The 144,179-nt window shown below is 43.9% G+C and overlaps 1 protein-coding gene across 1 annotated transcript; it reads left to right on the forward strand.

Moving 5' to 3' along the window:
- Window positions 1–36,639: 36,639 nt before the first annotated feature.
- TGFA (transforming growth factor alpha) lies at window positions 36,640–96,685 on the forward strand. The gene is made up of 6 exons (XM_088470829.1): window positions 36,640–37,245; window positions 56,349–56,402; window positions 79,685–79,802; window positions 83,901–84,050; window positions 85,101–85,210; window positions 92,062–96,685. Exons 1-6 carry the CDS (start codon window positions 37,209–37,211, stop codon window positions 92,067–92,069), a joined length of 477 nt encoding a protein of 158 aa, XP_088326955.1. The 5' UTR covers window positions 36,640–37,208; the 3' UTR covers window positions 92,070–96,685.
- Window positions 96,686–144,179: the final 47,494 nt, after the last annotated feature.

The raw sequence follows: 144,179 nt of genomic DNA on the forward strand, positions 1-144,179 counted from the left end.
TCAGTATATTGACAGCAGGCATCCCGACTGCCGGGATTTCTAACCCATTCCCTCTACTCTACGCCCTTCCTGTAGAAACAGAAGCATATGCATAAAACACATTTTTGGTGACCTTTTTGAACTGTGTTCAAAAGCTGTCAGAGAGGAGTGTTGCCTTCAGAGCAATCTATACCGAACTGCTCATTTTGAGCTGCAACTGTGGGAATCAAAAGATAGAGGCTCCTGATGCTGCTGAATAAGAGATTATCCAAGGGGAGGCTGCTATTCTCTAATTTTCTTTTGCTAAACAGGAGCACGTGAGGCTGGTAATAAAACCTGGATATTCCTTTAATTCCACACCTTGTGTTAGGAATGCGTGACTGCGATCCATCGTAATCAGTGGTGGATATTTTTAATAGGCCATGGACATGAAATCAGACACTTATCTAAAGAAAGACTTGTGGGTTTGTGAAATGGGTATGGTTTGTGGGGACAAGAAAGGCACTTTGGGACAAGAATGCGACACTGGACACGATTATTTGTTTGGAGGCACAGTATCCCTTTCTAGCAGCTGAGAGGCCCACTTGAATGAGAAAGGACAAGCTATTGTCTTGATCAAAAGGGTTCTCAGGAGATTCAATTTCAAGGGGAAACATCGGCCTCGCCTTAATGTGACGGAAGGGACAATGACAAGTGATAACTTTGTTTAGCCGGCAAAGTAACTGGTACTAGTTCTCACAGTGAAAGGGTCAGAGGGCGACCTTGTGGCTTCTCACCTGTGTTCAGGTGCTAAAAGGATGTCTTTACTTACAGAAACATGATCAGCGGGAAACTTAATGTTACTAGTCTATAGCATTATCCTCTGTTATCAAAGCGTTAACACTAACTAGTGTGATTAATTCATATTATAATTTAATTCCCTATGCTGGTTATATGAGCATGTAATTACTTATTGCAATGGATAGTTCTAGGTTAGTCGTTTGACAGTGATAATGTAATGTAATAATACAGTAGAATACATTGATACATTGACATATTCAATATGTAATGTAACAGGTTCCAGGCAATAGTAGAACTACAGCAATTGCAGGGGGCTCAGTGGCTACAGGCCCAAAGGGAACCAGGCAATATTGAGTCACCAATTTTCTTGGAGTCAACACTTGTAGAAGGTTATGGCAGCTTCCACACTTAATTAATCCTGGTCCTAGGTCCCATAGGTGATGGTGATCTTTCTATTGAAAGCTTCCTATGCCCTCGGTTGACATCGTATATCATTGTTTGTTGAGTTGTTGGCTTTCTGAGATCAGCAAACAGATGACAATCAAATCACCTATTGGCCAACATAAGCTACTGATAGACATTCTGCCTCTGTAGATGGTAATGCAATGGAGACCACTGTTCTGCTGGATGAAGATGCGGGCTATCCCCAAGCTTAAACATGTAACTACTTATTGATTGCATCACCAGCTCCAACACTGACCAATGGCCTCTGGTATGTGGTGATGATATCTTCAGGTTCATGTCTTGAGTCAGTTTCAGATAATGTATGACATATATGACTGTATTCAAATTTTTTACTTCAAATCTCTTTGGCAAGGCCTACTCACATGTCTATGGGAATGTCCCATTGCCTCTAACTTCATGAAGTCTTATCCAACAGTTGTGATGCGCATTTGGTTTCTGTCATTTCAAACTGATTGAGAATTGCAGTGAATTCAGCATGTTTAGGCAATTCCGCTCTCTGACTCTGAATGTCCAGGTAGTATGTCACATCTCCAAAGTCGTTCAAAGGGCCTGATTCAGAGTTGTACACTAATTTACAGTAGCTGCATCTTTGTATGAACCTACTGTGCTATAAATTAATATGCTAATGCTGCAGGAGTCATCTTGTGCAAATTGACGCCTCCCGATGGCTTCTGTGGTCCTCTGCTGCACACCAGATCACTCTGTGTAGCCATCGGTCATCTAAGTAACCTTGAGTTTACTCAGGATGTCTGGTGTAGTCACACAGCTGAAGCCAGTGAAGCTGCATACAAGGACACAGCCACTGGCGTCAGCATGCCCAGGAAATGGTGACGAGACACCCCTGTTCAGCCCCCAAACGACCATGCGTCCAGGCACTGCAAAAGAGCTCACAGAAGGAGGTCTGCACATGTGCAGTACAGATCCTGTGCAGATCTTCAGACATCGGAGTTGTATGCAATCCATCAGGTTTGCAAACATCTCTGGATCAGGACCAAAGTTTCTTAAGTTATTATTATTACCAGTTATTTATATAGTGCACACATATTCCGCAGCACTACACAGAGAATATTTGGCCATTCACTTCAGTCCCTGCCCCAGTGGGAGCTTACAATCTATCGGCCTGAAAAAGAAGGGGGGTTTAACCACCTATTGTTCCTCAGCACACTGAATAGTACTTGCAACAATATATGAAAACTATATGGTCATAGAAAATCAGAGATATTAGTTGCAATACACATTAATTAGTCTTACACACCTATACTTTACACTGCACTTTTTTTCCATTTTTCGTGTGATGCCCTGGGGGGGTCCTGGGCTGGACGTTTTTCGGGGTGCACTGCGCCCCAGATGTGAACCCCTTAGTGTTAGGGACTGCTAGTGACAGAGAAGCCATGACGTGGCCTAGCAGCTATATATATTGTTGCAGGTACTATTCAGTGTGCTGAGGAACAATAGGTGGTTAAACCCCCCTCCTTTTTCCACTTAGTATGACCCCTCCCTTTCATGCACCTGATTAGTGCTGCTAGATTGATTGAGCAGCTGCCATTTTTTGTTAATCTATCGGCCTGAGTCAGACCTGCTCGCGAGCGCAGGAAATCCACTTGGGCTTGCAAGAGCTGAGACCCTACCACAGGGTCTCCATGCAGGCCCGATAATCGCGACCATCGATAGGCCGCTGGCTCTGAATCAAGCCCTATGTTCCCTACCACATACACACTAGAGTTAATTTTTTGTTGGGGGCCAATTAACCAGCCAGTATATTTTTGGAGTATGGGAGGAAACCGGAGTGAACCCACGCAAGCACAGGGAGAATATACAAACTCCACACAGGTAGAGCCTTGGTGAGACTTAAACCCACGACCTCAGTGTTGTGTGTCAGTAACGCTAACCATTACATCATCTGTGCTGTCACTAAACCTTATGCGTTCTTGTTCTTCCTTGAGAGCTACCATTAGATCATATACAGAGAAAAATGGGCAGATAATGTACATTATTTCTCTTTATATTTGGAGTCCAAGAATTATCAACTTGACTTTGCATGAATGCTTCCTCTAACCAAGCCTTGTTCATCTTAGCAGTCCATGCAATGACGGATAGCTAGAGATATATTTACTAAAGTGCAGATTTTTAGAAGTGGCAATGTTGTCCATAGCAACCAATAGGATTCTACTTATTTATCCAGCATGTTATATATATATATATATATATATTATATATATATATATATATATATATATATATATATATATAATACACAGTGGTCGAAGTGGGAATTTTGTAGTAGGGGTATAGAAAATCTAAGATAGCACGTATGCGTGCGCTGGAGGTGTGACCACTCAAAAGGGGGTGTGGCCTTAAGACACACCCCTTTTTCATCAGTGTAGTGTACCACACCGTCGTACCCCTTATACACATTATGCCACACAATAGTAGTGCCCCTTATAACACATTATGCCACACAGCAGTGCCCCTTATACACATTATGCTGCACACCACAGTAATGCCCTTTAAAAGTAAAGCCACACAGTATTGTCCTTTACAAAATTTGTAGTACAAATTATGCGACCCAGTAATAAATGCCCCTTACACATTATTCCACATAGTAATGCCCCTTATAATATTATGCACAACAGTAAAACCCCCCTGCAGCCTCTTACCTCCCCCTTGTGTCTCTTCAGCAGCCTCAATCTCATGATGAGAGATTACATGATGAAAGGAGATTCATCTCCATGTGTATTTAGTGCCCTACCTGGAAGACATCCATGCCGAGACAGCGGCACCACGCTGCCGTCATTTCAAGTCAGATGCTGTCTGCGAGCCAATCAGGAGCTGCGGCGGCTCCTGATTGGCTGCCAGTCTGCAAGTTCTATTTGGCTTGCAGACAGCGCCAGATTTGCAATGCCGATGGCGTGGTGCCGCTGTTTCTCCATCCATGGATGTCTGTCGGTGCGCCAGTAATCAGCTGGCAACCTGGCATCAGATCTTTCGCATGATGGACACACTCCAAACTGACAGCATCACTAACAACCTCTGCTGTTTCCACTACTCCCACCCTCTCTAAAAAATACCCCTACTCCCTGCATCACTAATACCCCCCCACTACTCCCTGCATCATAATAGCCTCCCACTACTCCCTGCATCACTAATACCCCCCACTACTCCCTGCATCACTAATACCCCCCACTACTCCCTGCATCACTAATAGCCTCCCACTACTCCCTGCATCACTAATAACCGGCCCTCTACTCCCTGCATCACTAATAGCCTCCCACTACTCCCTGCATCACTAATAACCGCCCCACTACTCCCTGCATCACTAATAACCCCCCACTACTCCCTGCATCACTAATAGCCTCCCACTACTCCCTGCATCACTAATAACCGGCCCTCTTCTCCCTGCATCACTAATAGCCTCCCACTACTCCCTGCATCACTAATAACCGCCCCACTACTCCCTGCATCACTAATAACCCCCCACTACTCCCTGCATCACTAGTAACCCCCCACTACTCCCTGCATCACTAACAACCCCCAACTACTCTCTGCATCACTAATAACCCCCACTACTCCCTGCATCACTAATAACCCCCGCTACTCCCTGCATCACTAATAACCCCCACTACTCTCTGCATCACTAATAACCCCCCCACTACTCTCTGCATCACTAATAACCCCCCACTACTCCCTGCATCACTAATAACCCTCCCACTACTCCCTGCATCACTAACAACACCCCCACCACTCCCAGCACCACTAACACATCCACTACTCCCAGCACCACTATCAACAACCCCACTACTCCCAGCACCACTAACACCCTCACTACTCCCTCCATCACTAACACCCCCACTACTCCCTGCATCACTAACACCCCTACTACTCCCAGAATCACTAACACTCCCACTACTCCCAGCACCACTAACACCCCCACTACTCCCAGAATCACTAACAACACCCCCACTACTCCCAGCACCACTAACATCCACACTACTCCCAGAAACACTAACAACACCCCTACTACTCATACTACTCCCAGACTCACTACACCCCCACTACTCCCAGCACCATTAACACCCCCACTACTCCCAGCACTATTAACACCCCCACTACTCCCAGCACTATTAACACCCCCACTACTCCCAGCACCACTAACACCCCCACTACTCCCTGCATCATTAATAACCCCCCGCTACTCCCTGCATCACTAATAACCCCCCACTACTCCCTGCATCACTAATAACCCCCCCACTACTCCCAGCACCACTAACAACACACCCACTACTCCCAGCACCACTAACAACAACCCCACTACTCCCAGCACCACTAACAACACCCCCACTACTCCCAGCACCACTAACAACACACCCACTACTCCCAGCACCACTAACAACAACCCCACTACTCCCAGCACCACTAACACCCCCACTACTCCCTGCATCACTAACACGCCCACTACTCCCTGCACCACTAACACCCCTACTACTCCCAGAATCACTAACAACACCCCCGCTACTTCCAGCACCACTAACACCCCCACTACTCCCAGAATCACTAACAACACCCTTACTACTCCCAGACTCACTAACACCCCCATTACTCCCAGAATCACTAACAACACCCCCGCTACTCCCAGCACCACTAACACCCCCACTACTCCCTACATCACTAACTCCCCCACTACTCCCTGCATCACAACCCCCCCACTACTCCAAGCATCACTAACAACAACCCCACTACTCCCAGCACCACTAACACCCCCACTACTCCCTGCATCTTTAACAACCCCGCACCCCACCGCCAGTACTCCCTGCTTCAGTAACAAACTCCCCACCTCTCTCCCTACATCATTAACCTGCCTCCGCCGCTGTTGCTCTGATTTTCATTAAGGAGGAAGCAGGAGCCGAGGAGGGCTGGCACCCGGCGGTGAATCAAGCCAGTGCTACTCCTTGAAGGGCATCTAGCTGCTGCCGACAGGTGAAGTGCGCCCAGACTCCAGGCTCCTTTGTGCCAGCCGTGGGAGCGTGGTGTGACGTCATCCTCACGCTCCTAGAAGACCAAAAAGGCTGACTTGTAAGATAATCAAATCTGACTGCTTAATGTGATATAATGTCAGGTGCTGCAGTCTAACAGATTATGGGAATGATTCAGAGCCGTTCGCTATTTGTGGTCGTTCGTTCAAAAATAAGGGGTGGCTATTCAAATGATCCGTTCGCAAATTGCAGTCTGTTCCCACCTCTAAGTCTGAACGAGCGAGCAAAACATACGCTCGTTTATTTGATAAAAACGCCCCCTGGCCGCACGCACCATACGTCATGTCCGCTATTTATTAGATTAATCGAGTACATCGTACAGCGTATGAACTGCTCGTTATTCTTGTGGTTGGTGTTTTCAACCGCTATTTTGCGAGCAGTTCTGAGTTAAAAAAAAACAAGTGACGTGGTCAATGACGCTGCTGTATTAATTATGCACTCCCTTAAAACGCCCGTTTTGACCTTTAAGCACGCCTGCGTTCGGATCTCCACTCCCCGTTTTCAAGCACCTTCCCCTGTTACCACCCACATACGCCTCATTCTGTCACTCAAAATAGCAGGCCCTCGCTATATTGCGTACCAACGATTTTCGGCCGCACTGACTGGTTCGCGCATGCGTACTAAAAACCGTACGCATGCGCAGATGTGCGAGCATCGCTCGGAACGAGCGTACTGCCGCTAGCGAGTGGCTCTGAATGAGGGCCTATGTCACAAAATGGGGAACACTGGAACAAGTCCTGAATAGTTTGCAGCGTCCCGCTTGACTGTGGGTGAGTGATGCTGTGAAAAGATGACTGGACGTTGGAGAATGTGTCCACTATATGATTAGTTTAAAAAGAGAGAAAAAAATCTTTTGGTTGGGGATTGATGGAATTAAGAATTAATGGAATCTGAATTAAGATGGATGTATGAACTCAAAACCTTCGCACCCATTGGTTTCAATTAATACAATGAAATAAAATCAATAATATGTAAATGAATTCTCCCACAGACAACATCAGTTTTTAGAACAACACAAGTTCTTATACAATCCTCCTACCATTGGAATATAGGCAACACATAAGAAACCCCAAACATTTAATTAATGATTGTGTTACAATTTACTAGATACCAGTCACCAGCAATTGTATCAGATACAAATAAACCAACAAGTAGATCAGGTACAGACAAACCAAGTACCCTCCCAGATACATGAACTTCATTCATAACTTTGCAATAGCACATTAATGTCTCAACCATTATGTTAATTACCATATTGGTAACTATGGACTGTCGTTATGCACCGAACAATTCCTAAGCTGTCCTTATACACCAAACAATTCATATATAAAGCCTCAATTACCTCATAACGTAGTTAAATCATTAGATGAACTAGAGATGTTCCATTGTTATTTACACAGTGACATAGAATTAGAATTATCAGTTAAACTCCAGTTACATTATGAACTAATACATATGCCGGGAGTTAGAATCATTTAATGAATATAAATTATAAATATAAATTTATGACGCATGTGCATTCTGAAGTATAGCCAATAACCATATTCCTTAATATGCATGCGTGTAGCATGACCCATTGTTATATTACCATTGTAAGGACGATATATTACACGCAAAAGAGAAGATCAATATAGACCACAGTGATTGACATGTTAGAGGACAAATAAACTCTGGAAAACCTAATAGCCAATCGAGCAAACCCACAGGATGAATTTACATTATTGGCTACCACCTGCTACTTCATATAGGGGTCTATTCACTAAGCAGTGTTAGGAGACAGAGTGAAAAGTGATAAGAAAGTGATAAGGTGCCAGCCAATCAGCTCCCAACTGTCATTTTTCAAACACAGCCTGTGAGATGACACTTGGGAGCTTATTGGCTGGCACCTTATCACTTTCTTATCACTTTTCACTCTGGCTCCTAACACTGCTTAGCAAATAGACCCCACAGAGTCTACAGACAAGGATACTCCACACTACCTCCAAGAAGAAGGCCACTATAGGCTGAAACACGTTGGAGCAATTACTACATACAAATCATAAACTACAAGGAACACTGGATGTTTACGTTCCACAACATAATCTACTCCGGATTACAGCCGCGATCATGTGACGCGAAGACTCAGCAACTCAGGAAGAAACATCAATGTAAGGCCCGGCACGAGAGAGGAGCAGACGTTTGATGCACAGCTAAGAGGTGAGTCTCCCTTAGAGGGGGTGCCCAGCTGCAGCTTCCATTGAGCCCCAGCCGGAACATTCCCTCTCCAGGCACTGACCAGCCCCCTCCGAGCACGGGTACCGGTGTGTGTCTGGGAGCAGACACTTAACTGAGTGCCCCGTCCGAAGGGCAGCAAGGTTAGCCAGGAGACCCTCATGACTGTCACAGTACCCCAGCTCAGGGGTGTATCTAGGGATCCAAGCGCCCCTGGCAATGTAATGGACTGGCGCCTCCCCTATGCAGTGCCCCCAGTAGTAACCCTCCAGTAGCAATCCCCCTATGCTGCATTGCCCCCATTAGTAGCCCCCCTATACAGTGCCTCCAGTAGAGTGTCCCCCCTATACAGTGCCAACCCCCTAAATTACCCCCAGTAGTGGCCACCCCTATACAGTGCCCCCAGTAGTGGCCACCCCTATACAGTGCCCCCAGTAGTGGCCACCCCTATACAGTGCCCCCAGTAGTGGCCACCCCCCTAAATTGTCCCCAGTAGTGGCCACCCATACACAGAGCCCCCAGTAGCAGGCACCCCCCCATAAAGTGCCCCCAGTAGCAGCCACCCCTTATTTCAGTGCCCCCAGTAGTGGCCACCCCTATAGAGTGCCCCCTGTAGTGGCCTCCCCTATAGAGTGCCCCCAGTAGTGGCCACCCCTATACAAAGCGGTCACCCCCTATTTCAGTGCCCCCCCCTACACACACACACACAAAGAGAGAAAAAAAAACTTACCTGATCCTCGCTCCTGACGCGACCGCCGCTGTCCGCATAGTCCCGCCCGCTCTTATCCTGCATGGGAGAGACAGTCTCTCCCATCACATGCTGCAGAGGGAGCCGGAACGACGGAGCTCATTAGTGAGCTCCAGCCGGCTCCCTCCGCGGACAACGCAGCAGCTAATGAGAGTCAGGCAGACTCTCATTAGCTGGCTGCTATTACAAACACGCAGCCGCCGCTGGCGGCTGCCTGTTTGTAAACTGTGTAGGGCAGACCGCTATCACTGTGGTCTGTCCTACACTTGTGGGGCCGAGGGACTTGTCCATCCCTTGGCTACTGGTGGCACTGCCGGGTGGCACCCCCCCTTTGGTCGGCGCCCCTGGCGAGTGCCATCCTGGCCAATGGGTAGATACGCCCCTGCCCCAGCTCTGTGAGACTACGGCACCTGACATTATATGACATCAAGCAGTCAGTTTCGATTATCTTACAAGTCAGAGTATACTACTCTTGGACTAATTCATGGTTATCGTACCAATCATCGGTACTACATCAATTTATTTATATTTGTGATTAAGACTCCACAACTGTCATATGTATTGCTTCATTTGTGTCATTTTTAACAAGTAAATGTATTGCTTTAATTTCCGTGTATATGACATCGTCATTGGATTAGATTTTGGATAATATATATAGGTATTTTCTGTCCCTGGTTTGATCAGAAGGATTACTTCCAGAAAGTTATATCATTAATCAAACAACACACCATCTACAAATAAGGCTGAGCGCTATACCTTATTGTTTATAATTCCTGTGTGTGTGTATGTATGCTTGTGTGTGTATGTAAGTATGCTTATGTGTGTGTCTGTGTGTATGCTGTGCGTGAGTATGCCTATAAGTTCTGTGTGTGTGTGTGTGTATGTATGCTATGTGTGTGTATGCTGTGTATTTACACATGCTTTTGTGTGCATGCTATGTGTGTGTATGTTTACTTTATTTACTGTATATATAGAAACCCCCCCCCCCCCCTTATAAATCCTGCTTTTGCCACTGTTTGGCACTCTTAAAACTACGTAACGTAACATGGGATGGAATACCATCCCCTGCCCAACCGTTATTATCACATTGCACCAGAACCCACATCCCAATTACTTAACAGCAATTACAACCTCAATTACAGACACAAGTGCAGGCAGCAATGGCTTCTAAGCGCATGTCTAATAAAAGGAATTATGACCGTACAGCACATGCTCTCCCTCAATTTGTTCCAGGACAAGCTGTTCGAACACAGGGCCTGATTCAGAGCCGCTCGTAAGCGGCCGCTCGTTCGCTCCAAGCGAAGTTTGCCCAACTGCGCATGCGTACGGATCGTTATACGCATGCGCGAACCAGTCAGTGCGGTCGAAATTCATGTGCTCGAAAAATAGCGAATGCCTGATAATTTGAGTGACAGAAAGAGGCGTATGTGGGTGGTAATGGGGGAAGGTGCTTGAAAACGGGGAGTGGAGATCCGAACGCAGGCGTGCTTAAAGGTCAAAACGGGCGTTTTAAGGGTGTGCATAATTAATACAGCAGCGTCATTGACCACGTCACTGGGTTATTTTATAGCCAGAACTGCTCGCAAAATTGTGGTAGCAAAAAACAACCACAAGAATAGCGAGTAGTTCATACCCTGGTTGATGTACTCGATTAATCTAATAAATAGCGGACATGACGTAGGATGCGAGCGGCCAGGGGGAGTATTTTTTAAAAAAACGACCGCAAGTTTGGTTCGCTCGTTCAGACCTAGAGGCGTGAACAGACCGCAAAGAGCGAACGGTTGATTTGAATAGTCACCCCTATTTCTGGACGAGCGAGCGCTAATTGCGTCCGGCTCTGAATCAGGCCCACAGACCACTCGAGGATAAGACAATCTTGCTACTGTACAGGAAGCCGACCGACCCAACAGCTATGTTGTTCAGGCAGATGGAACGGTGTATGAGCGTAATTATCGCCGCCTGTTGAGTCTGAGCCCAGTGTAACAGTGGACGGCACAGACCCTCCTCCCATCACACAAAGCTCCAGGTTGTCAGATCCTATGTCTTCCTCAGGTGATAGTTAATCAACATCTGACTCAATGGCACCTCCAGCTATCACTCGCAATGATCAGGTGCACATGCAACACCTGTATACCGCCAAGTTGGGATGTGTATGCAAGCCTAATACCCGACTTCAGGACTAAGGCCCTCATTCAGAGCCGCTCGCTAGCTGCCATACGCTCGTTCTGAGCAATGTTCGCACATCTGCGCATGTGTACGGTTTTTAGTACGCATGCGCGAACCAGTCAGTGCGGCCGAAAATCGTTTGTACGCTATATAGCGAGTGCCTGCTATTTTGAGTGACAGAATGAGGCGTATGTGGGTGGTAACAGGGGAAGGTGCTTGTAAACGGGGGAGTGGAATTCGAACGCAGGCGTGCTTAAAGGTCAAAACGGGCATTTTAAGGGAGTGCATAATTAATACAGCAGCGTCATTGACCACGTCACTTGGTTTTTTTTAACTCAGAACTGCTCGCAAAATAGCGGTTGAAAAAACCAACCACAAGAATAGCGAGCAGTTCATACGCTGTTCGATGTACTCGATTAATCTAATAAATAGCGGACATGACGTATGGTGCGAGCGGCCAGGGGGCGTTTTTAACAAATAAACGAGCGTATGTTTTGCACGCTCGTTCAGACTTAGAGGTGTGAACAGACTGCAATTTGCGAACGGATCATTTGAATAGCCACCCCTTGTTTTTGAACGAACGACCGCAAATAGCGAACGGCTCTGAATCAGGCCCTATGTCATATAACTCCCCTCACCCATCTTCTCTCTCTTTGTTATTCTCCTTTTATTGATTTACCATTTTTCACCATCTTTCTGAAAGGAAGGATGTAGATATGTATCCTGCTAGGACCCTGCAGGATGAGACTTTCTCTGGGGCTATGCATGCCAGGAGGGAGTTTCATGTTTGTTAGTTGAGTGCCTGATGCGAAACTAAGTAAAGGTGTTGTTCTGCACTCCAGAGTCCATGGGGCCCATTTATCAAAGTGTATTTGAGATATAATCCCCGAAAACACCCATTTTGTGGGGTTTACCTCAAATATTAAGTATCCCCAGAGTGTATTAAGAAGGCACCACAGTAGGTATCTCCGATATCTGCTGTGATCCCTCCGTTACCACTGGCTGCCACCTCCCCATAGGTTTCTATGGGGGATGCTATGCTGCCAAATTTACCAATATCCGCAATGCGATTCATTCCAGATATTGGCTCCCGCAGATAACGCCATCTTAAGGTGACGTTAGCCACTGTAGCCTATGGGCTACACCATGAATAATTAGCTGCATGTCCTCGATGATACATCTGGCCGATAGGATCACATTTTCCAATGCGATCATGGGCGTTACTGGCATGCCCTTATCGCATTGCAAATGCGATCATTGATAAATGGGCTCCCATGAGTCTTACCTGATTTGCAGCATATCTACGTTAATAAAGGACTTCCACATTCAGTATGCGAGTACTGTCATTATTTAAATGTTTTCTTTACAGGTGGACTACCGGTGCCAGCGGTCCCTTTATGTCCGGTCTTGCTGCACTTGTTCTAAAAGTGCCAACATGCCAGGGCAAGCTTTGTGGGATCTGTAGTCCCACTGTAAAGAACAATATTATTTTCTCATTTTGATACCATTAACCATGCACCCACCACCACAAGGGGAATATGTAATGGCAGGGGGACCCCATGCTGTGTATCTTCCTGCTATAATGTAAACTCCCGGCTGGTTCAACCTGCTGCTGGTTATTGGAAAATGGGGGGGGCGACTCCGGTCCCTCCCCCATTTTCCAGTACCAGAACAAGCTGAGAGGTCCGGGATTTGGTTATGGTTTTAGGTGGGACCCCACACATTTTTTTAAAACTTTTAACTATTTCTATCATTTTACTCCTAAGAAGCCTGCACAAATCATACTGACCTGCGCCGTTCTTCTCCCAAACTTGCCTGCCACAGGCAGGTCTATTGTTTGGACAGGTTTCCTGCCATTTTGCCGTCTGGTATTAATTGGTTTCAAAACCGACCATTAGTAAATCTCCCGTTTCTATAGTTGTCTAGGTAAATTATTGATTGTTGGTCCGATGCTCTAAAATGTACTAAAGTTGGGTTTTTGGTAGGTTTTCCGTCAGTTTTGCCTTTAGTAAATATGCGGTTTTGGTTGGTTTGCAAAATTGACCAAAAACACATTATTGTACCTTTAGTAAATGTACCCCTTTGTCTCTTCTCCAATAGCTTTAATCCACTTCTTGTGGATAGATCGACTTTGCATCTCTTTCCACATATCACACTCAGGGGCCTATTCATTAAACCTAAAAATTCTCTGGAGATAATTAGCTTTAGAACTCTCATGGAGTTCTAGCTAATTGTAGCTGGAATTCATAATTCCACCTCTCCATAAGTATCTATTCCGAAAAGCTGTCATTTTTGCGATGACAGCTTTTTGGGAAATAGATACTTCTCCCTGCCTACACTACCTTATCGCATCTGGAAACAGTGCTGCGCATGCGCTGTTACATCTGTAAAACCAGCGCATGCGCAGCACTGCCTACAGATGCGTTAAGTTTTTGTACCCCCCCCCGACAACAATCCACCTCCCCCCTCCGCTCACCCCCCCCCCCCCCCCGACTTACCTGTCCACGCAGCAGCCTCCGGCTCCGTCCTGCTGGTCTGTCATGTGGTTTAATATAAGTGAGACAGAGTGTGGGATGTACTAATCGTGTGGTGTACATCCCTCCAGTCACCGCACCGATACTAATCGCATATATACTAACATATGCAATTAGTATCGCAAAGGACAGCTCTTGCGATAAGAGCTGCCCTTTGCGAAGCTGCTGCCGCTGAGTGAGGGGGTCTCCGCGGGTCTCCTCCTTCTCATAGCCCTGGGAGCTTCCTGCTGGAGACCTCTGCAGGAAGTCCCGGGCTCATCCTCAACCTCCCTACACCCAGAAGAAGAAGAGGAGAAGGAGGGAAGGGGCCCAGGAGTAGTACCTAGGAGGCTGAGGTGAGGGGGGGCCGGCATGAGAAGTCCTGGGTGACTGTGGGGCGGCGGGGAGCGGGATATGGTAAGAAGCCCATAGGCATTATCCTCCGCTGTCGTTACCCTCCGCATGAAAAATCGGGCGGCCGGGGCTTAGTCCATATGAAAATTAGGTAAAATAAAAACCCCAAAAGCTGGCTTTTTACCGCATTTTTCCTTTAATATATCCCGGCCAGAGTCTTTGCCAGTTAGTGTACTTCTGATCATCGTTACCTGTCGGCATCCTTAATCCTTTTTTGGCTCCTGTTGTGGTCCACCAGAAATCCCTCCTTTGCATGAGCTTACCACCTAGTATTCCTTTCTTTTGGAATATATTCATAGAGACCGGCATAGAGTTTAATACAAGGTGGCCATAACTGCTCGTGCATTGTGTTCTCTAAACTAAATGTATATATTTGCCTATATGCAGACTAGGGGTGAGCGGGTACGGATTTCTGAAATCCGAACCCCCCCGAGCCCCCCCCGATCCGAGGCAGATCCGAGTCAGGCTCGACTTTTCCCGCCTGACGGATCTGAAATCGAGGCAAAACGTCATCATCCCGCCTTCCGAGTCTCGCGGGTTTTGGAACCTATATAAGGTACCCGCGTCGGCGCCATTTTCTCACTCGGCTGTGGACAGTGAAGAGGGAGGGTGGGAGTTAGGGCTGGCTGGGCTGTGTAGTGTAGTGTAGTGCAGAGTAGTGTTGTGCTGTGCTGTGCTGTGCTGCGCTGTGCTGCTGTTGTCCACTACTTCAAAGTCCATAGGGGCTGGCTGTGTTGTGCTGTGCTGCTGTTGTTAATAGGGGCTGTGTCCACTACTTCAAAGTCCATAGGGGCTGGCTGGACTGTGTTGTGCAGTCAGTTCTCCATAGGGGCTGTGTCCACTCCAAAGTCCTGTGCAGTGTCTCAGTCCTAAAGGGGTGCTGTAGTGTTGTCCAGTGGGTGCTCTGTCCATCAGGGGTGCTCCCCCCAAGTGCTAAAAAAATAATATTTTTTGTGTGTTTGTGAATTGTGTGCGCAGTAGCCGCACGTGCATCAACAAAGTAGTGCCAAGCGTGCGCCTGTGTCATAAGTAAAGGGCCGGCTGGCTTGACCGTTAAAGGGTGCTGTAACCCCCAAAGTACACTCCAGTCCAAACCAAAAAAAAAATAATTTTCTGTGTTTGTGAATTGTGTGCGCAGTAGCCGCACGTGCATCAACAAAGTAGTGCCAAGCGTGCGCCTGTGTCATAAGTAAAGGGCCGGCTGGCTTGACCGTTAAAGGGTGCTGTAACCCCCAAAGTACACTCCAGTCCAAACCAAAAAAAAAATTATTTTCTGTGTTTGTGAATTGTGTGCGCAGAAGCCGCACGTGCATCAACAAAGTAGTGCCAAGCGTGCGCCTGTGTCATAAGTAAAGGGCCGGCTGGCTTGACCATTAAAGGGTGCTGTAACCCCCAAAGTACACTCCAGTCCAAACCAAAAAAAAAATAATTTCCGGGTTTGTGAATTGTGTGCGCAGTAGCCGCACGTGCATCAACAAAGTAGTGCCAAGCGTGCGCCTTTGTCATAAGTAAAGGGCCGGCTGGCTTGACCGTTAAAGGGTGCTGTAACCCCCAAAGTACACTCCAGTCCAAACCAAAAAAATATATATTTTCTGTGTTTGTGAATTGTGTGCGCAGTAGCCGCATGTGCATCAACAAAGTAGTGCCAAGCGTGCGCCTGTGTCATAAGTAAAGGGCCGGCTGGCTTGACCGTTAAAGGGTGCTGTAACCCCCAAAGTACACGCCAGTTCAAACCAAAAAAATAATATTTTTTGTGTGTTTGTGAATTGTGTGCGCAGTAGCCGCACGTGCATCAAGAAAGTAGTGCCAAGCGTGCGCCTGTGTCATAAGTAAAGGGCCGGCTGGCTTGACCGTTAAAGGGTGCTGTAACCCCCAAAGTACACTCCAGTCCAAACCAAAAAAATATATATTTTCTGTGTTTGTGAATTGTGTGCGCAGTAGCCGCATGTGCATCAACAAAGTAGTGCCAAGCGTGCGCCTGTGTCATAAGTAAAGGGCCGGCTGGCTTGACCGTTAAAGGGTGCTGTAACCCCCAAAGTACACTCCAGTCCAAACCAAAAAAATATATATTTTCTGTGTTTGTGAATTGTGTGCGCAGTAGCCGCATGTGCATCAAGAAAGTAGTGCCAAGCGTGCGCCTGTGTCATAAGTAAAGGGCCGGCTGGCTTGACCGTTAAAGGGTGCTGTAACCCCCAAAGTACACTCCAGTTCAAGCCAAAAAAATAATATTTTTTGTGTGTTTGTGAATTGTGTGCGCAGTAGCCGCACGTGCATCAACAAAGTAGTGCCAAGCGTGCGCCTGTGTCATAAGTAAAGGGCCGGCTGGCTTGACCGTTAAAGGGTGCTGTAACCCCCAAAGTACACTCCAGTCCAAACCAAAAAAAAAATAATTTTCTGTGTTTGTGAATTGTGTGCGCAGTAGCCGCACGTGCATCAACAAAGGAGCAGCGCCAAGCGTGCACCTGTGTCCCATAAGTAAAGAGCCGGCTGGCTCATTTCTTAAAGGCTGGTGTAACCCACAAAGTGCACTACTCTCCAGCAAAAATAAAGAAATATTTTCTGTGTTTAGCCGCACGTATATATCAAATCGATATAACATAAATGGAGGACCAAACTTTCTCCGATAAAAATAAAATAGAGAAAGATCAAGAACCACTTCCTCCTAGTGCTGAAGCTGCTGCCACTAGTCATGACATAGACGATAACATGCCATTAACGTCGTCTGCCAAGGCCGATGCCCAATGTCATAATAGAGGGCACATACAATCCCAAATGACAAAGTTCAGGAAAATGACCTTGAAAAACAAAAAATCAGCTGAAGAGAAACGTAATCTTGCCAATATGCCATTTACGACAACGGCTAAGGTCGATCCCTAGTATGTTCATGACTAGTGGTTCAGCTTCACATGACGATGGAAGCCCTCCTCCCACTAAAAAAATCAAAAGAGTTAAGCTGGCAAAAGCACAGCGAAGAACTGTGCTTTCTAAGAAGATATCACAAATCCCCAAGGAGAGTCCAAGTGTGGTGGTGGTTGAGATGCCTGACCTTCCCAGCACTGGACGGGAAGAGGTGGCTCTTTCCACCATTTGCACGCCCACTGCAAATGCTGAAAGGAGCACCCACAGTCCACTTGCTGATATGCAAATTGAAGATGTCACTGTTGAAGTACAACAGGATGAGGATACTGGTGTAGCTGGCGCTGAGGAGGAAGTTGGCGAGGAGTATTCTGATGGTGATGTGGTTTGTTTAAATCAGGCTCCGGGGGAGACAGTTGTTGTCCGTGGGATGAAAAAGCCCATCACGGTCATGCCTGGGCAGAAGACCAAACATTCCACCTCTTTGGTCTGGCAATATTTCTATCCAAATCCGGACAACAACTGTCTTGCCATATGTACCTTATGTAAAGGTGAAATAAGTAGGGGTAGGGATGTTAACCACCTAGGAACATCCTTCCTTATACGGCACCTGCAGCGCGTTCATAATAAGTTACTGTCAAGTTCAGAAACTTTGGCTAAGACCGTAAGCAGTCCAGGGACACCTAAATCCCGTTGTCCTGTTGTATCCAAGCGCCTGCAAACCACACCGTCAACTCCCTCCTCGTCAATTTCCTCCTTAGTCAGGATCGGAAGTAGTCCTGCAGGCCATGTCACTGGCATGACTGACCCTCCTATCCCGGATTCCTCCGGAGGATCCTGCATTGCTACGCCTCCTGCTGCCGCTGCTGCTGTTGCTGTTGCTGGGAGTCGTTCATCATCCCAGAGAGGAAGTAGGAACACCACTACTTTTACTAAACAATTGACCCTCCAACAGTCCTTAGCGAGGAGGATGAGGTACGACAGCAGTCATCCTGAAGCAAAACGGATAACTGAGGCCTTGACTGCTATGTTGGTGTTAGACGTGCATCCGGTATCCGCCATTAGTGCAGTGGGATTTAGACAATTGCTGGAGGTAGTGTGTTCCCGGTTCCAAATCCCATCTAGATTCCACTTCACTAGGCAGGCGATACCGAGACTGTACAGAAACGTCAGAAAAAGTGTCCTCAGTGTCCTGAAAAATGCCGTTGTACCCAATGTCCACTTAACCACGGACATGTGGACAAGTGGAACAGGGCAGACTAAGGACTATATGACTGTGACAGCCCACTGGGTAGATGTATCACCTTACGCAGCAACAGCAGCAGCGTCACCAGTCGCAGCATCTCTGAAACGCCAGCTCGTTCCAAGGCAGGCTACGCTGTGTATCACCGGTTTCAGTAAGAGGCACACCGCCAACAACCTCTTAGAGAAACTGAGGGAAATCATCGCCCAGTGGCTTACCCCACTTAGACTCTCCTGGGGATTTGTGATATCTGACAACGCCACCAATATTGTGCGGGCATTACATCTGGGCAAATTCCAGCACGTCCCATGTTTTGCTCATACAATAAACTTGGTGGTGCAGAATTTTCTGAAAAGCGACAGGGGCGTGCAGGAGACACTTTGGGTGGCCCGAAAAATTTCAGGCCACTTTCGCCATTAAGCGACTGCGTGCCGAAGACTGGAGCGCCAGCAAACACTCTTGAACCTGCCCCACCATCACCTGAAGCAAGAGGTTGTGACGCGGTGGAACTCAACCCTCTATATGCTTCAGAGGATGGAGGAGCAGCAAAAGGCCATTCAAGCCTATACATCCACCTATGACATAGGCAAAGGAGGGGGTATGCACCTGACTCAAGCGCAGTGGAGAATGATTTCCATGTTGTGCAAGGTTCTCCAGCCCTTCGAACTTGCCACACGTGAAGTCAGTTCAGACACTGCCAGCTTGAGTCAGGTCATTCCCCTCATCAGGCTTTTGCAGAAGCAGCTGGAGAAAGTGAAGGAGGAGCTAAGACGGAGCGATTCCGCTCAGCATGTGGGACTTGTGGATGAAGCCCTTCATTCACTTTGCCAGGATTCCAGGGTGGTCAATCTGTTGAAATCAGACCACTACATTTTGGCCACCGTGCTCGATCCTAGGTTTAAAGCCTATGTGGTGTCTCTCTTTCCGGCCGACACAAGCCTGCAGAGGTGCAAAGACCTGCTGGTGAACACACTGTCAGCTGAAGCGGAACGTGACACGTCAACAGCTCCTTCTTCATTTTCTCCCGCAACTGGGGCTGCCAGGAAAAAACTTAGGTATCCTAAGCAACCCGCTGGCGGTGATGCAGGGCAGGCAGGACCAAGTTTGGACATCTGGTCCGGACTGAAGGACCTGGCAACAATTTCTGACATGTCTACTGTCACTGCATATGATACTGTCACCATTGACAGAATGGTGGAGGATTACATCGGTGACAGCATCCAAGTAGGCATGTCAGACAGTCCATACCTGTACTGGCAGGAAAAAGAGGCAATTTGGAGGCCCCTGTACAAACTGGCTCTATTTTACCTGAGTTGCCCCCCCTCCAGTGTGTACTCCGAAAGAGTGTTTAGTGCAGCCGGGAACCTTGTCAGCGAAAGGCGTAGGAGGTTGCTTCCACAGAATGTGGAGAAGATGATGTTCATCAAAATGAATTATCAGCTCTTCCAGGGAGACCAGCCTCCAGAACGTACAGAGGGACCTGTGGTGGTGGATTCAAGTGGGGATGAGTTAATACTTTGTGAGGATGAGGATGTACACACTGAAGAGGGTGAGGAATCGGTGGATGAGGAGGATGAGGATGACATCTTGCCTCCGTAGAGCCAGTTTGTGCAGGGACACATTAATTGCCAGCTTGTTTTGTGGGGGCCCAAACGAACCAATCATTTCAGCCACAGTTGTGTGGCAGACCCTGGCGCTGAAATGATTGGTTTGTTAAAGTGTGCATGTCCTGTTTATACAACATAAGGGTGGGTGGGAGGGCCCAAGGACAATTCCATCTTGCACCTCTTTTTTTTCTTTGCATTATGTACAGTTTGGGGCCTAGTTTTTCAAACTGCCATCCTGTCTGCCACTGCAGTATCACGCCTAGATGGGTCACGTGTTTGTGCCGCCCACTCGTGTCGCTTAGCATAGTCATCCAGCTACCTCGGTGCAACCTTTTGGACATAAAAACACTATTGTGAGGTGTGAGGTGTTCAGAATAGACTGGAAATGAGTGGAAATTAAGGTTATTGAGGTTAATAATAGCATAGGAGCAGAAAAACCTACAAATTCTGTGATTTTAGCTGCTTTTATGCTTTTTTTAAAAAAAAATACAGATCCAAAACACAAAACCCAGAACCCAAAACACGGAAGGGTGGTTTTGGCAAAACCAATCCAGATCCAAAACACGAAGAAAGATCCAGATCCAAAACCAAAACACAAAACACGAAAAGTGGCCGGTGCACACCCCTAATGCAGACTGATGTATGCATCTTCAGATGCAGCCACCCTTGTCTGTACGTTTGGTGTGATACCCGTCATCTTTATCCTCAGTGCATACTTTCACCAACCCTATGCTAGGTGCAAAAGATACATCTGAAAGTAGATTATTTACTCTTCTGTAAACAACTCTGTACAGCCAATTATTCTGCCAGCACACCCTCACTAGACATCGCCTGTTACAGCCCAGTTATACTCATTCAGTCAGAGAAGGTGCAACTGAAATGCGTACTACTGTAAATCACCCTTACTTGATTCTGGCGCATGAGTAGTGCAAAAGCACACAGGAAATGATCTACCATTAGTCCTTTATTCACTAATATTTTTAGTGCAGTGTAATGCCATATTTTTTGCCATATTAGTTCATACATACTAACAAAGGGACCTGGCATATGTCGTGGCAACTCGCTCCTCCCCCTACTACTTCCCAGCCCATCTCTCCCATCCCAGCCCCGCCCCCTCCCCGATCCTTTCCGCCGCATCCCCACTATATACTTACCCCGTTATTCCTAGCGCTGTGTGGTTCTCCTCCCTCACTGACTGCTCTGTCCTGTCACTGCAATGACAGCCATTGTGGGGAGGGGGATCAGCATCTGTGGCAGGTGCTCTGGCTCCCACTGCGCATATTGGAGACGGGATAAACCTTAGGCGATCATTATATCAATAACAGAGCTCTGGGCCTGATTCAGACCCGCTCGCGAGCACTGAGCGCTCGCAAGCGGGTCGATGGCAGCCCAGTGTGCATGCGCGAGACCCGGATAGCGACGGGCAAACCGTCGCTCCGGGTCTCGTACCAAAGGGGGCATGCTGTCGATGTTGAGTGACAGCACGCCCCCTTTGGTGGGCGTGCCAGGGGCGTGGCTGTCCAGACGGAACGTCTACCGTCTGGGGCAGGCCCCACAGATATCACTTGTGATGTCAGTGGGAGTGCCTTCGGCTCTGTTTGAGCCGAAAGCATTCCAGGGCTTGCGGCAACGAGACCCTACCGCAAGGGTCTCGTCGCAAGCCCGATGGTTGCGATGGTCTTGACCATCGCGTCCATCTTCCTGGCCGCTCGCTATAGCTGTGGGTGGTCACCCACAGCTATGCGAGCGGCCAGGACGGCCCTGATTCAGAGTGAGCGCTCTGTCAGAGCGTCCGGCTCTGAATCAGGCCCTCTGTGTAAAGCAGAAGCAGAGATGAGGAGAATTTTTAAGCAGGAAAGAGGGGACTGTGCAGCACAGAATGCCAAGATGAGTCATTGCCACGAGTGCACGCCCTTACTCCCAATTCTGCCTTTTACCCTTTCAACTTTAAACTGGCACAAGCAGAACTTTCTATAATATTTATTTTCTCATAACATTTTTGTCTATATATCCCTGTCTTTGTATGCTGAGGGATGAGCAATAAGCGTCCCCCAGCTTTTGTAGAACTACATATTCCAGCATGCCCTGCCATAGATTTGCTATTTGACCGTGCTAAAACTGTTGCAGGACTTGCTGGGATGTGTAGTTCAACAGCAGCTGGAGGGCTGCTTATTGCCCACCCTCCACTATATAGTGCTTTGGAGCACTATGGTTCCTTACTAATATACGATAATAAGAATAGATAAGTAATAAAGAGTAATGAAATACAGTCTACTACTCCATTATTAGATACCTTATAAAAACCTTTAAAATTAGAAATATGTCAGTGACCCACAATTTAGTGAAGTTGCCATAAGATAAGATGATAAGGGGTCACATACTTGTATTAGTAATTTCTACAGTGGAATATTGAATGAGAAATTGTTATTAATGTTTGCAGTCTTTAAGCAAATGTTGGGAAAGAAACCTACTGCCAGGTCATATGTAGGTCTGAGGCAGTGACTATGTGAGCTTGGAATGTGGGAACCATCAATGCAGTACAATTTTAATGTCATAATGAAAATTCGATATTTCCATTTGAGTCATTCTTGACCCACTGGGAAATGAGTTATCAGTATTGAAGTTGTATTTGGTCTAAAGTGCTTCTGATGCAAATAGAAAGTTAAAGTACTTTTCCAAAAATATTATTGTTTCTATATCACTTCTTATATTTGATAAGAAATTCTGTCAGGTTCTGGGAAATCAAGGCAAACTATGGAGGAATGGACAACTGATAAATAATTTGTGTTACGAATCAACAGAATAAAATCTAACAGAGATATGAAGTATAAGATGCAGATTTTATCAATACTTAAAGAGAATCCACTAAAATCCTCCGATCCTCTGGGAAACTCACAAAAGCCTTTCTAAGAGCCTTATTTATCAACAAGTTTTATCATATGCAACAAGTTTCAAAACTTTTTGCTTATGATATTGGTGATCCAGACAATCAGCTCCCAACTGTCATCTGTTTGAAAAATTACAGTTGGGAGCTGATTGGCTGGAGCACCATAATCATATGCAACGAGTTTTAAAACTCGTTGCGTATGATACATTTGTTATTACGCTTATGTTTTCATAGATCAATTCCAGCTTCGGACAACTTTAATCTAAAAGCAACTACATACCTTTCTTGACTTCCTGCAGTTTTTGCTTACCGTAATTAATAATTGTTTGGTGCCCAACATTCCAAACATAAAAACCTTCTTTATTAATAAGCAGTAAATAATAATATAACCACATATGTGCCTAGTCATGCTGCCTAAGCTGCCAGCTGCAGTTCCACTCTTCCAGTTCCTAACTTAAACTAATGTTAGAAAATATGCATATTTTTTTAAGTTAATTTCTAAAAGGGTGGATGAGCTGATACTAATTACCTGGGTACGCCCTAAACGTTATCCGCACAGGAACTAATAATACCCTCAATATATTCCCCTCTTATCTTCTTTTCAAAATATTGTTATATATTATAGTAAGGGGAGGTGCTCCAAAGAATAAATATTAATACATACAAACAAGAAAGAAAAAGTATTCATATACTGGGCACACTCAGATTATATAGTTATTAGAATTCCACATGGTCCACCTAATTTTGGCAATACATTCCTTTTAAAACTTCACTTTTATTCTCTTATTTAATATGAAGGCGAAACAAAAAATAAATTGTGATAACTATTGTCCAATTGGACACTGAATAATGTGATATAAAATTATGACTGTAGAATCTAGTGTTTGAAGTAATCACTAATTGACTTCTTGTATCATCCTCACCTCAGGATTTTATAAATATAAATAATTCAGATACTTATTGTATGATTTTATTCAACAAAGTACAAAAAGGTTTTGTCTTCATCATTGTCTCCGATATATTGATCCTTAATTTATGGTTAAGAATAAATTATATCCATGATAAATTATTGTGAGCCTGTCTCTTACTTACAGATAATGTTATACGCTTATGGATAATAATCAGTTAGTGTTTGTATATATACAAACCCAATGCACCTGGGTCACAAATACTGTATATATTACTCCTCTTTTCACATATAATTTAATCCCTCAATCATATTATATCCAAGAAACAGCCGCGATTGGGCATTATATGGGATTTGTTAAGGAGAGTGGACTAACCATGTCCCACCACTAATTCTAATACCCTTATTCGGACATCAGTCCCAATCGCTCTGGCTTATAGTTAAGTGAGATAAGGTATGGTTTATTTATATAACCTCCACCAATTAGCTCTAATAAGGAGGGTGTCAAATATGCTCTACTCTCCTGATGTTATATCCCTTTCAATTCATGAATGTATGATAGCACTGGTTAGATAATCCACACTATCTTAGTTCTTCATATCTGAGAGAGGATGGCCACCGTTGCAGAGTCTTTTTTTATCTCTTGTTTCTATCTTTATTCATATGCGGAAAAAAGGAGAAACTGCGCTCTAATATTAATGTAGGGATAAATATATATTTGTGTATACCACTTATCACTACATTAATATTAGAGCGCAGTTTGTCCTTTTTTCCGCATCAGCTGATCGGGTCGCAGAGAGGAGACCACCGATCTGCCGTGCGGTGCAGGTATGTTTTATTGGGATGTAATTACGAGACCGGCGGCCGCATGGCCGACCTTACAGAGTAATCCCAGCAAGGGACTTAACATAGGCGTCGAAATACCGACGCCTATGTTAATCCCGATGCCAGAATGCCGAGGACGCCGGACTGATTGTCCTCTCTGCCGGGTAAGTGTACACTTAGCCCGGGGATGGGGGGGGTTAGGTTTACGGACCCCCGGGGGGACCTTAGGTAAGGTTAGGGTTAGGCTAGGGGGATGGGGGGTTAGGGTTAGGCACTAGGGGGGAGGTTAGGGTTAGGTACCCCCCAGGAGGGTTAGGCACTAGGTGGAGGGTTAGGGTATGGCTGTGGGGGGAAGGGAGGGAAGGGAGGGAAGGAAGGAAGGAAGGAAGGAAGGAAGGAAGGAAGGAAGGAAGGAAGGAAGGAAGGAAGGAAGGAAGGAAGGAAGGAAGGAAGGAAGGAAGGAAGGAAGGAAGGAAGGAAGGAAGGAAGGAAGGATCGATCTAGTGTTAGATGTTTATAAACCCATGCATAGATGAGGGAAATAAAAATATTAATATCTGTGGGTTTACACTTTTTTAAATCCACCTTTAGTAAGCATGCAAACATGCAGTGACCAATTGTCCAAAATAAATTATTTACTTTGTACAAACAGAATGTTAAAAAAAAAAAACAATAGTGAAGTACTGCTAATAAATCTGGGTGAGTTTCCCAAATTTTGCCCTCACAAATGATTACAATTATTTGGTCATGTATTAATACTGAGTATGTTTTCACACTTTGAAAAATAAGTTTGAACTTTGAAATGGAGGAGGAGGAGGAAAACCTGTTCTATCAAACTGAATAACACCATCAACACGTGCAAAGGCATAAGGACTGTCACCAAGGGACTGTCACCCAGGGACTGCAGGAAAATACTTTGTGTGCACAGTATATTCCTCTCTCAGTGATTTTCTAGTTGGATTGTGTTTCTCCTGCATGTAACATGAGTTTTATTTTGTTTTTATTGTGATACAAATAAATTGTGATTTCTCTCATTTTTAGTTCTGGGAAACACCCCAAGGCATGCCTGAAGTTTTTGTGGGTACAAAATTGGGGAAATCACTTATACCCGGTTTTATTAGAGGTACTTCACTATTTCCTTTTATGCGGTCATCTGTGGTGCCAGGCTGTAAGTGACATCTAAAACACTGAATGAGTGACATAAAGTTTGTTATTCAGTATTCAGTCTTCAAAAATTGTTACCTCATCGCCCCCATTCTGTGCGCTGGCTAAGGATTTTCAGTAGCACATTGAAACTGGTTCCAAACTTTAACAGTGATTTCCACCTACAGATAACTTCCCAATTTTTAACTGTGATCTCCACCTAGGTAACTTTTGTTTAATGACTTGTGCATACGCAAGGTCGTAACTAGGCTGGTGCGTCATGTGCCATGGCACAGGGCATCGTAGGGCAGGGGGGGGCGCTGCTCAGGTCTGTCAATTCTCTGTTTATAAATATTCTCACTTGTAGCTTCTTTTTCTTTTGTCCCAGAATCTCCCGGCTGCCCCTATCTCCTCCCTTGCCCACTCCCCCTCCATCTGGCGCACACATTTCAAAATACTGTCATACTGTCACCTCTGACATCGCAGACAAACACCTTACACATGGAGCTATCTCCATTCTGATGGCAGCTGCTGATTACCAACCTACATGTTACCAGCACACCTTGAGTACCTTTGCCGGTGAGTTCAGCTGCTGGCGCCGGGCGCAGGTTCCATACACAGACTTCCCCGCCACTGATATATGCTGCATATACACTACAAGCAGCGCTTCTTTCTCCTATGGCTTTCTACCAGTGGGTGGGGTTATTTTATTTTTTTGCCCAGTGGTGTAACGTAAGCTGGTTGAGCAGTCACGTGCCCTGGGCGTCTGAGACCCACATACAGGTGTTTTTTTTTCTCTTTATTTTTTTTTAAATAATCCTATCTGTTCTAAAGAAGAATAGAAAGTTTTTCTCTGTGACTGTAAAGTAGTGAGAATGATGGCGAGGAGAGGCCAGTGTGAGGGAAGGAGCAGGGTGTCGGATTAGAGGATGGGGCTGGAGTGTGAGGGAAGGAGCAGGGTGTTGGAGGAGAGGAGGGGCCAGTGTGAGGGAAGGAGCAGGGTGTTGGAGGAGAGGATGGGGCTGGAGTGTGAGGGAAGGAGCAGGGTGTTGGAGGAGAGGATGGGGCTGGAGTGTGAGGGAAGGAGCAGGGTGTTGGAGGAGAGGATGGGGCTGGAGTGTGAGGGAAGGAGCAGGGTGTTGGAGGAGAGGATGGGGCTGGAGTGTGAGGGAAGGAGCAGGATGTTGGAGGAGAGGATGGGGCTGGAGTGTGAGGGAAGGAGCAGGGTGTTGGAGGAGAGGATGGTACTGGAGTGTGAGGGAAGGAGCAGGGTGTTGGAGGAGAGGATGGGGCTGGAGTGTGAGGGAAGGAGCAGGGTGTTGGAGGAGAGGATGGGGCTGGAGTGTGAGGGAAGGAGCAGGGTGTTGGAGGAGAGGATGGGGCTGGAGTGTGAGGGAAGGAGCAGGCTGTTGGAGGAGAGGATGGGGCTGGAGTGTGAGGGAAGGAGCAGGGTGTTGGAGGAGAGGATGGGGCTGGAGTGTGAGGGAAGGAGCAGGGTGTTGGAGGAGAGGATGGGGCTGGAATGTGAGGGAAGGAGAAGGGTGTTGAAGGAGAGGATGGGGCTGGAGTGTATATGGAATGGAAAGGAATGTTCCCAGAGTGACGAGAAACAGTTGTCGTGTCATGTTGAAACGCCCCCATTTTCCAGTGGCCACTCCCTTTGTGCCACGTGGCTACGGCCATTTTTTTGCACACGCGCTTTTGGCATGTGTACACAGTTGTGTTTGGGGGCACCATTCTTCATCTTGCCCTGGGATCCAAAGACCCTAGTTACGAAACTCTGTTTTTGCCCTTGCAGACGACTCAAATCTGCTCTCCAGTGCAATATCCAATGCAGAGAGCACAGCAGACCAGTGCTTTATCCTATTTTGTGACAGGAGTGTGAGTCCCAAAAGCATCATTGTTGGTCTAACATTGAAAGTACACACATTACACATTCACTTTCACATTCAATTAAATAGACAGTGCGCTTCTCTGTGATATGAATTTAATAACAATCAAAAACAGTATAATTCATTTATAAGGAGAGATGGATTCAGGGTCTCATTCAGACCCGCTCACGAGCGCAGGACGCTCACAAGCGGGTCGATGGTACCCAAATGCGCATGCGCACGACGGAGGTCGCTCCATTGTGCGCATGCGCGAGACCCGGCGAGCAACGGGGAAGCCGTCGCTCGGGTCTCGCACCAAAGGGGGCGTGCTGTCGATGTTGATTGACAGCACGCCCCCTTTGGTGGGCGTGCCGGCGCGAGGCTGCCCAGACGGAGGCGTTCCCATGGGAACGCCTACCGTCTGGGTCCGGCCCCACTGATCACTAGTGATGTCAGTGGGAGTGATTTTGGTTCTGATAGAGCCAAAATCACTCCAGGGCTTTTGGCAGCGAGACCCTACAGCAGGGTCTCGTCGCAAGCCCGATGGTCGCGATGGTCTTGATCATCGCGAGCATCATCATGGACGCTCGCATAAGCTGTGGGTGGTAACCCACAGCTATGCGAGCGTCCAGGAGGACGCACCCAAAAAAAAAATGCCCTGATTCAGAGCGGACGCTCGTTCAGAGCGTCTGGCTCTGAATCAGGCCCTAAGTGCTATTTCATTGAAAGTTCACCCAGACACGTACATTTAATTGTTTTCTGGGCGATATTTTATATATACCATAAAATTGTTCCACAATACAAATCTAAGCTCTGTACATTTAGGGGTCAATCCAATTACATGCAATGTACTAGTGCACAGGTTCTCAAACTCGGTCCTCAGGACCCCAAACAGTGCATGTTTTCCAGGTCTCCTCACAGAATCACAAGTGAAATAATTAGCTCCATCTGTGGATCTTTTAACGTGTCAGCCAGTAATGAATACACCTGTGCACCTACCAGGAGACCTGGAAAATGTGACCTGTGTTGGGTCCTGAGGACCAAGTTTGAGAACCACTGTACTAATGGATGCGACTCATCGCTGCAGTGGCCACACCTTACGGCAGCCCGAATTCGCATAAAAGTGCTCGCAGCTGCATAGGGCTCCCAGTACAATTATGTGAATTTGGGCTCGGAGCGGGCCGCGAGGAGTGCGAGATGCGGTGCCGTTGCCGTTGGATTGAGTCCTCTATTAAAGATTCAGGGTTTTTTTTTTCTTTAGTGCTCCTCTCTGTGGGTGTATTACCTGCAATAAACCACTAGGGGGAATCTTAGCTACAAAAATAAATCTTCCCCTACAGCCTAACCGTACTGCATAGTGGAAGCAGGTAATTTACAGTAATATAACTACAATATGATTGTTTGTCGAAAATGATTATAAATGCAATAAGTAGGAAGGCATATAATAAAGCAGACATATAAGAACTTGAGGGGGGGGGGTTGATATTTAGTTCCAGAATAAATTGTGTGTACTGTTTAGACTACATATAAGTAACCAAAACATTAAGGAAGGCATATGATGTATTGCTGAAAAAAAAAATACAGTACATATTTTTATTTGAGATACCTGAAAACTATGGAATGTAGGTTTGGCAACAAGTGACTCTTCAGCAGTTGTTGAATTACAACACCCATCATCTACTAAGCAATCATTTGTTTTGAGCTTATATTTGAGGTGAATTTATACAGTCAATTACTTTTCAGGAAAGTAACACAGGCATCTGTAATGTCATTTATACACTGTGTAGTGAGACTGCTTATTGCGGGAGGATTTCATCTTCCTTTCCCCCATTGATCCCTAATTCCATATGTCTGGTCACCCAATCAGTTTGTGCCAACAATTCCGACATCCAGGAGAGAACTAAGGGTCCCATTTAGCAACTCATCTAAACACCAGCAGCATATTTCGTTTAGTATTGCAGTGATACAGTCGAATATGCCACTGGTATTTTGCATTACTTACCTCACCGGCCAGGTCCAGCGACATCCTCCTTGTTGGCGAGGTCCTCCGCTCACCTACTGGCACCCTAACGCTGCCAGAAACGGGCTACTCTGTCATGCGTATGTATGACGGTCAGTCTGCCCATGTGCATGACTGATTATCCTGGGGGGAACGCGGCAGTGCTTTGAAGGCTTCGCTGAAGCCGGAAGGGCTGCTGCTGGGTCCCCATTGCCGGCAATGTAGTGTTAGATTACCACTGTTGGTTAAATACAGAAAGGATTACATAACCCCTTTAGTGAGTCTGTTATACAGTATGCCAGCTGAGCATAATTCTTACTTTGTCATGGGAATCTGTTGTATTTTGCCTGCATCCAGCTCTACTCAATACTGGTCTTGTAGATATTTTGCTATTTATTGTTCCTTTTTACACTTTTTCCTTGGGATGAAGAACATTGTATTACTTTGTCCTTATATTAATGTTGAGTGTACACTTTACCCAGTTTTATTTTGGTCTCAGTTTATCTATTTGTTAAGTCTTCCCCCAGATATATTTTATTGTAATCTGAAATAGCTATATTATAATGATAAATAGATTGATTGATATTTTCCAAAGGTCCTCTTGGAGATCCTGGAATGGATGGTCCTGGTGGGAGGCAAGGGGTGCTTGGTGCCGTAAATAGCGTTGCAGCCATACCCACCATTGTACAATGCAGCGTGGGGGGGGGGAAGCCACAGTGATGCAATTTCCCATCATCAAATCAGCAGACCACCCACTTTACTGTGGGAATGGATAATATGCAGGGAGAGTGGTTTACACTCCCCAAAATTCATGAGTCTATCGGACATTTAAAAAAAGTAGGCAAGTATGGAGTGATTTTATCCTGACATAGACCTCTCTTCCTATATAAATGTTGCTCATATAGTACATCATGTTTTAACACACTGTTTCTAGTATATCAATTAATTATATAAATCAAGTCTATGTATTTTATTGGGCTGATTTGCAGTTACAGGGCCAGCTCCAGGTGGGGCTGCGCTTGTGCCGTTAATGGTTGGCGCCCCTTTGCCGGTAATGGTTGACACCTGGTAACGGTTGGCGCCCCTTCCATAGACCATGCCCTTATATGATGTCATTTGGGGCGTGTACATATGCACGTTTGGCATGGATTTGTTCACATGAAAATATGCAAATGCCAGTTTAAGCATTCCCCTTTGTGCAGTAACGTGTGATGGACTGAGTAAGTGCCCGCTTTGCATATCTGAGCAATCCTCAAGTCCGCTGGTGGATCCGACCACTGCACCATCGATGCACTATCGGTCAGACCATCTTCTCCTCGGGCAACCCCTGGGCAGCACAAACTCTTCCTTTTAACTTTCTCAAAATATGACCGTGGCTGCGGTACTGCGAAAGAGACCGCAGCCGCATGCACCTACACGCCCAATACAGTCCTATAACAGGCCTCTGAAAATGCCTCTTTTTGCATCCACTTCAGGCCATCTCCCAGTCTCCATCCTGAAACGATCATGGGTCATAAGTGCCGTCTGTAATCTTAGCGATGTCATATGTGACTGCGTATGCCGTCACACGCCTAGGTTCATGCATGCGCAGTAAGGCTTTCCTAGACTTTTTTATTATTATTATTATTATTATTATTATTTTTAGTTATAGAAGCAAAAACACAGCAAACAAACCTGCAATACATAGACAAATAAAACACACATAATACAAAATATTATACATGGTTATAAACAACACAAGTAAATATGTCCCAGCACATGTCCGTGGACATCTTTTGCAAAGTATCGGCATTGGTTTCCTAGACTTTTTGTGGATGCACAATAGCAAACAGTCGCTCAACTGCGCTAACATCAGCACTGCATCCAACACCGAATTAGGCCCTAAATCAACCCTCCTCTTAGCGCTATATTTACTAAAGTGGGGGTTTTTAGAAGTGGAGATGTTGCCCATAGCAACCAATCAGATTCTAGTTATTATCTTCTAGAAAGTGATAGATAAATGTTAAGTAGAATCTGATTGGTTGCTATTGGCAACATCTCCACTTCTAAAAACCCGCACTATAGTAAGTATACCCCTTAATGTTTATTGTATGTATCAAAATATATTGTGAAATATGTGCTTTGTAATGCTGTCATCCTGGAATCCATTATAATATAATTGAAATTTACTTTCCATATTAACTATTATGTTCATCACTTGTGTATTTTGATAAAGCTCGTTATTTTAGCATAGAAGGAGAAGTGTCACTAGGCTCTAGATAAGGTGAATTGCATTGTGTATACCTGGGTTACAGTGTTCAGGTATTCTTGGTATTATCACACTGCGGACCTGATTGTGAGTCACGCGCAAAAGCAGCATGTAGTAGTGGCAGTCGCCCATCTGCGAGTTTATGCAAATGTCGCTGCAAACTCCTCCCCTTCTGTACATCCGTGCAGCCAAATGTGCAAGGACCGAGACGCCAACTTCTAGCGTCCATGCACGCTGTAATACCGATTGATGCATCCTTATACGCCGGCATCAGACGCACCATCGAAAAATTGCAATAGCCCTATGACAGGTGCAGTTTCCTGTGAACACCGCCACTTGCATTGACACGCCGCGACATTCCCATACCACGCCTACTGAATGGGCCACTACTAGCCACCACACAGGAATGCCCATCATTTTGTATGCACAAAGGACAGGTGCTGTTCTTTGTGCATACACTCTATGTAACAAGGTGCCGTAGGAGCTATCAGAACAGTTGCAAATAATCGCTACATTGGCATTGCGTTTGAATTGCAACTGACTCAGGGGCCTATTCATCATTATTAAAAAATCGATGGAGGTAATTAGGTTTAAAACTTGCATGGAGTTCTACCTAATTACCAGAGGAATTCATCATCCCTCCTCTCCATAAGTATCTATTCCGAAAAGCTGTCATATTTGCGATGACAGCTTTTCAGAAAATAGATACTTTTCCCTCTCTACACTAACATACCGCAGCTGTAATCTGTGCTGCGCATTAGCCGTTACATCCGTAAAACCAGCGCATGTTCAGCACTACCTACAGCTGCGGTAATTCTGTCCCCCACCTACCTGGCCGCCAGTCACAGGCTGCAGCCGCAGATCCCGACCTGGGCGGGCTGAATATATATTTTTTTTAAACTTTACTGTGTTCTGCCGGGAGAACACAGTCTGTGTCAGAGCAGCAGCCGGGACCAGGGAGTGACGGAGGGAGCCAGAGGAGGACCTGCTCACGCTGTAAGCAGGTAAGTATAACCCGCTATACGCCACCTGAGAGTGGCGTATAGTAACACCATCAAATTCCGAAAATAAATTTTTTTCAGAATTTGATAAATAGACTAATTTCTACATCCCCATACTAATGTACTAATGTATAGGGAGTGTGGAAATTAACGCAGATGGACTTAACCAGGAGATATCAGTGATATCTCCTGTGTTAAGTGTGTTAATGAATATTAAAAAAACGGTAATTAAGGAAAATGTCCTTAAAACCGTTATATTAGTGTTGATGAATAGGCCCCCAGTCACTAATGTTTTATCATTTTACAGACCTGCTTTAATAAAACCTTGTAATATTAAATTCCTGGCGCGTATTTTCTATCTGGGGGGATGTGCGCGCCTAAAGTTTTTTGCTAATTTGTGCTGATGTACTATGGCTCCCAGTCATGCCTAAAGCTTAGGGGAGAGTGGTGTAAGATGAGACAATTTTTACTTATGCTGTCCCCTAGGCAAGGAAAAATGAGACAGAAGTAAAACAAAATCCACCTTTATTTCAGGATGTCTCATGTCAATCGAAAATGATAAGAAAAATGATAAGAATGCATTATCATAGGGGCTGTGACTATGACTTCTCAAAAAAACATTGGTCTTGTAGCTTAATTTTCCCCAGATTATTATTGCGATAATTTGGCGATAAGAACCGAATAAAACTGAACCCGCACATCTCTACTTTAAACCTTATAAAACGAACCAAATAAAGTTTATAATTCAAACAGTGAAGCAATTTTCATACACCATCAGTTCGGCATTTCAACGACTATACAACATTCTACCCATGAAGGTTGCAGGGTAATAGGAAGTGTTGCTCCCTGCTTACCGTTTCCCCACCAGCCTTTTCAGGTTGAGGTAGCTCATATTTGCCTAATCTCCCTGAAATGCCATGAGGCTCCCGAAAATTGGGTGGTGCTCCCAGCCTCCATCCACCCAGCAGTAGGCAAGTCTCCTGAGCTGGGCGCCATCCACCCACAAGCCACCCACTTACCCAGCTAAGCTGAAACGTGCCATTCCCCCGCCTACCCGCCCTTCCCTGCTTCACAATGCCGGTAACCACGGCATTGTGGAGCAGGACCATGATGACACGATCACGTAATGAAGCCCATCGGCCCCTCCACTTTCCCTCGACACACATAAAGGATTAGCAGCATGGGACTCTCAGAGGAGCAGTTGGTGTGCTGACCCAGATGTTCACGAAACTCAGCAAACGTTTCTTCATTAATCAAGCCAGATCTGGTGATGGTACCAATTAATCCTGGAGGTGCTCATGTGATTAAGTGGTCTTTGTATCTAACCCTTGGAATTGGGAAGATAAACATGGAAGGGATTGCATTTTCACAAGTGCTTGATAGTGGGGTAAGCTAAAGCACTGGCTCAATTTACCCCACAGAATCCGGCTCACTTTGCCCAACAGTCACCATTTTGGAGAAAAAACGCCTAGCTTAGTAATTCAGGCTGATACTGTGGCCCAGTGTACATGATATCATGAAGTTGTGATGCAGCTGAGTAGAAGTTCTATTTAGTTAAGTCATTCACTTTGCAGATACGGTTTACCAGTGTATGCGGAGCTGGACGAGCCTCAAACCCTTTGTGTCTATCCAGTCCCTTCCGTCCCTCCAGCGCCCACACTTACTTACTTTATTCTATGTCTTCTGGCTGCTCCTGCCGCGGTTCCTCTAATTGGTCTTTCAGTGGTGCGGCATGCATGATGCCATGACATCACGTGCGCTGCAACAAAAGACTATTCCACCACCCACTGTCGATGCCAGGTGCAATATAGCGGCTCCCTGCCAGACACTCCCAAGTCTGTGCTGGGTGTCAACAGTGCCATTTACCCCGCCTGATGAGACCAACGTCTCCACCCGGTGGGGAGCGGTGTCCGTCAGACACGTGTAGCAACCAGAACTCCCGTTTCTCCTCTCCGTGCTGGTCGAGAGCGGGTGGGTGATGATAAGCTGAGCTCTGTATCCGCTTGTAATTGCCGCAATGTAGCGGAATGATGAAATAGCAATCACACTGCAAACTTCCAACCTGGATCTCTGTTATAGATGGCAATATGCAAAGTAGAGGATTTGAAAAGCAGTCTTCCTTCATCCAAACGCGTTCCTTTACGCCCTGGTAATTTCCACCCCACAAACCTAACCCTAATGCCGCTACACTGCCTACACCTAACACCCCCCCCTGCGCCTAACGCTAAGGGCGTCCTGGACTTTCCTTGTCGGGCTGCCGTCCTTCTGGATTCCGACATCGGGATTAAGATAGGCATCAGTATTTTGATGCCTATCTTAAGTCCCGTGTCGGATTCAGACGGGCGGCATGCCGTCCGCCGGTCTGATAACTACATCCCATACGCACACTCATACGAGGTCTGTCTAAAAAGTGTGCATCGAACAGCAATGGAGCAACGACACAACATTAAGTTCTGCTTCAAATTGGGTAAATCGGCAACAGAGACACAAAATGTTGGTGAAAGTGTACGGGCAGGATGCTGTTAGTGGAAAATGTGTGTACGATTTGTTTGCACGCTTTCGCAGTGGCAAGGAATCTGTGGAAGACGAGCTCCATTGCTGTTCAACGCACACTGCTCGGGACACTCTGTTGAAATGAACGCAATGGCAGTGCGTTGGCAGCCTCGGGCAAACCCCGACTGGGGGTAGGTCCAAACATGTCCATTCATGTCAGCGCGCATGAGCGACCTTGTTGCAAGCGTTGCATACAGATATATCAGTCCATTCACCAAAATTTTTAGACAGACCTCGTATATATGTGTGTGTGTGTGTGTGTGTGTTACAATAACGTTGAAACGTCGGTCAGCTACTGCCTCTGGCCCTGATTCAGAGCCGGACGCTCTGACAGAGCGCTCGCTCTGAATCAGGGCCGCCCCTCTTAATTTTTACAGTGGCCTCCTGGCCGCTCGTATAGCTGTGGGTGACCACCCACAGCTATAGCGAGCGGCCAGGAAGATGGTCGCGATGGTCAAGACCGTCGCGACCATCGGGCTTGCGACGAGACCCTTGTGGTAGGGTCTCGTTGCCGCAAGCCCTGGAGTGCTTTTGGCTCTATCACAGCCGAGAGTACTCCCACTGACATCACTTGTGATGTCAGTGGGGCCGGCCCTAGACGGTAGGCGTTCCCATGGGAACGCCTCCATCTGGGCAGCCACGCCCCCCGGCATGCGCACCAAAGAATGCGTGCTGTCACTCAACATTGACAGCACGCCCCCTTTGTAGCGAGACCCGGAGCGACGGCTTGCCCGTCGCTATCCGGGTCACGCGCATGTGCACGACGGAGCTGCTTCCGTCGTGCGCATGCACACTGGGCCAACATCGACCTGCTTGCGAGCGCTCAGCGCTCGCGAGCGGGTTTGAATCAGGCCCTCTGTTTCATCTTCTTGCCAGAAGTGCTGCGATCTTTGCGGATAATGTATTTCCTCACTAAAGTGTGAGTACTTTGGAGGGTACCGGACTGTCATTGTATTTTACTAATAAGACTCTGTGGCAGGTGGCTATAGTGGTGATTGTGGTACTTGGACGGGAGTACAGTATGTCTGTGGATTCCTGATAGGGTGGTGGAGGTGCAGTGAGTAATACTATAAATGAGTGACATGCAGATCAGGAGCCTGTAGCTGGAGAGTGGGAGGGACAGGCAGGGAACTCTGCCTAATCTCTCAGCCAGTCTCAGGATCCCTCACCTTAGTACACTTACAGCACAGTGCCTGAGCACTCAGCCCGACCACAGGACAGGCTGCTCCTCGAACACGTCTTATTACCAGGAACCAGGACAGAGACCAGGATCCCCAGGCTGTTCCCTTGAGAAGGATACATCCAACAGGGCTGTGTCACAGGCGGGGAGGATATATATAAATGAATATATAGTTATAGGCGTGACACCTGGATTCTGTGCACTATAGTATACTCAGTGCTGTGCTGACACTATAGTTCTCTATGTGGAGCTGCTCCTGGATATAAGACACCTGCCACATTACAGAATGGGAATCTCTCAGCGGGGAAATACACTGTAACAATCCTGCACGGGAAGTGAGATACTGTGTACTATGCGTTTGTTGTGTGTGTACCCTCACAACCCACATGCTTTGGACAGGTTGGCCCATGGGGGCAAAAGGAGCCAGTGACTGACTTGGCTGTCACTTTAACTCCGTGAGAAGAAGGTGTGACGGTGTGTCAGCCAGTCTCTGCCTGCGGAGTCACACCGAAAACTCTGCAAGGAGTCACCTCAATCAGGGACCTGCCTGCTGCCAGCCTCTGCCACCGGCTACCCAGGAGAATGTCACCTGCAGGGTACACTATGTTGCTCATATTAGGTATGTCAGGTCACATCTTATATATGGTATAGAAGATTGATGAAATGTTCTTATTAAGATCACTAAGCGGCAGCATCCCTTTTAATGGAGTTTGTCATATCCTCATAGTATAGAGATCATTGCTGCTGTCTGTAAATTTTGTCTGTAAAAAAAAAAAAATTGCATTAATCTTACAGGTGTAAGTAAACCAGAGAGATCAGAAAACGTTCACACCCTTCTGTAGATAGAATTTTGTAACTTTTTAAAATAAAATTTGATTATTATTATTTTTTTTTTTTTAACATTCCGGTACCATGTCATTAATTAGACAGTGTCCATTATGTGCCAGTTGTGGTGATTTTCCCTAGTTGTTTAATGACAGTAATTGATTTTGTTTACACTAGATACATTACGGGGGCGGACTCTGGTACAGGGGATTTGTGAATATTGAGCTGTATCCCAGTCATACTGGCCCATGTGCTGGTCAGAAGATGAGAAATATAGGACTCAGACAACTATTTGAGTTTATTGATGGATTAAACTACATGAGTAATGTTTATACTATGATAATACTCTGAACAATGTTATAATCACGAGCAGTGATGCAATCGGTTATATATATGGTCTCACCACTTTTGTACCAAATGCCCCTAATTTTATGTCACTTGTAGGCAATATTACTTCTCCAGCTGGTGTTAAACTACAAGTCCCAGCATGCCCTTCCAGCGTTTAGCTGCAATATTCATACCTCTGTTCTACACTAAGAAGTAACTTGTGAAATGCAGGAATTTTTACATGCATGTAAGCTGGCAGCACATTCTGGGACTTATAGTTCCTTCCGGATGGAGAGCAACATTACCTGTACTGTGTAGCAAGGAATGCATTATTAGATGCAAGCACTTTTTACAGGTTCAGCGTATTTGGGCACATGAAGAATAGATGGCACACCCTAGAAATCTGGTATTTACCACAATATTAGTCCTTAATGCTGGCACCTACTGTAAATGTTGTGGGCACTTTCTATTTTTGCTGGGAACCCCAACTGTGTCTCTAATTTGCACCTTGTGATAACCTCCGATAAGCGCATAGCCCTATTGTAAAGCACAACAGAATATGCTGACATGCTATAAGTAAATGTTAATAGTAATAATAATAATGCTAATAATAGGGCAGATGGTGGGTAAATCGTTACATAGAGCGTATACACTGTAGGCAGGACAGGAGAGTGTTAGATACACTTAGATAAGGGCAACTGGGTTCCACCTTTCCCCTACTTGCTGTAAAACCATTTGATCCTTGTCCCTTTTGTAATCAGGTCAGATCTATCTCTGCTGCAGCAATTCTAAATGCCTTCCAAAATCTGCCACTCACTAATCTGCCTGCTGTATCTAACACCCATTGCCTAAATGGCAATTCTTCATATGTAACCAATGCTAACCCCCTACCTGCATCACCTCCTTCTCTCTCTCTTCGGAAGTCTGCTGCCTTCATTTGCCAAGATGGGTCTCTCAGATGACTCAGTGTTGTCTTAGGCTGGGTGCACACCTATAAAATGGTCAGGCCGCTCTTTCTATTCCTGACCCGTTCATGCAATATCTTAAGAGTGTGTACTCACCTTCATGATTTCTCGGAAGAAAACTGGTCGCATCGAAAGATCAGGCTTTATGTGCAGTTTAATTTGAATCAGATTCGATGGCACATCAAACAAAAAGTGCAGTGTTTATGGGCTGCCCTCTGCTCCGTCCAATGCTTCTACCCAGATCATTTAGACGGATGAGTTTCCTGGATGGCGAGTTAGATTGTAAAGGTGTGCACGCATGAATCGCCGCTTTGATTGGGGCTTCCGAACATAAGTGTAATGAAATGTAAAACTGCATCAAAAGTATGATTGTACAAGTGTGTGCCTAGCCTTATCCCCTGGACTGGCATTTCTGTGACAACAGGGAACTGAACTGAATGTATATATTGGGGAAGATTCAATTAACTGCGAAAGCTGCCGGAACTTCAGATGGCAGATTATGCTTCATAGTCTGTGGCGGTGGGAGCAGAGTCTGCCTACTGTAATAGGGAGATAAATGTGCGGATAGTTCGCAGCTAATTGAACCCAGTACAATTTGTGCTGTTGTAGTAACTTCGGTTCCCAGTCATGCCAAGCAGTGATAGGCATGCTGAGCGTTATAGTCAAATAACCATCTAAGGGGCATATTTGCTAAAGTGAGGGCTTTTAGACGTGGAGTTGTTGTTCATAGAAACCAATCAGATTCTAGCTATTATCTTCTAGAAGGTGCTAGATAAATGATAAGTAGATTCTGATTGGTTGCTATGGTCAATACCTCCACTTCTGTAAACCTGCACTTTAGTAAATATACTCCCTATGGGTTTTCCTGCGACTTTGTCTCTAATGCTAATAACATACAATTTTCAAAGATAAAATACATTTTATGTGCTTAAAACTTTTTTTTACATTTACCTGATATCAAGACCAATATATATTTGTCATGATAATAGGAATGTGCAGAAAAAAGGTTGCTGCAAATATCACCTTGACTAATAGATAGATAGATAGATAGATAGATAGATAGATAGATAGATAGATATATGGGATGGGTACGGGATGCCGGTTCTCGGGATCCTAACGGTCAAAATCCCTACAGGGTTAGGATACTTGTCCATAGGTATCCCAACCCTCTCCCTACCCTAACCCTCTTTCCCCAGGCCTGAACCTAACCTCCCCCTAGTGCCTAACCCTTACCCACCCCCTAGTGCCTAACCCAACCACAACCCTGCTACTTACCACCGGGATACCCCCGTCGATATTCGAAGCACCAGCATCCCCTTTGTGTGGATACTGAACATGTCCCATATATAATATACATGGACATTTCATCATTGCATTTTAGAAGTACCAGGACTCTTCTTGAACAAGAGCAATGGAAATCCTGTTTTTAATTTAATGGCACTGGTAATATGATCTTAGTATTACAAATTAATAGTGGTACCTCGTGCACTGGGTGTATATCATTGTATTGTTAAGTATGTATGTAAGGCTATAAATAACAATTCCTGCCCCACTTCGGACTTAAAATAAACTCTTTTTACTCCTCCCAAACTAGTCCAAATAGCCCTCCCAATAACTCCACCCTACGCATGCTGTACAGATAATTCTGTCCTTAGTTCTCACCTACAGTAAATGCTTCTGAGCAGTTACCTGGTTTATGCCTCCACTAACTTCTAAGCTTGAATTGATAACAGCCAATGCCCTTTTTGAACAGAAATTGCTTTTGCACACAGGTATAATACTATGAGAGATGAGTTTAGCCAGTGCGCAGGAGATTGTCTCGCTTTAATAACAGATCCATATTACTTGTTAATAATTGCTAGTGTAATAGCTTGTAATCACAGCTTACTTCACTAGCTGTCCTGTCGTGCTCCTTCTTTAAATGGATAATGAAACTCCACCTGAAAATCCAACAATTTGTTTTTAAATGATTATAAAGTGAGTGATGTTTTTTTGTACTTCCCAGATGAGTAAAGATAACATATTGTCATGTGTATATTGTCACAGAACTGACTCCACACCCTACATCTATGTGGCCCAATAGTCCTACAACTCAGACTATTAGTACATTGTATGAAGTAGACCCCTTTTCCTGGGCTGTTAAAGGCTATATCAGCCCACTGTTTCTCTGTCCTGGGAAACATTACAATCATTATTCCTTGGTCCCTTCTACGTGTGACTCAGAGAAAGGATGACACAAGAGGTGTGGCAGGCTCTCTCTTGTTTGTTTTTTAATTTGGCGATATTAAAACCAGCAATCATTCAGGACTTAAGGACAGACAAAAATTAACCACTTACCTTTTGCTGCTTCCAGAGACACCAATGAACTTAGGGCCTGATTCAGCTTGGATCGCAGTTGCTAATACGTACGCAATCGGCCGATTGTTGTGTTGTGCGCATGCATCGCAGTGCGCGAACTAGCAGTTGCGATCGGGACTGCGATCACAGAGGCCACGCAGAGCGATTGACAGGAAGTGCCGTTTGTGGGAGATGACGGAGGTGGTCGGGTAAACGCAGGCGTGCCAGTGCGTTTCAATGCTGTTGCATGGGCGTGCATAAATTATCCACTGCGATACCCTACACAGCCTGAAGCCTCATAGCGTGCGCTGAAGTTAGCAATTCCTGAGTGAGGTCTGACCTGCCTTAACTGTGCGTATGGGTCCGATGGTACACAATTGTACCAATGTTTTCGCAGTCTTGCTAACCATTACGTATGTGCGTGTAGGAGAAGTGGGCGTTCTTATGGAGTGCTGCGGCAGCATGGCTTAGCACACTTTCGCAGTTGAACTGTGTGCGTACGCTATATTGCGATCCGTAGTGAATCAGGCCCTTAGTACAAAGAAATGGTATTAAACTATTTAAATGTACATAAAAGGCTCACCTCATTGTGTTTTGTCTAGCAGTTGTTCTGCGTTCTCATGATACGAACATCAAGGCTTACTGTCTCTGTGGAAGTATGTCTGCTGGTATTATATGTGCCACGTTTGTGTGTGAAACATTTGGTTACAGTGCTTGTGACATACCTGTTCACATGCAACCTGAAGATTGGTGATGTCAGAGATGGTGTGGGCCAGGGCCCGAATAAGGGTTCTGGCTGCCCTAAGTTAATACACTTGTAGCACCTACCCTAATATTTACGTTCGTATTCACAAACCTGTGAACTTCAGTAGCCCTTGTGAAATTTGATTGGAGCAATCAATGCAAATCAACACCTCAAACAAATACTAGGAGAGCTGGACTTCAATACATTACAGTGACCACCATTCAATACAAAGATCATTAGAGTGACCACCATACAATACAGAGATCATACCAGTGATCCTCATACAATACGGGGAACAGCTAATTGACTGCCAGACAGCATCACAGTGTCCACTATACAAAGCTTCCCAGTGACTGCCACACAATACAGAAAGTATTCTAGTGACTTCCACTCTATACAGAGAGCCTTCAGGTGACCATCATACAAAACAGAGAGCATCCCGGTGACTGCCATATAATAAACACAGCATCACCGTGACCACCATACTATACAGAGTGCTTTCCAGTGACCACCATACAATACAAAGAACATTTTAATGCCTGGAAAAACATTACATAGAGCATTCTAATAAAAATATAAAGAGCATCCTAGTCTGCCATTCAATACAGAGAGCAACCTAGTAACTGCCATCTACTACAGGGAGCGTTACAGTGACACAACCGTATAATACAGAGATCATCTGAGTAACTGGCATACAATACAGAGTGCCATCCACTGGCTGCTATACAATATAGTGAGTGTTTTAATGCCTGGAATACAATACAGAGAGAACACTGGTAACAATTCAGAGAGCATCCTAGTGACCTCTAAAACGATGCAATATCTATAACATGCAGTTTAAGCAAACATATTTAGCAATCAATAGTTATTACAAGTCCCTGATCACCTATATCAAAAGGGCATCTCATCCAAAACAGGTTTTGACACTTATGAAATGGAATGCCAGAAGCGGCTAGTGTGTGTCTGTGCCCGGCAGCAGTCACCAGCATAGCGCCTCTGCCACCCTGACTGTACTTAGTCACCCTCTGCCAGGGTGACTGCACACAATATGTCGGTCCCGTTGTTTTTCGTATCATTTAGAAATTGCAGTGTGTACAGACCTTGGCCCGATGTCTGCTAATTAATTAGCATTCCCCTGCGGAGACTAGATGATTTGGAATCGAAAGGATCGTTTGGAACTAGTTGAACATTGGGTAGTGTGTACGATGTATATTGGCTGTTTTTGGGATAGTGTTGCTCGGTCTGATTCGGTATAGTCATGAGCATCGTTGGGCAAAATCTTATATTGTGTACTCAACATAAGTTAGAAATCTGGAAGCTTATACAAGGATCACAAGCTTAACATTTCCCACCTGGGCTTGGTAAATCTGCAGTGGATGACTGTTTAAAGTTTATGGGAGATTCTTTTTTTTATTTTTTATGTTAAAAGTTTGCATAAAATATGTGACGTACACATGCAAAAGGCAGGGTTTTATGAGACAGGCCCAGTAAAATCTGAAAGAGCCTATACTATGTGTAGCACCAGATAATATGCAAGCACGGGACAACTACTGATAATGGCATGTATATTAAATTCAAGTGACTGAAAACTGTAAAAGAAGAACTACATTATAGAGATAACTAAATAGATTTTAAGACCTTGTACACATGGGCGTTGAATAACAACGCCTATTACTAACGAAGACAAATCTTCTTCCTTTCTCCTCGTTTCTAACCGTGCTCCATGCGTGTCCTCCAGCATGGTGTACTAAGTACTGCTCGCCATCGCTGAACACAACATTGGGATTGAGGCAATGCGCACGCTTAGAGTCTGTGTGTACAGCTTTATTCATTAACATTAATGGGGATTTTTTGACCATCAGCTGTTAAAGTGCATTTAACACGCTTTAAGAACATCTGTTTACAGCGTCTATGTATGCGAGGCCTTATACTATAATAAATCACAGCTTTTGTGGAATATTTGCAGTTTTCTGAGTCACCCAATGTAACATTTATGTAAGTCCCTTATAATGCATCAATTGCCTACATACGTAGCAGGAAGCCAGTTTATGAGATGAGCCAATCTTTATGACATTGTAGTCTAGGCGCTCAGATGTATCTCATTATGACAGCGAACATCCATTGCAAATATTGCAGGTCGTTATATCGTTTACAGCTCAAACTCTTTAAACATACATAATTTAGACTATTGAAGCATTCAGCTGGACATGGTAAGTGGTGATAATGTGGCAGCATGATTGCCGTAATGGTTACCACCTCATGGCCCTGAGGTTATGAGTTCAGCTCCTGACCAAGGCACTATCTGTGTGGAGTTTGTATGTTCACCCATGTTTGTGTGGGCTTCCTCTGGGGCCAATGGCTTCCTTCCACACTCCAAAAACATAATGGTAGGTCAACGGAGGCCGTCGCAGCCCCCTCCCGCAGCCCACAAACGGCAGCAGACTGTCAATCGCTGACAGTCTGCTGCCGCACTACATGTGTTCACGCAGTACCCGTAATGCGCATGTGCAGTACGGGTCAGACGCCTGCGCAGTTCCCAACCATCAGGAACATGCGTTCAGCAGTACACTAGCGTGAACTGGTGAATCAGGCCCATAGAACATATGTTATTAATTTTTGTACCTGCCCCATTGGGGGCTTACACTCTAAATTCCTCAACATACAAGCACTCACACGCACACTGCAGACACAGAAAAAGCATACAAACCCCACAGATATGCACCATGATGGGAATTGAACTCATGCTAACCATTGACCATGCATGCTGTACATGTGATAGGGAATATAGGCCCTGATTCAGACCCACTCGCGAGCGGCTGTCCGCTCGCAAGTGGGTCGATGTTCTGCACTGAGCATGCGCACGACGGAGGGAGCTCCGTCGTGCGCTTACGCCAGACGCGACGAGCGAAGGAAAGTCCTTCGCTCGTTGTGTCTGATCAAAGGGGGCGTGCTGTCGATGTTGATTGACAGCACGCCCCCTTTGGAGGGCGTGCCGGGGGCGTGCCTCGCCTCCCGTCAGAAGCCGGCCCACTGACATCACTAGTGATGTAAGTGGGAGTGATTTTGGCTCTGATAGAGCCAAAATCACTCCGGGGCTTGCGGTTGAAAACCTCAACCGCAGGCTCCGGCTCGCAGTTTCGATGGTCGCGATGGTCACGACCATCGCAGCCATCAAACTGCACGCTCGTATAGGCTGTGGGTGGTGACCCACAGCTATATGAGCGTCCAGGAGGACGCTCCATTTTTATGGAGGGCGGCCCTCACTCAGAGCGTGCGCTCTGCTCAGAGCGTACGGCTCTGAATGAGGGCCATAGATTGCAAGCTCCACTGGGGAAACGACTGGTGTGAATGAATGAAATATTCTCTGTAAAGCACTGCGTAATATATGTATGTGCTATATACATAACTGATTTTTATATATATATATATATATATATATATAATGTATGTATACACACACTCAGTCTTTAACGATTAGCTGTTGGCTCACTTTCTAACATGCTGTGCTGGATGAGAAGTCTCACACCTATCACTCCACATTCTTATGATACCAGCACAGTTTCTCCTTGCTGCACATGGCTGGGAGCTGGGAGTCGGTAGCGGAGACAATGATTAGTGACTACTCCCCTCTTTGGGAATGGGAGCAGGAGGCGGTGTATCTGGACTGAGTCACAGGTGGCCGTGGTCTGTCTGTTATTCCATATCCAGGCTCCACACCTTACAGCACAGAATAATTCATCATATGGAGGTGTCATCAGAGGTGCTAGACAAAGTAAGCTCTTTAGCAATGAGCGCAGCAGGTGACCAAAAGTCAGCCTGGCCAGTCATAGAAGTGGTCTAGTGTCAGATTAATGTCAGGACACTTGTGTTTACAGAGGAACCCTGGTTGAATTTGACCTTTATGCTGGTGTGTTTGCTAAGTGCCGTGCATCACTTTTCTTCCAGTCTGCGGCCTTTGGGCTTCTACCACAGACCGTGAACACAGCATGTGGCTGTACTAGAGGCGGCAGAAGATCTGACACCATGCACCATCCTCAGTGATTTACGTCAGGGAGCCTATCATAAATGAGTTACTGTTTAATCCGATAGAAAATAAAAAGCATAGCTGCCAGCATTTTTAAATAATTTCCAGGGAAACTTTGAGTTAATGCACCTAAGTGCGTCACTGATGCTGTCCTGGTGGACTTTGGAGCACTGCAGTGTTCATATTGTCTTGATTAGACTGGTTGGCACAGTGGTTAGCATTGCTGGGGCAATGTATTCACGTACAACCATGGCACTATCTATGTAGACTTATTACTATGTGTTTTCCTCAGTCCAAAAAAACAGATCGTTAATAGAATTGTGACAGAAATTGATTTTACATCCTAGTATATGAGTGTGGTAGGGAATATAGGGCCTGATTCAGAGCCGGACGCAATTAGCGCTTGCTCGTCCAGAAAATAGGGGTGGCTATTCAAATGAACCGTTCGCTCTTTGCGGTCTGTTCACGCCTCTAGGTCTGAACGAGCGAACAAAACTTGTGGTCGTTTTTTGGGAAACTACGCCCCCTGGCCGCTCGCATTCTACGTCATGTCCGCTATTTATTAGATTAATCGAGTACATCGGCCAGCGTATGACCTGCTCACTATTGTGGTTGGTTTTTGCTACCACAATTTTGCGAGCAGTTCTGGCTATAAAATAACCCAGTGACGTGGTCAATGACGCTGCTGTTTTAATTATGCACACCCATAAAACACCCGTTTTGACCTTTAAGCACGCCTGCATTCGGATCTCCACTCCCCGTTTTCAAGCACCTTCCCCTGTTACCACCCACATACGCCTCTTTCTGTCACTCAAATTATCAGGCATTCGCTATTTTGCGAGCACATGAATTTCGACCGCACTGACTGGTTCGCGCATGCGTATAACGATCCGTACGCATGCGCAGTTGGGCAAACATCGCTCGGAGCGAACGAGCGGCCGCTTACGAGCGGCTCTGAATCAGGCCCATAGACTGTAATTTGCAATATGGCAGGGATTAGGGGCGCTATACAAGCAAAACAAAAATAATAAAATGATATAACGTGTTTCTAATGCTCTTTCTTAACTTGAAGTACATTAACTTCTAAATTATGAAGCCTTGTAGAGTAAGAACAGACAAATGAGTATTGCACCTTACATGTTGGAAAAGGTGAAGTGTATTGTGCAATTGGTCAATACTGAAAAATGCTGACATGTCCAAGGACAGTTGTTAAAAAACCCCACAAACTATATGATATAGTATGATATATAGTATATATGATATCATTTAAAGCTACATTGCCATCTATTACTAACATGCCACTTTGCAGAGAATGCATCTTCTGATTGGTCCTTATTCTCACACCCCCTTCTGCAGTCATTTTAAAGTGGAAATTTGAAATTAACTTAAGTGTTCTGCCACTTTGATGGTAGTGCAGCTTTAATGGCTCACTAATTCCATGGAAATTGCAACTTTCGGCATACACAGTTCCCTTTTTCAGACAGGGTTCATAAAAAAACATTCCTGTTTACCCAAATCTGCTACAAAATAGATGTTTTTTTTATAAGGCTGGTTTTCAGGAGAGTCATCCAGGGTTCGCAATCCAGCAGCATGTTAGAAACATTTCTGGTAAAACGTTTACGCAGGTTTATAAACACCCAATTCTCATTAAGCTTTATATGTGTTTATTGGCATTTTATACTAGTACAGTCGTAATTACCTACTTTTTATTTGTTCCCCACGTGAGAGTTCCTGGAGGGGAGATGCAGGCGGCCTCTATGGGGATAGGATGAACTGCATCATTGTAAGTCCCAATGCCATGGAACGCAGAATCATGCAGAGGACAGGGTTATGCATATGAGATGAAGAAGTGGATTGGATGCAGGAGTCTCCTGGACATTCCCGGAGTGTAAGCACGTATGGTACAATGCATTTGAATTGGTTTAGCAATTGAACCCATTGCTTCTATTGCCAGCCTATTCGCACTTTTACATTGATTGCAGTTTTCCACACGTGTCTTCCTCCATTCAATGCATTGATCATAAGTTACAGTGGGGTCAGTGACATGATATCCAATGAGCTTGTTACCAGCCGGCTATTATTTGAGATCCGGTATCACCTAGCTTTGACCTTGTGTTTTTTACCAGCTTATATCATGCCATTAGGTACCTGCATAAAGGCATTGTGCTTGCTATGGGTCACAAATCTCTTTTGCATGACCCATACATGCACAAAGAGAACACAAGTCATCCTGAGCCATAAAACATATCAGTTTTCTACTAGGGATAGGTAAGTGACCAGCTGAACCAGTTGAATGGAAACCATTCCAAGTCAGTGTGATCTTGACCATTGGCATTCCTTCATGTGCTTCCAGCCTCTATCGTGACATCATCTAACTGGTTTTAAAAGAATACATTTGTTAGGTAAGTGTCTGATTTTTGCCTGTGTACATCTTAAGTTTTCTTTTAAACAGCGGTTCTGATGTCACAGATGGTTGTGTTCAGCTGCACGTGAGAATTGTCAAATAATTGCTACCTTTGATGGGATCTGAATTGAGTCTCTGGAATGTAATCTATCAGGCTGGTTAGCAAGACGTGATTTTATATATGCAAATTATAAGACAGTTTCGTTGTCACTCACCTACATGTCTGCTCTGGAATGCAATGGGAATATCTCCTTGCCTGGAAATAATATTAGGGAACCTTCCCAGTTACTGTGACAGGTGATAATGGCTGGGTAGTGTCTAGAGTAAAAAGTATGGGGGTAGAGGGTTGTAAGCTGTGTCCAGGTATCGGTATAAAATACCGACAGTCGGGATCCTGGCGTTCAGAATTTTGACACCGGGATCCCGACAGGGTTAACATACCAACACTTTTTGCTCTGCATGCTAACCCTCCCCCTCTCCCTACCCTGGTGCCTAACCCTAACCTCCCCCCTTGGTGCCTGAACCTAACCTCCCCCTCCCTAAACCTAACCCTCCCCCTAGTGCCTAAACCTAACCCTAACCCTCCCCCCAACCTCGTTACTTACCTTCGGCATCCCGGCGGCCGGGATTCTGACCGGCGTCGGTATTCTGGCGCCGGTATTCTAAGCGTCGGCATCCCGACCGCCGGGATGCCGAACGCATACCGTGTCGAAGGGCACATGTGCTGCCCTTCATAGATACTTACATCTAATACTAAGTAAAATGCCGTATTTGTTGTTTATAGTGGAATTCTCTCCCTCTAGCATCCTCTCCACCTCTCTACCAATCTTCAAACAGACTATCAAGACCCTTTTCTTTATCAAAGCTTTCCAGCTCTCCTCTAACCCACGCTCCATGCACCTTCCTCACTGTCTTTCCCCTCTGAGTCACCTGTGTGTCTGTCCCTTTGGAATGTATCTCTCACGAGCAGGGCCCTCTTTCCTCATGTGCTTCTCCTTCCCTTACTCATACTATAATTTATTCCTAACTCCCCACAACAGCACCTAACACTTGATTGCTGAAGCCCTCCTGCTTATTTAAGTGTGATCGCTAATGCAACGATATTTAGAAACCATGTCCTTGTCCTGCATTGTTTTGTACTGTTAATAACTGTTTTCTTGTGTGCTTATTTGTTCATGTACTTTGTAAGGCACTGCGGAACCCTTATGGTCCCATATATATAAAGGATACATATAAATAATAATAGTGTAGACTACAAGTTTTTTTCTTTATTTCAGAACATATTAGATGACAGCTTAGACAGGAGGATGCTTACGCTCACCTAATGGCACAGAACAGCTCGTTACCCAACAGTGGCTGCCATAAGAGGTTTCAACTTTGAAATAAGAATTAGGAAGGAAACCAGAGGTTGGAGTTTACAGGGCAGGAGGGAAAAAAAAGAAATGCATATAAAAAAGGGAGCAATGGAAAAAGAGGAGGACTAAAGGGTATTCTTTTTTTTGTCTTTAGGATTAACAGTTCTGCCATTTAAAATACCTGGTCCCATTAATTGGCGCTGCCATAAAAGGTCTTATTAGTAAAGAAATTTTGGCTTGGAAACTTATTGGGACTAGGAAAGATAGGTCGGCAGGGGTCTTACCTGTCATGTAATTCTGGCAAGCTGTCATTCAGTAGTGGACAAGTTAATGTTAAATTTGCATACATTAAACTAAGGGGAGAGATTTATAAGATCTTGGAGAAAGTTAAGGTGGAGAAGTTGCTCATAGCAACCAATCAGCTTCTAAGGGGACGATTCAATTGCTTTAGACGCTCATAGCTCCCGTCTAAAGTGACAAACTATTCAATTGTTAACGCTACCAGCCCTGCGCAGGTTGCAACGGACGTATTCTCGTGCCCAAATGCACGGGTTACTTCTGTGCTAAATGCCAGGTGCGCTGCAGTTAAGACACGCCCAGCAATCACGCCCAGCCCCAAAGCACTACTTTGTGCAAGCAGAAATCCACTCTCAGGAGGGTGCAAGCAGAAATCTGCGATAAGTGCAGCATCGGGGCTGGGCACCTAAAACAATTGAATAGCTCCTGGGCAGTTTAGACAGGAGCTACCAGCACCCAAAACAATTGAAATGCCCCCTGTCATTTTTCCAGCACAGCCTATAAAACGACAGTTAGAAGCTGATTGGTTGGTATCTCTATCCACTTTATCTCTCTCCAAGATTTGATAAATCTCCCCCCCGTGAGACCAATGACACATATGTATCATTAAAATTCCCCTGTGAATGGTACTCCATAAGAATAATTGGTAAATATTTCCACATTACAATATAACTAATACGCTCTTATATTGCAATGCTGTCAAGGACAGGGTTTTTTTCTTGCTTACCAAATCAATGTGATACCACCTCTCTGACAGCAAAAGTGTTAAACGTGACTTTACTTTTAATAGTCAACTAATGACTTATTGCTAGCCTATAAAGCTGCTCACTCAGCGGACTCTGAATTGAATAAGGTAGGTTGTTCCCTTCCAGGAAAATAGTTACATAATAAAACCTAAATAATATTAGCTGACACTTCTTCATACACTGAACGTTACATAGCTACTGCACAGAGCTTGCACTCTAAACACAACCGTCAGGAAGACACATTGCTTAGTAACTTGGCACAAGATAGACGCAAACCACTTCAAAGGCGGAGACAGAAGCCCCAAGTGACTTCTCCAGCAGTTACATGTAGCCCAAGCAAACGAGGACCTTTCTCCTCTGCTTGTTTGGCTTGGCTAATAGTGGCTGTATAATTAGCTGAAGGAGATGGTGGAAGAAAAATGATCACTGCATGGAGCTAGTTTTACCTGAATAAGAAAAAAAAAATGAACACATTAAGCTACATGTTCACTTTGAAGGAGACTATTAAACGGTTTACTAGACTAACTTTCCGTCTTCTGTGTATTTATATAGTCTGTGGAAGAAGAAGAAAAATAATTAAACATAGTAATTGCAGTTTTTTCAGTTACATTAGAACTGCAGTTTGTACAGTAAATGTCCCTCAGTGTGATCTCTGCCATTAGGTTACAGCGCCCGGATCTCTACTGGTTTTCCATTAGGTTTGTTTGGATTTAGAGCAATAGATGTACGATTGTAAGGGGTTTTCAAAGAGCCTCTTGGGTAAATTAACATCTGCCCATATAATCTGAAAATAAGAGAGAGCAGCGACAGATAACAGCAAATACAAAGTCGATATTTATCAATGACTGCTTTCATTCGAACCATCCAGTTCTTTATCAATATTAGTTTTATTCTTGTTATGACTGAGGTTATTATTTTAGATCCTACAATGTCACATATAGAAATGTTACTTTCCTTCTGTACTTGTGTAAACTAGGTTGCAGTCAACAGGGTTATAGGGTTAAATCAGGGTTAAAAATGGGATTAATTTGCTAGCTGGGAATTTTCCTCACCTTAAGGGGAAACATTCAAATATATTTCTTGGAGAGAGATCAAACTGCTGCCGTTTTAATGTCTGTGTGTCTCGGATCAGAACTTACATTTCTATTGTCCTTACCTGACTTCCCACCTAAGACAGCAGTACATATAATATTATAAGGGGACTTATAAACATTTACTTTCTCCTCGCTCTGTTTGATATGCGAGCATAAATGTTAATAGATCCTATTTTGTTTATATCTGTGGATACATTATATTTTAATGACATGATTATTTACGTAAATCTAAGCCAAAGATAAAATTAAAACTTAAATGGAAAACCTGATTGTTATACAGCACAGTATGTAACAATGATCAAACAAACTACAACTTTCAATTGTTCAGTCTATTGAAATGAATTGACCATTCATTGTACGGCATGTGTACTTGACCATGGGTTAGTTATTTACTTGTCAAATCCACAAGTAATACTGGAAATGTTTTTTCCTGAGGATGTTTGAAACTTGGGTCACAACACCCTTTAGTTTTTAGCCTTCATCTCTTCGTGTCTGCATGTGTCCAGTGTTGGTCTGGGTGGCGTTAGTACGAATTGTAGCCAATCGGATGATCGGAATGTTTGAAGCAATTCAAACTAAGAGGTGGATTTAATTCAGCGTGATGGACGTGACTTGTCATTCTGGAATGGCAAACTGCAGCCATCGGCATCGCAAGTGTTCTATCGCACCCCATTGAGGAGCACAGGAAAACCTTGTAACGTTGGCATTACTGTAACTGGCTGATATGTGCACAGTCAGGGTTATGGTCGGTGCCACATCACTAGCAGTTTTGAGTAATGTCAGTAGCAGTGCTCCTGTGAGCTCCAGCGGCCTGGCCATCAGTATGATTATGTAAAGATAGGGCCACATGTAACGGGGGAATTGTTATGATATGAGAACATACATGGTGAGAATCTGGAGTTGGATAGTGAAAGGAGCAAGGTCACCCAACAGTGCAGAGCAGTGATGTGACATTGCTTTCAAACTGGTGCCGGAAGTTTGCTGTGTCAAACAAACCTCTATATGAAACAAAATTCATACATCCAACTTCTTAATGTCAGACAGCTGTACGGTGTCTCTTCTCTTGAGGCCCCCATACATCAGCAAACGATTGTGGCAATTCTGCAATTTGCAATCGATTGTGTATAAAAATCTGCAATGTATGGGCTTCACAGATTGCAGATTGCAACCAAAAAGTGATTGGAATTGTTAAATCAGATTGTCCAATATGTTGGATTTCACAGAAGGATTGGGGCTGTAGATTGCTAGTGTATGAAGATGATCAGCAGATTTGCAGACCGTTACTAATAAAATGATGGGCCTTTCAAGATTAACAAATATGTGTTTGCTGAAAATGATCTTCAAATCACTGAAAAAGATCTGTAATGTATGGGTGCAGATTGCTAGATTGGAAAATCCTAAAATCTGGCAACAAATCTTCAAATTGTTAAATTGTGGTTTTCAGATTGTTGTTGTACGGGGGCCTTTACTTTTTAGAACAAATTACAGTGCAATTTTTTGTTTACACCAAAACCTATATTATACGAGAACAACATTGAAAAAAAATAATTTGCCACTTAAATATATATATATTGTGGAATGGATAGAACTATTGCAATGTGTAGTGGATGGTAGATGTAATATACAGTAACTTATATATTATGTTTACTGATACATTTTTAGCTAAAAGTTCTAGGTGACTTTTTAATTTTTTTCATAGCTTTTATTCTTTTCATTTTTTTTTTTGTAAGCAGTGGAACTGGAGGTTCAAACTGGATTTCCAGCGGTCCTGTGCGCATGCCACAGAACATGGACCTCCTGTGTAATAAGTAACACTTATCACTCCTTTATCTGGCATGGCAATATAATATTCATTAATAAATCACAATGAAAAGCAGTTTTACACTTATCACTGCAATAGGTGTTGTTTTAATAAATAGGCTCCTTCATCTTTTTAATAGCAAATTAAGGCTCCTATTTAACAATGAAGCATAAGCCCTTTAGCGCTAAGGGTAATGCCACCCTTTCTGGATTTAACAAACAGCGGTAATCTAAGATTACTGCTGTTTGTTAAGCATCACTCTCACTATCTTTTAGATGGCGAGAGCAAAGCGCTCCCCATTGCCGGCAATGGAGACCTGGCGGTGCCTTTCCCGCTTCAGCAAAGCCTTACAGGCACTGCTCTGGGTCCCCGTGTCATGCGCAGATGGACTGTCGCGAATGCGCATTACAACGAGCCCCGTTGCTGGCAGCAGAGGACCTCGCCGAGGAGGAAGACTTCGTCGGAGGGGTAAGTATTGGTAAATACCAGTACATTTTTCCTTAGTATCACAGTGATACTAAATGAAAAACTCCACCGGTATTTGCCTTCATTGTTAAATGGGGTCCTAAAATGGGAGACGCTGAGTGGAGATAAAGAGAAGCAATACTGTAATGGATCAGTCTAGTGGGATTAGCTACAAATCAGAATTGCACTCACTCTTTTGTCTGATGCTTAGGATGTGTTTGAACTGAGCAGACTATTGCCCATTCAGTCTAGTCTTTCCCTGCTGTGGTGGGGAGCAGTCATTATTGCTCATATGCTCACGATACATGGATCCAATGTACTGTACAGTGTATTACTTCTAACATCACTTGATCTATGTGGATATCTTCATTTTACTCATGAACAGGAATCCTTATAGCCTGAGTTCTGGAAACAATTGTCTGGCAGCACTGAAGGGAATCCCACTGAGAGAATCCCATTTATAATGCTTATGATTATTCTACAAAAGAGTGAGTGCGGCTTTAACTTAATCCCAGCATAACCAGTACTTTATCTATTTGGGATTGCCTCTCTCTATCCCATGCAGTCCCTCCCATTTTAAACTGATTTTTTAAATTATCTATCGCTAGTGTAACTGACAGCTGCCATCCAGATTCCAGAGACTGTACAGTAGTACAGTACTTTGAAGTGGATTACTAATTATCGCTCACAGCAACATTATACTATTCCATTATCTCTCTCTCTCTTTCTCTATCTCTTGCGCTAATGTTTCTGGCAGTTATGTGCCCTTTTATATCTAATATATAATAATCAAAATCAGTGGCGGAACTCCCGGAGACAATGGAGTCATTTGCCGCCGGGCGCCAGCCCTGAAGGGGGCACCTGGCTCCATTGTCCCCTGGCAGTTCCGGGCACTGCTGAGGAGCTGCATGGAGAAAGAGCGCCGAGGATCGGCGATCTACCTCCAGTGGCATAACTACGGGTGGTGCACCCTCCATTTGCCGGGCGCCCGCTGAGTGTGTTACCGGCGGGCGCCCGCTGCTTCTTCCCTCCCTCCCCCCGGTGCCAGCGGCAGCCGGAGCTCACTCCTGAGCTCCGGCTTCCGTGTCCCGCAATGCACTATGGGAGTAACGTCATGACGTCACTCCCATAGTTCCGAGGAGCGGGCGCTGGGGATGGACGGCAGCAGCACTGGAGCGAGGATTAAGGTAAGTATTTTTTTTGTGTGTGTGTGTGTGTGCGCACTACAGGGGGCTTACTAGAGGGGGCATTACTGGGGGCACTACAGGGGCTTACTACTGGGGGCCCTACAGGGGGCTTACTACTGGGGGCATTACAGGGGGCTTACTACTGAGGGTACTACAGGTGGCATTACTGGGGGCACTACAGGGGGCTTACTACTGGGGGCATTACAAGGGGCTTACTACTGGGGGCATTACAGGGGACATACTACTGGGGTCACTACAGGGGCTTACTACTGGGGTCACTACTGGGGCTTACTACTGGGGGCACTACAGGGGGCTTACTACTGGGGGCATTACAGGGGGCTTACTACTGGGGGCACTATTGGGAGCACTACAACTGGGGGGCACTACAGGGGCCCTTACTACTGGGAGCACTGCATAGGAGGAGACAACTATTGGAGGTACTGCATAGGGGGACCATTACTGGGGGGCACTACATAGGCGGGCACTGCATAGGGGGACCTCTACAGAGGGCACTGCACAGGGGAACCACTACTGGGGAAACTGCACAGGGGGACGTCGGCAGCTGGGGCTGGCATAGGTGCTGGGGGGGGTTAATTTTAATTTGGAGGGGAGAGCACCAACATTTATCTTGCCTCCGGGCACTTGGGATGAAGCTACGCCACTGATCAAAATGATTGGAGGTATAGTCATATATGTTGCAGACTTGGTACACATAGGACGTCAGAAATGATAATATCCTAGTGGGGCCATGGCCTTGAGAATTAGTGGCCCTGGTGGAGTACAGAACAGAACACACATGACAAGTATGAACATAAATTGCACCCAGCATACAGAACAATGGACAATGTTGCATGCATATTGAGCTTTAAATAAGATAGGTTGGCAATGAGAAAGGAACAGCAGTGCTTTCTGACCGTGGCACCAATGAAACTAATGTTTCCTTATGACTCATAGGAAATCTCTGTTTGTTTTATTAACAATTATGAATGTTTGGCGGCAGCAGTAGTATAGAGTCCACGTTATTTCTTTAACCCTGATAGATTGCATGCAGTAATTAATGTTTTTACAGTTCATTTCAAGAATTCTTGGCTGTGTATATATGGATTATATGTCTATGATAATTAATATATGGTTTTGTTTTATGTCTTAGGGTTATTTTGTGCTGCTTGCCATGCATTGGAAAACGCAACAACCGCTTTGAGTGGTAAGTAACTTTAGAAATATATCTATAGTCTTATTTCTGCATTCTAAGAATACATATTACAAAAGAAAGTCTAGTTTGCATTAGTCCAGTGGTTCCTAAACTGTGCGCTGTGGCACCCTGGGGTGCCTTGTGACACTTGCAAGGGTGCCTCAGTATGGTAGTCCAGCACTAAGTCATATTATTTATGGTCAATGTAATATAAATATGTGGATAAACAGAAGCTCAAACCTGTCTACCACAGAACTGAACATAAGGATGACAGGAAAGCACAATATACTTCACTACTTTACTTTTTTTTTCTGAATTTCTCAATAACAAACTTTTGGCTTAGGGGTGCAGTGAAAACAATGCTGATATTCTAGGGCGCCGTGACTGAAAAAAGTTTGGGAACCACTGCCCTAGTCTATTAGTGTGAACAGAGTGACCTTGAGCTAAGGGGAATTGTATATACTCGGGGGGGGGGGGGGGGGGAAACTATTGATTATTTCAATACAATCAGAGCATGAAACTTGTGTACACTACAGTCCTTTAGGCAAGAGGCTAGGGGCCTGAGGCTTTAGCCTGCAAGTTTGCGGCAAGTGACGATATTTCGTCGATATAGCCGCGAGATTTAAAGTGACCATTTTTTTCAAAGGCAGAACCAAAAATTGCTGCTTTAAATCTTGCATCTAAATCACTGAAATCTTGGCACTTGCCACAACTCGCCATTGCATTTACCCCTTGGTGTGCTTTCTAAAGTAAATTTAAATGTAAGAACGTTATGTGGTGTGTTATGATGTTTCAGTGAGTTATCTGTTGTCTATGTTAACACAGTGTTGCAGCAAGCAGCCTGTACTACTAGGCGATTCAAATTGCTGACTACTGACATTGTAGACGATCATTATGTGTGCATTAAGTGAAAATCAGTTCACTGATATAACAGACAGTCTATTAAATCTCAGTGGCGGGTTGTTTGATTTCCTTCTGCAAAAGGTGTTTTGTGCCCTGCAGAACACAGGCGGTCTTTGTGCATAGCGCTACCATCTTCAGGCTACCTGCGGATCTGCTGAACAGGAACCATCTCATCACTTACATTAACTAATGTCAAAACTCTGACAGTTCACTGCTCTTCTCACCCAGTAATCCGCATAACCTGCCAGTCTTGTGCTTACCTGGTGCCTGTTTTTTTAAACACACAGGGCCTCATAAAGAGTTGTACGTTAATGTACGTTAATGCCTCCACAGCTGCAATTTTCGCAGGTGAGGATTTGTGAAAATATGCCCATCGGAGCCATTGCAGCTGTGCCCAACTGCGTACACATAGGCAGCATCAGACACAGATCATGCAAACATCCACTTCCTGAGTGAGTCTAACCCTCGGGATTTTCACAGCCGGAATCCCGTACCCATCCCCTCTGAATCAGGCTCATAACACATAGTTACAAGGTTTGCAGGTATAATCATGCCATTCAGTTCCTCCCCCTTGTCACAGATGTAATGTACAGTGCCTCTTTAGGCTGTGGACCACGTGTGATGCCGGAGAAATATCCTTTTGTCCACTGCTACAGGTGCAGGACTCTGGACCCGATTCAGACCCGCTTGCTAGGCTGCGTTCGCACGCAGCCAGCCGATTGTTTGCAATCTGCGCATGCATAGGCATCGCAGTGCGCGAACTAGTCCGTGCATCGGGAAGCGTTCGCTCGCTGCGCATAGAAAGCTCGCTAGCGTGACAGGACAAGCCATTTGTGGGTGGTGACAGGGGATGGTCCATGAAAACAGGGGAGTGGTGGTGCGAACGCAGGCGTGCCTGGGCGTCCCAACGCCATTTCAGAGGCGTGTATAATTAAGACGCAGCGTCATAGTACACATCACATGGTTGTAAATCACACTGAATCACTCGCAGTGCTTGCGGTAGGGTATGGTCAGCCACAAGTGCTGTGATCGCTTCCGATGGTACTCGATGTTACCGATGGTTGCATGCACTTCCTGGACATGACATGGGAATGTGGGTGTCTTAAGACAGGCTGGTGTGCGTCTGCATACACAGAGCGATCGCACGCTAAGACATAGTGGACGTGGTATTGCCTTGCCGTGCGATCGCGGATTTGCATACTTTTGCTGCGTGCGAACACATCTAGCGAGCGGGTCTGAATCGAGTCCTCTGTCCCGAGTGCTGAGATAACACCTGTCTACTATTATGTCATCAAAGAAGAGTGTTGAATAGAGACTGTGGAATTGTATCACATGTAACTAGAACACTAGGAACTTTATGCTCTTATGCCAGAATGTATAGACTGCATACCTTACACAAATGTCATAAATTCGCCAATCAGCTCCCGACTTTCATTTTTTCAAACAGATGACAGATAGGAGCTGATTGGCTGGAGCACCATTATCATACGCAACAAATTTTAAAACTCGTTGTGTATGATAAAATTCATTGATGAATGGGCCCCTAAATGTGTTGCAGTAGAGGTCAGAATGGAATTACAGTATGGTGGTTATTCATGGGCCATCATGATGCTCGACCTTCATAGCAGGTTCAGAGGTAAATATTGGCCTATGTGGCCACATTTGAGTAGATCCAGCTATTCTATGCTCAGGCCAACTGACCTCATAACTTCCAGCTTCACAGCAGCCTCCTTAATATGTGCAGCCAATCAGCTTTTAGCTATCATTTATCTAGTGCCATCTGTGAAATGATTACTAGAAGCTGATAGGTTGTTACGGTTCTCCACCTGTCCTCTTTAAAGATTTGATACATCTTCTGCATAATAATCTGTTTTGCTCCCTTTCCCTAATAACTAAACAGCTTTAGTGCAGTGTTCATCCCTGAGAGGGTTAATGGTGGAGCTGCCACCTGCGAATTCACAGAGCAAATACTGGCAGCTCAGTTGAAAGGCACACTCTCATGTGAGTTCCTTCACGTGTGTTTAACTAGACAAGTCTCCAGCCCTTCCCCAGGCACAAGATTATCAGGTGTTTTCTTTCTGCTGCATTTTACGCTTCCCTACGCTGTAACCGTGCTGTTCCTTACGGTCAGAGCAGCTGATCCTGTCATCTACCTGGACAGCGTTTCTCCTTCTCTTGCACCTATTTTCAAGTACTCCAAATTTGACAGGACTACTTATTTTCACCCAAAAAAAACTGCTTTATGCTATTCTTCACCACTTGTACAAAGACGCTAATTATAAAAAATTGACACACCTTAAGTACCCCAAATAGCTTTATTAGGACTATTTGGGGTCATGTACATTGATCCCCAATGTTAGTGCATCTTTTAGGGGGTGTAAGACTGATCTCCCCAATTCTAACAGCACTTTTCGCCTGGTTTGCATTCACCGGGTTGCGCTTTCGTGTCTTTTAGAATCACAGGTACGCGCACGATAAGTTTCCGATGCTAAAATACGTGATGTAGGCAAAAAGTCCGGCATACAAAACTTTATCGCGTACGCGAAACTAATTGAATACGGGCCCATGTTTGAAAAATGACAGTTAGGAGCTGGTTGGCTGGTACTTTATCTCCATCCACTTTATCTCCATCCAAGGCTTAGTAAATAATCCCTTAATCTCTTTCCACTTTATCTCTCTCCAAGGTTTGATACATCTCTCCCTTATTTACATCTAATTCCACCTCATGTGGGCAAACCAAAGACAAACCATTGTGATTATGATCTGATCAGGAACGTTCAGGGGATGATCATGACTGGCCGAACATACATCTAACAATGACGGTCATCATGCCCGGTCTACAATCTAATTGTGCCAGATGATATTGCAAACAAAAAGCAACAGCTTCCCAAATTCCCCACATACATAGGTGGGCAAAGTGCACATGGATCCTGCCAGAAGGGCACTAGTTTGGGCTCCATTAAGAAACTTGAGACTTAAGAATAAATAAACAGAGCAACTAGGAGTTGTAGTGCAGGGTCACGTAGAGCCATAGGCTGCCTAACCCTATTACTGGGGAAGGCATTCTGAGTATTATTAGCACATTGGCTGTATACCAGACACTTATATCCTTAATTAATCAACTACATCAGTAGTTTTATTTTTGAAATTTCAATGTAAATCATTATGATAGGGTTTTTATGCTCATGTATCTAAAAGCAACTTATTGAAGAAATACATTTTATTCTGCCTTGAAAGAACAATAAAGTATGATTACAGTTTTCTACTCTCCCTCTTCTAGACGCAAAACCAGCTACCCCCTTTCCTTCTCAATTATACCTCTTTTGGTTCTTCTGATATATGGCTGTTGGCTCCTAAAGTATCCTTTTGGCTTCTATACTTATAAAAGCATCCATGTGTATTGTTATATATTTTAGTACTGTATAATATGAATTATTATTATTATTTCATTAAAAAAAAAATCCCATCCCAATACAGTGAGTAAGAACATTACATAACAAAGAGATACAAACAGGCAAAGTAGTGGACTTACAGAAAGCACAGAGCTGTGCATACAACATAATAGGCAGGGTGTACAACAGGTGTCAGAAAGAGCAGGCAGCACCAGTTAACATAGATGTGCTGTAGAAGTGGATGGGGTCAGAGTAGACAAGAGGAAGGAGGTAACAATCTGATAAATACCTGCTCTCAGCTACCAATACCTTTTTTCCCAGTCATCCGTCTTTTTGGCCCCAGTTGAAGATGCAAATTCATGAATGCTAAAGGCAAGAGCTGCTTTTTCCCTATTCTAGCTGCGTATATAAAGCAGTGCATCCAGATAACTTCTGAAAGTCTGCCAAAGTATATATGAACATGTCTATGAATGTTTTATTCATTATTTTATAAGGTGCATTTAATTCAGATCAAAGCACCTATTTGTTGCCAATCTTCATTTCCTGCACATCTCCAGCCTTAAAGTAGGAATAGAACATCCTCCAGCCAATCAGACCATTGGTATGCTCACAGCAGCAGAGCATATCAGCAGATGAGTGCAATGGTCTGTGCGAGGGCTAGGGCAGTGTCACAATGTGGGGAGGGGAATTTGAACAGGGTACCCCAAAAGCCCAGGGTAGTGAATTGAGGCTCCTATCCTACTAGGCTGGCAGATTGTGGTGTCTGAACATTGTGGTGGCCATTTTGTTTGCTGAGCCAATAGTACACAGTCTATCGATTCACAAGGAACTAGTGATTAAATTGAGGCATGAGGCACAAAATGTAGCTGCAAGGAAGTGTCTCTATTTTAAGCTTCAGAAATTTTTTCCCTTTTAATAATTTCCAAGTTAAGGAACTTCTACCTAATGGCATATGAACAGTTTCTTACTAATGAATCAGCTTTTATTTCGTCTAATTATAGTTTCCTCTGTAATATGAATGTGCCTGTCTCTTTTCTCCCTCTTATATAGTCTTTCTTATCCCTGGTAATCCTCTGGCTAAACTGATTGGGAGGTGGAAGTGCAGTTAGTACTTTCAGGGAAAATGATGTCTGAGGATTTAAGAGACACAGGAGTGGGTAGTGGGTTTATAGATGACGGGGATTTCCAATGTTCTGTATAAGACTGTTGGTGTAAAGTATGTGGGGGATTTATATATATATATATTCTATCAAGCTACAGTATCTGGAAGCAGAAATGCTCATACTCTGTCTTCAACCTGTGACCTGAACTACACTCTTAATAGTATTTCAGTTACTCTATATGGCATTATACAGTGGTCATCCTGCATCCTGTATTCACAAACCACGGTGTAGTAATTATGAGTTCATCTTCTGGTGACGGCAGCCCTGGAAAATGGCATACATGCAAATATTGTGTCACCCAGTCTGGTACTTTTTGTACATATTGGCTTTGATGTTGCTCCATATCTATGAATACAATAAAATAAAATCAGATCTTTTGGGGTAGAAAGGAAAATATGGTTGGCTTGCTGATGATCCTACTAGGCTCATGTCCCACCTCCTGCAATCCTGTAAACATGGCCATGCTGGTCACAGATCATTTTGTGTGCTCAACAGGCAGCAATTCTAATGAGTGGTTAGCCTAGCTACATCATTTTCTTTTCTTTTTTTTTTTTTTTTTACTGAACCCTAATAATTTTTTTACATATATATATAGTTCTGCAAGTTTTCATTGTATAAAGTAGTTGCAGGTTTGCCAACATTAATACAATTTGCAGAGAAACTGGGCTGGTACATTATGTACACAACACACTGTATAGAAATAGGGAATCATGCCCGCAACACATCCCATGAATACAATTGCATTGTATTGTGTTTAAATACTTCACTTCAATTATGTAAATGTATATAGAGCATAGGGGGTGAGATCTGCCTTCTGGATACTGGACAATTGAATTGTTACTATGTATTTAATCAATCTCATTGTGAATGAGTAATCTTTGGACTGTCCCTGGAAGTAAGGGGCAGGTGGTAAATATGTAACTTATATTTAAAGTGTAATGGTCTTTTAATGATTGGTCAGGAGATATTTGCAGGTTTGGTTTGCAAAGCAGTTATCTAGTCTTGTCTTTTAGTATATTAGAAGCTATTTCATCATTATATATGATGACTTTATTTGGCATAGTTATGGTATACTGTGCATGGGAAATGTATCAGTTACTGAGGGGGAGATGTATCAAGCCGTGGAGAGAGATAAAATAGTGAAGTCGCCCATAGCAACCAAATCGTTTCTAACTGTCATTTCTTAGACAGTGAGAGAGATAAAGTGGAGAAAGATAAGTATCAACCAATTAGCTCCTGCCATATCACAGGCTGTGTTTGAAAAATGACAGTTAGGAGCTGGTTGGTTGGTACTTTATCTCTCTACAAGGCTTAGTAAATAGACCCCATCAACCTTATAATTTTAAACTGAAAGCTCAATCTGAAGATTTCTAGGCTCCATTTATGTAAAGGCATATCTCCTAATTGTAGATGCACAGTAGGGGATGTAACTGTACAGTGAAAGAAAGGTGAAGGTCTAGAACCCCACAACATATGGGATGTAGTCAGCATCTCGACAGTCAGGATGCCAATGGTGACAATACCGACACCGGCATCCTGAAAGTCAGAATTCCCGATAGATTGCGGAGGTAAGTATTAGGGTTAGGGGGTGGATTATGGTTAGGGTAAGGGTGATCATACTTGCAGAAATCTGACGGGATTCTACCATTGGCATCCTTACTGCTGGGATCCCGTACCCAACCCCAAAATACTGGTTTGAGGCCCCCTTCCCTCCTTTGTTTGTCAAATAAAGAGCACATAATAAATAGAGTATTGCAGGCCCTACAGTGTCTACAGGGCACTAGGCAGTAGCCAGCACTGGATAATCCAGCCCTCTGGAGGTCTGTAATGTTCCTGCCCTGGAAAAGGAGGGTTTGTGCTTTACCGCTGCCTACATCTCTACAGCTCTGATTGCGCAGCAGTGCTAATCGTCCAATCAGTTTGTATGCCATGAATGCAGTATACACTATTAGTGAATTATAGGGTCTATTCATTATCCTTACCTTCTACAGAATTAGGTGAAAATTAAAATTAAGTATCAGGGACATTCATTATAAATGTAACACAGGAGATAACACGGATATCTCCTAAGGAATCGGTATGAAATACCGACTGAGGAGATGCCGGCTGTCAGTACAGTGATAGCAGCATCCTGATGGTTGTAATCCCGACAGTGTAATGGTGAGTACTGTTCCCCTGTCCTATTTACCCCCTAACTCCCCTTTTTTGTACCCTAATGCTAACCCTCCCTACCCCGCACCCTAACCCTCCCGGCAAGTACCTATGCCTAACCCTCCCCCTTAGTGCCTAACCCTAACCGTCCCTCTAGTGGTATCTGTACCTAACCCCCCCTGACTGGAGAATAGCCCTAACCTCCCCCCTCCCGCAGCTTAACCCTAAGTCCCCCTGACTGGAGCCTAACCCTAAGTCCCCCTGACTGGAGCCTAACCCTAAGTCCCCCTGGGGTGCCTAAGCCCTCCCCCCCCTCACAGCTAATACTTACCTTGCCCCGGTCTCCTTACGATCAGAATGCCAGCTGCCGGGATTCCGACGTCGACATCCCCAGTCATGTTGGGATTCCGTAGCGGGTGTTCTGCCATTGATCGGGATTCCAGCGACGGGATTTCAGCAGTCGGCATCCCGATCGCAGGGATATTAACCGCATCCCATCTCCTAATTACCTTTCAGTCCCGATCTGGGCAACTAAATTCATCAAGCTCTAGTAATGCTAAATTTTCTGAGATTCACAGCGGAAACCTTCATCATTTTCAGATGTCGCTGATTCCCAGACCCCACTCCTTCCCTATGAGACAGAGTCCGTGTTGCGAAGAGGTATCAATTTGCATCCCTCCATCCCTGTTCGGCTGCTTCCGCCGGACACCGGGTTCTTTGTGTCCATTTCTGAACCCAAGTTCACACATGCGCACTAGCACTGCTGAGTCAGACTGTCGGTGCTCAGTTTTACCTCTACTAATCTAGCGGTAATAAGGATCGCAGGGACAGCTGAGAGTTGGATACTTTATTATCGATGGCCTGGTTAATAAGCCCCTGTGCCATATTCGGTAGATTCGCTTTTGTAAATATACTAGAGATAGGTCCATAATTTCCAGGGACAGTCCGAGCTTTTATAAAAAAAATTGTACTCGAAAATGTCCATATTTTCAGTATTGACAAATAATTATAGGACCTGTAGTGCTGGAAGGTGATGTGCTTAGATGCAACAACACAACAGTACTGTGTGTGTCCCTGTAAATGATTTGAAAACGTTGTCCATGATGCCAATCTTGCATTACATTTATACTTACAAAAAGCAGTTAAAAATGTTATGCCTCAGTGCTCTACCCGATATATGACTCATCGATGGTCCCATGGAAATACAATCAGGCTGAAGACGGAATGGCTTTGTGCTTGGTCCCAATCGCTTTATACACTCTCACTTCCTGGTTCAATTTGCTGAAATAGAAATGGTTCTACGGAAAGAGAAGAGTGAGAAGTGGGATTTGTACTTGTGATGGATTTAATAAAGAGGCACATTGTCATAGGCAAATGTATTCCCAGAGAATATGTTCTCACTCTGCAGCATCTAGAACAGGGGTCTTCAAACTTGGCCCTCCAGATGCTGTGGAACTACACATCCCAGCATGCACTGCACATAGTTTTAGCATGCTGTTATATCAAAAAGGTGGCAGTGCATGCTGGGATGTGTAGTTCCACAGCAGCTGGAGGGCCAAGTTTGAAGACCCCTGATCTAGAAGGTAACAGTGGATATTTTACTGCAGTCACCTTCTGTGAACATGAGTTCACTCAACTATTGCTCTCCATTGAAAATAGCTGGCAGCTCCGAGGTGCTGTGTGCTGTTCATACAACCTGAGAGGTGATTTATGACCCTGGTCCTATTTGATGTAGCCGCAAGCAGAAAATCATGATGTAATTGTCTTACATCAAAGTAAAGAAGTCTGTCTTAAGTAGGAACAAAGTGTACAAACGGTGCATGTATTGTAAATATTGCACCAGGGTGTAGAATAACAAGCCATACAAACATGAGCTCATTTAAATATTGCTATACAAATTTAGGCAAAATCCGAATATATTACTATAAAATGTAATAAACAATAAATCTATTGTAGGCACGCATTTAATCGTTTTTAGAGTTTATATGTACTTCTGACCCATTTTGTGGTGTGAATCTGATCTGCCTATTTCTAGGTAATATTATTGAATTGATAGTCTGCAATCTCTTGAATATTTGGCCTACAAAATGGCTGGTCCAACTATTTGCAGTTCATTGTACACTTTGAAGCAGGCTTGCCGACAATCTGGCTGTCTCTTCTGGGAGGAGGCAGCCAGCTCGGCACAGCGGGGGACGTGACACGATTTTGATGGTGGGACCGGAGGCGGGGCCACACGATCAATGCCCCGCCCCCAATACACAATACCGAGATTACCAGCATTGTGTAGCTGGGGACGGGGCCACGATGACACGATTCAGTGTGAATCGCGTCATCAACTCCCCCCGGACCGGCCAGAAGCCGGCGGGGAGTGCGGGCGGGTGGCGATGGCCGGGAGACTTGCCCACTCTTCCGGGGGTTGGGAGCGACACCCGATTTTCGGAAGGCTCCCGGCAATTTTGGAAAAGTAGGCAAGTATGCTTTGAAGTCTCACTTTAACTAAAGCTATTTCTTACAAAGAAGCTGGTGCAGTTTAAGAGAGGAGGGAACCTGTGTGCAGACTCCGTACAGGCCCCCTCCTCTGCGGCGCAGGAGACTCTGGCATTGTGCCAGAGTCTGTTGCGCATGCGCTGGTCTCCGGTAACATGGAGCCCGAACCAGGATCCCAGAGACTTCTCTACTGCGCATGCGCAAATCTCCATTTTCCTGGTGGTTTGGCTGCTGCTGCAGCACCGATGCGGGACTGAGTGGTAAGTATTAAACATAGGTGCAGGGTGTGCGGCGTGGGCTCCCCTAAACCCAGGGCCCCGTGTGCACCCATTATAGGTATGCCAATGCAAAGAAGGCACAAGAAAAAGGAATTGAGACATCCCTGCGTTCGTACTTACTACCAAAAGAATATAAATATAAATGTTGCTGTAGCCGTGCTAAAATACTAAACAAATTTATTTTTATTTAATTTTTTTTATTTCTTAACAAATAGTAATAAATACAGTGAAATGCAACAAGAAAAAAATTGGTACAGCTTGTACCAGACAATGGGGCCTATTCATCAACACTAAAATAAAGTTTTTAAGGACATTTTCCTTAAATAACGTTATTTTGGTATTCATGAACATACTTAACACAGGAGATATCACAGATATCTCCTTGCTAAGTCCCCCTGCGTTCATTTCCACACTCCCCATACATTAATATGGGGATGTGGAAATTATGGTATTCATCAAATTCCGAAAATTATCAATTTTCGGAATTTGATGCAGTTACTATTCGCCACTGTGAGGTGGCGAATAGCAGAATCCACTTACCTGTATCAGCGTGTGCAGGTCCCCCGACGAGTCCCTCCGGCGCTCTGCTCTGTCCTCAGGCTCCGGAGGCTGGTCTGTCATGTGTGCTCCCCAGCAGAGCACAAGAAAGTTTAGAAAAAGAAAAAAAAAATTATTTTTTTTATAATCTGTCATGTGGTCTGCAGGGAAACCACATGACAGACCAGCAGGACAGAGCCGGAGGCTGCTGCGCGGACAGGTAAGTCGGGGGGGGGGGGAGGTGAGCGGGGAGGGGGGGGGGGGGGGAGGGGGGGTACGAAACTTACCGCATCTGTAGGCAGTGCTGCGCATGCGCTGGTTTTACAGATGTAACAGCGCATGCGCAGCACTGTTTCCAGATGCGATAAGGTAGTGTAGGCAGGGAAAAGTATCTATTTCCCGAAAAGCTGTCATCGCAAAAATGACAGCTTTTCGGAATAGATACTTATGGAGAGGTGGAATGATGAATTCCACCTATAATTAGCTAGAACTCCATGAGAGTTCTAAAGCTAATTATCTCCATTGAATTTTTACGTTTAATGAATAGGCCCCAATATTGTAACATGTCTAATTATTGTTGAATAGTTGCACCTAAAGTCTTAATAAGACCATTACACAATCAGTAGTAACAGTATACATATAAATACATAAATAAAAATAAATACAAATTAAAAAAAATAAAAGGAAAAAAAAAACAATCGGATCAAACATGAATCCACTGTTATTAAAATAGCTGAGTCATTTGGGATAGTGTATATGTGCTCCAATAGTTCTGCACTTTTACAATCCAAATGATAAACATGGTTCCAAAAAATACAGCTGAATTAATTTAAATAGTTTGTATGTTGTAATAGTTCAACATATATCCATTCTGTAAAGATAAACTTGCAGAGTCATAAGTAAAGCCTTTGAACCATCTGTTGAATATCACCTGTGGCACGCATAATCTTTATGCTGGGTACACACTGACAGAATTATCACCCCTTGTTTCACTGAACAGGCGATATATATCTGTAGTGCCCGATGGGTGTGTACAGATGATGTCTCTAAACGATGTTGTTCACAGACATATCACATCTGCCCTGCAACACAACCAACACTGATTTATCTTGCAGATATATCGGCACGTCTGGCTGTGTGTGCGGGCGACGCGCTTACCGCCATAGAGTTGCTGCAGGGACCCGCCGGTGACTGACATCTCAAGTGGGCGGGCAAATTTAAATGTCCGGCCAGTTGTGATGTCAGAGAAGACTCATCGGCCGAACAACTGGTAAGTATGTATGCACTTACCAATCATTACATAGATCGGCCATGTGGATAAAAAGCTTTCGAAAATTGTTAAAGACAGCTGCCCATAATTGTACTTTGATTATGTCACTTCTAAAAAGAGTTGCAACAAAGTATCGGCACTTAGGGGGAGATTTATCAAAGCTTGTAGAGAGATAAAATGTGACTTTCATTTCTCTCACTGTCCGAGTCTTCAGCGCTAAGGGTAATTCTTCCAGACGTTATCCAGCACTCAGGCGAATTGTTGTCTCAGGATAACAATAAAGGGAATGAGCCGCACAGCTTTGAAGCCCGGGGAGGATGTCTTGTACAGTGTCAACAGAAGGTGCTCATTGAGCTTTGGCACCGTTCTGTATATGCTCTTTCCTGATTCATTAGCATTGTCTCAAAGTTGCTGTCACCAGGACATATTGTGGCCTTTCCAGAGTATCTTTCCATCCTTGCTGCTATTCCTGACCAATTGGTAATGTAAGTGTATGTTGTCAATGGCAGAAAGGACCTATTGAGCTTTTCAGGTCTATCTGTCTGTACATATACACTATTATTATTATTATTATTATTATTATTATTATCATCCTTTATATGGCACCACAACGGTTCCGCAGCGCCTAACAAGTACAAAAACAAAGTACAGAAACAGTACATAAAAGAAGTTGAACAGAACAAGAAAACACTGACATACAGTATAAGACATTGCAGGACAAGTACATGGTATATAAACATTGCTGCAACAGTAGCAGGATGGCAAAAGTCAAGGGTTAGGTGCTGTTATAAGGAGTATAGAGTAGATAACAATATACAGTGCCTTGCAAAAGTATTCACCCCCTTGGCTTTTTCCCTTTTTTGTTACATTACAACCTGTGTTTTATATATATATATATATATATATATATATATATATAAATTTTATGAGATGGATCTGCACAAAATAGTCTAATTTGGTGAAATGAAATGAGAAGAATATATATAAAAAAGAATCTTTATAAATACAATTCGGAAAATTGGCATGTGCATATGTAATCATCCCCTTTGCTATAAAGCCCCTCGAAAGTTCTGGTGCAATCAATTACCTTCAGAAGTCACATAATTTGTGAAATGAAGTCCGCCTGTGTGAAATCTAAGTGTCACATAATCTGTCAGTATAAATATAAACACACCTTTTCTGAAAGGCCCCAGAGGCTGCAACACCACTAAGCAAGAGGCATCACACCATGAAGACCAAGGAGCTCTCCAAACAAGTCAGGGACAAAGTTGTTTACATGTACAATTCTGGGTTGGGTTATAAAAAAAATATCCAAATCTTTGATGATCCCCCAGAGCACCATTATATCCATCATCATCAAATGGAAAGAACAACAACAACAAACCTGCCAAGAAAGGGCCACCCACCAAAACTCACAGACCGGGCAAGGAGGGCATTAATCAGAGAGGCAGCGCAGAGACCAAAGGTATCCCTGAAGGAGCTGCAGAGTTCCACAGCAGAGACTGGTGTATCTGTGCATGTGACCACAATAAGCCGTACACTCCATAGAGCTGGGCTTTATGGAAAAGTGGCCAGAAAAAGCCATTACTTAGTGATAAAAATAAGAAGACACAATTTGAGTTTGCCAAAAGGCATGAGGGTGACTCCGCAATTGTATGGAGGAAGTTGCTCTGGTCAGATGAGACTAAAATTGAACTTTTCGGCCACCACTGGTGCAAACCCAACACATCCCATCACCCCAAGAACACCATCCCCACAGTGAAACATGGTGGTGGCAGCATCATGCTGTGGGGATGTTTTTCAGCAGCAGGGACTGGGAAACTGTTTTGAGTCAAGGGAAAGATGGATGGTACTAAATATAGGGATATTCTTGAGCAAAACCTGTTTCAGTCTGCCTGTGATTTGAGACTGGGACGGAGGTTCACCTTCCAGCAGGACAATGACCCGAAGCATACTGCTAAAGCAACACTCGAGTGGTTTAAGGGGAAACATTTAAATGTGTTGGAATGGCCTAGCCAAAGCCCAGATATCAATTCAATTGAGAATCTGTGGTCAGACTTGAAGATTGCTGTTCACAAGCAGAAACCTTCCAACATGAAGGAGCTGGAGCAGTTTTGCCTTGAGGAATGGGCAAAAATCCCAGGGGCAAGATGTGGCAAGCTCATAGAGAATTATCCGAAGCAACTTGCAGCTGTAATTGCCGCAAAAGGTGGCTCGACAAAGTACTGACTTTAAGAGGGTGAATAGTTGTGCACACTGAAGTTTTCTGTTATGTTCTCCTAAATGTTGTTGGATTCACAATATAAAAAAAAAAACACAACTTCAAAGTTGTAGACATGTTCTGTGAATGAAATGATGCACACCTTCAATCAATCCATTTTAATTCCAGGTTGTGAGGCAACAAAACATGAAAAATGCAAAGAGGGGTGAATATTTTTGCAAGGTACTGTAAGTAAAGGAAGGAGAAGCACATGAGGGAAGAGGTCCCTGCTCGTGAGAGCTTACATTCTAAAGGGGGAGGGCACACAGACAGGGGTGACACAGATGGGGTAGACAATGAGCATGGGACAGAGGGTTAGGATGACAGATGGGTGGATTCCTGTTTTACATTATGTGAGCAAGTAAGATGGAGTAAGATTTACACCTCTGACATTCTACTTTACGTGACAGTTTTTGTAGGTGTCTGTGGAAAGCCATGGTTGTTACTGTATGGTTAAGGTCTGAACCAGCAGTCTCAGGTAAATGTAGAAATTGGTGAAAGTAGTTGTTGTAAAGAGATGTTCAGATGTAAAATAATGGTAAGTTGTGATAGAGTGTGGATTCCATAAGGCACATTTATTGATTTGGAGGGTGATGGGGGACACGTGGGCTTTGCAGGATATTTATTCCACAGTAAAACCGCTGTGTGTGTGGGGCCTGGATTTGGTGCTATGTCACCAGATAATAAGAGCAGAAGGATAGAGAAGTAGATATAGTTGTAGGAGGTGTGTAAAAGTTTTTTATAGTGACACAATGAGGGTGTAATAGTCAATGTATGATGAAAAGAAAGCACATGACTTTTAAGAGGAGGGGAGTGAATCAATACGGCTGCAATGAGCACAGAGAGGTGAGATAGAGGGCAAGTTAAGGATGTTATATCCTTAGAGAAAATATAAAGAATAGTTTTGATGAAAAGAAATGTGTAGTACATGGTGAGTATTAGGTTTGTTACTATTAGACAAATTTTAAGGAAATCCGTTTTTTAATCTGAAATACCTTAGATGTTTGTCAAAGTTTGTTCAACTGTTTGAGTAACTGTTACTTTGTGCCTTTAACACATGGGGCTCTATTTATTAACATTATTTTGACTAAAATAAAGTGAAAAAGGGTGAAAAAGGGATTAGCACCGGGGGTAGCAGCAGCGACCGGTCGGCGCATGCATGGGCACTTAATCACGGTATTTTGTGCGAAAATACCGTGATAAGGCTCCGAAGTGGATTCACAGGGACAGAGCTTTATCGCAAGCTCTGTCCCTGCAAGGGGTTTGTAGTAAATCCCTTTGATATTGCCTGAATTCGCAATGCGAACTCAGTCATTAATATCACACTACAATCTGCATTCAATATGCGGATTGTAATAAATAGAGCCCTTGGTGCTTTTAAACCCAGCTGCCCCTATACTGAATATAAAGGAGTGGTATCCTTGATTAAGACAGGCTACATCTGACTCAATTAGTCTGCTGATCAAAGGAGATAACTTGCTCTGAGTTGGAGCAAAAATCAGGCCAGATATATACCATAAACTATGCTTCACTGAACAATACATGTAAAAACAAATCTATGCAAGAGATTAAATATCACATACATTTAAAACTGCACATGACTGCATGAAGGTCTATGCAGAGTATATATGCAGTAGGCAGGATGAAAGATGAAATATCACATACCTGAGGGATGAAATGAAATAAACAGATGATTAGTCCATATTCATGCAGGGTAACTGTTATGTTATCACACTTTGTGCCTTTAACACTTGTGGGTCTATTTACTAAGCAGTATTAGGAGACAGAGTGTAAAGTGATAAGTCTGTGATAAGGTGCCAGCCAATCAGCTCCCAACTGTCATTTTTCAAACACAGCCTGTGAGATGGCAGTTGGGAGCTGATTGGCTGGCACTTATCACAGACTTATCACTTTTCACTCTGTCTCATAACACTGCTTAGTAAATAGACCCCTTAGTGCTTTTAAACCCTACTACCAAACAGCCCCAGCTGCCCCACTACATAAATAGGCTGTGCTGGATGACTGCAGGGAAAATTCTTCCCATAATGTAAATACCTGCCCCAATTCAACTAAAACACCCAGATGTCTGGCATATGTGCCTACTGACTCTACTTTCTAGGGACAATCCCCTAAAGATTAGACGCATTTCCCACCATCTATTATTCTCTGGGAAGTAAGAGACGATTGTTGTTGAACCTGCATATAAAACAGAAAAATTTAGCATATTATAAAATTCAATAAAATGTGACATAATGGAGAGTGTAGCCCTCCAGGGTCCGTCAATACATAACCTAAACTAAATTACTCACAACGAGTCTGAGAGCACTGGCTCAGCAGCAAAATGTTTCAAGACCATTTATAAAAATTGCAATATAAATGAAGGTGGGCCATTATACCTAGAATAGAACATAATAACAGCAACATATATCCATTCACAATGTTAACCAAATGCCACCAATGCTGAATAATGCACTAGGGTGGCAATTCAGACCAATGCAAACCGTGATTGCCTGTATGACATAATCTTCAAGTCTTTTTAGTTGTTTTACTATCGCTGCAAATATGATGCTACCATTATTTTCATGTGCCCATAAATGTCATCATTAGTATCATCACTTGTGCCAGCCCCATGCTGGATGCAAGAGATAAGTCAGAAACATGCTTCCCTTCTCCATACACACAGATTCACACAGGGCTTTACATACAATCCCAGCTCACACTCTGAAATGCCCACTTTCACAAAAAGAGAGTTCCAGCCAAGTTCCGTCCGACTCGCATTGGTGCCACAGAGATCCGTCATCAGGCCCTCGGTGTGCGTATGATAGTAGGTGAGCAGCCATGTAACAAGAATAAGGGGTCTATGTACTAAGAATTGGAGACAGAGAAAGTGGACAGAGATAAAGTACCAACCAATCAGCTCCTGTCATTTTTCAAACACAGCCGGTAAAGTAACAGGAGCTGATTGGTTGGTACTTTATCTCCACCCACTTTAGCTCTTTCCAATTCTTAGTACATAGACCCCTAAAAGTGTAAAGATAAAAATATCCATTCTGGAACAGTGATAACTAGATTCTGTTTAGAGGATATATGTGTTATTTTCTTTTATTGTGTGTGTGTGTGTGTATGACCCCAATTAATTAGTAGAAACTGACACATAGGGAGTAAATTTACTAAAGTGAGAGTTTCTAGAAGTGGAGATGTTGCCCATAGCAACCAATCAGATTCTAGCTATTATCTTCTATAAGGTGCTAGTTATATGTTAAGTAGAATCTGATTGGTTGCTATGGGCAACATATAACCCATAACCAGGAAATCACAAAATGTGCTATTTGTCTTTGACAAAGCACACCTGACACATGTACAGAAGCACACAGCAAACGAGGCCCACCCCTGCATGACCCCATATGACCTGTTCTCAACTTCAAAACTTATTATTTATTTAATATATATCCTGTACTAATGAGGTTTACAGCATTAATGTCAATTTATTCATATTGAAATAAAACATTGACTCCTCGGCCGTTATGTATCTAATCCCAAACTAGCAGCACCCTCCCCGTGTCATTAGCAGTTTAAAAGGACACAATGGTAAATAAAAACAGTTTATTTTAAGTTGCTTATTTCTTCCAGCATGTCTGACCTCTGTGAGACCACAGGTTGCCCCGGCTTCTGTTGGTGTTTCTCTCATCCAAACCAGTCTGACCCCTCAGCTTCTGTTCCTACCTTTTATGTGTATGTTATTTGACATACAATATGCCGAGATATTGCTGCCAAGGCTCTGGCAGGGAAAACATAACGCTAGTATAATTATCTAGGTCTGCAGCCACGGGCAGTAGGAATCTAGTGGAATAAATAATGTATTCTATCATTTTTCACTGTGCCGTATAATCACAGGTGACATGCCCTCACACATACATACTACTATCACAGACTTCATTCATAAACTTCAATTCACAAGTCAGTAGCTGTAACCTGAAACTCCCAACCGTCCTATGTTTCCGATTTCATGGCGCCTGCTTAAAAAGAAGTTTTTTTTCCTTTCTTACATACTACCTCCTCTTTAATAAATATGCAACTACCAAAAAAAAATTGAAATAAAAAGTGCATAAACCTCTTTATTCGTGCCGTGGCTTCCCTAGAGAGGGTGGGGGTGCTATAAATGTGAAATTTCCTGCCTTTTCTCAGTCCCTGCATTAAGGTGAAACAAGGGAGGCGTGTATTCTTGTTTGTAGCTGAATTCTTTTCCAAAGGGTTCAAAGAGCGTTTCATTAACAGTGCCGCTTGTTTGCTCAGCGTGATGTTGTAAATTAGGTTGTGTCTTTTGGAAGATTCCTTTGCAAATATGTCTGCTGGCAGGGCAATAAATAGGTCTTTTTAAGGTTTGGGGGCATCCAGTGCCGCAGAGTAACCTCTGAAAGGGCAGTCCTGGAACTTAAAGGTTTTATTGATAAACAAGCAGCCCTTTTTTCTAGCCTTTGATTTCTGATTCTCTAATATTTTTACGGGATAGATATGATAAAACCGTTACAGGTTATCATCTCCCATTCCCCCCAGGCTCCATACGGAACATTTTGTCTTGGAAATTAAGACGGTAAAAAAAAAATTCCAGTGTTGCAAAAATCAGGACTGTACTGTAAGAACCAGGACGTGTCTGAACTGTATGGATATCACCGTGGCGGTGCAGAGGTTAAGTCCATTCTTGTATATTGATAAGTGCGGTTACTGAGTAAAGAGGGAGGACTTCAAAGAGACAGACATCTGTGATAAAGTTCAAAGCAGGTGTAAACAGGTGGTTACAGAAAGTTCAGGGATGGCTCATTGTTGGAATGAAGGTGAGGAGAGAAGAGGCAGGGAGACAATGCACCTAGTAGGTGGCCTAGTCAGCAGGCCAGGACCTTGTTCCAACACACTGCAAAGAGGATGAGATAAAAGTGCAATCGCTTGGCTAAAAGGAACAATACATCTAAACATGTCATATTTATTTATTTCATCCCAAAATAGGCACCCATCTTCATGTAAAAATTAATTGACATTATTTAATCCTCCTGAATATCTAGACTCAAACACAGGTGTAGAGCAAGTTCTGGTCAGTTTAGAGAAGGAAGAAATCACCCCAGTTTGCCCTATATTGTTTTGATTACACCTTTAAAGCATTCCTGCGTATGCTCCCGGAAAAGTGGGCAAGCCTCCCAGCCGGCCACCTCCCGCTCACATTCCCTCGGACCCCCCCGCACCCACACACACCCCCGCAGCCGGAGGGGGAGAGGGCTGATGAAGCGATTTGTGCTGAACTGCATCATCATGGCCCTGCCCCCTGCTTCACAATGCCGGTAATCTTGACATGGTGCCACGTCACAACCTCCCGCTGTGCCACCCAGACTAACCCCTCGCGAAGGGGGCAGCTAGAATGTTGGCAAGTATGCTTTAAAGCAGTGGTTGACAACCTTAATTGGGGTGTGAGCTACTTGAGAAAAATGAAACCTGAAGAGCTACTAAAGTGATAGAAATAAAATCTGGCTAATAACCAAACAATTCGAGGTCATTTCATTAAAATGTTTAATAGAAAACAACAATGCATTTCATTAAAACAGTGATATTGTTGCAATGTGTAAATAAAATGTAAGATAGGCAGGAGTCACTTGCTGTGTTCGTCACATATTGTGCCGCTCTGCCGTGACGTAGACGCCATTGGAGGAACCACGGGGAAGCTCCTCAGGCGATTGCTGTAGCCACTAAGGCAATCACTTGACACGTTCCCCGTGGCTCCAGCTATGGCGTTGATGCCACAGGGAAGCGTGCATCAGAGGTCACTTCCACTTCCACGTTGACTCCTAGCTGACTCTGCAGTACTGCAGCTAGGCAAACTACCAAAATTATGACTGCGAGCTACCAGTTGCTCACGAGCTATGGGTTGGAGACCACTGCTCTGAGAACCTTTTCTGAAACAGTTTTAAATAATAAATTGTGCTACATGTACAACTAAAAGGACTGGTGGGGAGATGTATCAAACCTTGGAGAAAGATAAAATATCAACCAATCAGCTTCTAACTGTCATTTTTCAAACACAGCCTGTAAAGTGACAGTTAGAAGCTGACTGGTACTTTATCTCTCTCCAAAGTTTAATACATCTTCCCCTGGGGGTGACTATAATGTGTCTTATGCTGGGTACACACCACTATGTGTGTACGCAGTGACGATGCAATGTAACAATAAGTAAGGCTCATTTTTGACAGTAAAATCTACATCCCTGCAGCTTTATGTAACATCACGCACCAACTTACGCAGAAGTGTGCCCAATTTTGCAGAAATTTGCATGGATACATGGGCGCCTACAGGACTGCAAGCATTTGCACTGTGGGTGCCGATTGAGGCCTGCCTTGCCAAGTGGGAGTCAGGCTCACAACACACCTACTTTTGTTCTACAGGACAAGATTTTTTAAATGAGCTGGCAGGGGTGAAAAAATTGCATAGTCAAACGATTCTTAATGTTGGCAAGATTTGTGGCCGGCAGTTCAGCTTACTGCTTTCTATCTGATCCTGAGATACCCATTCCTGTTAGTATCGCTGAGTCTGTTAGTGCCTTCTCCGTATTCTATGAGAAGCTGGGAATGTTATTTTGAGAAAACAACACAGGTCTTTGTATAATTTCCCAGCTGCTCCCTGAGCATATAAAACGATTACTTATCAGCTCCCTTTAGCCCAGGGATTTTTTAAGCTGTTTAGCAAATTCCAATATAACCACACAGTCATGGCCATGATCACCGCAGGCAGGGCAAGTTAACCCGTCAAATTACGGATATTGTTGCGAGCATCATTGTTGGAGAAATCCCCCCCAGTCTTGTTCTAATGAGACATTACAATGACATGCAGATACTGATGCCTAGAGCAGACAATGATATTTAATGATGGCAATTGATAACAAATTAACCACTATGTTACTGGCTCATTAGAATACATGAGAATCACTGTATGTGACAGGCTGCTGCATGTAAATACTGCCATATCATACGTCTGTCATATACAGGGAGGGGAAATTGTCATCGGCCTAGTGCTTATTGCTGTGTAAAATTAAATGTAATCTAATATTACAACTTTTCCAGTAAAAATAAAACCTGTTTAATAGTTTTCATTACTGTGCACCTTCAGATAACTTACATCAATTGACATTTTCTTAGGCAAATTTTACTAAATACAATGTACGTCATTTCTGTGCTTTACAGTCATGTCTTTATATAACCAGGAGGGGCTGATTATTTCCCTTGTTCTTGAGAAAGAAATCACAGAACTCTGCACTGGTTGGTGCAGAAGGCACAGCAGTTCTGTGCTGTAACCGACGGCCAGAGAAATTTACAACTGTCTAATGTTAGTGCTAAAAAGCATAGAAAAGATTGTGTATATAGAAAAGATTAATATTTAGTTGCTGAAATTAGGTGAACTTTATTGAAAATACATTTATATACCAGTCCAAGATTTAGTAAATGAGCAGGTCCCCTGATGTGTGTAACGGTCCCGGCGGGAAATTTTGTTCAGGGTTGTCAAAGTCCCTCCTCTGTCAACCTCACATAGGCGTCTGATCTACGGAGGTCCTTACATTTGGTCACTGATTTCGCCTTGGATGGATCTAAACTTTTAAATCTTTTGTAAGGTGAAAAATCCCTTTGATTCTTGCTTTAATGTTCCTCTCAAAATGATTCTTTTTGTATAGAGAATTGTGTTAAGATGCATTAATATGTTAATATAGGACAATATATTTAATTGCATGCAATGAAATCACTCTTTGTGACCTGTGGGTGTTTGCATACAGCGCACATACGAATTTAGACACTTTTGTGTATGTTCGTCCTGTTCTGAGTGTTATGGAATTTGTCTGGATCGTGCCATGAAATTGGCCGTTTCGGGCGGCCACTATGTGAGCACAGGAAGCCTGTTAGTATGGAGCTAGTGCAAGTGCTGATACTAATGCAGCAGCCGTCATAAAATGAATGGGCGACACAGGTTTCCACTTACAGGCGCACAAATCCCCCACCTTAGCCCTATGGATTCTCTCATTACCATGAGGTAATAAATATGGCTCCTGTGGTTGTCAGTAACTACAGCCACTTTGCGTCCGATTCAGATTCAGCCCAAGAGACTGCAAAGAAGCCTGTGTGTTCATTCCTCACTAAAGACTGTAGTGATGTGCTGGTCTCTTCTACATGCTTGTACTCTTCAATGGTCAGTGGCACTGATAAATATATGGAGAGCAGCCCAGTTTGTGTTTAGCCTGCTTGTCACAATGATTTATAGTGTACATTCTAACACCCTGCACCTATCACAACCCATGCAGTTCCTCTTTGCAGTGTCGCTCTCTGCTCTGGGATGTCTCTCTCTGCTCTGGTACTTCTAGCACACTCTGCTATTGCAACAAACTGCCAAGGTACAGACGTGAGTATGCTAGCAGCACCAGAGCAGAGAGCGACACCCCAGGCAGGAAAGAGGAACTATATATGGGGTGTGAGAGGTGCAGGGTGCTAGAATGAACACTAGATTATCACACTACTGTGTCTATTTATGAAGCGGCGATTAAGCCTAAACTCAGGCGACTGTGTACACCGAAAAAAGGGCCTGTGTCACTGTTTCACAGGATTGAGTCAATTGATCATGTGCAGAAAAGCTTAGATTTTGCTGCTTACGGTACAAATAACAACGCTATCTCAGGATGCAATTAGTTCTAACCATCAAAGCAGTCCAGCAAAGTCAGAAGGATCTATCATCCTTCTATAAGACAATAAGGAGTGCATTATCTTATATATTGTGTATCTAATGCACCATAGTCAATGGATCGTTTTCTAAGTGCAATCTTTCTATTTGCAGATCCTCCAGTAGCAGCAGCAGTAAGATCTCACTTTCTAGACTGCCCAGATGCTCACAGTGATTACTGCTTCCACGGAACGTGCAGGTTTCTAGTGCAGGAGGCAGAACCAGCCTGTGTGTAAGTCACCAACGGTTTCTCATTCTGTTACTAACATTCTTGTAGTTACTGTTTGTGAATGAACATGAGGCTGATTTTGAATTTTGAGCATAGCAAAAAAAGCAAGTAACTTTGCACCTTTGTAGCCAGTGTAACAGAGGATTTAGGTGTGAGAGGGGTGTGTCCAGAGACTCCTAACCATACTTACCGACTTTTATTATCTGCTCCCCAGGAGAAGCCCGGAGAGCAGACACCACTGGCCACTTTAGGGGTTCCTATGTCATTAGGCCCCACTAACGTTACATCAAACTGGCGCAAATCGCGGTAGCGCAAGGAGGAGGCGGGGCGAAATTATGACATTTTGCATCATTTAGCCCCGCCCCTTCCATACGGAGCCGCGATTCCCGGCAATTATCTCCCCATCCTGCCCACTTCACTAGGAAGTAGGCAGTATGCAGGAGATCCGGATACTCTTCTGGGGGTGCGGGGGGGCTCCCAGAAAATTCTGCATGGAATAAAAAATAAATGGATTTGCACCAACGTTCGGTTTTTTTTACCGAATCTTATTGGCTATCCAAAACTCGTGACAGCTGAAACCCAATAAGATTCGGGAAAAAAAAACGAACGGAACCGAGTAGAACCGAGCCTGCACATCCTTTACAACATGTTTTTTTTTCCAGATACAAAGTCACTTGCAACCAACTCAGAATCAGTCCCTATATGTGTAACTGTTGTTTTCATTCATAGAGGGCAATTCAGACCAGCTCACTAGGGGACATTCTTTACTGTACGACAATACAGCACCTTATTCTCCCCTAAAGATCCGCTTATTTTGCCTAAAGTAATGAATGAATTGGCTGCATGTTTGACAAGCAGAAAGTTGGATGTGAAGCTGAAATGTGAGCAGCTCCAATTCCTGAGCTGTTTTTACTTAAACTATTATTATCGTTTATTTTGTGTCACCAATAATTGTCAGATTCCAGTTAACCTACCAGTATGTTTTTGGATGTTTTTTACATTAAAACTCCACGTGGATGGGCCACGAATGGTAATAGAACTCACGACCTCAGTGCTGTGAAGCAACAATTCTAACCACTATGCCACCAAGCTGCACAATCATTGACAAATTACTCCCAGCAGTTGTTAAACAACATATCCCAGTAGGCACTGGCAAGAAATATCTCCTGCATATCCTTCCAGTCAGCGGCTGACTGTGTATGCTGGGACATGTAGTTCCACAACAGCAGAAAAAAAAAATGAGATAAAGTTGAATTGAATAGAACACTGCCCAAACCCACATTATTATAAAGCAAAATATATTTTTTTTTCTTCACCATAATATAATGACTTCGATAGTGTGAAAAAGGAAGCATAGGATAATGTGAAGCTAAAAATCAGCACGCATTAGCCTCCACAGTCCGCTTAAGCAAGGTTCTTGTTTATCTGATGGCAAATTGGACTAAATTCAGGCAGCACTAATACCATACTTACCTACTCTCCCAAAGATTGCTGGAGCCTCACAATTTTTCAGGTAGTCCCCCACACCACCGGGAGAGTGGATGGATCTCCCACATCCCACCCACTTCCTAGACAAGTGGGCAGGATGGAGAGGTAATACCGGGAATCATGGCTCCATATGGAGGGAGTGGGGCTAAAATGACAGGAATTGCATAATTTTAACCCCACCCCTTACTCACGAATTTCCGATTTGCAGCATTTTGCAGCAACAGGGATGGGGCTTAGTGTGAGCGCCTGGCCTGGCCCCACCCTCCGAAGTGGCCAGCTGCATCTCCTCTTCGGCCTTCTCTGGGAGAGTAGAAACAAAATGTAGGCAAGTATGACTAATACAGGATAAGGAGTGCTAGGCCCATTTTGGTCATCACCATTGGCGGGATGTACTAAAGGGGAAAATGCGGTAAAACCCCATATGTACAAAGCATCATCCCGGTGGCATACCCAATAGAAGCCTATGGGCTTTTTATCGGGACGCTCCTCCTTGGGAGGGATCCGATCAGATCCCTTGCATCACTTCTCGCTGCCCGTGCCCTTCTGCACATGCGCAGAAGGACGCCAGAGGGACTTCTGGGTGATAAACCGGAAGTCCCTCTTTCCGGAGCCATCACAAAGGACCTCTCTTATTGGGAGAGCTGTGCTTTGTGATATTCTAGGTACATACCGCTGTAATCAACCGCGGTATGTACCCAAAAACAGGGGGGATGTACTGCATCGCCTTTGCGATGCTTAGTACATCCCGCCCCATGTCTCTATTTTATGTATCAGCATCAGTGAATTGGGATCAGTTTTCCATGTTTTATTATACTATAAAAACATACTGGGAGGATGCCCAAATCTTTAACAGGATTAAAATTAAATTTTTATGGTAACTCAAATTGATACTTTTCGCTATTTCAGCAGGACGCATTTAATTGGTGGTTTGGTTTGGTTTGTTTTATTTTAAAGTTCCAACTATGCATTATACAGTACATTGATATGATGTTATATAAAAATCCACTGCACAGTCCTTCTTACTTTATTTTGAGTTACTGACAAAAATCTGTGATGGAATTGTTGAAAGATAGGAAAAAGCTGCCAGGCCGACCGGTGGTGCACATATGTCTCAAGCTTCAGGTCTCAGTAAGAAAAATGATTCTGTAATATCAATATTACACATTTCCCTTTAATTCTACACTTAACTGAACTTACTCAACATTATGACATTTCTGTTGACCGTTAAATATGAATTTAGTATTTCAGCCTAGAGAAGGAGTCACAAATGCCACAGGAGGGCTTCAGGGTGTTGATATTATGTCAAGTCCATAAGTAAATACAGGGGTAATCCCAGGATCTGTGATTGCAGATGTGTCCTCATACACCTAGCCTCAATACTCTAATGCACAAGACGCCTGACGCAAGTGATGCGTCTCTGTTGAAATTGGACGAGACAAACCGCTTCATGTGACTGCACTGATTAATTTGATATGCAACACTTATATATCTGTGTGTGTCTGACTTCATACGAAGCACAACGGAACTTGGCGTGAAAAAATGCTGCTGCACCGTAGCACTTCGTATACAGATTCAGACTCATTCGCACACAGATATACAAGTATTGCATATCATATTAATAAGTGCAGGTTCGTGAAGCAGTTTGTCACATCCAATTTCAACTAAGACGCATTTTTAGGCAAAAAAAGGAAAGGACATGGCAATAGTGTATGAGGACACATCTGTATTATTGCCTAACTAGAGGAAAGACTGTGGGCCTGATTCAGACCTGGTCACAAGCGCTGAGCGCTGGCAACCGGGTCGATGGTGGCCCAGAGCGCATGCGCATGACGGAGACGGCTCCGTTGTGCGCATGCGCGAGACCTGGATAGCGACGGGCACTCCGACGCTTTGGGTTTTGCACCAAAGGGGGTGAGCTGTCGATGTTGAGTGACAGCTCGCCCCCTTTGGTGGGCGGGCCGGGGGGTGGCCGGCCAAACGGAGGCATTCCCAACGGAACGCTTGCTGTTTGGGGGCGGCCCCACTGACATCACCAGTGATGTCAGTGTGAGAGCTTCCGGCTCTGTTAGAGCCGAAAGCTCTCTGGGGCTTGCGGCCACAAGATCCTACCACAAGGGTCTCGTCGCAAGCCCGATGGCCGTGGTGGTCTTGACCACCGCGAGCATCAACATGGCCGCTCGCTGTAGCTGTGGGTGGTCACCCACAGCTATGCGAGCGGCCAGGAGGCCGTTCAAAAAAAAAAAAACCCGGCCCTGATTCAGAGCGAGCTGAATCAGGCCCAGTGATCTTTAGTGGAGTACAGAAGCTTTTTTATATTTAATGCAATTTAATTTTTTTATGTTTTAGAAAGGATGCTACAGCATGGAAAGCAAACTTACACCTTAACATCTGCATGCACTGCCCCCGGACAAAGGTGTATGATATCACAGAGTAGTACAGGTTTATAAGTGCTGTTTCCCACAGGGAAGAATTATAGAGCATCATAAAATCACTGAGGCATGAGTGCAACACTGCTGGTCTTCTCAGTGGCGATAGCTTCATAAAGCACACTCATTCCTAATCCTTGCTGTCTGCACTGCTGGTAATCGCATGCATTTTATTCTGTCTCCGCAGATGCCTGCAAGGCTACGTTGGTACACGCTGTGAGCATGCCGACCTCCTAGCTGTTGTTGCCGCAAATCAGAAGAAGCAAACCATCACCACACTGGTGGCGGTGTCAGTGGCGGCCACAGCTCTGCTCATTGTGGTCTGCATATTAATGCAGTAAGTAAGAATGTTACCTCAACGTCAGCATTAGGCCTCCTGAACGTGTGGCAAAGCTGCGTTACTGTACTTGCTGCAGGAAAACTCCCTTTTATCCTATAACTCAGTGAGACAGCACATGTGAACATGCTAACCTTATACTACAGACAGAGAGGCAGATGTACTAAGCCCTGGAGAGTAATAAAGTGGAGAAAGATAAAGTACCAAACAATCAGCTCCTAACTGTCATGTTACATGTTGTGTTTGAAAAATGACTGTTAGGAGCTGATTGGTTGTTACTTTATCTCTCTCCAAGGCTGAGTAGAAAGTCTAATGGCAATATGCAGTCATTCACATCTCTGCTATAACATATATTTATACCTGCCCAGAAGTTGGCTAGATTCATGTGAAAAGGTGAATTTAGAAGGAAATATGTAACATACAGTGAATGTAACATGTTTATATGTTGTCCAGATATCTGTCTGTATACCTGAAAGGTTCATTTAATGATGATATTGTAGACATAGGGGATAATATACTACCATGGATTAAAACAGATGCACGCGTGAGGAATAACATTTACTGGGGTTGATTTGTACAAGTTGTCCATGTGCAAATATACGTCTGCATATCTTTCATTTCCATATATTTTGTATTACACACATTTAATACATAGATGCGTCTGGAGCAAATATGTCTCAGTCATCATCAGCAAACTGAACAAACGCCATCTATGTTTGGTAACAAGGAATGTATGTTACAGATACGTGTAACCCAAAATCAGAAGCATCTTAAAGGGGAGTGCATAACTTCTGCCTGCACGCTCTACTATACTACCATCGCCATGTACTCCCTTCATCTGGCGCCCTGACGCAAGTGATAGACACATACAGCTCAGCACCCACGTGGACACATTTTTATGCAGCAGAAAAGCACTTGCACCCATCCCTAAATCCCCACTTATGTGTAGAATCTATACCAGCCAGTGCTAGCTCTGCATTCATTAATCTGGCTGTAGCTGTGGGTTTCGCAGTTGCCCTGTGTCCATAAGTATCTCTTGTTTTTTTGCAGCTGTTGCAGATGGAGAAAACAGTGCGAGTGGTGTCGGGGTGCTCTATGCTGGCATGAGAAACCGGGCGGCCTCTTCAAAGGGGGAGCTTCCTGCTGCAAAACAGAGACAGGTAACTAGGGGGACATGGAGCCATACTGCACGGTCACACATATCTTATATTCCCATTACATTTTCAAGTGTTGTAAATATTTGACATAGGCAGTAAATGAAAGATGTGAGGTAATCAGATATTAGCTACTCAGCCTGTCGGTTATCACCGATTATTTTGGATATCCGGTATAGGCAGTGGTCCTCAGTTATTATACTTTGCAGAAATATCCTGTAGCATCGTAAAGAAACTCAACATACTTTTTAGTTTCATGGAGTTCTCAACTATCTGCCACTGTTTGCGGAGCTGGTTTTCCGCCTATGCTCATTTTATAGACAACCAGCAGGACATCCGTCCCAGGTTATAAAGTGGAAACAGCATGTTCTATAGCATGAAGCTTGGAAACCAGGGAGGTTCAGGGTTTCGGGGGGTGAAAAGGGCAAACCAAGGCCATAAATCCATGGCCGCCTGCCAGATATAGTTTAAAATCAGTGAACAGCAGCACTGAAAGGTTCCAGTATCCATTGGAGGAACGTTTAACTGCCGGCATGAGAATAACGCAGCCATTGTGAGGCCGGGATGTGCACAGAGTCACTTTGTGTTTTGTGGAAAGACGTGGAAGGAGACCTCTCCAGCCTGAGGTTCTGTTGTATGCTCAAATCAGAGGTCGAATATTTTTCTCTGCTCAGCCAAGTCACACCTGCTGTTTTCCAATGTTAACTGTATGCATGAATGAAAGAATTCAACATTAGCTCCTAATTCACAGATCGGCCACCATAAATGGTGGCTGGACCAAAAGAAATAAAACATTTTTTAAAAGTATCACTCAGAAAAGTTATACAAGACATTTGTATGTAAGAGCATTTCTGAAAATATAGGAAACGGGTGAAATATCAAATTCCAACCAATCAGATGTTTGTTTTCCTCATCCAAATTGTTATTGGAAATTGACAGAATCTTATTGGTTGTTATGGGTTTTGCCACCTCCTTTCCCTTTCTTGTGATCCTTTCCCTAATACAGATGGCTGTTTAAGTAATTGAGAGGCAGCAGACACTATAATAGTATACTATAATATATACCAGTCTATGGACCGGTGATTAATATTCTGCATGAGCTCGGACTGTTACATTTGGCTGTGTGGAAGTGGTATTCTACTCTATAGGTTTCCCCAAGGCAATGGCTCTGTAGAGATTAATTACTTGAGCCTCAATCTGGACAGCACTAGCTCTGTACCCCATTACCCAGGGCACTCAGAAGAACAATGCATAACCAAGCTGTCTTGCTGCCTTATGTATTAGGTGTTCCCCATGCCTCGTAAACTGGGTACACATTAGACGATGTGCAATTGATGCGAAGGTCATCCCGATTTCCCTTGAACTCCAGAACAAGCGATATAGGGCCTGATTCAGTACGGATCGCAGCTGCGTTTGCTATAGCGATTATGCACACAGTCTCACTGGAGAGATATACTAATCCACTGCGATCGCTATGCCATCGCAGCACAATATAAGGATGCCCACATTACCTTACACAAATCTTTAATGTTTAGCAAGACTGCAAAACCATCGGTAACATCGAGTACCATCGGAGCCTCACGCACACTTGCACAAGGTCTGACCTAACTCAGAAATTGCTAACCGAATTGCACACAGTGAAAGCCCAAGCTGCGTATGGGGCATAGCAGTGCCTAATTTATGCACGCCCCTGCAACGGCGTTCAAACGCACTGGCACGCCTGCGTTTCGCCAACCACCCACCCCGTAACCTCCCACAAACGGTACTTCCTGTCAATCACTCTACGATGGATCTGCGTAGTCACTGCGATCGCAGACCCGATTGCAGTTACTGGTTCGCGCACTGCGATGCATACACATGCGCAGAACGCAACAACCGGCCGATTGCGTGCATAATCGCATTTGGGATTCTTGCTGAATCAGGCCCATAGTGCATACACACTATGCAATCTTTCAAGCAACACCGAACGATATGTGTAACGTCGTTCGGACATTAACTATATAACGTTAACATATCACCTGGCCTTCCTGTGGTGAGTACACACTGGGCCTGATTCAGAGCTGAACACTCTGACCAGAGCGCTCGCTCTGAATCAGGGCCCTCCTACCTGTTTTAGGAGCGTCCTCATGGACGCTCGCATAGCTGTGGGTTACCACCCACAGCTTATGCGAGCGTCCATGATGATGGTCGCGATGGTCAAGACCATCGCGACCATCGGGCTTGCGACGGAGACCCTGCGGTAGGGTCTCGCTGCCGCAAGCCCTGGAGTGATTTTGGCTCTATCAGAGCCAAAATCACTCCCACTGACATCACTAGTGATGTCAGTGGGGCTGGCTTCAGACGGTAGGCGTTCCCATGGGAATGCCTCCGTCTGGCAGCCACGCCGCCGGCACGCCCACCAAAGGGGGCGTGCTGTCAATCAACATCGACTGAATCGCACGCTCACGGGAGCGCGTGATAGTGCGTACATACTGGACGATGTGGACGATTTGTTGTTACGACTCGTCTAAAATCGTCTAAAATTTATAGACTAGTGTGTACCCAGCTTTAGGTTGTAAGCTCATTTGTACAGAACCATCTTTACATTCTATTTCAAGTTATTGTATGTTTTTTATTTGTATCACAAACCCTCAATGTACAGCGTTATGTAGTATGTCAATGCTTTGTAAATGAAGAAAATATAAACGTTTTGTAAATTAAGGCAATAATAATACAATGCGATAGGGTCTTTGCCGATCGTGCTACAAACGTGCACGCGAATCGCACCATTCGACTACCCGCAGCAGCATACGGTACACTATGGCGCGCACTGCGATTGCACCATGCAATCTTATGGAGGCGCGAGTGCAAATGCATTGTGCATATCCACTCGCGGGCACACCCAAGTGGACAAGGCGAGCAAATTTATGGCATTCATGGCTTGAGTCGACTTTGCCTCCTCCACTGTGCACAGATTGCTGGATGAAAGTGGTGCTACTCATACCTCTACCCTGTCTATTGCTGCAGTGTTTTGTGACTATTTTTGGAAGACGTATACATCTCAGGCTATTTATTCTTTACTAGATCTAGGCCGCTACTTGGATCAGATTGTCCCCCACATATTGACTGATGATAGTAAGGTTAGGATAAGGCTTCGGGTGTTGATGGGCTCCCTTTTGAGCTTTATAGAACTCACCTGGGCTTTTGTGTCCCTAAACTGTAGGACGCCTTTGCTGCACTATTAGAGGTTGGCCCCTGTCTATGGCGGAGGCTCTCATTGTGATAATCCTGAAACCCAGTAAGGATCCATCTTACCCGGACTCCTATAATCCGATATATTTCTATTGTCCACTGATATTAAAATCTTGACTAAGATTCTTGCTTTGTGTTTTAACAAAACTTTTTGGGAAATTACCCACCCAGATCAAACTAGTTTTATGCCAGGTACATTGACTACAATTAACTTAAGGCATTTGTTTTCCTATTTGAAGCTTGCCCATGATGGTGTGGAGGATGCTTTGATGCAGCTTGAGTGGCCATATTTGTGGGCTGTTACCGCTTTGGGGTTGGTGACGGGTTTATGGGCTGGATCCGCTTGTTGTACTCCTATCCAGTGGCCAGAGCTTGTGTCAATGGCTTTGTAACAGACTCCTTTTCTTTGGGAAGGGGCACTAGGCAGGGTTGTCCGTTCTCTCTCTCTTTATTTGCCATTGAGCCATTAGCGTGGACCATCGACGTCTCCTGCTATCTGTAAACTTATTGTCTCAGGTTGAGAGGAAATACCTGTGCAGTATGTAGATTATATGTTTTTATTTGATGTTACACTTTGGGGAAGATGGGTTACAGTCTCTCAGATTGCATTGGGTGACCTAGAACCCTTGACGGATGATGGTTGACGGTTAGTACTTGGTTTTCAGCAGATACAACTTTATATTTTGCATAGGGTCTATTGGACTCTGGGGCATCTGGCTAAGCTGATGCGGTTGGCCTCTACCTCCAGTCCTAATTTTATATTTTCTGACGCTGATTTCTAGCATCTGCTCTGGTCTTGTCCACACATGTCAGAGTTTTGGTCTGCAGTGGAACGCTGTGCTTGTGAGACTGGGATTCCCCTCTTGGGCCACCAGTATTTGTATTTTTTGCCTAGGCCTATCTGATTCTCCTAATGTTAGTTAAGGTGCATATTGCTAGGAGTTGGATGGCTCCACAGGCCCTTTCTCTTGCTGTCTGGATTGGTTTGGAAAGCTCTACTATTTCTCATTAATGCTTTATGTACACCAAGCAAAAAGTTTGATTAAGTTGGTCTCTTTGGCAAATCTGCTATGCCCTAGACCTGGAGACTTCTGCTCTCTAGTGTTCTCTGGGTGTCCCGTAGCTGTCCCTGCCATCCTATTTGGAGTTCTGTATGATATTTGTGTCTATTATTATATTTGGATGTGATAAACCACCTATTTTATTATGTTTAAGTCTTGTCTTGGTTGCTTACATTTTGTTTTGTTCTGTTTGCATGTTTTATTCCCATTCCATTTCAAGTTGAACTCTCTATCCCTCCACCCCCCTCTCTCTCTCTCCCCCCCCTCTCTCTCTCCACCCCCCTCTCTCTCTCTCCCCCCCTCTTTCTCTCCTTCCCCCCCCTCTCTCTCTCTCTCTCCTCCCCCCTCTGTCTCTCTCTCTCCTCAGGGTCTCGTCGCAAGCCCGATGGTCGCGATGGTCTTGACCATCGCGACCATCATCATGGACGCTCGCTATAGCTGTGGGTGGTCACCCACAGCTATGCGAGCGCCCATGAGGCCGCTCCAAAATGAGGTAGGAGGGCCCTGATTCAGAGCGAGCACTCTGGTCAGAGCGTCCGGCTCTGAATCAGGCCCTGTGTTCATAATGACATTACAGTGCAAAGGTACGAGATACTTGGGATATGTAGAAGATTGGACACAGAGACAACTCTTCCCATGCCTTAGCAGCCAGAGACAGGCTAATAATCAGGCCATTTTTGAACATCAGAGAAAAAGTGTGTGTAAATATTTGCAGTTCTGTCTCTCCCTCTCTCCAAACATACATTTATGTACACGTGTATATCTTTCTATCTAGCATTATGATACAACTGTGTGTATGAGCAGCAAGCAGAAACAGTAAGCAGTATGGAAGCCCCCATACTGGTTGAGACCCTCCTTCCATGACCACTACTGACTGTTCTGTACTATGGGCCTGATTCTCTACGGATCGCTATTGCAATCGCAGCTGCGATTCCGCACACAGTTCTGCAGCAAAAATATGCTAATGTCTGCAGCTGGTCAGCCGGCATAGAGACGCCCACTACCACTTTCACACATCCGTAAGACCTCGCAGTCCTGCGTATACATCGGTAACATGGAACCCTCATGCAGAATTGCAGCAGGTCTGACCTTACTCAGAAATTGCAACTGTCGTCACACGCAGTGAATACTGAAGCTGCGTGTGCCGTCGCAGTCGCTAATTTATGCATGCCCAGGAAACAGTGTTCAAACGGACAGGAACGCCTGTGTTTTTCCAACCACTCTCCCATCACCACCCCTAAACACTGACGTCCTGTCCCTCGATCTGCAATGGCTTTGTATCTGCGTAAGTGATAGCAGTGCGATCGCAATGCTAACTCACGCACGCGCACTTGCGGTGCGTACACATGCGCAGTATGCACCATCTTGCCGATCTGCGTGCGCTGTTGCAATTGTGATCCGTAATGAATCAGGCCCTATATACATTATATCTGTATCAAGCCTATAAGCACACTTATCACATAATGCACCCTCTTCCTATAATGGACAGCGCTATAAATATATACATAGTGGACCTACTTTAGGTGACTTGGTTACATGGAGTCAAGCAATATTCCTTACTTCGGTCCCATGGTGCAAGTGAATGAGTGAGACCCAGCTATATCGGGGGCACCTTAATGAGAAGAAGCACTTCTATATAAAGTAGATAAGTTGCTGCTGCCTACACAAAGTAGTTATCAGTTTATCTAATATTACTGAATATTTGCACTTTATAGACTTCCACTAATGTACTATCTGTACTTCAACAGGGGAAACAGTTTACTTTCTAGATATATTGTGGCACTATTGCTATCAATGTGTATAATCAGTATGCTGTAAAGCCCCATTAACATACATTATTCCAAGTATTTTCTCTGTCATTGTTACTGTTTATTTATATAATGAGACCAGTTAATATCAAACCCATGACCCCAGCGATGTGAGGCAGCAGTACTAACCACTGTGCCATTGTGTTACCCACTATAATGCTCGTTTCCCTGAGCACTGACTTTATTCAAGTTCTTTTTAAATTACAAATGACAAGTTATCCAAAGATTCTCATTTATACAGGGAGCTACCATAGTGTTTGTCCCAACAGAGGTAAACAGGAAGGGTTTCAGCCATGTTATTTAAATACTGAGGGGGGAATGAATTAGTTGTTGTGCATTACTCCATTCAGATGACTGTAATTGGGAAAAATAGAACAATAGGTGGGAGCCGGCCATTGTTATTTAAATATTAAGTGGTGAAATTCATTAGCCGCAGGATTGCGCTGCGGGGAAAAGCTATTCAATTACATAGCATTTTCCCCGAGCGGTAAACCAGGGATTAACTCACGCTAAGCCATTGATTCCACGTGCGTTAGAGCCCAGAGGGTGTCTTTGATCATGGACTTTTCCTGCAAGGAAAAGTGCACCCCTGTGGTCTCACGTGCGGTGTAAGCCCCGCTAATTGAATTGGCCGACCCATGTAATTGTATTCCTCCTACTCTAGGGGGATGACAAAACAGGTAAACAAATATATGCTGCTTAATTGTCTGTAACTTCCTATGCATTTATTTTTCTATTTCTGTTTTTGGCTTTCTAGTGGTCTGAGGAAGCTGCAGTCAATAAGGACATTTTCCCAGCTACAGAGCAACTTTTCCAACCCATCCTGCTCATCTCCTATAGCTGGGAAGGACATTCTTAACAGGACACACTCTGGGGTCCATAATCCATCCTCGAGACATGGGAACCCTACACAGCTTGTCCTGCACAATGTGAAGCAGTGAAGTAATGAGAAGGGCAATGACTTCACACTGGAACTTCAGATACATTTGGATTCTGAGCACTCGGCACGGATCACTAAGGGCGTCCAGTTTAGAAAGAACTGACCCTACAAGGGCTGAATTTTTTTTACTGGAGCATCTACTTTGGTTCAGATTGATTGAGTGTTATTTTAACACTGCTGTCAGATGGGTCTTCAACAAGTAAGTCAATGCATTGCAGGCCCATCTGCCGGTAAGATGGTTAATATATACTTTTATATTATTTGAGACACTCAGAAGTGTTGCGCTTGCAAAGGACCATTCTATTATATACTATGCTGCTGGCATTTCAGAAAATATACATAGATTTATATCTAGGGACTGATGATACCCGCAGGAGTAGGAGTTGATTTTTTGGCACGTTCGACCTTGAAGAAGAGAAAGCTATTTTTTATGTTTAAAGTGCAAATTACCTATACAGTGCATTAGTATTAATCTCTTGTAGTCGATTTGTCTTTGTTCTGAAGTTCTAGCTAAACCCGTTGGAAGGCTTTCCATAAATACCCAAACTTTGCGGTTTTTCATTTAGCTTATTTTCAGCCTAGTTCAAGCTGCGGGATGTGTCCCTCCATATTTCATCAAAAACATCCCTGGAAACCTGTATGCATTGACCAGTTGGAAACCTTCTTTCAACATATCTACTCACGAGTCGCCAGTGGTACAGGCCACTCCTCATCTAGGATTGGTACACACACACACTATGGACGCGCCTTCAATGGACACGTCCCATTTCATGTTTTTGTGGTGGTTTATCACTTCTTCTTTGCATTCAGAATCTCAGTAGAATAGCAGGAAGGGATCACTTTGTGTCTCCGTTACTGGGCTCCAGTGTACATAGATGATAACTTTGGTCATGAGGTGACACTCCATCGTCTGCAAATGTGTAACAACAGCTGTGCACAGTCTACATTCCTTGGTCCAGTTCTTACCTGAGGTTGTCTTCCCCTCCATTCCAGAGAGATGATACTGTATGTTGCTGAAGTCACACTCATTGCAGTAAAGCAGGTTTAAGCATGCTCTGTAATACCAGTGCTTGTTAGACAAAAGGTGAGCGTAAACCTCTTGCGGCTGAACTTATTCAGGTACTAGATGGGACGGAGAGCTCACAGATATAAAACATGTGGCTCCAGGAGTCATAGGAATGTTGTTTACAGCAGTTTCTCAGTGTTACGTCATGTATCCCTAATGTGTCATATTTTGTGGATTTCCTTCATTAAGGTAAACCTCTAATTTAATTTGGTCCTAAAGATCACACACTGACGGTTATTAATGAATATTCCTCAAAGCTAAAAATCTGCACCTACATTGCTGCAACGTCATCACTTAAACATTTTATTTTATTGTCTGAACTGCACTAGACAGATAATAACATAGTGCTGTTTGGTTGCTATTGTTTAGGGCCTGATTCAGAGCTGCTGTAGCAAACAGACGCAGCGGCTATGCTACAATGTACAAAAGCCGCAGGAGGCGTCTCAAGTCAGTAAGACACCCACTGCCGGCCTCTCGTGTCCGATGCTGTGTCCGGAAACACAGCCACCGGATCAACTACTTAAACATCAGTCATCTGAGTAACCCCAGTGTTTTCACGCTTCTGGGGACCAGTGAAGCTGCGTCGGAAGAAGCCGACCCTGACGTACGCCCCCATTTTGTAGAACGATTGCCGCCGCCACCACCTCCTCACCCAAAGTTGGCTGCAGACTGTCACTCGTTTATCGTCTACAGCCGTACTGGGTCCGATGATGCAGGACCCGATCTGCCCCGGCGCAGTTACAAAAACATAGGAGACCATCGGGTTGACGTACATCTCCGAATCAGGTCCTAGTGCAGATTTGCACCTTTGTGGGAAAAATGGGTTATTTCTAATTCTACTGAAGCTGAAATCCTCTGAATATAACTCACTAGAGATACTTCTGGGGAGAGTTGGGCAAGAGATTTCTGTGTATAGTACAGTAAATATGACGGCCCCAGTCATGTGCTTTATTGTGTGAAGGCTGCAGTGTAGCATGAAGGTGTAAAAGCCTCTGTATAATATAGCAAAGGAAATAGTGATAGAACTGACCATAACATAGAACATCTCCACACATAACTGAAAAGCAATACAATAGGATCCAGTGTATGACAGCTCTACGTGAGATCATCCCCGACTGATCATCCCTCAGTGCTTCTGGCGCAGATCTCCTCACTTTCTTGTGCTCAGAGCACTGAGAGGACAGAATATCTCCCAAATAGGCAAGTGTCAATCTCCAAACCACCACGGTTCTGTTTTATGGGAGGTAGGCAGTGTCCTTGTAATTTTTGGACCTGAGTGGAAAGACTGTTTAAAAATCATCCCTCGTTTGAAAAAAAGAGATAATTGTGCTTGAGGGTAAATATTTTTATTTACTGCAGCAGATAATAGTACAATTCTATTTTAAACATCATACATTCCCCAGCTTAGCTTTGTGTCTCTGTAAGTTTAAAGAAAAAAAATTAACATTGGGTTCTTCAGTGCTTATGAATATATTTGATTTATTTGAATATATTTGATTTAAAAAAAAAAAATCAATCGTCGGTGCAACGCCGTCCAATATCACCCAATAAACAGTTTTCCCGCTAATGTCCCAGTTCCGTTAATTTTTTTCAAATAAATGAAGTAGAACTATGTTCTGCATTACTCCATTCAGTGGACCCATCATTTACGCACAGTGAAAAGAGCCAGTTTGTCCCAACCTATACTCAGCCTAGTTCCTAGAGAATGAGTTGCCTTAGGCCACAACACCCATCCTTCATTGGATGTAGGTGATGAGATGCGATGATCCGCTCAGTGATATATAACTGGTAAAATTGATTAACTATAACGAGGATGAGGAAAAATGCAATGTTTTCGTTTCTTATGATTGAAACATTGAGGCCATAAATAATATAATGAGTAATTACAATGAAAACTCACAAAAGGAGGTTCTGTATTCGGGTGGGAAAAATTATATTCTCATGACTGTGTTTTATTGATCTCTAGCGTATTTAGCAAGTCAGTGGGGAATTTGGAACATTAAATGGTGAACCTGAAAACCATTTATCTGTGCCCCAGACACTTCCCAGCTCCACCTTCAAGTCATTAGCACTTTGCACTGGTCTATTCCAGGGGTGAAGATAGCAGGATAAAATATATGGAATGTTCAACTGTGTAGGTTCTACCCTAATATACCTTACAACATGGCCAATTTCACTTGGTACACAATGGCAGGCTACAATCCTTCCTGCTTGTTGAAGAAAGAAAAAGAAGCCATTTTGTACCCACTGTAATAGGCCATGTTGGAAGGTATTCTCGCCTGTAGTTACTAAATAAACATCTAGAGGGATTATTTAAACTTATTTACATCTCTTATTTGTCAGCAAGTTTATTGGGTTGTTAAGACACACAAAAAATTAGACACACATGTTGCCTGGTTCACATCCATGATCATACAATATGGGTCAGATATCTGAAGGTAGTCCAAAGCCATTGTAAGCTATTTCATGATGCCACCCAATTAAATGAGATCCTCAATACCTCCACTTGTTCTCTTTTCGAAGGTTTGATACACCTCCCCCATAACATAGAGAGCACTGACTGATAAATACTCTCGATGGGATGTAGCGGCTGCTGGTCTCAATCCCGATAAGTTTGCCCTGAGATGAGCGCACTGAATAATCAGTGTTATGGATACATGAGAGCCGCCTATTACTAGAGAGCAATGAATATCAGCCACCTGCAAACCGCAGCAGGATAATTAGCTATTAGGCCTTGTCTGGAGGAGGGAGGTAAGCATTTCATGAAGCATAGGAGTCACTGTCATCAGACCCTTGCTGTTCTTATATTAAGAGGGAGGGGGCCCAATAGCAAAAATTGTATGTGGGTGGACATTTCCTTTAAAAACCTGTCTAAAAATCTCTTGTGTTTACTTGTGTACTATTATATTTCTTCATCGAGAATGTAGCAACTGCAGCATTATAACAGTTTCCCATCTGAATTGCAGTGCAGTGTAAATCATTTACTGACTATTTTGCTATTGCTACAGGTTGTTTTTTTGTGGTGTGAAACAACAATGGTCAAGTTGCATAATGTACACAAAGAAGCCAAGCAGTGGAAGCAGCCTTGCTCAGCTTTGTGTTTCTTTTTTATTTAAAGTCAGTCAGTCAATGTGGTGAGGGCGGCCATTTTGCCAAGTGTTCAGCCTCTCCATCCTTTGGGGACTAGTAACATGACTGTGGCATGCTCAGTGGTGCCACTAGCTCCTAGGAATTTGTAGGCTTTCATGAATACAATCACTGCTTTTAATGTGTGTAATAGGTCTGGCTGAAGACTCAACGATTTTTCAAAATTTTCAAATGTAAAATAAATTGGCTGTATATATATAAATATATATATATATATATATATATATATATATATATATATATAAACAGCAGATGCAGCGGCACTCGAACAGATAAAGGCTTTACAGTAGGTAAGTGATACTTACCTGCTGTAAAGCCTTTATCTGTTTGAGTGCCACTGCATCTGCTGTTTACATTTTGGGGCTTCGGACTGGGGCGCCTTACAGAAGGCAACCACGAATATACTATATATAACGAGTGTGCCGCCCATCAAGACTGTGTGTATATATATATATAATCACCATAGGTCCGGCTCTCCCTGGTGTTAGATGGCTTGGCCCGGTGCCCGCGAGAAATGGATAAGTACTGAGCATGAAGTCGCGGCACTCAGGGTACTTGAAAAAAAGTTTAATATGACATCTCAATAATGCACTATTGAGATGTCATATTAAACTTTTTTTCAAGTACCCTGAGTGCCGCGACTTCATGCCCAGTATATATATATATATATATATATATATATATATATATATTGTATATGTGTATGTATATATGTGTGTGTATATATATATATATATATATATGTGTTAGATACATTTCCATTAATGGCGCACATTGCAATCACATGTTTTCAATTACCATATTTTGAAAAACAGTCATCAAATTATTAAATTGTTAGAATATACAAACTTCAAGTCACCCAGTTCGGATTATAACTTTCCACCACTTCTGGCCATATTATCAATGGATCCAGACATCTTTGACCTTATTCAATCCAATGACTCCCATGCACCTATTGATTTTCCTAAAATTGTATTGATATATATACGTATGTTAGAACCAGATTGTTTTTTTCTGCAAGAACTAATACAATGGCATTTAAAATCCTGTGACGAGCCATAATTCTGGTTAAATAAAGTACTACTAATTTTTATTTATTTATTTACCTATAACCCACAATCTCCGTTTTACAAATGCTTCTGTCCCCATTAATACCAACAAAATAAATGTTTTCAAATCTGTTTTGTATCTTAAACCAACTGGTCACTTTGTGGAAATTGTAACTGTAATGTATATCTTGCACTGAAAGAAAAAGGTAATATTTAAAATTTAATTTATTTGTATTCTAAATTAATTGCAGTTTTGTGTCAATGTGATTGGCTGAATATTAGTTATTTAAAAAACCCTTGGATATTAAACATAATTTTTTTTTACTCATCTGTGATTGACTTTTCTCTCTCTGAGTTATTTATAGTTAGTCTAATATTTTGTACATTTGGTACCCCTCGTGTGTAATAAGCAACATAGCACAGGACTATCGCTTTTGACATCTGTTACCTAAATATATATCTTAAAATATTTTTATTGATGCTTATTACAGCAATTTCCAATAGTAGCATCACAGACACGACACAGAATACAGTATATACCCCATTCTTGCGTTTCATCTATTAGCAGAGAGAGCGCTTCCAATGCTGATGCAGTCCTTAGAAGCCAGCTCTGCATTACAGATATTGGCCACCGCAGCAAACGCCATCTGAAGATGGAATTAGCCACTGTAGCCTATGGGCTACACCGCACATAATTAGCCGGCGGAGGGATCAACCGGAACCCTTCCCGGCTATGGCGGCTGTGCATGTGCAGCACTCCCTGCACTAGCTGGCATCTCTCCGGAGACATTGCAGTGGCGAGCTCCTTTCAGAGCCCGTATCCATGCATGTCCCGGATGATACATCCGGCCATTATGATCGCATTTTGCAATGCGATCATAGGCGCTACTGACATGCCCTGATCACATTGCCAAAACGATCATTCATAAATGGGCCCCATGGCAATTTGTTACCTGCAACATCCAACCTCAATCCCCTGCAGCTGCTAAATTCTTCCCCCCCTTCTCTCCCTCACACTTTTGTCCCTGTCTAGTACGCACTCATCCTCACCGCTTACCCTGTCTACTGTTACTTGCTCAATGTATGCTTTTCCTCCTGCACCCTGGCCATGACCCCTTAGCTACACACTGTTCTATCAGAACTATTACTATACCTTTCAGTTTGAATCATTTAGTCACCATCTCAAGTTTAGCATATCTAACTGTATTATTACTAGAAATGAGCTCCGAACATTGGGGATCCTAGTCCACCCGAACGCTGTTCGGGTGTTCCCCGCCTGACTCAGATCCCCGTTCGAGGCCGAGCTGCAGCCTCCTGATGTCGGATTCTCGTGAGAGAATCCGACGTCAGGGCTCCTCTAGTGGCTCCTCTAGTGTTGGGCAGAACGCTGTGATAACGGTCTGCCCTACACAGATCAAACACACAGCCGCCAGCGGTAGCTGTGTGTTTGTAATAGCAGCCAATGAGAGTCACACAGACTCTCATTGGCTGCTGCACGGAGGGAGCCGGTTGGAGCTCACTCATGAGCTCCGTCTTCCGGCTCCCTCCTCGTCGCGTGACAGCAGAGCGGACGGCGGCGGGAGCGGGGATTCAGGTAAGCTTTCTTTTTTTTTTATGCGTGTGTGTAAGGGGGCAATCAATGGGGGTATACTACTACTGGGGGCCTGCTAGTGGGGGGCATATTACTACTGGGGGCCTGCTAAGTGGGGGCACTACTACTGTGGGGCATGCTACTGGGGGCATGCTAATGGGGGGCATACTACTGGGGGCACTGCATAGGGGGAACTACTACTATGGGGACTGCATAGGGGGCACCACTACTGGGGCCATTGTGTAAGGGACACCACTGCTGGGGGCATTGTATAAGTGGCATTACTACTGTGGGCTTTGTGTATAAGGGTCACTACTGTGGGCATTGTGTAAAAGGGTCACTACTGTGGGCATTGTGTAAAAGGGGCACTACTGTCTGTCGTAACATAAATAAGAGACACTACTTTATGGTGTAATGTGAATCAGGGCCTATGTGCAGTGTAATGTGAATAAGATTGTGCACTGTGACTCCTTGGGCCGTAGCCCACTATGTAACAAGTACTGAGATTCTGCTGGCCGTACCCCACTGGGTGGGTGCACTACTTTTCATTTCTGCCACTGCTGTGTGGCAATGTTTCACAGATGTGCTTTATACTGTGGTGTCTGTGTCGTTGTGCCACTGCTTTGTCGCTTAGTAACCAGTCAGCTCACTGCAACCTTTGGCCAATAATGTTGAAAACAATATTATAAGCTGTGGGGTAGTCTAAATTGACTATAAATGACTGGAAATTAATGTTATTGAGGTTAATGATACTCTGAGAAGAAAAAAAGGACCATTTTATGTGATTTTAGCTTTTTTTGTCAATTTTTGTAATAAAAATCCAAATCCAAAGCCAGTCACCGCAGTTTGGCAAATCCAAATCCAAAGCCGGACGACAAATTAGAACCAAATCCAAATCCGGCAAAAATGGTCTGGTGCACATCCCTAATTATTAGTACTGCAGTTCATTATTATAAAACCCACCTAATTTACCCCATTATATCAGCCAGTGTGTTTATTTCTCCTGTTATGATTACCAAATTATATTTATGGCAATATTATATCCACTTCAATGGTATTTATCTACAACCTACATTGTATTTGTTCATCCAATCAGTCACTTTATTTCAGTTTATGACACTTAATCCAGATTATGAAACTCACGGTTAGATCAAGACACCACAGGTGAGTGCTTGTGTCAGACGTGTCTTATTGCTATTATTTAGGAGGCTGGCAAGCTTTACCCCAGAGGTTCCCAAACGTGATCCTCAAGGCTCCCCGACAGTTCAGGTTTTAGAGATATCCATGGTTGAGCACAGGTGGTTGAATCAAATTTACTGAGGTATTGATTAAGTCACCTGTGCTCAACCATCGATATATCTAAAACCTGATTCCCGACGGTAAGTATTAGGGTTAGGGGGAGGATTAGGGGCTAGGGTTAGACACTAGGGGGAGGGTTAGGCTACAGGAAAAGTGGGTTAGGGTCAGGGGGAGGGTTACGCAATTTCCCTTTGGGCGTCGGGATTATGAATGTTGAGATGCTGCTGTCGGTATTCTAACCGCTGGCATCCCGACCGCTGTGATCCCATACCCAACCCTAAGTAAGTAGAGTATTACATTAATAAACTAGTTGCCTGTATCACATCCACCTTACCTGTCTGCCTGCGTCACATTCACCACCTGTCTGCCTGTGTCACATCCACCTTGCCTGTCTGCCTGTATCACAATCACATCCACCTTACCTGTCTGCCTGCGTCACATCCACCTTACCTGTCTGCCTGTATCACTTCCACCTTACCTGTCTGCCTGTATCACATCCACCTAATCCACCTTACCTGTCTGCCTGCATCACATCCACCTAATCCACCTTACCTGTCTGCCTGCATCACATCCACCACCTGTCTGCCTGTGTCACATCCACCACCTGTCTGCCTGTGTCACATCCACCACCTGTCTGCCTGCATTACATCCACCTTGTCTGCCTGCGTCACATCCACCTTACCTGTCTGCCTGTGTCACATCCACCTTGTCTACCTGCATCACATCCACCTTTTCTGCCTGTGTCACATCCATCTTACCTGTCTGCCTGCATCACATCTACCTTACCTGTCTGCCTGAATGTGTCCCATCCACCTTACCTGTCTGCCTGTATCACATCCACCTTGTCTGTCTGCCTGTGTCACATCCACCTTACCTGTCTGCCTGACTGTGCCTCATCCACCTTACCTGTCTGCCTGACTGTGTCTCATCCACCTTACCTGTCTGCCTGACTGTGTCTCATCCACCTTACCTGTCTGCCTGCGTCACATCCACCTTACCTGTCTGCCTGCGTCACATCCACCTTACCTGTCTGCCTGTGTCACATCTACCTTACCTGTCTGCCTGTGTCACATCTACCTTACCTGTCTGCCTGTATCACATCCACCTTACCTGTCTGCCTGTATCACATCCACCTTACCTGTCTGCCTGACTGTGTCTCATCCACCTTACCTGTCTGCCTGCGTCACATCCACCTTACCTGTCTGCCTGCGTTACATCCACCTTACCTGTCTGCCCGCGTCACATCCACCTTACCTGTCTGCCCGCGTCACATCCACCTTACCTGTCTGCCTGAGTCACATCCACCTTACCTGTCTGCCTGTATTACATCCACCTTACCTGTCTGCCTGTGTCACATCCACCTTACCTGTCTGCCTGTGTCACATCCACCTTACCTGTCTGCCTGTGTCACATCCACCTTACCTGTCTGTGTCACATCCACCTTACCTGTCTGCCTGTGTCACATCCACCTTACCTGTCTGAGTCACATCCACCTTACCTGTCTGCCTGTATCACATCCACCTTACCTGTCTGCTTGTGTCACATCCACCTTACCTGTCTGTCTGTGTCACATCCACCTTACCTGTCTGCCTGTATCACATCCACCTTACCTGTCTGCCTGTATCACATCCACCACCTGTCTGCCTGTATCATATCCACCTTACCTGTCTGCCTGTGTCACATCCACCTTACCTGTCTGTCTGAGTCACATCCACCTTACTTGTCTGCCTGTATCACATCCACCTTACCTGTCTGCCTGTGTCACATCCACCTTACCTGTCTGCCTGTATCACATCCACCTTACCTGTCTGCCTGTATCACATCCACCACCTGTCTGCCTGTATCACATCCACCTTACCTGTCTGCCTGCGTCACATCCACCTCTCAATTTGATGTAACCATCTGGACTCAAGTCTGGATATCCTTAAAACTGGAAACCTTGGCATTAACTTATTCATACACAATATAATGTAACAAAGCATTTTATACATAGGAAAGACTAATTTCTTAGCACTGTTATTAATAAATGCTACAGTCACATTTTCAGTATTTATCGCATTGTAAATCTAATGAGAATCTTATTTTCTGCAGTAGTTCAAGTGGCCCAAATGCAAATTACAAATAAATAATCAAAATAGAGAGTTGCAATTTGATATTATACAGGCGAAACACAAGTGAATGAAGTACTATAAGTTAAAGACAATGGCATCACTACGGGGGTGTGGGCCGCACCGGGTGACCCCATCCGAGGGGGTGACAAGAAAATTGCAGAGCTGCTCTGCTATTTTGGTGTCACCCCCTCTGACGGTGTCACCGAATAGCGCAGGTGATGGATAATGCGCATGCGTACGTCATTCACACTGTGCTGAGGGAGGCTGGGGGCTTCCCAGCAGCTCCCAGAGTGCTGGGCAAGCCCTCATAGTGACGAGGATGGGGGAGTGACACAACACCGAAACTATCGCTACAGCCACCTGCTGCCGGCCTCCTCCCTTTGTACGTGATGTCATGATGTTGCGCATAGGGGGAGGAGCCACGTCAGCACCCGGATGCCCAGCAATGGTGCACAGAGAGTCTTCAAGACATTCAGGGCAGCAAACAAGGTGGCCCTGCTGCATTGATTTTGGTGGGGCGGCACCAGTCGCCCATAGCTAGTTATGGTCCTGGCGTGACACACGGTCACCCCCCAAAAAATGAAGCACACCAGGGGTCCAGTGAGTTCTAGCTATTACATTCTAGAAGGTGCTAGTTAAATGTTAAGTAGAATCTCATTGGTTGCTATGGGCAACATCTCCACTCTAAAAACTCTCACTTTAGTAAATATACCCCTTACTTGCCAGAACCATATTTTACAAAGTCTCTTCTTTATTACAGTTAGTAATTTATAGATAATTACTTCATTCACCCTTAGAACAATACTAATCTTAAATTTGCCTTTCAAAGTTACAAACATCTGCAACTCCCCTCCTGCAAATAATTACTGCTATAGTTATTACCCTTTTGGTGGCTATACAAATTATTACCCTATTATGGTGCCTAGTATTCAAAAAAGCAGAGTACCAGTCTATTGAATAGTTTTCAAAGCAGAACCCTATTCTTGTGAGCAGTATAAAAAATATCTATTTTGGCCACCAAAACACAAAGTGCAGCCTTATGCTAGTAACAGGAACAAGAATATCCTCATTTTGGGGACCAATAAAAAGCAAAGCCTCCTGCTGATGATGACCAGTATGCACGGCCAGGGCCGTAGCTAGGGTAGTGCGGCCGGTGCCATCACACAGGGCACCACTGGTCAGGGGGCGCTGTTTGGGCCTGTCAAATTTCTGTTTATTATCATTCTTGCTTGTAGCTTCCTCTTATATCATCCCCAGCATCTCCTGGTCTCCCCTATCTCTTCCCTGGCCTTCCCCATGAAGCCATGGCCCTTTTTTGGGTGCATTATGTCTCTTTGAAAAATGAGAGGGGCGCCAATGCTCTTTCTGGCACAGGGCACCAAAAAGTCTAGTTACTTCTCTGCGCACGGCAGAGCCCCATTTTGATGACTACTATATAAAATTGAGACCATTTCTGGAGCCCAGTGAACATAGCAGAGTCCATTCTGTTGAGTTGGTTTAGAAAGCAGAACACATTTTGGTGACTAGTGTACAATACAGGACCATTTAGGAATACATTCAAACTTCCATGCGGCGCAAAGCATTGGCCACTTCTACTTTATCTATGGTATTTTATATAAACCAGACTTCTGCATAAATGGTATAAAATACGTGAAAATCAAACACAAACATGAGATAATTGAATGTGATATTGCATCTTACTTGAAAATCCTTTTATTTCAATTAGCTCTAAAACCATGTTAAGCATTCACGTCAGATGGGGAGATGGGATCACCACCAATAGAGGTTTCATGAGGCTAAGTCACACATACCTCGAGAAGGGTTGGTTTAGCCACAGTGAACGGTTAGAGCAATATCTGTCCCACTCCTGGACTGAGAAAAACATCTGTTCAGGGGAGGTTTTCCTTTGTGACTTATATCTATGAATTAAGTATGAAATTTGCATTCACATGATCGACAAGTGAATCAGTAGTTAATGTATGTTTCCTACATATTAGCTGAGTGAGAAAATATGCTGTACAGCAAGTGGGTGCAAGTTCTAATATAGGATTTTTCAGTGATATCAACTATTTATAACAGCCCCTGGCTCACATTTTCTAACACCTAATGGAAATTTCTGGGTAAATAGTTCATGTATCATCTGTCAGTCTTATTATAAGACTACATACCTTCAAGCATTAATGGAGCATTATGTTGGGATACATTTCAAACACACCCACAGACCTGAGGATTGATAGGTAGGGGATTCTGGTGTAATGGCCTCAGTCTATCTTTTCCCCAATCCCATCTCCTTGTTCCCATCCTTTGAAGTACTTGCTCTCAGACTCTGCCATGCACTTACTTGTTGTGTTGTTACTATCTTCAAAGGTTAATATATACCTACCGGGATGCAGTCAGGAAGCCGACGGTCGAAATGCCGAGCGCTGGCTTCTCGACTGTCTAATCCCGCAGAGGTCTAATGACGCCTGTCATTTTACCTACGCCGGGAGCCTGACGCCCGGCATACCGATCGAGGTAAGCCAGGCACCGGGCGCGGACAGCCGCGGGGGGGGGGGGGGGGGGTTAGGCTAGGGACTCCTTTACTACTACTTAGCTTTAGGGTGTGTGGAAGGGTGAAGGGGGGGTTAGGTTTAGGTACTTGGTGGGGTTAGGGTTAGGCACCCCTAAGGGAGGGTTAGGGGGGTTAGATTGATAAATAGTTTAAATACTTATCTGTCGGGATCTTCAATGCCGGACTTCCAGCGTCTGCGGTATTCCATACCGATCCCTACATACCTACATCAATGGCTATGAACCAACATTTTAAATCCTGAGAAATGACAAATTTCATATCCATATAACCATGTATTTTCCATTCCTGGACCTATTTTCTGCAATTGCTTCCAAACTCCTCTCTTTAGCTCTCTCCTTGGGGGGGAGTTTTATCAAAGCTTGGAGATAGATAAAGTGGACATTGGCTTCTGATATCCATCCCTACCCCTCTAATCTCCACCATGGGTTACACCTTTATAAAACTATTGGGACTGCTCACATTTCATCAACCATTTGACTCAAAATGTTATGCACAGATAGGACAGTGGGTAACTTGATCCTATTCCCTCCACCTCAATTAATTTATTCACCAATAACCTTCACCTCAGTTCATTTCACTATCGACATTTCTCCCAGCACCTCACTTCAATTTCTTCCTTCACGTTACTCCTCCTCTTCTGCTGAAGTAGATGGAATCCTGGGGGCTTCTGACTGTGAGTGGTCAAGGGAAGGAGCAAACACACAATGATTTAATGGCAGTCACCAGCAATAATGAACCACTCGTGATTGGATGATTACGACTCACTTCTGACATATTAGAGAAGTTATTTAAGTTTAATTGCAAATTAATAATGACTGCATATTTTGCAAGCAAAATAAATGGTTATATAAGAGTGCATGTGATGGGATATAAACGTGGCGCACATATGCTACTGCTGCCAACCCACACATCTGGAGATAGTTGCAACTTTGCATATGCTGCAACACATTTTATACCTGCTTTTCCACCATGCTCGTTTTCCTGTGTATCAGACTACAAATGTCTCCCTTTTACATGTTTATAGACATGTAAGCAAGGCATGGTCTGACAAGCAATTATGCTTTGTAAATAAGTGTTACTATCTTTAAAAAGTCAATGCTCTTACTGGGCAGTGTCTAATGCATAACATACATTAGAATGTTCACACAAACAGCGGGAACTATTGATTTATCAATGCTGATATGCCACCGGATTGCATAATGCTCTATGATGGGAACTTTTGTAAGAGTTTCATCAGCTATAGGAAATGCCTTAGTGGCAATATAAACAATGCCAGCAGCATGGAGCTCTGTGCACTGTCTAGACAGGATCAATAGATTTCCTCCAGAGTTGGTAGCAGTCAATACATATTAATTAAACATAAATAATTGCAATTGACATTACATCTGCTGAACAGAGCTCACATACAGTAGGTACGACGATGTATGATAACTTTGTGCCAAATCATGCTGTCACCTTCCTATAGTAACCAGATTATGTCACAGGATGGGGTTTTATGGACCTGCTGTGCAACATGTTACATCAGCTTCCTCATTATATGCCTCAATGCCCAGAAATTCTGAGAATCATTTCTTATGTGAAAATTAAGAAACTGAATCCTTTAATGTCCTGTGCAATTCTGTGACATGTCCAATATTACACACATTGGTAGGCTGTGGTCAGAAGCTTCTCAGGACACAAGAATGAGGAAGTTACCGTTATAGTCTTGGTAGGACCACTTATACAGTAGGTCTAGAAAATCACCCTAACTACAGCTGGATAAACTGGACCCTAGCCTTTCTGGCGCCTCATTGGGGTGGCTTGTTTTCAAAGCACAGCTCCATTTAATGGTAACTATACAAACCTGAGACAACTCTGTTGCCTTGTGGACAAAGTGGTTACTCTTGTGTATTCTGGTGGCAACTAAACAATATGGAGCCCATTATGATGGCTAGTGTAGAAGACAAAACCTGATCAATTGTAACAAATATGTAAAATATGTCTGGTGAATAATGTATAGCAGGCATCTGATCTTTTCATGCAAAAAAAAACATTTATAATAAACATGTCCTGCCTCTTTTGCAAGTGTGCCCATCTGGAAGCATCTCGTCCTAGGCATGCCAAGCAGACACTAGTTGCAGGGATAATCTGCTAATACCTGAAGGCACAGCTAGTGGTTCTTTTCTGACTTTTACGGGTATATTTACTAAAGTGCAGGTTTTTAGAAGTGCCAATAGCAACCAATCAGATTCTAGCTATTATCTTCTAGAAGGTGCTAGATAAATAAGTAGAATCTGATTGGTTGCTATGGGCAACATCTTCACTTTCAAAAGTAAATATACCCCTTATTCTCAGTACTGAAAAGGGGAGAGGAGAAGAAAAGAAAGGAGAGGAGAGGGTAGGAGAGAGGCACCAGGTAGGGGAATGTAAGAGGCATTGCAATTGCTGCTTTAAAAGAACAAAAAGAAAAACCAGGCAGACTTAGGCCCGTATTCAGTTTGAAGCAAAAATCCGTTTTCGCATTTTTTTTTTGAAAACTTTTCGCCGATGACGTAATTTTCGCCTGTTTTGATGTGACCCCGTATTCAATTTGAAAGACTCAATGCAATGTAATAGTTTCGCCTATGAATAGCAGGCGGAAAAAAGTGCAGAATTGGGGTTTTGGGGTGCAACGTTGCGGGAACCCCCGTGCAGCCTTAAGACAGTCCCCCAAAGGTAAACTGTGTGAAAAAAATTTAAAAGACACTTAAGGACACCCCAAAAAATCACTGTGAATTTGGGGACAAAAAAAAAATTGGGGGGGGACAAAGATAAAAACTAGCGAACATGACTCTGGGGGGGTCCCCAAGTATGTCCCAGGTGTTTTTTTCATTGCAGGTGCTTGCGGCAGGTGGATTTTTCACGATTTTTTCAACTTAACTTTAGCAACTTTAAAATATGCTGACCCCCATTTTCAAGTACCCCTAATTTGCTGGGATAAGTTATTTTCTGCAAAAAAAACCACCAGAATACTATTCTTCACCACTTATACAAAAACGCTATTTAGCAGCTATTGAGCCCATTTAAAAACACCAAATACCTTCAGCAAGCCAAATTGGGGGGTAGCATAGGGAACCCCCATGTCAGAGCATCTTTTGTGGGGTGTCAGGCTGATTTCTCCAAATCTGACAGTACTTTCCGCTTGTTTAAGTTTCGCCGGGTGCTGTTTTTCGCGTCCTTTGAAATTGAAAATGGCAAAAAGCGGGCACCCACGCGGAAAGTGTTTTCTCTAAAAACACGCGATGTAGACGGAAAGTCCGGTAGGCGAAAAGTCCGGGAATATTCGCCTCAAATTGAATACGGGCCTTAATGGGATCTTGCCGCAGAAGAGTGTTCTTAACATTTTCATTTGCATTGCACCACACTTATCACGACAGTAGCTCCAGATTGTAAGTTGATAGGTCTAAGTACCTGAGGTTACTCTGTCACCCTATTGCAGGGCTTCATATTCATATACACTAACAGATTGATCTGAGATCTGAGTTTAATCTACTGATTTCCTTCCTGTTGTGTAATACTTCAGGTAATGGAAGTGTATACCATCTGCGCCCCTAGTAACCCTCCCCTCTGAATCATCATTTCTCAGTGAGGCAGGTATGAGAACTTCGATGGCTAAACATTAGTAAATGTTAGTGAGCTACCAATCATTATCTATTTGGCAAACACATTATGTAACTGGGCCCAGCCTCAGAAAGGAATGCAGGACAGAGAGTTCTGTGTATTAAGGTTATATACAGGTAAGAGCAGTAATTATAGCAATGAGGGGGCTGCCAGACACAGTGAAATAAAGTCAGGCAAACATCAGACATTAGAAAGACATAAAAACCCAGAAAGTTCTGAGGAATGTGTTATATTGGCCATTGTTTCTCACTACTCATGAGCATGTAACGTAGGACAGGTGAGAGGGCAGTCAGGGATGGACAAGAACTGACACACACAGTTTGGGCATCCCATTGAATAATATAACGCTATGTAAAAAGCCTGTGTATACAGGTGCGATGTTTGTGTCTCTGATGGCTGCTGCATGTGATGGGGAATGTAAAGGACGACAGCTCATTCCGTGCACTGGAGCTCCGGGGTCTGTCCCCCTTCTTGGAGACCCCAATCAGACATTAGCACTGGAAAAACCTTTATTTGCTTCCTCTTTGCAGACTCAGTAAGGCTCATCCCCAAATGCAGAAAAATGGCGAGGCCAGCATCGGTTTATCGCCCCACGTTATGCAGCCTTACAGACCATTTTCTCTGCATTTTAAATGACCAGTTGTAATATGTAGCGAGAAAATGACAAAACTTTGCCATGGCATTACCCAAGACCTTTCCACCATACCACTCTATTTCCAATGCTGCCCGTATACATGCACCGACATTGTCTCTATTTTATCCTCCTAGTATTCAGCAGGGCAACAGGTATCATACTGGTATACTTAACCTCACTACAAAATTGGATATGGTGCACATGGTTCAGCTTCACGGGAAGAGCATGGGGAAGTGGGACATACAGTGCAATCAGGACATGCATCATGTAGAACAGTCCCCAAAACAAAAATCAGGACTGTCCCAGCAGAATCAGACCATTAGCAGACTGTGCGGTTCTCCTCTACAATTCTTGCTGCTTTGCTTACCTGCTGCTGCTGGTGTCTCAGTATAATATTCTGGCCAAATTGTCGTATTTTGCAGCCCAGATTAGAAAAGGTATAGATACTAGATTATTTATCTATTAACAGTTTCTTATATAGCGCAGCATATTTCGTTGCGCTTTACAATTGGAAACATTTATAGAACAAAACAGGGTAATAACAGACAGACATAGAGGTAAGAGGGCCCTGCTCGCAAGCTTACAATCTATAGGATACTTTTCGTCTCCTGGAAATCCAAGCTATAGGTGAACACTCCCACAAGCTGCCCTACATTGATGGCAGTCACATTAGTAATTAAGGGATCTGTTTAAAAAGAAAGTGTAGACAGGAGTATATACAGGTCACCGATTTTTCAACAGTGACTTTAGTTGGTATTTTTATAAAACCATATGCCAGGATAGCCCATGTAGTAGGACAAAAATAGCAAGTTTTTTTTTTTTCCCATATGATTGCGAGGGAGCCGACGCCATGACACGCTCTGGGAGAAAGCAGGAAGAGAACGGCCTCTTCCTGCTTTTCCCCAGTTCGGACATTACAAAACTATTGTGCCTTCTTTAAATTGTGGAAGACCCCATTGTAGGCTATAGAGTGGGCACTTCAATTCTGCGCAAAACAAAACAGTGGAGAGCTCTACTGGTTCTGGTGTCTATAAATATTCCAAACCTTTTGTACTGTTGGACCAAAGGAGAAAATGTTAAATAGAGCCCTATGATTCCTTCCCCACCATTAACCATATCATAAAATTAATATCATATTGAGCAGGGGGTGGCGGGAGGGGGTATTGGTAAACAAAGAACAACAATAAAGGATGGTTGTGCGGGGCCTGGCCTAAAGGGCATGGTCAAAGCAATAGATCATACTTGCCAACATTAAGGGTGCAAGAGGAGGTGGCACCATGATCGCATCATTGTGGCCTTACCCCCACTGTACAAAGCTGTAATTTGCTGCACTGTATAGCAGGCGGTGGGGCCATGAAGATGGCATGTAGAGCAAATCACATCATGAACTCTCAGACCATCCTCTTTGCTCCGGAAGTAGGTGATATGCTGATGGCTGTCCAGGATAGCCCAGTGAAAATCGGGGGTCTCCCAGACATTCCTGTGAGATAAGGTAAATATGTAATAAATCAAAATTATTTAAGTGCACTAAACCCACTTTAAGTTATGTTATATACTAATACTATGCCATTGATTGAAAAAAATTGAGACTGCTATGTTTTCTGTTTTTAGCTCACTGAATTATTTGTACACACGATCACCCTTTCTCTGAATTGTAATATGTCTCCCCTTCGCCTTTACATTGTAAGATCTTCTAGCACTGGAAACAGATGGTGAATCAGTAAGAAGATATAGTATTTGTACAAATGTCTTAGGAGAATCTAAATCTAATGTCTTGGTTTCTTAAAGCCGTACTTTTAGAATGCAGCCCGCTAATTCTCTTATGTACTAAGAAGTAATTTGTCTGTTTACCCGGCTGGATCATGCAATAATTAAAGATCACAAAGCAGGTACACTGGGGACAATGTGTGAGATATACTAAAGAGCAAGTGGATTTATAGTTCTACTAGTAATCTCTTCCTTAGATTATTGCAATATAGGGGGGTAAAAGAAGAAATTGAGGTAGCGAGATATACAAAGGATAAATACGTATAAATTACATCACAGAAAAATAACAATAGCGTGTCTGAGAGATAATCCATCAGATAAACCTCAAATGTATTTTCATGACAATTAGGACCACATGGTTGCTTGCCGTGAATACATTTTAATATACTTTTTAGCCCAGTATTAGTATATGGATATTACAAATATAGTACCGTGTTACCCTTCTTTAATAGACAACTTAAAGTACACCCTTTTCATTCTCACAGAGTGAAGGTAGCTGTTTAAGCAGCTGAAACAATAATCATGAACATACAGCCTATTTACTCACTAGAGGGCCTATTTCAGGGTTTCCCAAACACAGTTCTCAAGGCACCGTCACAGACAAGGTTTTAAGGATATCCATACTTGTGCACACATTGTAAAATCAAACTGATTGAGGCACTATTTAAGTCACCTGTGCATAAGTATGGGTAACCTTACAATGTGGACAATTACGTTGCCTTGAGGACCGAGTTTGGGAACCACTGGCCTATTCATTAAGCCGAATAGCACCATTAGTGGCCTGATGTGGCCGTCGGTTATTCATCAAGCTCCAAAAACTGAAAGATTAGTTAGTTCCCAGAGACTCGTTCCTTGCTATGGAAAAAGGATGGTCAATTTTTAAATGCAATCCTAAATTAGTCCTAGAGGTTATATTGTATAAAAAAAGCAATCAAAATCCTGTGAGCAAAAGGTTAATTTAATGTGCTACGAGCGTGACGATATAATTGTGTTTGGTGCAATAAGGGCACAGTTCTACAGAGCAAGATGCACTCTTTTGTACAGTTCTATTTGATTGAACCCATTAAGTCGTACTGTTCTTCCAAAAGGGATACAGCTGATAAGGTGAGTTTGCTAAAGTCTTCAGAGATCAGTATTGTGCTCGGCTACAACCTACTAGAAAAGGCAGGTATCAGGCGATTGAGTCATTGGCTAGTATAGTATAACGTTTTATCTTATTGTCTACTGATAAAAGGACGCAGGTAACAATGATAAGCCAGAAGGAAGGAATGGGATACAGAGCAGGTGTGCCACAGTTTTGATCTCTAATGTACTGACAGGTTTTGCTGTGTGAAGGGATGTGGGATTCTCTGCAAATGAAAAAAATATTAAGGTACTAGCTAAGGGTGCCCTACTATAACCCTACACTGATCAAAGACTTACTACCATATGATATGTTTACATAATAAACATAAATAGAAATATCAGAAACATAGCTTTATAGAAAAGAACTGGTTGGCCCAGGGACATAACAAATCTTTGAGGACCGCAATGCTTCAAAAGAGACACCACTCTGCGGATTATTGGCCTGATTCAGAGTATCACGGTATCGCCATGAGGTCACACTGCGCATGCGTAGATCCTGATCTGCGATCTCGCTCACAGTGCCCCTGAGCCTCAGCATGATTAACATGCCGCGGCCATTTGGAGGGTGGAGATGATGGGGACCGTTCTATAAATGGGGGCACGTCACCCCTGTTTTGTAGGTGTGACCAGACCAGGGTCTGTATCTTTCGACGCAGATTTCCTGGCCCCGGCTGAGGATTACTCATATGGGTGATGCCTCCAGCTAACATTATGCCATATAGTGCCCTCAGTTCACATTATGCCAGACATTGGACTCCTGTTTACTTTGCTCCTCAATACAGTGTCACTTGATCCTATTTGATCCTCTTTGGCACTGAGGTTGCTGTCAACTGAGTGCAAGGGAGGTGTGCCCTGGAGGCAGGCCCTGAAATCTCTTGGCCTCATAGCAATTGCACCCCCTTTGCTCCTCAATGAGGAATGTGTCTTCACCAATTTATCAAGCTGAAAAAAGCAACCTTTTTGGAGCTTGACCCCTGATAGCTGATGCCATTTTTAGGTAGAGTTAGCAGTTGTAGCCTAAATGCCTCCACTGCCATCAATGTAAATAGACCCCATACAGAGGTATATTACAAGCACAAGATTGACCGCAGCTTCATACATTCATCGGGTCCAAGGCGATGTTTAGATTAGTGACTCCCAACTCTATTTATAGAAACTCAAGGATGTATCTCTGAAGTTGGATGTGTCTTGTTTACATTGATTTAATTGAATTATACTTTATGACCAAGCAAATGGTGCCCTTTGGGCCAACTTTATACATACTATCTGGAACCCTTCTCTAGAGGTTATCTGCTACCTTCCAAGAACTTTAGAGAGGTTAAGTAGCCGCCTTCTTTTATGCAGATACCCAATACAGCAGGGAAGCATAATGTAGGTTCAGACCTATTGAAGCCACACATGGTGGGAACTGATCCTGGCTTAAAAGATGAAGCTTAACAACCTACTGTAGTCCTTGTTTTTCCCTCTACTTTTGGCACGCTGTCTAGGAGTCACTACATTTGTTTGACTGGTCCAGGATTGTGCCTGCGTGGATATCCAATTTTAAGTAGGCTTGCTTTTTTTGAAGACTTCCCAAAAGTAAGAGGATATTGAGCTTTGCCCTTGCCTCACTTGTAGAGAAGTAAAGGCAGTGTGATTTGGTGACTGGGACAGAAAGACAATAATTATAGTCTCCTAAAGTTAGAGTTAAGCAGTGGTTCAGTGAACCTCCTGGCTTTGTGAACTTTATAACATTTCTGTGTGTTCCTTAAATACAGATATATCTATTTTTTATATAAAATATAGGTACTGTTATATATTGCCGGTTGTTTCTGAACTGCGAAGGAACCAGGCATCCTCAGATGGTACATAAGGTATCTTCAGCTGACCAGCCAACACTGAGCGGGCACCTATCTCTATCTGTATAATTTTTTAATGGTGTTCTAAGAAAAGGAGGGCTTAGCTAAGACTAGGTAGTAAGTGAGGGGTGCCAGAGTCTATGCACCTCCGCCAACAGATGGACAGTGGGGCTATAAATGACAAAGGGAAGACAAAAATGTAAGATATGGGAAGTTGGTTGGTTAGGATGCGCTTCGTGGTGGAGTGGGGTAAGGGGGTGTGTGGTAAGGAAGGTCTGGGCTGGGGAGGAGAGGGATTGGGGCTGGTGCTGCAGCATGCGAGTAGGAGTACCAAGTCCTTCTTAAAGTTAGTTAGATAAGGATGGGTTGACGTGCGCTCCTGGGTAGTGTGTAGAGGGGGGGAGGAGGATATGGGGAGAGGGGAGTGGTAGGGAAAGGGTTGGGTAGTCAGTGTATATTATGGTGGGTGTTCTGTGGTGGGGTGTGAAGAACCACAGAAGAGCCCCCCTCTACACACTACCCAGGAGCGCACGTCAACCCATCCTTATCTATAAATGTAAGATATTTAGCAGGAAACATTCTCTCCATCTGCAGTCTGGTTGGAGCGCAAACAGTCTAAGCCGGGAGTGCAGCTGTTACGGGGCCTGGAAGTGAGAGGCGCCCGGAAATGCCAGGGTACCCTCACACCCACATTCTGAGGTCCCCAGTCTCCCCAGAGGAGTATTTTTCACCTACACAGCAGAGTGGGGGCCTGGGAGGCTGGAGCAGCATCGCTGTTCCTCCCCTGAGGGGGAAAGGGAGTGCTTGCTAAATACAAAACTTATTGATGTATGTTACATGAAAAGTCTGCTGGTAACTGTCACACTGATATAGGAAACATTTACAGGAACCATCAGAACAAAAGATAAGATTATTATTGTGAGGCAAAGTGTTTGTCCTATGCCCTCATCTGTCTTTCCATCTGGTAATGGAAGATTCAGGGATCGCATCTCTATTTCGTATATGGCATTTTCGCAGTGTTTTATATTGGTCACTTATATGTTATAAGAACGGGTTGCTATCAGTCATATACACCGTCATGTAGTGATTGGGCTTACAGTGACAGGTGTTGCATGTATATTAATATGTCCTCCTCCACCAGGTGCTGTAAATGACTCTGCGATATATCCCTGCCTCTGGTTGGTCAGTATATTACTATGCAGAAATCTCCAGGTGAGGTGTTCCCACCTGTGGAAATGTACATGAAACATACATAAATGTGGACGGTAGTTTGGCTTTCAGCACTCAGAAATCTCACCTGGTTCCTATAGAACACCTGATAATATTTATAATGAGGAGCAGCTATGTGAGTGTGGGCAGTTTGCTGGTGATAAGGCTGTGTGCTGACAGACTGGAGGGTACTGAGCAGTGAGGGACGCTGTGATCTAATACAAAGTAGGTCTGTAAATGATCTGTGAGGCTTTATCCATTACGGGACAAACATGTCCCTTTTCCACCATTTCACACGCCCCAGTGTCTTTCCATCTCAATGCCCACCACTCTCCTTCTGGCATCCCATGAGACCATCCTGTCACCATCTACCCTTACAAAATAAAGGAAGGCTGTCTTTTCATTAATACCATATTGATTTACTTCTCCCTTGCCTCTATTCAACAGAACTCTTTATTATCCCCCGTTCCCAAAATGGACTGTAACGCCTAGAGACCTGACAGTAACATTCCACTGCGGAACTATCAGAATGCCACAGATCAAATGAGGTCTGAGATAATTGTGCTAAACAAAAGTGCAAAGTCTGGGACAACGTGTCTGCCTGAGAATTCTGGGAGACATTTAAAGAATGGTAAACGGAGACTCGAAATGTCATTATTGCTACAAACAAGAGGCAGCGACGTGCAGGAATACAGGTGGAAAAAAAGACTATGCGCCAAACTAAGAAATGGTTAAAGAGACCACTGCAGAGAGATAAATAGCTTTAATATTCTCAGCATTAAAACATCCAATAATAGAAGCAATCAATCAAATTTGTCATGTAATAAATAAAAATAATGTGATCCAACTTCATCCAATAATGATTAGTACCAAAGAAATGAGAGCAGATTCCTCTAGTAAATAGATTGCATGTGCTAGGTGTAGACTGAAATAATATGTTTCCACAACAATATGTAAGTATCTAGTAAAGCAAAATATAATCGCACTTCAATACAACACACCTCTCCTCCTAGAATGAATGGGCAAAAAGTTCTACTTTAACCAAAAATGTAAGTTGCTCTATATGACATATTTGTTACTTCAAAGTTGTACATGTAAAGTTTTTTTAGATTTATAAAAAATTTGGTTTATAGACAACAAAGGGTGGATAATTTATAATAAAGTATTTCAAATAAAATCTCTTAAAAAGGAACTGTGCAGATTTTTCCAGGTATGATTTGTCAGTAAAAGACAAATGTACCTGTTCATAAGGTATAATTATAGTGCAAGCAAATAAACGGCAAATAAAATGTGCCACAGACTGGTAGGAAATAGTTTATCACAGAATATGGGGATGAACCCCCCTTCCCCTGAATATCAGTGAGTTTCAGAGACCCCTCACCTCCTTTTCGGTGTCTCCAGATGTCTGTTCCACTCCAGTTTTGATAAAAGAGACCTGAGGGCCGGGAAAGCTGTATTACGTTCTCTCACAAGTGCCGCCACTTCAGCCTGACAGCTCGTACGGCCTGTTTGTTGTGGTCACGTTACAGTGTCACATCCTATCACTATGATCCCTTGGGAATCATTCAGCTTGACACATGTTCTCTTCGTCACATTGCTTTCTCTCCTAAAGCCTTTCTACATTATTAACTCCTACTGGGTGTTTGGAAATAATCAAGCAAAAGGACATAAATAGTAAAAGACAACTGTAGACATTTCTGTGAGGTTCCCAACCTTTTTAGTCGGGCCCATTTTGGATTGAAGTGACATTTTAGCCCTCACACAAATATAAAGGGAGCAAACAAAAAAAATTATACAACTCTCACATAAAGAGCATGATTATTACATAATATACACGTAATATATAAATAATGAGTAGTTAATGAAACGCTCTACAAATAAACATTGTTTCCTATAACTTTGTACTTGCTTGTGAATCCTCCTCCAGCCATAACATTTCATCTCCTCAGCCCATGCTCCTCAAGCAATACTATTTCATCTCTCCATCCCACCCTCCTCCAGCCATAACATTTCATCCCTCCATCCTCCAGCCATAACATTTCTTCCCTCCTTCCCTTCCTCCTCCAGCCATAACATTTCATCTGTCCATCACACCCTCCTCCAGCCATAACATTTCATCTCTTCTCATGCTCCTCAAGCAATACCATTTCATCTCTTCTTCTCATGCTCCTCAAGCAATACCATTTCATCTCTCCATCCCACCCTCCTCCAGCCATAACATTTCATCCCTCCATCCTCCAGCCATAACATTTCATCTCTCAATCCCACCGTCCTCCAGCCATAACATTTCATCCCTCCATCCCTTCCTCCTCCAGCCATAACATTTCATCTCTCCATCCCACCCTCCTCCAGCCATAACATTTTATCCCTCTATCCTCCAGCCATAATATTTTACCCCTCCATCCTCCAGCCATAACATTTCATCCCTCCATCCTCCAGCCATAACATTTCTTCCCTCCATCCTCCAGCCATAACATTTTATCCCTCCATCCTCCAGCCAAAACATTTCCTCCCTCCTTCCCTCCCTCCTCCAGCCATAACATTTCATCTGTCCATCCCACCCTCCTCCAGCCATAACATTTCATCCCTAAATCCTCCAGCCATAACATTTCATCACTCCTTCCCTTCCTCCTCCAGCTATAACATTTCTTCTCTCCATCCTTTCCTCCTCCAGCTATAGCATTTCTTCTCTCCATCCCACACCCCTCCAGCCATAACATTTCTCTCTCCAACCCATCATCCTCCAGCCATCAGATTTCTTCTCTCCATCCCACCCTCCTCCAACTATAACATTTTTGCCTCCAACCCATCATCCTCCAGCTATAGCATTTCATCCCTACATCCCACCCCCCTCCAGCCATAACATTTCATCTCTTCTTCTCATGCTCCTCCAGCCATAACATTTCATCCCTCCTTCCCTTCCTCCTGCAGCCATAACATTTCATTCCTCCAACCCACCCTCCTCTAGCCATTGTATTTAATTCCTCCATCCCTTACTCCTTCAGCTATAATATTTCATCCCTCCACTCCACCCTCCTACAGCAATAACATTTCAACCACCCACCCCAATCTCCTCCAGCCATAACATTTCACCACTCCAACCCATTCTCTTCCAACCATAACATTTGATCCCTCCAACCCATCCTTCTCCAGCCATAACATTTCATCCTTCTTTTCCATCCTCTTCCAAGCAAAAAAGATTATATTTCCATCCCAATCCCCCAAGTCATATCATTTAATCCCTCCATCTCACCTTCCTCCAGCCATAACATGTTATCTCTCATCTCTCCAACCAACACCGCTTTCATCTGTAACGTTTCATCCCTTCATCCCACCCTCCTCCAACTTTAACATTTCATCCCTCCATCCCTTCCTCCTCCAGCCATAACATTTCATCTCTCCATCCCTTCCTCTTCCAGCTATAGCATTTCATCCCTCCATCCCACACCGTCCAGCCATAACATTTCATTCCTCCAACCCACCCACCTCTAGCCATTGTATTTCATTCCTCCATCTCTTACTCCTCCAGCTATAGCATTTCATCCCTTCATCCCTCCCTCTTCCATCCATAGCATTTCATCTCTCCATCCCTCCCTCTTCCTGCTATAACATTACATCTCTCCACCCCTAACTCTTCCTGCCGTAACATTTCATCTCTCCATCCCACCCTCCTCCAGCCATAACATTTCATCCCTCCATCCCTTCCTCCTCCAGCCATAACATTTCATCTCTCCATCCCACCCTCCTCCAGCCATAACATTTCATCCCTCCATCCTCCAGCCATAACATTTTATCCCTCCATCCTCCAGCCATAACATTTCATCCCTCCATCCTCCAGCCATAACATTTCATCCCTCCATCCTCCAGCCATAACATTTCTTCCCTCCATCCTCCAGCCATAACATTTTATCCCTCCATCCTCCAGCCAAAACATTTCCTCCCTCCTTCCCTCCCTCCTCCAGCCATAACATTTCATCTGTCCATCCCACCCTCCTCCAGCCATAACATTGCATCCCTAAATCCTCCAGCCATAACATTTCATCACTCCTTCCCTTCCTCCTCCAGCTATAACATTTCTTCTCTCCATCCTTTCCTCCTCCAGCTATAGCATTTCTTCTCTCCATCCCACACCCCTCCAGCCATAACATTTCTCTCTCCAACCCATCATCCTCCAGCTATCAGATTTCTTCTCTCCATCCCACCCTCCTCCAACTATAAAATTTTTGCCTCCAACCCATCATCCTCCAGCTATAGCATTTCATCCCTACATCCCACCCCCCTCCAGCCATAACATTTCATCCCTCCTTCCCTTCCTCCTGCAGCCATAACATTTCATCTATCCATCCCACCCTCCTCCAGCCATAACATTTCATCTCTTCTTCTCATGCTCCTCAAGCAATACCATTTCATCTCTCCATCCCACCCTCCTCCAGCCATAACATTTCATCCCTCCATCCTCCAGCCATAACATTTCATCCCTCCATCCTCCAGCCATAACATTTCATCCCTCCATCCTCCAGCCATAACATTTCATCCCTCCATCCTCCAGCCATAACATTTCTTCCCTCCATCCTCCAGCCATAACATTTCATCCCTCCATCCTCCAGCCAAAACATTTCCTCCCTCCTTCCCTTCCTCCTCCAGCCATAACATTTCATCTGTCCATCCCACCCTCCTCCAGCCATAAAATTTCATCCCTCCATCCTCCAGCCATAACATTTCATCATTCCTTCCCTTCCTCCTCCAGCTATAACATTTCTTCTCTCCATCCTTTCCTCCTCCAGCCATAACATTTCTCTCTCCAACCCATCATCCTCCAGCTATCAGATTTCTTCTCTCCATCCCACCCTCCTCCAACTATAACATTTTTGCCTCCAACCCATCATCCTCCAGCTATAGCATTTCATCCCTACATCCCACCCCCCTCCTGCCATAACATTTCATTCCTCCAACCCACCCTCCTCTAGCCATTGTATTTAATTCCTCCATCCCTTACTCATCCAGCTATAACATTTCATCCCTCCACTCCACCCTCCTACAGCAATAACATTTCAACCACCCACTCCAATCTCCTCCAGCCATAACATTTCACCACTCCAACCCATTCTCTTCCAACCATAACATTTGATCCCTCCAACCCATCCTTCTCCAGCCATAACATTTCATCCTTCTTTTCCATCCTCTTCCAAGCAAAAAAGATTATATTTCCATCCCAAACCCCTAAGTCATATCATTTAATCCCTCCATCTCACCTTCCTCCAGCCATAACATGTTATCTCTCATCTCTCCAACCAACACCGCTTTCATCTGTAACATTTCATCCCTTCATCCCACCCTCCTCCAACTTTAACATTTCATCCCTCCATCCCTTCCTCCTCCAGCCATAACATTTCATCTCTCCATCCCTTCCTCTTCCAGCTATAGCATTTCATCCCTCCATCCCACACCCTCCAGCCATAACATTTCATTCCTCCAACCCACCCACCTCTAGCCATTGTATTTCATTCCTCCATCTCTTACTCCTCCAGCTATAACATTTCATCCCTTCATTCCTCCCTCTTCCATCCATAGCATTTCATCTCTCCATCCCTACCTCTTCCATCCATAACATTGCATGTCTCCACCCATCCCTCTTCTTGCTATAACATTTCATCTCTCCACCCCTAACTCTTCCTGCCATAACATTTCATCCCTCCATCCCACCCTCCTCCAGCCATAACATTTCATCTCTCCTTCCTCCAGCCATAACATTTCATCCCCCCATCCCATCCTGCTCCAGCCATAAAATGTCATCCCTCCATCTCACATCCCTCCAGCCATAACATTTAATCTCTCCATCCCATCCTCCTCCAGCCATATTTCCTCCCTCCATCCAGCTCTCATAAGGCCATTTCATTCAGAGCTGTAGCAGGCAGATAATCTGCCCTGGACATGCTCTGACTCCCACACATGTGATGTCGTAACATCATGAAGAGGGGACAGGGATGCTTCCGGAAACGAGGAAGCTGAACTCCATGTGATGTCCTAAGGACAAGCAAGGTGGCTCTCTGGTAAATCTGCAGGCACCCTGCAAGTCAAATACAAGTGCCATGGGGCAACAACAGTGCTGCCCATTGGTCTTGTACCCTGGACAGTGGCACCACTTGCACACCACTATGTATGCCGCTGATAACATTCATCCATTCCCCTCCAGCCATAATGTTTTATCCCTCCATCCAATCATAACATTTCATCCCTCCCACTGTCAAAAATCATATCATTTCACCCCAACGTCCCACCTCCCTCCAGCCATAACTTTAATTCCAAAATCCCATCCTCCCCCAAAATATGGAAGAAATTACTGTGCGATAAATCAGTCTGTGCTACTTACTTTTGTGCATCATAGAATATAATTTCTTGCTGTTATGGCCTGATGCGTTGAGATAAAAAGATGTAAAAAAAAAGTCTCATGATATCTACATAGCGTAGGACATCATTACATTCACAAAGCGGAACTCAATTAGACCTTATAATTTATCGGGGGTGAATAAAGGTGGTAACCTCGGGCTTTAACACACGGGGCTATTCAATTACAGCCCATTTTTCTCGCCCGATCAACTATCTGTTATCAGGCGTTAACACATAGAATCCAGGAAACATTCCCAGACTCATGTGTTAACCCAATGTTTGCACCCAATAACAGGCTAATTATATATCTCAGACCCAAAAAGGAATACACTTTAAGTGCAGAGCTGCAGGCTGACTTCGGGGCTAACTGGATAGCCCCAGGGGATCAATAAGCCTAAGTAAATTACCGCAGCTACTGTAATTGAATTCCCCCTATATATGAAACCTAATATGATACAAAGAATGGATACTGTGCCACTAACATATATTTTCAATATGTTTTCCTTTTGTGAGGGCACTTTGCACGTTACATATTTTTTCAGAACTGAATGTACTATGCTGTTTCATTATACCTATTAGCATACCATATTATTTTATTGCATTCCTGAGCTATGTATGTTGTGAGATAAATGTGACAATGTTCTCATTTTTATTGATCATATTTATAGTTTTAGAGACTTTAACAAAGTGCATATCCACTGCACAAAGGCTCTTCTGTGATGTCATACATCTACTTTCGTACAAAATGTGGTTGATTTTATGGAAAGCTTATGAATGTACTGGTCAAAATGACTTGGGTCTGCAATGGCTACAATGCTATTGGAAGGAGTTGGTATTGGAGCGTGCCTAGGTAAGTATGGACTGTGGCCCTAATTCTGAGTTGCATGCAAGTCCGAATGCAACTGCATCTTGGGGTAAATGTTGTAAAGGTCAGTTTTAGTTTTAAACCAAAACAGACCGAAACCAACCTTTTATCAATGTTGAATTGCTGTAGAACATCTGACTATCATCCGACGGGTATCAGCTTCAACTGAAACCCAATGTTAATGTTTTTGCAGCTCTTAATGAGTGGAAAAAAAAAGCAAACCCGTCCAAACAGAAGCACTGTACAGATCACAATGATCTATGCTGGCTTTGCTTTGTGTGGGGTTCCATCCCCCAAATCCATAATCCTCCTGTGGGGCTCATATTGGAAAATAGGGGGGGGGGGGGGGCGGCCTTGGGTTCCCCCTATTTTCCAATAATCAGTACCGGGTTGAACCAGCCAGGGGGCTAATGCCATAGCAGGAAGACACACAGTGTGTGGTTCTCCTGCCATCACATTAACCTGCCACAAACTGGTCAGCCCAGGGCTGGAATTCCTCGAAAAGTGGGAACCCCAAAAATAAAATGGAGTCCCTCCTTCTGAGGAAATACCTGCCCTAGGCTGGTGGCGATGGGTGCGGGGTTAATAGTAATAAAATAGTAAGTAATAGTGTTCATCACAACACTGCGAAATATGTGTGCACTATATAAATAACTGGTAATAATTACAGGTGCACTACAAGTCCCAGGCAGCCTGCTCCGAAATGTTGGCATGCCCAGGCATTAATAGTCCACTGGCAGCTGTAGACTACCTGATTATAGGAAAATAGGGGGAATCCCACGCCATTTTTCCCCCTATTTTCCCATACCAGCGCAGGTTGAGAGGTCCGCAGCTGGTTACAGTGATGAAACTTGCACACATCATAGTGATTTGTGCAGTGATTCTCCACTTGCCTGTCATAGGCAGGTCTGTTGTTTGTGCAGGTTTCCTGTCCATTTGCGGGGGGTTATAAAACCAACCATTAGTAAATTTGCAGATCCTAAATTTCTTGTCTATGTATAAAAATCAGCTTTTTGGTCAGTTTTTCATTGGTTTTGCCTTATGTAAATGGTCGTTTTGTAAAAACGATGCAAAATCGCCCAAATAATCAAAACCGACCTTTAGTAAATTTACTCCCTTGTGTTTTTTAGAAAACTGTGCAATCATGGCAACCAACATTCAGAATGTAAAGTTCACGGCTCAAGAGAGAAGGGGGCTGTGGCAGGTGAGTACAATCTGGCATGGTGCCCCGCTTCTACTGCGCGTACACAGGTCTCCAGGGAAATGGAGCCCGTGACATGTTCCCGGTATTTCCTCTACTACACATGTGCAAATCTATGGGAAAATGGCTGCTGCTCCATTTTCCTGTTTATTTGTGCAGTGCCGACGCGGAATAATAATATACGGTATGGGTGCAGGGTGTTGTGTGTGGGATCAGTATGAAATATCAGCAACAGGAGAAGCCCAACAGGAGGAGATCCCAACGCCGGCTGGTAAGTACCAGCACCCTCCCCTCTCCCCTCCTAACCCTCCCTTAGGGGTGCCGAACCCGGGGTGGTGCCTAAGCCTAAGTCCCCCCCCGGGGGTGCCTAAACCTAACCCCCCTTCCTGCACCCTAAACCTAACCTTCCCGGCGGGGTGCCTAACCCTAACCTACCCTCCGGTGTGCCTAACCCTAACCCTCCCCCCAACTGGTGCCTACCGTGGGCATGTAGTCATAGTTGCGACCTATTCTGAGCTTTGCATATAGAGTACACATCAATTTCAGTCGCATCTCCTGCACCAAGCATGGGATAGTTCTAAGTGTCACTCACTACTAATGATGACAGCTGCTCTCACGGCTGGTGGGGAGGTTCTGTCTCATCGGTGCATACGACTCAGGGGGGGACAGTCCCAGAGGACTTGCTTTGACTGGAGGAGTGTGGAATTGTGATTTTTATGCTAATCAGGATCAGGTCCTATGTGCACACATGCACTACGTTTGGCATTGAAGTTGAAACATTGGGCCTGATTCAGACCCACTCGCAAGCGGCTGTCCGCTCGCAAGTGGGTTGATGTTCTGCACTGAGCATGCGCACGACAGAGGGAGCACCGTCGTGCGCATGCGCCAGACGCGACGAGCGAAGGAAAGTCCTTCACTCGTTGTGTCTGATCAAAGGGGGCGTGCTGTCGATGTTGATTGACAGCACGCCCCCTTTGGTGGGCGTGCCGGGGGCGTGCCTCCCTGACGGGGGCGTTCCTAAGGGAACGCCTACCGTCAGAAGCCGGCCCACTGACATCACTAGTGATGTCAGTGGGAGTGTTTTTGGCTCTGATAGAGCCAAAATCACTCCGGGCCTTGCGGTTGAAAACCTCAACCGCAGGCTCCGGCTCGCAGTCTCGATGGTCGCGATGGTCAAGACCATCGCGGCCATCAAACTGCACGCTCATATAGGCTGTGGGTGGTGACCCACAGCTATACGAGCGTCCAGGAGGACGCTCCATAGTTATGGAGGACGGCCCTCATTCAGAGCGTGCGCTCTGCTTAGAGCGTACGGCTCTGAATGAGGGCATTTGTTGCTTTGTTATAAGGATACTGCCCAGGAGTGATGTAAACCAAGCTTTATGCTACTCTTTTGATGAGATTAAACCTCCAGTTGCAATCTGTGGGAAAAGCATATTTCTAGCTGTTCTTCAAATGGGACCTTATGCTATAAAAACAATCCCAATGCCCCCTCAGCCACATGATTAAATTAAGAAATAAGTTGGGCAAAAAACTGTGTCGCCACCTAGGAGAAGAAACGGAAGCATTTAAATCAAAGGGCCGGTCTTAAAGTGGCAGCTGGTTGGACTTTGCCTTTATATTTTTGTTAACCTGCTAATGTAGGACTATGCTGTTTTCACGAAAATGTTTAAAGATAAAACATGCAATGTACTTATGCTGAGCAGATAATTGGGCGAGAATAGAAGAGAGGAGTATCTGCATGTTTGTGGTTTGTGAATGAGTCTTATTATCTTTCATGATTTTGTAGCATAAAAGAAAAAAATATTGTTGTTTACTTAATGGGCCATAGAGCCAGAACCCTGGGAAGCTCGTCTGCCGTCATTACACATGGCAGTGGCACAGAGAACGAGCTGGTAATCCCAGACACATTGGCCTTGATTTGGAATTGAGTGCAAGAATACCCCCAGAAAATAGACACAAACACAATTCTACATCTGAACTGCAGACACCTCATATATGTGCCACTTACTACTGAGCGGGCCTTGCTGAATGGCACTATGAGCTCTTCCTGACCCCCCCTGGGCTTTGGAGTCATAGAGCCATATTCAATTTGAGGCGAAAAGTCCAAAGTCGGACTTTTCGCCTTCATCGACGTTTTTTGCAGGGATAAAGTATCCGGCGCGTGCCCGCTTATCCCCGTATTCAATTAGGATCCGGCGAAAATGGGACCCGGCGGAAAGGTAAGTATCGTAAAGTCCTGTCACTTTAGGGGAAATCAGCCTATCACCCCCTACAAGATGGTCAGACATGGGGTATCACTCTGAGTACCCCCGATTTGGCCTGCTGAAGGTAATTGGGGTTTTTAAATAGCCGCGGCAGGTGCATAAATGTGCCTGTGAAGAAGTGCTGAAGAATAGCATTTATCTTTTTTTTTTTTCAAATAACTATGCCCATCAAATTTGGGGTATATGAGAATGGGTGCAAGCATATTTTTAAGTCCCTAAAATTATTTTTTTAAATTCTTCAAAAATGCACCTGCTGCAACCACGCGCATTCTAGAAAACACCTGCCGCATACATGGGGACCCCCCCTGAGGCTATTTCGCTAGTTTTTAAGTTTGTTCCCCAACATTTTTTTTTCATCCCCAAAATGAAAGTACCTTTTTTGGGGTGTCCTAAGAAAGTTTTTTTTTTTTTTTTTTTACACAGATTACATTAAGGGGTCATTCCAAAGGCTGCAGACTATTTTTTTTTGTTCTGTATCCCAAATCCCAATTCTGTATTTTTTTTCGTCACCTAAACAGTGGTGAAAAGTTTTCCCTGTTTTTTTTTACAAAGTCTTTTCGCACCTGTGAAAAAGTGTTTGTAATTGAATATGGGGATAAGTGAAACTGGCGAAAATGACGCCATCGGCAATAAATTATAGATTATTATAGATTATCACCAATAACTGACTTTTAAACTTTTTGGGTCCTTAGTAGTAGAAATTATCATGATCCGGACCACTGGAGTGACAACTCTGCATGCAGTCATTGTTTGCTCAAATCTGTAGTGCCAGAACAGCTGGGCCTGGAACAAGTGGCTGTGGCCTAGACCACTCCAATGTCCAGATGTTATTCTAGCACTGGGACTGGTTAAAGGTTTAAATTAGTGCACACACTTTTTTTTTTACTTGTATACTTATTTTGACTTATTTTACTATACAATATATGTCAGTCAAGACCTCATCATCAATATGTAAATATGCACCAAGGTTGTGGATATACATAAGATACGCCTCCTGCATAAAGACACTTCCAGCCCTAAGACGCACCTATAATGCTGGGCATACACGGCCAGATAAAATCCCTGTCAGACCGACAGACATTTTATCTGGCAGCCTGTCACCGTGCAGATATCACGGGCATACACTGTGAGATATCTCACAGTGTATTGGCCCCGATATCTGCTCTTTGCCCCCGGGGAGGAGACATTTCCCCGTTCCTTCCCTGTGAAGGAATAGGGGAAATGTCTGTCAGTTGGCCATGGCTGGGCATACACTGCCCGATGTGTTCGACATTTAGTTAACAAAATAACGCATCGGACTTGCATGCTGGACAATCCGGCATGCCCGCCCGATCTATATTTTAAACTCGGTTGTCCGCACACACGCTACAATTATCGGTGGGGATCCGCTAATATCGGGCGGATCACCCCTGATAAGGCACATGTTGAGCTTGCATGTTCATGCCATTCCCTTACTGTACTTGCATGTGAATGCACTTATCCACCCTTCCAGAAACAAGGGGCCACATATGCAAGTTACATATAACTCTATATGTTTGGCCCATGTACAATGGATTTTTATTTTTTTTATTTTTCCCAATTCAAAGCTCATTATGGGAAGGTGATTGCACATTACAAGACTTCGGAAGGTCCTCAAAAGCTGTAGGGGCCAATTCAATCCAGCGCAATAAGGGCCCACTTATCGTACCTGATGTTACACCCGATTCAATGGAATCACTTTTTTCGCGAACAGCGCTGACTCCTTGTCTGCACTTTGAGGTCTCAAGGCTAACCACTGTGGCACATTGACACCCATAAATGATCCCCATGCTAAACATTTGACATTTATTTAAAATATTTTAGGCCTGGTGCTACAAATTACAGGAAAAGCTTCTATCCAAGCATTCTGGATAATATATCCCATCACTTTAATATTATTTTGCTATTTCATTAGGCCACTTAACCCCCGATCCCCAGGCTTGTGCTCTGTAACCTATATTCCTGTCTTTTAGAGCCGTAACTAGACAGCGAGTCCCTGAAATAGAGTGTACCTGATGGTAAGTAGTGTGTTGCGGCAGTGGTGTATCCCAGGATGGAGTCCTCATGTGCGCACCGGGGACCCCCGTCAAGACGCGCGTTTCACCAGTATGAGGCTTCGTCAAATGAGCTCCAATTTTTCAGACACTCTCATTTCCTCACCCGATTTCTCACTAGTGAGCCTGCATCTGATACCAGACTCACAGTGGTTGAAGTGAGAGAACAGCAGATGTCACTTTATTTATAATACCCTCATGGTATATGCGGTGGGTCTGCTCATGTCTCATTCACTACAACTGTACATGAGATACAGCAGCCACCTATCCCCTTGCCATTAATGGGAGGTATCTATCTCTTTCTTTATTATCTCTGATACCTGAATAGTAACAACTCTTCAATATCAATCTCATCAACATTGATTGAATGTACAGTATTTACTGTGACAGAGTATATATCAATAATACTGTTATACCACATGTTATGGACCATTGGCTATGATTTACCCAGTTTGGGACTTACATGAAATCTTTTTGGAGCATCAGTCTTGTCAATATCAATAATACCTATTATTCTTCCCTTCTTGTTTCATGCTTTGCCATTAACCATCATTGTAAATTTATCTGTGTACATACATAAGGGATTTATTGAATTTAGAGTGTAATAGAACTAATTGTATTGTGTGTTTTATTGATTTGCGGTGTGTGTATATACCTAGACTTCATTAAGGGATCATACCCCTTTCAATTTAGTGTATTTAATCCGATACCATTTTTTCACCTTGATATAATTACTTCATTGATCTCAGCGGTATCCATAGATACATAATTAGAGTTTTTACTTCACTTGAGGCCACCTCTGCCTCACTTACATGTGTAATTGTCGTCTGTCTTTGTCCAAGTCTTTTTAGGGATTACTTTTTAATAAATACAATAAAAGTTATATTTTATTATTCATTTGGTAGAACTTGTGCCCCAACAAATAGAGAGTACTTTTCTTTCCCTACACTTACATACATACTTTACTCTTATGGGAACGCCTCCACAGTAGCTATATCATATCAGTATTATATAGTTTGATACAATACTAGATCGTGGAAGAATTTCTACCATTCTGTGACTAATACTTTGGCGCCGGTGCTTAGGGTCTCCACTTTCCCCCTTCCCTATACCTATAGTTCCCCCTCATGGGGAAGGGCCAGGGAAGAGATAGGGGAGGCCAGGAGATGCTGGGGATAAAAAAAGAGGAAGCTACAAGTGAGAATGATAATAAACAGGAAAACTCACAGAGCCGCCAGCCCTGTGCCATGGCACTGGTCGCACCACCCTAGTTACGGCCCTGCTGTCTTTATCCTGAGGTTAGAAAGACAGGTACTGTAGCAGGCCAAGCAATGTAAATTCTTCAGCCAAACAAGCTGGTATAACAAATTAGCATATAATAAAAATACAGAGGCTGGCATCACCACTGAGACATTCTTGAAATTCTTTATGTCAGCTGTCAGGGCAAAGGAACATTCCAGAGGATTGAACCTTGTTATTAGCTGGGAACACATTTTACAGGTGAGAGGTGGAGCGTGAAGCATTAGAGTAATGATACAATCGTACTTATTCACAGCAAATGTTAGATTTACAGTCAAGATATTCAAAAGAACTATTAATCTGCCTTACTTAGCAACTGAACATATGAAATCACGTACAGTAGTTCAGTATTTGGGAAACTCAGCAGCATACAGCCAGTTACTAATGGGCTCGTTTTCCAAAGGGAGGAGTCATTTGGCTCATTGGCGTATAGCAAAGGTCTTCAAAGCTTTCTCCCTCTCTGATTAGGTTTTGTTGATGTCCCTCTTGCTCAGCCCATTCCAGCCGTCACTCCTGAGGTGTGGGAATCTTTAGGGTGCGCCTGGGCCTGACACTAATTGGTTTGTGGTGTGATGGGTTTTACTGTACTCTAGTGATTCAGGGTGATGGACTGAGACTCGGGAGTCATGGGGATGGAGGAAGCAGGAAGAGGACTAGTACTCAGACAGGCGTTTGAGGCTTAGGGGTAGGGAGAAGGGGAGGATTAGGATACTGACCAACAAGTGTCAGTATCCTAACCCTGACGGGATGCCAGCGTACCCAACCCCAGTACAATACTCATCTCGGAGTTCCACAGTCGCGCTGGGTGTATTGCGCCATGTGGTGTATGGACAACCATTAAAGGGTCTATTTACTAAGCCTTGGATTAAGATAAAGTGAAAGGAGATAAAGTGGTCTATTTACTAAGCTTTGGATGCAGATAAAGTGAACAGAGTTAAAGTACCAGCCAATCAGCTCCTAACTGCCATGTCACAGGCTGTGTTTGAAAAATGACAGGAGCTGGTTGGCTGGTACCTTATCTCCATTCATTTTATCTCCATCCACGGCTTAGTAAATAGACCCCTTAGTGGTGACACATCTGTAGGTCTTCAGCCCTAGGGGCATATTTACCAGGGTCATAACTAGCGTAGTAGGCTAGTGTGACCAGTGCCATGGCACAGGGCTTCGCAGGGCAGGGGGCACTGTTTGGGCCTATCAATTTTCCTGTTTATTATAATTCTCACGTAGCTTCCCCTTCTTTTATCACCAGCATCTCCTGGCCTCCCCTATCTCTTCCCTGACCCCTCCCCATGAGGCCATGGCCCTTTTTCAGCTGCTCTATCTAATGTCCCTATTTAAAAAATGGGGGGGGCACCAATGCTCTCTCTGGCACAGGGCACCAAAAAGTCTAATTACGGCTCTGATATTTACTAAAGGACGTTTGCTGTTTTTAGAGGATTTTATGTCAATTTTGCAAACCGGACATTTACTAAAGTCAAATCCGACGGAAAAATTACGAAAAACCCGACTTTAGAACACTTTAAAACATCGGACCAACAATCAATTTTTCAGCAGAGAGAAGAAAAGGATTGACAGATTTACTGATGGTCTGTTTGACAGCCAATTCTCTGTACAGCGCTGCGGAATGAATATGTGTGCACTATATAAATATCTGTGTAAGTTTGGGTTTCAGATAGGCTAAAAAGAAAATAAGAAAATTTTAAAATAAATACAATTTTAAAAAGGTTAAAAAAAAAATCCAAAACAGTTAAGCATTTCTTCAATGCTTTCGTCTGTTATATCCACCCTGATATGACGATAACAAAACTGGTATCGCAGCAATACTTGCTGAATAGGCTTCCCTAAGCAAAATCATCTTACCACCTAAGCAAAAGCTTCTTACCACTTGCCCCTTTGCCCTATTTATCAAAGGGACAAGTGTTAGTGCCCCTTTGATAAATAGAGCAAAGTGGGGGAAAAAACACCACTGAAAACTCATTTTTGTCAGTATTAGGACTTTCATCCTTTAATAAATCTGACCTTTTAAAGCTGACTGGTGGGCAGGTGATTTATCAAATAGCTAACTTGCTCCATGACTGCCCTTACAGTGTGACATTGGACATCACCTGTAAGATGTAGAGCAACATTCTGTATTTCACCCAGCACAGCCTGCATGTTCCCCCAGACACAATTCCTGCCTAGCACTGTCTCTGCCTTATTGCCGAAGTTCTTGAACTTCTCAGTGCTTTGTGTCCGTCCCACCCTCTGGCCAATCTTCCTCTTCTTTTTCCATGACTGGGGAGAACAATATGGGCTATCCCAGCCACACAAGTAGCTCACAGAGAGCTGTAGAGTCAACATTTCCCTCGGCCCTCGTACTCCATTCACAGCTGTATGTCAGGACCTTGGATGCAGACACACACCTCGTTTCTGTAACAAAGGGGAGAGTGTCAGTGGCATAAATACTGACTCAGCTCATGCCTTCCCTCTAAATGTCAAAGTCTGGCCTCTTTAACCCAGTCATCACTCTGTGCACTTGTACAATACAGAATTATGGATTTACACTGAGTTCAGTATAGTTCATATTAATTATCTTTTTATTCCTAGTATCAGCCAAAGATGCTGCACTATTATATCACACACTCAGCAGTTTCTGTACAACATTTAGATAATACAGTTAACTGACAATCAATTGAATAAAAAATTATAGAGGAACATACTGTAGTTATGTCTTTGATAGTGTCTTTGATAGTGACAGAAGCTAGAACAGTGTTCCTGATTGATGAATGAAATCTCTATTTTAAACTTCCTAAAAGGAAAATATACCATCAGGGTCATAACTGCTGCAGAGACCGCAGGGCTCTGTGGGCAGCACCATTGCCACCCCACGGCTCTTGCTTCTGGCTACCAGAGTGACTGGAACAGCAGCCTGCAGCCAGAGTCACTGCTTCGGAGCACCCTGCAGTCTATACTGCTGTTTAGAGTACGCTCAAGATGCTCCAATCAGTGCTGCACTTACTGGTGCAGCCGGTCTCGCCCCCTCTGCGCGACGTAATGATGTCATGCCTCTAACGACATAACGTCAGGCGCTAAGGGGGTGACCTGTCCATTAAAAGAAAAAGAAAAAAAGGCTGTAACTTTCAGTCCCAGCCGAGACTACTGATGACCAAGGCTGACGCAGGAACCCCCCTAGCCCCCGATGCTGCACACTCACTTGGGGTGGGGTGCTTGTGCCTGTGTTAATGAGTGCAGACAGGGTTAGTGTATGTGTGTGGGTTTAATGAGTGCTGGCAGGGTGAGTGTGACTATGTGTGTGGGGGGGGTTAATGAGTGCTGACATATATTGAGGTACAGATGTGTGGCATAAATATATACTGAGGCATGGATTTGTGGCATAATGTATTAGGGGCACAGCTGTATGGCATATAAAGAATTTGGGGCACATGTGTGGCATATGTATTAGGGGCATTATGTGGCATAATTCACTGCTATGTGTCATACAGTCATTTGGTGCACAGCTGTGTGGCATATGTATTGGGGACACAAAAGTGTGGCATATTATGTATTGTGGCACAGATGTGTGGCATATTATAACTTGGGTGCAATTTTATGATGCACAGTATGATTTTGAGGCTATGCCAGTGGTTCCCAAACTGTGCGCCGTGACACCCTGGGGTGCCATGGGACACTTGCAGGGGTGCCAGGTTGGTGGTCCAGCACCAAATCAAATTATTAATGGCCAATATAATGTAAATATGTGGACAAACAGAAGCGCAAACCTGTCCACCACAACATAACTGAACCTAAGGACGACAGGGAAGCACAATTTAGCACAGATTCCTGATAGGATTGACAGAGGATCATTCCTGTCCCAGATGCGGATCTTTAAGGTGAATTTATTTTATTGCCTTTGGACATGTCCGGTGATACGCCAGTTTTGGACTCAAGTTAGGAATTATGTCACTCACCACTTGGTTAATTATTTGTCCTTAACACTGGAGTGGGACATATTTGGTATCCTCCCCGATGGCATTAGAGTGGCAAAGAGGGTTCAGAAAACTACTATTAGTGATATCTGCCACAGCAAAGAAATGTATCCTACAGGTTCATCAGCCCACCATTTATATATATATACAGACAATGTTCAGGCGGCACTCGGAGACTGGTAAAAAAACGTACCCTCAACAGAGGGAATTTATTGGTGAGCCGACGTTTTGGGTATTGCTCCCCTTCCTCAGGACAACATAGTGTCCTGACTATGTTGTCCTGAGGAAGGAGAACAATACCTCGGAACGTCAGCTCACTAATAAATTCCCTCTGTTGAGGGTACGTTTTTTTTACCAGTCTCCGAGTGCTGCCTGAACATTGTCTGCATATTGCATTGGGGGTGCTGTCCTCCTGGAGAGCACCGGAGCAAGCTGGGGCTATATGCCCATTTACACTGAGTGAAGGAGTGCTGGAGCGCTGTATTTTATATACAGTCAGGTCCATAAATATTGGGACATTGACAGAACTTTCAGATTTTGGCCTCTATTCACCACCACAATGGTTTTGAAATGAAACAAACAAGATGTGCTTTAACTGCAGACTTTCAGATTTAATTTGAGGGTAATTACATCCAAATCGGGTGAACGGTGTAGGAATTACAACAGTTTCAATATGTGCCTTCCACTTTAAAGTAATGGGACTATCAACTCAAAAGCTATTTCATGGACAGGTGTGGGCTATTCCCTCGTTATTTCATTATCAATTAAGCAGGTAAAAGGTCTGGAGTTGATTCTAGGTGTGACATTTGCATTTGGAATCAGTTGCTGTCAACTCTCAATATGAGATCCAAAGAGCTGTCACTATCAGTGAAGCAAGCCATCATTAGGCTGAAAAATCAAAACAAACCCATCAGAGAGATAGCAAAAACATTAGTTGTGGCCGAATCAACTGTTTGGAACATTCTGAAAAAGAAAGAATGCACCGGAGAGCTCAGCAACACCAAAAGACCCGGTAGACCACGGAAAACAACTGTGGAGGATGACAAAAGAATTATTTCCCTGGTGAAGAAAAACCCCTTCACAACAGTTGGCCAAATCAAGAACACTCTCCAGGAGGTAGATGTATATGTGTCAAAGTCAACAATCAAGAGAAGACTTCACAAGAGTGAATATAGAGGGTTCACCACAAGATGCAAACCATTGGTGAGCCACAAAAACAGGAAGACCAGATTAGAGTTTGCCAAACAACATCTAAAAAAGCCATTACAGTTCTGGAACAACATCCTATTGACAGATGAGACAAAGATCAACTTGTACCAGAGTGATTGGAAGAGAAGAGAAGGAAAGGAACTGCTCATGATACAAAACATACCACCTCATCAGTGAAGCATGTTGGTGGTAGTGTCATGGCGTGGGCATGTATGGCTGCCAATGGAACTGGTTCCCTTATATTTATTGATGATGTGACTGCTGACAAAAGCAGCAGAATGAATTCTGAAGTGTTTCGGGCAATATTATATGCTCATATTCAGTCAAATGCTTCAGAACTCATTGGACAGCACTTCACAGTGCAGCTGGACAATGACCCGAAGCATACTGCAAAAGCAACCAAAGAGTTTTTTAAGGCTAAAAAGTGGAATGTTATGCAATGGCCAAGTCAATCCCCTGACCTGAATCCGATTGAGCATGCATTTCACTTGATGAAGACAAAACTGAAGGGAAAATGCCCCAAGAACAAGCAGGAACTGAAGACATTTGCAGTAGAGGCCTGGCAGAGCATCACCAGGGATGGAACCCAGCGTCTGGTGATGTCTATGCGTTCCAGACTTCAGGCTGTAATTGCCTGCAAAGGATTTGCAACAAAGTATTAAAAAGTGAAAGTTAGATTTAGGATTGTTTAGTTTGTCCCATTACTTTTGGCCCCTTAAAAAGTGTGAGGCACATATAGAAACCGTTGTAATTCCTACACTGTTCACCTGATTTAAATCTAAAAGTCTGCAGTTAAATCACATCTTGTTTGTTTCATTTCAAAGCCATTGTGGTGGTGAATAGAGGACAAAATATGAAAATTCTGTCCATGTCCCAATAGACTGTATATATAATTATTTTTTTAGTTTCTATTTTTTTTTTTAGGAAGGAAGCTTCCCTTAAAAAAAATACTTGGGAGAGTTATAGTGACACCCTCTCCTCATCACTAAGAGAACAACTCTGGAGATGCTTCCGAGGTACAGAGTGGCATGAAACACATATGTGTTCTCAAGACACTTCGATATCCATTGATTTTATCTCTACCTGAGGTGCGACTGGTATGCAGATTCGAGTCTGATTGATCTAACTAGCCTTACTGTTATTTTAGTTTTTGTGTTCCTCAATCTATGTAAATATATGATATTATGGTATTGTTTCATGGGGGCCTAGTCATCATCACTTAATTTTCACAAAAGCAGGTGAAAAAGCACATTTTCACCTGCAATTGTGAAAATTAAGTATTCGGGCCATTCATTAAGTAGGTGAAGCAGGAGATATCACAGATATCTCCTACTTACCTTCTGTTTGCGGAATGGCCCGCTGTCCCAGTACACTAGTATGGGGACAGAATTCATCAAGCTCTGAAAATATTATATTTTCGGAGCTTGACTGCGGGAGCATTCGCCATCTTTAGATGACGAATACCTCCGCTTGTGCATTGCTACCCGCTCTTCCCTATGGGAAGAGGGTCCGGGTTGCGAGAAGGGATCCTTTTGAATCTCTCCGCCCCTGTCCGGCTCCTTCCGCCGGACGCCGGGGCTCTTGTGCGCATGCGTGACCTGTAGGTCACGCATGCGGACCGCCATCACTGCTCTGACAGGACCAGTGAAAAGATTCACTGCTCCGAAAAGGAGGAGTGAAGCGGCTCGCGGGGGCAGCTGATTTCACATCAGCTGCCACTGCGCCGTAGCAATGCCGAATTGCTCCGGTGGCCGCGGCGAGTTAGAATGTTAATTATCGGGGTCCGAACGGGGTCCTTAGGGGCCCATACATTAGTATGGGGAGTGTGGAAATTAACGCAGGGGGACTTAGCAAGGAGATATCAGTGATATCTCCTGTGTTAAGATACTTCATGAATACTAAAATAATGGTATTTAAGGAAAATGACCTTAAAAACGTTATTTTAGTGTTGAAGAATAGGCCCCTTAATATTGTTTATTGTCATATTTGATATGTTATTATTTTATGAAATTATGTCAATGCTTCAATAAAGAAAATTTGTTTAAAAAAAAATTTGAGACAGTGAAAATTAAAAAAATATATATTTTCATTTTAAGTGCAGATTTTATTTATTTTTTTCAAAACCTACACATATAATTCTGCTTTTCATTATTTTGCAAAGGAGAATTAGTGGCAAAACAGGAACCACAAAGAATTAGTTTGTGGTGTTTATAAGACGAAAAAAATAAATTATGTTTGCTTTTTGGTTCCCTTTCCTGAAATTTTTATAAAAAAAACACTTTTTTGACCATCTGGGTTAAACAATTTGTGGCGTGTTAGAATGATTTAACAGACTAATGGTGGCATTTTCTGATAATACAAACAGTCTTTTGAAAAAAAAACAAAGGTATAATATATGTGGTTACCGCATTAAAAAAAAGTCAGTGATATTGATGTTGGAATGTAATGAGCACAAATGTGAAAAAAATGACCTCAGCACAAGGGTGAGAAAAACCTCAGTAGCGAAGGGGTTAAACAACATTTTAGTATAAAAGTTTGGCATATATGCAAAGTTCACAATTGTTGAATTAAAGTGCAGCAGGTTAGTTCATGTCTGGTTACCACAATAATCTAATAAAGATAATACAGCATCTGATAAGGAGAACAGTTGCAGACATATAAAAGACAATAATGACTGACTACAGTAAAAGCTGACAGCTCAGATGTTGTGGCAGATAAGGACACATGGGGTGAGATCTGTCACTCATCTCTATTACAACAACCTATATTTATATTTCTGAAATATGAAGTTTTTCATTCTTTCCACATAACTAATTAACAAGATTCCAGTTCATACCAGCAAGCCCAGTGCTACAGTGTCACCCACCCCTCTAATTGTCAGGAGGGTATGGAATGTCGCATTCATACTTAGAATCAGCTACTATGTCATTTCTAAATTACTTTAATTCTATTAAAGGTTTAAAATACCAGTGTTGGCTAATGTGAGGACCTAATTGAGTCCTGTCACTGACACTATTACAGGACGGGATTTAAAGAAACCTTTTTTATAGTAAAGATGTAATGGTGTTTACATGAAAGGCATCAGAAAACCATATAATTCTACTTTTTACAGGTATTTAGCCATAAAGTGCTGCATTGTTTTATGCATTTAAATGAGATTCGGGTAATTTATCCCTCATACTAGAATAACAAGTTACTTCTAAATGTAAAATAAAGATCATTTATCTTCCAATCCATTCTATTGAAGATACAAATTACTGGGACTTTGCTTTGGGTTTTACGGTATTTTTGTGTCAAGAAAGGGAAGACAAAAAAAGCTATAAGTGGCCACAAAGACAAATAAACTGTTTTTGCTGCAAGATCTTACTGTAAACAATAACAAAGTAAAATAACAAATTAAATAAAGAAAAAATAAATAGATATGCAGGGGTTCAGATTATGCGTTTGTTGAACCTACAGCCGAGTGGAAGTTTCAAAGTTGTACCACGGATTCCCATAGCTCTCGGAAATATTCTGAAAAGGGGACTGTATGTAATATGAAGGCTTAGTTCCTTACAACTTTCCTTGACAATAGATTATATTCACATCTATCTCCCCACGTGCCTACATCATACCACGGATGAATGTGTACCTGGATTTAGGCCCACCTTTGGAGACTAGAGCTGCATTATTATCCCAGTGGTGTTTTTCAGCAGGAACAAACAGGAACTCAGTTACTGAACCTCTCATTAACTATGACGTAATGTCCTGGTCCAAAATGTATTTTCCATAAGATAAGTTTTATTTTAAAGTCCCTTTTGAGTGCCTTCTTTTCTAAATACTATACATATGTATATTATAATATAATATATATATGTGTATATATATAATATATATATAATTGTTTTTGTATAGGTCAACCCCCAGTAGCTCCACCCACAGTTCCTGAATCTATTTTTCCATAAAAATAGCCTCGATTATCACTATTTGTTATTTGGCAGGACATTCAGTTTATTAGCAACATGTACAGATATAGGGGCCTATTCATGATGTTAATTATCGGGGTCCGAACGGATCCCAATAATTAACATTCTAACTGGCTGCGACTACCGGAGCAATTCATCATTGCTCCAGAGCGGTAACAGCTGATGCAAAATCAGCTGTCCGTGCGAGTGCTTCACTGCTCCTTTCCGAAGTACTGCGCATACGCAACCTACAGGTCAGTGCACAAGAGCCCCGACGTCCAGCGGAAGGAGCCGGACAGGGGCGGAGGGATCCGAAAGGATCCCTCATCGCATCCTGGACCTCCTTCGGAAGGAGCAGGTAGCGATCCCGGAGCAGGAGCAATCGCCATCTGAAGATGACAAATGCTCCCGCAGTCAATATAATATTTTCGGAGCTTGATAAATTCTGTCCACATACAAGTGTATGGGGACAGTGGGCCATTCCGCAAAAAGGAAGGTAAGTAGGAGCAGGGCCGGTTCTAGACATTGTGGAGCTCAGGGCGAAAGTTCCCAGCTGCGCCCCCACCCCCCCCAAAAAAAGAAAGAAATAACTTTTTTTAGATGGCGTTCCTCTACGCGCCTTTCCGGAAAGGGGGCGTGTCCTTGCGGAACTCCCCCAATTCATCACACTGTGGGGCGTGCCCAGCACTTACGGAGGTGCTGGGCTTCCCCCAAGCTCTCCCCTCATGGCGAATAATTGCCATGCGCAGTAAAACGCCTTACACAGTATGTCTTACACAGTAATACCCTTTATAACACATAGTAATGGCCTTTATAACACATTATGCCACATGCAGTAATGGCCTTTATAACACATTATGCTATACGCAGTAATAACCTGTATAACACATTATGCCACATGCAGTAATGCCCTGTATAATACATTATGCCACACGCCGTAATTACCTTTATAATACATTATCCCCAATTCAAATGACACCACACAGAAGTCCTTTATTCATGTTATGATTCACAATGGTGCCCCTTTTACACAATGCCCAAATTAGTGTCCCCTTATACACAAGGCCCACAGTAGTAGTGCCCCTAATACAATGCCCACAGTAGTAGTGCCCCTTATACAATGCCCACAGCAGTGGTGCCCCTTACACAATGGCCCCAGTAGTGGTGCCCCCCATGCAGTGCCCCCATTAGTAGTGCCCCCAGTGGTAATGCCCCCTATAGTAGTGCCCCCAGTAGTAATGCTCCCCAGTAGTAATGCTCCCATTGGTAATGCCCCAATTAGTTGTGCCCACAGTAGTAATGCCCCCTATAGTAGTGCCCACAGTAGTAATGCCCCCAGTAGTAGTGCCCCCAGTAGTAGTGCCCCCTATAGTAATGCTCCCCAGTAGTAATCCCCCCATTAGTAATGCCCCCTATAGTAGTTCCCGCAGTAGTAATGCTCCCCATTAGTAGTGCCCCCATTAGTAATGCCCCCATTAGTAGTACCCCCAGTAGAATTGCCCCTGTTAGTAATGCCCCTCATAGTCGTGCCCCCCAGTAGTAATACCCCCTATAGTCGTGCCCCCCAATAGTCATTCCATGCCCCCAATAGTAATCCCCTCAGTAGTAATGCCCCTATAGTCGTGCCCCCAGTGCTGGTGCTTCTGAAAAAAATAAAAAAATACAAAAACAATACTTACCTTAAGCCCCTCTCCTGCTTCCGCTGCTGTCCGGTCCGACCGCGGCTCCACGGATCTATGGGAGAGACGTCATGACGTCCCTCCCGTAGTGCTCTCTGCCAGAGGCCGGAGCTCAGGAGTGAGCTCAGGCTTTTGGCTGCCGCTGCAGGGAGGGAGCCGGGTGTCAGCTGGTAACAAATCTCAGTGGGCGCACGGCAAATGGAGCCTACCTGCGATGCCTAGCGGGGGGGGGGCGACCGGTGCAGTTTTTTTTTTGCTGTTTTTTTTTTTCCCTCTGGGACTCAGTGGCGCCCTCTAGGGACAGGCGCTCCGGGCGACGGACCTGTTAGTCCGCCCCTAGAACCGTCACTGAGAAGGAGATGTCTGTGATATCTCCTGTCTTACCTTCTTGATGAATGGCCCGATAACTTAATTTTTACAATTGCAGGTGAAAATGTGCTTTTTCCACCTGCTTTTGTGAAAATTAAGTGGTGATGAATAGGCCCCTCAAACTTTTATAATTAGAATTTATAATAACCATGGATGATTATTTTTAAAAATAGATGTTATGTAACAACACTCCCAACATCAAATACAGGAAAAAGCGGAGTAAATATGAGGCTGTAAGGAAAATTAAAATTGTGAGGATACAAAGCAGATTAGTGCAAGGTATAAATAAAAAATTTTTTACTAGTTGATAAGGAACACATCATCAGGATCTTTTATTATCTTTGAAACACTATTATTATTATTATTATTATTATTATTATTATTATTATTATTATTATTATGTTTAATTATACCTTTTGCAGTGCAGATCACCTTTTGTAGCTGCTGGCAATATGAGTTTCCGCTTTAACACCTCTTATAACGTTTTTGTTTCATTAGCTTCTATTTTTTTGTTTTTAATTAAACATTACAATTGCCTGACATCATTGGCAGCATTGTTTTAATGAAAGGCTTTATATAAAGTAAACAGTGTATTATTTAAAATATGATCTTCCGTGTTCTAAACAGCATTTAAGAAATAAGTCTTTCATCCACTGAAAGTAAAGAGATCTGACAGTAATAAGATTACCAAAAAAAAAAAAGCAGAATTGATAATCGGCACATGAAGGGTATTTTCAGTGTTTTTCTCTAAATACCATTATTCCTCTATGGGCTCAGTGTTCCCATTCATAGGCTCTATGGATGTTTTTATATAAACTCACATTTCTGTTGACTGAACAAACATTGCACTCAAAATTGAACAGGCCTTTGATGGATTTCAGTTGATGGAGTCCAGAGTCAGCTCTGAGTATCCCCAGACACGGCGGCACATAGAATCGGGCACACAGTGCCATACTGTTCTTCAGTGACAGGCCCGGGATTATGGGCCTGGTTTAGGCTGTGGCTCAGTTGCCAGCCAGGAAGGCAGTCTGCCCTTCCTATGCCCTGCTTGGTGTCTATGAGTCAAAGCCACATCCCGTCCAGCGGGCTGTTTGTACCTAATGTCATCTTAAAAACACATGATGATTGATGTGGAAGTGTTTATAGAGCAATGTAGTTTCTTTTAAGGTAAAGTCGGTTAACAATATGGAATAAGTCCAAAAAATTGCAAAATGAGTTATACATTATTCTGTGTAACTATACTTCCCTGGACGTCTGTCACTGTATAAGTATTTGTATTGTTTTATGCATGGTGACTGTTAAACTTGGTATTCTCAGGAGAGTTCTAGTTATATTGGTACTTAATATCTTTAAAATGAAGAGGGTGATGTAGTGGTAAAAGCAAGTCAGCCAGAATTGCACCCGCATTGTGTGTATGGTACTATGGGGTCTATTTACTAAGCAGTGTTAGGAGACAGAGTGAAAAGTAATAAAAAAGTGATAAGGTGCCAGCCAATCAGCTCCCAACTGTCATCTCACAGGCTGTGTTTGAAAAACGACAGTTGGGAGCTGATTGGCTGGCACCTTATCACTTTTTTATTACTTTTCACTCTGTCTCCTAACACTGCTTAGTAAATAGACCCCTTAATGCATATATTTTTGCCCTTACTCAGAGTTAGACGGGACCCATTCATACCGATCAGCCTCAAAATATACATTGGCTTATAGTTTTACATTCTGTAAAGAATTCATTAACAGATTTCTAGTAACAAACAATACACGGCTGAGCAAATCTTGTGTCCTATTGGTTTCAAAACAAATGGGGTTCTCAGGCAGCCCCTGTATGGTTGATGCAAAAAGTCCAGACATTCAGGAGTTTCACATTAAAGTAAGTGTGATCCATGTTGTTTTATCCTTATCTGTTTGTTATCACTTAGGAAAACAGTTTCAGTGGACATTATCATTTGATTTGATCATTTGATTGGCTGCTATGAGCAACACTGTTTTCTATGTCTGGGTAGTATTGGTCTATTGATTTTCAAACTTGGGAGTCTATTTAATAATCCTTGGGTAGAGATAAAGTGAATGGAGATAAAGTACTAGCCAATCAGCTCCTAATTGACATGTCACAGACTGTGTTTAAAAACTTACAATTAGGAACTGGTTGGTTGGTACTTTATTTCCATACACTTTATCTCCATCTATGGCTTAGTAAACAGACCTCATTGTCACCTGTGTTTGAAAGGGGAGTGGGCACTGCTGTATAGTAGCAGCCACCCCTCCAAGACGGTGTGACTGTCCCTAAACACAGTGGGTGTCGCAGTATGTAAAAGGACCCTGGTATTCACAAACTCTCATTGGCCACACCTCTACACACATGGGGGTCTATTCATGAAGAACAGGAAGTGGCTACTGAAAAATATCACTATATATAGCACCACATCGATGCAATATACAGTGATGTTTAGTAGCCATTCATGTACACTTACATGTCCGACATCTTCATGCGAATTCCGGCCCCACTGGCAAACGCAAGATTTCTAGAGGGGGGTTTCCAAATGCTTCATTTTAGTGCGAGTGTGGCCAGTCCATGAAGAAGGCAAAATTAGTAATTATCCAGCTTTAATATGCGTCATACAATCTGTATTGTGTGTCATAATTCCAGCATATACAGGATCACAGTAAGTCATTTGATGCGGCAGTAAGCCATCCTGCCTGAGCTGAATGTTTTTATTTTAGATGTGGGCACCATTCCAGGGCATTGGAGCAAATCCGGGAGCCTGGAGGAACATCAGAAGAACCTAGCACTGCCCTGGACATATATGTACATATTGGGCTCTATAGCAGTGCATCCCTAACAGTGCATGTTTTCCAGATCTCCTAGTTGGTGCACAGGTTACTTATTACTGGCTGATACATGTTAAAAGATCCACAGGTGGTGCTAATATTTCTATTATATTAATATTTCTACTGTGGTCATGGTATGTGCTGGGGAGGGGGGTTTCCAGGCAGACGGAAACCCCCCCTGTGTTTGCCTATGGGCCCCTCCGCCACAATGGCTGGAAGCAGTGAGAAGACAAACATATCGGGAGTCTGATATATTTCCTACTCACTGCGCATGCGCTGGTGTCTGATAGCAGCAGGTTAGGACAGACCTGCTGCAATGGACGCTGGGTAACAGCGCTGGGTGTGGGGCGGCCAGCAGGGAAGTATGCAACTTCCCTGCTCTGTTTGGCTTGCGGTACAGATTACACCATCCTGACGAATCTGTATACAGCAGAGGAACGGAAAGCTGAGCATTCTGTACCTTTATGGATTGCACTCACCATACAAAAGTATGGTGATGCAATTCATACACGAAGCGGGAGTGCCGCTGGAGAAGGAATAACCTTCTCCATGGTAACCCACTCTGTGAATTGCTGAAGGCAGTGAGCAGCCCTGTTTTCAACTAAACAGGACTTTTCATTGCTCTATGAATAGACCCCACAGTCATGGTTCCTTGGCCCGAGGCACAGTAGATCTACCAGCGGGCGGTCTTGCACCTGGCAACAGCGTTAGAGTGATTGTGAGCAAAACCAGCTTAGAAGTTTATCTTAACAAGAGAGTTTACTTGTCAGAATTGTATTTTGTTAAATACAATGGATTTTACCTG

Source organism: Taudactylus pleione, unplaced genomic scaffold (genome assembly GCF_031769625.1).
Source record: "Taudactylus pleione unplaced genomic scaffold, aTauple2 ptg000105l, whole genome shotgun sequence".
Taxonomy (NCBI): domain Eukaryota; kingdom Metazoa; phylum Chordata; class Amphibia; order Anura; family Myobatrachidae; genus Taudactylus; species Taudactylus pleione.

Excerpts from the sequence above, each read along its gene's own strand:
- TGFA (XM_088470829.1), top strand. The coding sequence starts at position 37,209 with ATGTCACCTGCAGGGTACACTATGTTGCTCATATTAG. Across the intron at positions 37,246-56,348 it reads CACTATGTTGCTCATATTAG|GGTTATTTTGTGCTGCTTGC; the intron begins GTATGTCAGGTC and ends TTTATGTCTTAG. Across the intron at positions 79,803-83,900 it reads GAGGCAGAACCAGCCTGTGT|ATGCCTGCAAGGCTACGTTG; the intron begins GTAAGTCACCAA and ends CTGTCTCCGCAG.